The sequence below is a fragment of the Canis lupus genome, chromosome 10 (genome assembly GCF_011100685.1).
Source record: "Canis lupus familiaris isolate Mischka breed German Shepherd chromosome 10, alternate assembly UU_Cfam_GSD_1.0, whole genome shotgun sequence".
NCBI lineage: Eukaryota > Metazoa > Chordata > Mammalia > Carnivora > Canidae > Canis > Canis lupus.
In genome coordinates, this window is record NC_049231.1 from 47,644,294 (window position 1) to 47,758,774 (window position 114,481).

General features: G+C 37.3%; 1 protein-coding gene across 7 annotated transcripts; it reads left to right on the forward strand.

Annotated features, from left to right (window-relative positions):
* Positions 1-4,932: 4,932 nt before the first annotated feature.
* Positions 4,933-93,520, forward strand: PPM1B (protein phosphatase, Mg2+/Mn2+ dependent 1B). Of its 7 annotated transcripts, none has more exons than XM_038551179.1 (7): positions 4,933-5,473; positions 5,932-6,264; positions 58,886-59,745; positions 67,362-67,479; positions 70,640-70,751; positions 71,135-71,192; positions 80,195-81,260. In XM_038551179.1, the coding sequence occupies exons 3-7, from the start codon at positions 58,900-58,902 to the stop codon at positions 80,498-80,500; spliced, it is 1,440 nt and encodes a 479-aa protein (XP_038407107.1). In that variant the 5' UTR covers positions 4,933-5,473; positions 5,932-6,264; positions 58,886-58,899; the 3' UTR covers positions 80,501-81,260. The 7 variants fall into 7 exon arrangements, with proteins under 7 accessions (XP_038407107.1, XP_038407108.1, XP_038407106.1 ...); XM_038551180.1 differs by having other exon boundaries at positions 5,979-6,264; XM_038551178.1 differs by lacking the exon at positions 4,933-5,473 and having other exon boundaries at positions 5,840-6,264.
* Positions 93,521-114,481: the final 20,961 nt, after the last annotated feature.

Sequence of the window (114,481 nt, forward strand, 5' to 3'; positions counted from 1 at the left end):
GGAGGCTGTAATGTTCTGGTGTCTCAGAGCCTAAGATCTTTAATGGCGTGGGAAAGAGAGAGTTGGGTGCATTGAAGACCGACTTGTGTGAGCAAAGACTTTTTATTTTGCCTCTGCTTGATCTTATTTCCTTTCTTTCTTTGCATCCTTCCTCCTTTTCTTTCTTTTCTCTCTCTTTCTTGATTTTATTTAAAGATTTTATTTATTTATTTATTTATTTATTTATTTATTTATTTATTTATTTATTCATGAGGTACACACAGAGAGAGAGGCAGAGACACAGGCAGAGAGAGAAGCAGGCTCCACTCAGGGAACCTAATGTGAGACTCGATCCCAGGACTCCAGGATCACACCCTGAGCCGAAGGCAGGCACTCAACCGCTGAGCCACCCAAGCTTCCCTATTTATTTTTAAAGTAAACCCTCCACCCAGCATGGGGATTGAACCCACAATTCCGAGATGGAGACTCACATACAGTACCAACTGACCAACCAGGCGCCCCTACTTGATTTAATTTTCATCTGTGCAGAGGTAAAACGGAAATATAGCTGCAAAAATATTTATAAATGCTAACGTGGCCATGTGTCTGGACCACACTGTACCAATGCCAGGCGATGGATCATGATTAGCTTAAGTTGGTGGTTCTCAAAGTGTGGTCGCTAGACTGCCAGCAGCGTTACCAAGGAACTTGTTAGAAATGCAATTCTAACAAATGGTGCCTGGGTGGCTCAGTCTGTTAAGCATTTGCCTTAGGCTCAGGCCATTATCTTGGGGTCCTAGGTAGGCTCCCAGCTCAGTGGGAAGTCTGCTTGTCCCTCTCCCTCTGGACCTTCACCCCCAATCATGCTTTCTCTCTCAAATAATTAAATAAAATGTCTTTTAAAAAATGCAAATTCTCAAGTCTCACCTGAGTCCTACTGAATCAGAAACTTTGAGGGTAGGTCCTAACAATCTTTGTTTTCAGAAGCCTTCTAGAGGATCCTGATGCTTGGTAAAGTTTGAGAAACTTTACCCTCAGAAACTCATGACATTCCAGTTCCCTAAATTGCAGGCTTCCCTTACAGCTAGGGATGGTCATGTGATTCTTTCACACCCTACTGCCTTCCACTTGGGCATCTTATCTGAAGCTGCAGTAACCACCCTGCAATCTTGGGGCAACAAGATAATTGTAGAAGCACTGACCTTGACATCACTGCTCACCTCCAGAATTCTTGTTATGTGGGGGAAAAAAGCCACCCACATCCTCCCAGAATTTAAGCCACTGCTTAGATTTTCTGTTAAACAAACATATTTCTGACTTTCTGACATGGTTTATAACAAATCTTGTCCCTTCATGATGATAAAAACTTTAAATATTTTAGTGTTGAAATAAGTATTAAATATGGAACAGGGGGCAACATTCTTATGGATTTTTAAAAAATATTTATTCATTCATGAGAGTCACACAGAGAGAGGCAGACACATAGGCAGAGGGAGAAACAGGGCTTCCCACGGGGAGCCTGATGTGGGACTCAATCCCAGGACCCCGGGATCACGCCCTGGGCCAAAGCCAGACACTCAATCACTGAGCCACCCAGGTGCCTCTTTTACGGACTTTTAAGATAATTTTTAGCATGTGTGGCTTAATTCTTGCTGAATCCTAGATACTTTGGGATAAAAGAGCCTTCATTCTAAGGAGCTCTCTGGAGCTGTTTGAGACACATTTTTAAGAGAAACTATGTTGTGGTTTCATTAAAATCAGGGTTGAGGCTTTCTAAGAAAATAGTAGTGGTCAGTAAAAAGGAAAAGTTGTTTCCCACTCTTACACTTCTGACCCACGTGTGTGGGTGTTTTCCTTACCTAAAGCAATTTTGACACTAACTATCTGGAGTTAGGGCAGTTCCCACAGGTTAAAGACTCAGTCCCATAAGACTGTCCCCACTTTTAGAGGCCCATCCCAAGTCCCAGGTTGTGATCTGTCCTGACCGCCCAGCTATAAATGGGGGATTTCCACAATGCATTCTTCAGGTTTGATAAATTTCTAGAACTGTTCACAGAACTCAGGAAAGAGCTTCCATGGCTTTACCTGGATCGCAAACCTTCTTAGTGCCTCAATGTATATGCCAACTCAGGAGTTCTCCAAACCCGGTCATTTAGGTTTTATTATGGGGGCTTCATTACATAAGCATGATTGATTAAATCATTGGCCATTGGTGATTAAGTCCATTTCCAGCTCCTTTGCCTTCTCTAGAGGTAGGGAGTTGGGCTGAAAGTTCTGACATTTTCATTATATACTTGCTTCCTCTGGCAACCAGCTATCCTCCATGAAGTTACCTCATTAGCATAAATCCATGTGTTCAAAAAGGGGCACCTGGCTGGCTCAGTGGTAGAGCATGTGACTCTTGATCTCAAGGTCTTGAGTTCAATCCCCAGGTTGGGCCTAGAGCTTATTTAAAAGAAAAAAAAAAAAAAGGCTTCTTATGAATAACAAAAATGCTCTCCTTACCCCTATCACTCAAAAAATGATAAGGGTTTTAGGAGCTCTATGTCAGGAACCAGGATGAAGATTAAATATATATTTCTATTATATCACAATATTACAGTTAATTAATTTCAGGCTCTGTGATTCTCTTTCTCTCTGCCCCTTCTCCCACTCGTGATAGTGCTCTCTCTTTCTTTCTCTCTCTAATAAATAATTAAATAAATAAATAAGATCTAAAAAGAAATTTAAAAGGAACGCCGGAGTACTAAAGCCAACATTGGAAAAATCAGAACATTTTCTACATTACATTTAGTATGTTTCCACTATCTTTTGGAGAGTGCGTTGCATTACTAATAGCATCTAAAGCTCTTCATTTGGCTTCATAAGATTTTGTGATTCCTATATATACAACACAAAACAAGACTCAGAGAGCCAGATTAGCTGCATTCACAGAGTTAATAACAGAGCCCACTATCATGGTACTCAATGTTTATGATATGTTCATGATAGTACGCACCAATTTACCTTTAAATTTGTGAATCTTGTTTATGATGTGCAATCATCAGCCCACCTAAATGATTGTGCTTTTGTATTAGTTTTAGGGTCAACTAAGGGAAAGTAAGAAGGAAATCAAGCAGATCAAGAAACTTCTCTGATGCCCTTGTGAGATTGCCTGGATTTTAAAGACCAGGATCCTAAGATGTATCCACTTTTATGATCTTTAGATTTCTATTTTGGAAGCTGGGATCCTAGACTCCTTTCCCCCTATATAAAGTGTGTCAGGTAAAGGAGTGTGGTTAAGGGAATGTATTCTATAAATTAAGAAATATTTCCTAAGATCTGATACTGATAATAAATGGGACAAGAAAAGGCAAAGTCTAAATGGGCCTACTTGTTTTTCTTCACTATTTTTCCTCCCAACATGAAGAAGCGGGGAATGAAATTTTAGTCTATGGTATCTCCCTTACCTATATTAGAGGATTTCAGTCATGGGTGTTCATAAAACCCACCTGGGGAATTTGAAACTTCACCTTTCTTTCTTTTTAAGATTTTATTTATTTATTAATGAGAGACACACAGAGAAAGAAGAGAGAGGCAGAGACATAGGCAGAGGGAGAAGCAGGCTCCTCGCAGGGAGCCCGATGTGGGACTTGATGCCAGATCCATGACCTGAGTCGAAGGCAGGCACCCAACCGCTGAGCCACCTAGGCGTCCCTAAACTTCACCTTTCTAAATCTTGTTTCTGGAGTCCCCGATACTACAGGTGTGAGTGGACCCAGATATCTGCACCCCAGGTGATTATGATGCAGGTGGTCCAGCCACCATACTATATAAAATGCTATTGTTCCACAAACTTGGGGCATAGATGAAAAAATCTGAACTATAATCAAGTCTTTATTTCTACCATCTTCACCATAGCCTGGGCAATGGTCCTATTCCTAAATTTGCCCTTATTCCTAAAACATCCACAGCCCCTAAGCTGAATAGCACTCTGCTGGATCTTGGCTTGTCTGTCCAAACCAGTGTATGCAAAACTGATGAAGGTTTAAATCTTTAAGCAAGATACTTAAAAAAAAAAAAAAAAAAAAGTATCCTAAGGTGTTAGAATGCTTTCATTAGGGGCACCTCGGTGGTTCAGTGGTTGAGCATCTGCCTTTGGCTCAGGTCGTGATACTGGGGTTCTGGGGTTGAGTTCCCCATTGGGCTCCCCGCAGTGAGCCTGCTTCTCCCTCTGCCTATGTCTTCCTCTCTCTCTGTATCTCTCATGAATAAATAAACAAAATCTTAAAAAAAAAAAAGTTGCTTCCATTACACTTTAGTTTCTTTGCGGGGAATTAACCTAACAATACCTGTTAGTCTAATTCCATTGCTGAACGATTCCTGTCCACGTCCCTCTTCTGCCTATAGAATCATTCCTTCTAGACTCACCCTGTTCTTCGTGAAGCCTTCTTCCATAAACCTATCCACAGGGACCATCCCTTATTCACCACTATCCCTTGCACGTGCCAACGGTAGCACCTATCATCTTGTCCTGGGACTGCCTAATTTAGTTCTGTATCTCCAGTTCTAGGAACAGTGCCTGCCAAATAGCAGGCGCTTAATAACTGCGGAACAAACGAATGGATGTCAAAGACTAGGCCCGAGAGTTGTAAAAATCAATGTGGACTGAGAAACAAAACACGGAAATGTCAAGGGCTGAGCGCCAGGCGTTGCAGGCCTAGAAAGAATAAAAATAACCCCATCACAGCAGAGTCCTCTTGAAGGCATCACCTGTTCCCTTTTTCCACTTGGCTTTGCAACATTCTTCCGACAGCCCAATTTCCCGCTCACTAACTCATTCCCTTCCCACTCAGGACAGGTCAGGCAGGTATCCCAGCTCAGCAGCTCTGATTGGTCGGCGATGATTTCATTGTTAGGAAACATCCGGGCTTTTCGCCTCCGCGCACCCTCCCCGCCCCCCCCAGCCCTGCGCGGCGAGCTTCCCTCTCCCGCGTCCGCCCCACCCGTTGGCTGGAGCAAAACAACTGCCTCTCCCCGGACCGCTTCTCAGCCTCGCCTGCGCCTTCCCTTCCCGTCTCCGAGCCCCAGAGAGGCGTTTGTATCCTCCAATGAGCGCCTAACAGGACTTTGCTAGCCAATCAGCAGCCAGCCCCCTGCGATTGCGGGTGGGACTAGGCTTCCACACCTATAACTGCACAGCGCGTTGGCTCCTCGATGGCGCTTGTCTTACGCAAGGCTTAGGGATCAAAAAAGAGAGGGGCATGGTTCTCGTAGGACGGGAAGGATCCGCACACACTTTCTGGATTTGACCGTTTTCGAGGACTGGCCAATCGCTTTTCGGATACTTCCCCGCCTTTTGCGCGTTCATTTAAAAAAAGCCAGTGTGACGGACTTGGAAATTGGTTCCGTGACGGACACGCACTGGAAGCCAATGGTTGAGGGTTCAAGTCGCCCTTTGGGCCAATAAGAAAAGGGAATCGCTAGGGCTCGGTCTTTGCGAGGCGGAGTGCAGGTGGGCGTTATTTGATTGATGGCCATGTCTACTTATGGCTGGCAGCGTGGGTCAGTCCCTGACGCCCAGGGGCGGGGCTGGGTAAAGTAAATGGTAATGAAGGGTTGGGTCTCGCTCAGTGGGCGGTGTTTGATGGATAGTTGACCTTGCCAATTGAAGGTGGTCACTGGGGCCCAATAGGAAATCAGGAGCCGGGAGGCGGGGCATTGTGGGCGGGGAAAGCTAAGTACGGCGGTAGAGAGCCGCCGAAGTGGGAGGGAGGGTGGTGATTGACGGGCCGCGTGGCCAACCAGGTGCGACACGAGGGCTGCACCGTCCCGATGGGGGGGGCTGGGGGCGGGGCCCGCCGGGGGGCGGGGAGGACAGGGTGCGGGGAGGGGGTTGCAGAAGGAGCGGAGCGGCTGCTGCTCAATGGCGGAAAAGCCGCCGGTGCTCTGACCGCCTGGTCCCCCTAGCAGTTGCGGGGGAGTTTCCTGCCGGCGCGGCTGGAGTCTCTGTTTCTCAGGGTTCGGTGGCTGGAAGATGCTCCAGAGAGACGAGGCTGCGGCGGAGGAGGTGGCGGCGGCCGAATCGGCAACGGCGCTAGGGTGGAGAGAAGGCGGCAGCGGCGGCGGCGGCGGCGTGCGGGGCCCGACGGTGTAAACAGCCCCGGAGGCGGCGGAGGCGGCGGCCGAGAGCCCGACGGGGCAGCGGCGGCTGCGGCAGGGTCGCGCCTCGGTCGGAGGCCCGGGCGGAGTGCAGCAGGGGGTCTCTGCGGACGCCCTCGACCTCGCTTCCCTCCCTCGCCCCAGGTAAGGCCGCCCAGCGCCCCGCCGCAGGGGAAACGGCTCGCGGGCAGCGCCGAGGTCCCGGACCGTTTTCGGGGCGCCGCCGGCTGCGGGCGTGGGCCCTGCCTGCCTGGTCCTGGCCTCCTGGCTCGGGCGCCGGGGAGCCTGGGCGAGCAGGACGCCGGGCCTGGCTCCGGGCTAGGCCCCTTCCCCAGCCGCCGCCTCCGCGCTCGGCCGAGGCCGGGAGAGGCTCGGGGCAGGGAATTTTACTTTGCTCCAGCGCCTGCGAGTGAGCTGCGGTGCCCGGCCTCCGAGTCGGCGAGCATCTTCACGCCGCCACGCTGGGGCCACCCCAGGCCTTAACCCCTCCCTTCCTGGATCGCGCCTGTTGGGAGACGAGACCCTACCTTTCCCGGCTCTTGCCTCCGAGCTTCTGCCCCACTCTGCGCTCCACTTCACTTCCTTGTTAAATCTTCTTTCTCGCTCCTCTGGCCGTGCGTCTCACCACCTCCTTCCTTCTGAAAAGTGGCTTTAAATCGCCCCTTTTCTTCTCAGCCGACTCCGGGCCTCCCTTCCCTTCCCTTCCCTTCGCTTCCCTTCCCTTCCCTTCGCTTCCCTTCCCTTCCCTTCGCTTCCCTTTCCCTTCCCTTCCCTTCCCTTCCCTTCCCTTCCCTTCCCTTCCCTTCCCTTCCCTTCCCTTCCCTTCCCTTCCCTTCCCTTCCCCTCCCTTCCCTTCCCTTCGCCTCCCTTCCCTTCCCTTCCCTTCCCTTCCCTTCCCTTCCCTTCCCTTCCCTTCCCTTCGCCTCCCTTCCCTTCCCTTCCCTTCCCTTCCCTTCCCTTCCCTTCCCTTCCCTTCCCTTCCCTTCCCTTCCCTTCCCAAGCGATCCTTTTCGCATGTCATTCTTTTTAACAGAGAAGTCTTTAAATGAAACTTCTACAGCCGGTACCCCAGATCTTCCAGAGACCCTTTAAGAGTAGACTAATCAGCTTTATAGTGACAGTTCAGTTTTTTATTTATTTTATTTTATTTTTAATTTAACTGGGCCTAATATCCTTTAAAACAACAACAACAACAACTAAAGGTTGTATTCTTAAACGTTAAATGTGAAAGTAACACGAGGTAATTTTAAAAACGAAAGATTCGGTGAACGTTGAGAATAGTTATTTCATTTTTTTTTTTTTTTAAGTTGCCTGACCTCTAATGTGGAGTTTAGCAGATCCAGAACCTTTGCCCGTCTTACTTGGCAAAACTGCTTCTTAAGCGTTTGGAAGAGTCGGCCCAGATTCATCAGTATTCAAGTCGGCTTAAAAAGGACGTGAAAACTTTAAAAAGAAGACATTATATGAACGACTAACTAGGAAGCGGTTTTCGAGAAGTCATAGTTAAAGACCTTTTAAAATAGGCTCCACATGTTTAATGTATCAAAATAAAGTTGGCAGGAGTCTTGTAAAAGGATTATTTAGGAATTTGAGTAGTCTTAGTGATATGTAGCTATTTTGGGAAAAACATTCTTTTTCTGTTAACAAACGTTTACAATTGTGATGTGAGAATTACTGAGGTTTACTGTGGGATTAACACAGGAACTCATTTTATTTGAGCTACTGCACGGATGTAGAAGTGGTAGATTGTTCAGGGCAGATAGCGTAAGTCCATATGTTCTAGGAGGTGCAGAAACATGCCATCCACGCTGAATGTTAATGGACATTATTTCATTTACTTTCTCTGTTGTGTAATAGCAAAGTTCCTATTGTTGGCCTACTTTTAAATAGAGCATTTCTAAAGAGGGACAAGTTATTGTAATTATTATAATAGTCTTTTCCAAGTGTACAGGCTTTTAAAAAGTATGGTTGAAGTTATACTATTAAAATGGTAATTTTTTGAAGAAATATTTTTGTAGGCCTCCTGAAAGAGCACTGTGTTGTTTCAGTTGAACTTTTAAAATTTAGTATTTAGAACAGGTTTTTGTTTTTGTTTTTTTAAGTCAACGGGTTTTTTTTTTTTTCCAGGGATAATCCTGTTTTAATTGTTGTTTTTTTTTTTTTTCTCTCAATGTCTTATTTTTTTCTTTTAATGGTGCTTGTTTTTTCCCCTTTCATTTAGTTTTGCTCTCATAAAAGTCTTATCACAGTTTCTGCAGTGGCTTTTTATATTGCTTTATCAGCGTGGAGTAGTATTTTTATGTAATCTTTCATACCCATTTACTAAGTTTTTCTCAGTTTTTGTACATCATCCTTTGAATTTGTTCATGGCCTAGTTCTCTTAGAAGTGACCAGGAGAGCTTTCAATACCTGTTTTCTCATACCAGGTTTCTGCTTTCTGTAAAGACTCCAGCAATAGGTGAAAGCTTTAAAGTTTGTCTGATAGTCATGGCAATAAATAATATTTTATGTTAGTAATTAACATATTATAATTACCAAATCCCTTAAGATTACATCATCTGAAGGAATGGTATGTCTAAATAGCTGTGCTTCTAAGAATATCTCATTTACAAATTGTAAAGGTCAGAAAAAGTGGTTCTTGTTGAAAATTTATTTTCCTATAGTGAAAGACTATATGAAGACTTTTGAATTAAAATTTGGTGCTGATAGACTCTTGGAAGAGTAGAATTTGCCATAATGTAGCTCAGTGTTTGTGGAGATTCATTACAATGGTTTTATCATTGCCTCAGTTTTTAAACATGCCCTTGTCAATGGGTTGGTAAACATTTCTTTTATTGCACATGATACTGACAGTGAATGACCCCCTCCTTTTATTGTTAGTTACACATATTAACCACATTGTATGAAAAATTGCATGTTGCTTGTAACTTAAAAAAAATTTTTTTTAAAGATTTTATTTATTTATTCATGAGAGACAGAAAGAGAGAGAGAGAGAGGCAGAGATACGGGCAGAGGGAGAAGGAGGCTCCATGCGGGGAGCCCAATGTGGGGCTCGATCCCGGGTCTCCAGGATCACGCCCTGGGCCGAAGGCAGGCTCTCAACCGCTGAGCCACCCAGGGATCCCTACTTGTAACTATTTTAAAGTATTATTATGACATTGCCTAGGCTAGAAAGAAGTGAAATAGTATAATTCTAACTCCGTAGTGGTCTATCATAAAATGCTCATTCTGTAGTGGTCTTTCATAAGGTAAAGTGAATAAAATTAACTTATTAAAATACAACGTGGTATTTTACTTTTTCTGTGAAATATACCTTTCACAGTTCATTGATTTTAAGCAAAAATTAGTTGGGAAACAACTGACAGTGTCAGTGTTAGAATAGTTAAAAAAAAAAATTCCAGAATTTGAATAGTAAAATTTATTCAAGTAATACTTAGCATAAAATATGAAATTATGGTTAGCAGTAAGCGAATTTGGGGGAATATGGTTATTTCTGGATAGCCATTATTTTGTTTTTTCCCCCATATTGTACTTGATTCTTTTAATTGTTTTCTTAGTGAACTAATTTCAGAATCTGAGTTGGAACCAAATAATGTGTTAGGAGTTTTAAAGTTTTACTGTAGAATATATTTTATATATCACATCAGTAGAATTGTGGATTTAGGAGATTGATCAATTGGGGATATGAGGTAAAATTCTCAGATACTAGGTACACTCTGGAAATGTAATCTGTCTTTCCATCCCACTATCCATGCTCAAACTAAACAGTGAAGGGAAATGGGGTAGATTTGGGGAATATTGGTTTTTGTAGTTTTTGCTTGACTGTCATAAAATTCATGAAAGGATGGGGCCTATCATCATCTTCTAGCATCTGATTTAACATGTAGAGGTGAAAAGGTTCTTCATAATCTTTGTTTTATTCTTGTTTTTGTTGATAATACTTGTTATACTAAAACATTGATTTAAAATCAGTTGATCTTCTAGAGTGATTTAAGTATGCTAATATATCTGATTTGCCGTTTTGGAATCTTTTTTAAAATGAAACATTTCTAATGTGGTTTAACCTTTGCATAGACTGGACTTGAGTTACACTTCTCAATGTTTAAGCTATATCCTCTCCGGCCCCACAAAAAACCCCACCATTTAGACTAACTTGAGTGATTTGATCAGGTAGGTGAATCAATATTAATTGACAAAAATAAGTCTTTACTAAATTCTTGATAGAATGAAGTTTTCAAAAACGCAGTCTATATATTGTAGTTTAATATCTCAGATTTCATAAAGATCATGAGATTTTTTTATAGCATCATCTAGTAACCTAGGAAACAAATACCCTAAGGTAACTCATTATTTTTTTTAATTTTCATTCAAATTTCACGGTGTGTTATTTCTCCCTTTCAATTTAATGTTAATAACAGATGTAAACATTTTGCTCTGAATTATGGTAAGTCATGACACACAGGAGTTCTCAAGTAAATATTTTTCTTTTTTAACTACAGCTAACTTGTGACCATATCTACAATATCTTTATTGTTTCTTGGCATGACATATACCTTTTATAATGATACCCTTTCTAATAACTTATTTAAGTTCAAGAACTCAATAGTTTAACAATCAATTGTGGTATTTTAACTTGTTCATATATTAGAACAAATTTACCATGGTTTATGACAGTTAAAGCACAGCTCACCAATTTAAAGCTTTTTTTCATTTACTTTAGAAGACTATTAAGTAGATGGTTTGATATTGAGAGAGAGAGATGAACATTGGAAGACTTCCTATTGGAAGACTTCTATTGAATATTAAGGAACTTGTCTCACTGGAGAGATGGGACCAGTTATTGGTGGTGGTGTAGACAGGATAAGATCTGTGTCTAGTATTGCTGGGCTTTTTGTCTACATAGAATGCCCCCCCGCCCCCCCACTTCAAAATATGTTGTGTATGATAAGTGCATTTTTATGATAGAAACTTGAAAAATCTTTTCCTTCGTGGGAAACTATTTTTTAAATGTGGTTATTACTAGGTATGGTCAAATGTGTAATATATGAAAAAATTAAGTTGAATAGATTCTGTTGGATAGATAATACAGACCCAAGAAGCAGGCTTGATAAAGGATATATAGAGTGATTTTTGACGTTCTGAAGGATTTCAAAACACTTTAAAGGTTGAGAGTAATATCACTGGTTCTTAAGTCTAATAGCATTTTATTTTCTTGTTGTAGGTATGTAAAAGCGCACTCTTAACACTGAAAAAGGACAGTTAATAGATGTTCTTACAAGTAGGAGAATCTAGGAGTGTCCATATTGCTCATGGGTACTTAACCTATCCTGGGAAAGAATGTTTCTTTTCCCCTCTTCTCATTAAAGCATTCAACTCTGAGTTAATGAACTGGTGTTACCTATTAAATACAGGTGGCCCTCCTTCTGAGTCCTTTGCAGAAAGGAAATAATGAACTCAAAGCAACTCTAAATGATAGAATGTATGGGAAATCAAGTTCAGATATAAGCGGCTTCCTTTTACTTTACTTACTGCAGGTTACCATCCCACTGAGAAGTAAAGCATTTTATGTAGTTAATAATATTCAGTCTGTAGCCACCCCATTCCCAGCCATTATTCTGGCATTCTCTGAGTGCCTTATAATATGCAAGGCACCATCCTCTGGCTGGAGACTGAATAAAACAGACAAAAATCCCTGCCCTCAAAGATTTTACATTCTGATAGCAAACACACTTCCTTAATTTATATTACAACTGTACGCCCTTTGTGGATGACTGAAATTAGGAGTGGAAAATTTGGGATGTGTATGGTGTTTTCCATATTACCCTCAGAAGTTGTGATTAGAGCTTTCGTGGTGGTTTTTTTTTTTTTTTTTTTTTTTTTAAAGTAAGCTCTACAAGCAAGGTGGGGCTTGAATTCACCACCCTGAGATAAGCAGTTATGTGCTCCACTGACTGAGTCAGTCAGGAGCCCCTAGAGCTTTATTTATTTATTTGTTTGTAATTAGGCTCTCCACACCCAGTGCAGGGCTCTCAGGACCCTGACTTCAAGAGTCAGACACTTAACTACTGAATCACCCAGGTGCACAGAGCTTTACCATTTTTAACAAAATAATAGGGAAGGAAAAAAGAGTTTTTCTGTAACTAGACAAAAACTGATACATGGAAAGAGGAAGTAGGAAGGGGGAAATATTGTTGTACCTAAGATTAAAAGGTGAGCCAAATATAGAAATTAGACGAGGGAAGCTGAGGCCTTCAGGTGTTATCATTTACTGCCCAAACTTGGATAAATTGAGTTCCTATAGAGGAAAATGGAAGAAGGTAGGATAATGGGAGTAGGGTAAACAGGACTTTTTAACAGGACTGGTTTAAGTAACTTGGGATGCACCTATAAAATATATGTTGTCGTTAGTGTTTAGAAAAAACTCTGTTGCTGTTTGTGCTCTTTTGTGAGTACAGCTAAAGGTTGGTGATTGGCCATTAGTGTCTGGAAATACTGTTGCTGATTTGTGACTGCTACTTGTGTTTTCTGGTTATTTGACAGTTCTGTTGAAGAGAGCTGATGGAGCCAATCTGTCTCTTAGTTTACTGTGCTAAAATTGGTCTATATATTTGTTACTGCTTCCCTTCTAGAGCTGTGGTGTAGAACTTGAAGTTGTGCCTTTGTTTTTCCTGCATTATAAATTTCTGCATGAGGATGTCTTACTGCATGATATGAAGCAGGTGCTTATTTTTCTACTTTCTGTCATGTACCTTTTCTAGTGATGATCCAGTTTGGTAAAAATGTCTCTTCCTGAGTTTGCACAAACATTGCACACTTCAGATAAGCATGAGAGATCTTTGATCTTTGTTTTTATCTTAATACATAATAGTCTTTTGCTTTCATTTGTGAGGCATTGAGTAAGACTCTCGTGATCTTGCTTGCTGCAGTGAATTGAGATTTTTTTTATTTTAAAGCAAATCAACTTGTGTTTATTTCAGTGCCTCAATATAAAAATGAACACTGGTTCCATTCATGACCTGAGAGACTTCATTTATAGCACCCAAATTCAGCCTTCAAATTACTAGTTTCACTTTTAATATATTTTTGTGACTGTATTTATCACTTGTATCAAAGTGCTGATGTGCGGAAGAATTTGAACTTTTTAAAAAAGATTTTATTTTACAGAGTGTGAGTGGCGGAAGGGTAGAGGGAGAGGAGGAGGGAGAGAATCTCAAGCAGACTCCTTGCAGAACCTGAGTACATCATGGGGCTCGACCCCACGACCCTAAGATCATGACCTGAGCCAAAACCAGGAGTCATGCTCCACTGACTGAGCCACCCAGGTGCCCCAAAATTTGAACTTTTTTAATATATTAAATTAAGTGCTGTAATTCAGACCAGGTTCACTAAGCTGTTCAACATTTTAGATTAAAAAATAAAGCCTTTCCTAATATCTTAAATTATTTCTTATAACTGGTTTCATTTATATAGTACAGAATTTTATTAAAGCTTTTGTGGTTGAAGTCCTAAATGTAAGGGAACGGAGTTTAATATCTTGTATCCCTCTGTTCTGGAGTGTTTTGAAGCAAAATGTAAAACTGAAATGATAAGTTTTACCTTAGTATATCATTAGTTTTCAGTTATACTTTTCCTTTGTTTTTGTTTTATGCAGTCTAACTCTAGTTTGTAAGGGAAGTAGAAGTTTGGAAGGATTAGTGATATTTTAGATAGCATTGTTGCTTTTAGTCTAATTCATGAGTCTCTTTCTCAGTGATAGGTTTATTTTTTAGATCAGGTTATTTACTCTTGTGCTTTTGGTTTATCTTGCTTTTTCCGCCTCTGTCTGATTTCTTGATTTTTATTTAAGTACAGGGTGGCCACCACGTTTAGAAGCGCAGATGCATACAGTAAGTGGTTTATTGATGTTCCAGTACAGAATGTTAAAATAATACCTCTGTTTTTGAACTTTCTGATCACCTTGCAGACTAGAGTTCATGTAGGTGGGTCTTTCGTTTTTGTTCAGGCGTAGATTGTGTGGGTAAATTATGGAGTCAAATATAAAGTATATTTTGAATAGAAAGGAGAGGAGATGCATCATTAATTTTAGAGAGCTAGCTGGAATAACTATGTTTTTAGAAGGACTGAAAACCATCTAACAAAGGTAAGTATGATATTTAATTGATAGATATTTTTGCTAGCAAAGTTTGGGAGATGGTATACAGCAGTAGTTTCAGGGGTATACCAACTGAAAAATGGTCAGAAGAATTGGCCAAATGGACATGACATTAGGAGAATATGGTTTTAGGACTTTATTATTTCAGAGTAATGCTTTGATAATAATAAAGACTAAGAAGGATCTTAGTCACATGTGAATGAAAACCATTCTATGCCTATAGAATTACTTATTCACAAACATGCATGAGGGAGGCTTCTTGTCAACACTTAGATATGTATTTCTGAATTTTTGCTACTTTATGCATTTAGGTAATAGTGTAGGATGCTTAGCACCACTTACTTGTGTATGTTTGTTAAGTATATATTAAATGTAAGAAGGCTGTATACTTGGAGTGGGTTATGTTTCTGGAAAAAGCTTCAAAAGGAGGAGGATGATTGGGAGTGTTGACACTAAAGTTAGACTACTTGGATTTGAATTAATTGTTCCATCATTCCACAGATGGGTAACTTAAAGCAAGTTATCTAATGTCTCTAAATCTCAGTTTTCTCATTTGTAAAGTGAATGATAATATGTAAATTTTTAAAAACTTACTTATTTTTTAATTTTTTAAAAAAGATTTTTAAGTTATCTGTACACCCCACCTGGGGCTTCTGTTCATGCCCCCAAGATCTAGAGTCACTTGTTTTACTGACTGAGCCAGTCCAGCGCCCAGAAACAGTATTTTTAATGGGAGGAGACTAGGGAGAAGGAGGAGGGGAGAGAGGTTTACATTTCTTCTCTTGAACTAGACGCTTGGGGCACCTGGTGGCTCAGCGGTTGAGTGTCTGCCTTTGGCTCAGTTCATGATCCTGGAGTCCTTCATGGGGCTCCCTGGTCAGTGGGAAGCCAGCTTCTCTCTCTCCTACTCCCCCTGCTTGTGCTCTCTATCTCTGTCAAATAAATAATATCTTTAAAAAAAAAATCCAGATCACTGAACTTGAGAAGAATTTATTTTGGGTCAAATTTGATATACCTTGAGAACTTTGGGGGAGACTTAAAACTAGTATTTTGAGGAGAGTGATGAATAAAATTTAATAAGCTAACAAATAATCTTGTAATGCATTTTGCCTTTTTATGAAAAATTCTTTTGTAGAAGCATGTTGACATAATGCTATATTTATGAAAAAATTTTTAGTGTGTGAAAAATTTTAATCCTACAGAACATTGTAACAGTTTATGGAGTACCTACATACCCACTACTGAAATTCAACAGTGTATTTTTACCATATTTGCTTTATATAATCTTTGCTGAACCTTTTTTTTTTTTTTTTTTTTTAAGATTTTATTTATTTATTTGAGAAACCGAGAGAGGCAGAGACACAGGCAGAGGGAGAAGCAGGCTCCATGCAGGAAGCAGGACTCGATCCTGGGTCTCCAGGATCACACCTTGGCTGAAGGTGGCGCTAAACCGCTGAGCCACCGGGGCTACCCTTTGCTGAACCATTTAAAAATAAATTATAGACATGTGTTACTTCACTTCTAAATTATTAAATATGAATCTCCCCCTAAAATGATATTTTCTTCCTACCTACAATACTGTCATCATACATACACTATTATCTAATGCCTGGAGTCCTCTAATCCCCAATCCATATGCAGATTTACCCATTTGGGTAAAAAATGACTTAACATAGCTTTTCCCTTCCACACTAAGTTCCACTGAAGATCATGCACTGTTGTACTGCATTTGCTGTTGTGTCTCAGTTCTCTTTTAAATTGAAACAGCTACTTAAAAAGTGACCCTCTTTTTGAAGAGGTGTATTATCTTGTAAAATGTCCTGTATTCAAAATTTGTCTGATTTTTTTTTTTTTTTTTTGAGGTGTTTTTAAAAAACTTACTTCTTCTCTGTAGGTTGTTAAATTAGGATTAAAGACTGAGTTAAGTTCAGGTTAAGTATTTTGGCCAGGTGCTTTGTAGTTGATGCTATTTCATATTACATCACACCAGGATGCACAAAATGCCTGATTGTCACAAGATTTAGTGGGTCTAAATTTGGTCACCGGTGAAGTTGGTGATTGTTAGGTGTCCCCATGGACAAGGAATATTTTCTCCTTTGTGATCGTCAGGTAAATTGTGGCATATTTTGTTACCATGCAAATCTATTTCTCCTTCAGAATTTTACTTAATAGATTTAGTGGTTTGTTTTTTCTTTATTTGTTTTAAGATTTGATTTTTTTTTAAGATTTTATTTATTTATTCATGAGAGACAGGAGAGACAGAGATACAGGCAGAAACAGAGAGAGAGGCAGAGACATAGGACATCACTCTTGTGACCGAAGGCAGACACTCAACCACTGAACCACCCAGGAGTCTCTAAGATTTAATTTTTTAAGTAATTTCTCCACCCAGTGTGGGGCTTGAACCCACAGCCCTAGGATCAAAAGTAAGATGCTCTACCAACTGAGCTATCTGGGCACCTCATGATTTCTTTTTTTGAAGATGGATATAGACAGGGGTCACCCAGCTATGGCTCATTGGCCAAATTTTGTCTCCTGCCTGTTCTTGTAAATAAATCTTTATTGGAACAGCTATGCTCATTTGTTTTCATATTGTCTATGGCTGCTTTCCCACTGCTATGGCAAGTTGAGTAGTTGTAACAGAACCCATATGGCCCTGCAGAGCCCCAAACATTTACAGTTCCTTAAAGAAAAGTTTTGCCGAGCCCTGATTTTTATATATATATAGTCCCATTTTTCTCATTGTAGTGGTAGTAGAGGTATAAAATTGGTGTTTATATATTTGGTGTTCACATAATTGGTATTTATATGTAGCTTCTGCAACCTGATGTTCAAGGTCTGACTGCTTTTAATGTGGTGAAAATTGTGAAGCTTTTCTTTATATCTCCAAAACAATAAAGTATGGTTCTGTACATGGTCCATAAAATCATATGTTAAAAAAACAGATATCCTTCAGATGTAAAAAAAAAGGTTATAGAGAATAAGGAACACCAAAGTACCCACTATCCAGTTTAGTTTAGGATAGAGGACATTTCCAGCATACTTGCAATCCTGTTACCTTCACAGATTACATCCTTTCTTTCCCACCGTCCCGAATCTTGTGCCTGCCCTCACATAGATGATCTCTGTGTATGTGTCTAAATAGCATATACTACTCTTTTAAGAGATTTTATAGTTTTTATGTGGAATACTTGTTCATCCAATTCGCTTTTTTCACTTAACATTTTTGCGAAGTTCTTCCTTGTTGCTCTATTCCCCTCTTTCTAATAGTATTGCATATGTATTGTATTCCATTGTATGATTATAATGCATTTAATCTAGTCTCTCTGAGTATTTGGATTATTTTTTTATTGTAAACAATGGCGCTAAAATGCAATTGACCTGTCTTTCAGTTGTGAAAGACTTTTTCTAGAGCACATACTTAGGGGTATAATTGCTGAATTGGAGGCTTTTCTCATAGTACAACCTACCAAGGTGTTTCCAAAATGCTCTCCAAAGTGGGTATAGCAATTTATGCTCCCACCAGTGGTATACAAAAGTTTATGTTGCTCTTTATCCATATCAGTACTGTCCTATATAAATATAATGTTGGCCATACATGTAACTTAAAATTTTCTAGTAGCCGCTTTAACAAAAAGGAGTAGTTGAAGGTAATTTTAATAAAATATTTTATCTAGTTTATTAAAGATACCATTTCAGTATGTAGACGATAAAAATTAATGAGTTTTTTGCATTTTTTCTTATTAAATCTTTGAAATAGGGTATGTATTTTATATTTAACAGCGTGTCTGGATTGGTTTGGATTGGCCACGTTTCAGATTCTTACTAGTCACATATGGCTACTAGCTATTGTATCAGACAGCACAGCTCTATGTCCTTGTCTACATTCGGTATTGAGAATTTTTTTTTCTTCACTCTAATGAGAGAAGCACTGTTTGTGACTTTAATTTTGCATTTTCCCTATTAGGAAATTTGCATTTTCCTATTACTAATGAGGGTGAACATTATCATATGTTTTACTGGTCATTTGAATTTCTCTTTGTGTGTATTTGCTGTTATAATTTGGTCTTACTGTTTTCTTGTTTTTTTTTTTTTTTTTTGTTGTTGTTGTTGTTGTTGTTTTAAGATTTTATTTTTAAGTAATCTCTACCCTCTGTGAGACTGGAGTTTACAAGCCCCAGATTGAATTGCAAGCTCCACTGACTGACCCAGCCAGGTGCCTCATTTTTATTTATTTGTTTTCCTTAATAACAAAATCTTAGCCATTAGAATGCAGATTTTGCATAAATGCAGATTATCTTAGCCATTAGAATGCTGGTGTTTCTGTTTTGTTTTTAAGAGTTTTTAGGGATTAATTAGATGGTGTGTCTATAAAATGACTCAGACTTTTTTTTTTTTAAGATTTTATTTATTTATTCATGAGAGACATACATAGAGAGAGAGACAGAGAGAGAGAGGCAGAGACACAGGTAGAGGGAGAAGCAGGCTCCATGCCGGGAGCCCGATGTGGGACTCGATCCTGGGTCTCCAGGATCAGGCCCTGGGCTGAAGGTGGCGCTAAACCGCTGAGCCACCTGAGCTGCCCCTGACTCAGACATTTTAAGGGCACCTGATGGACTCAGTTGGTGGAGCATGTGACTCTTCTTGATCTCAGGGTTGTGACTTGGAGCCCCATGTCAGGTATGGAGATAACTTAAAAATAAAATCTTTAAAAAAACAAAAAGCCCAAAATTTTTAAGATTTTATTTATGTATTCATGAGAGACACAGAGAGAGAGGCAGAGACACAGGCAGAGGGAGAAGCATGCTTCCTGCAAGAAGCCCAATACGGGACTCGATTCCAGAACGCTGGGATCATCATGCCCTGAGCCGAAGGCAGACTCAACTGAGCTGCCCAGGCGGCCCAAGCCCACCTCATTTTTAATCTACACGTAGTTTGTTTGTTTTTTTTTCTAAAGGTAGTTTTAAAATAACTCCAATAATAATTTGTATTGAAGTAAATGCTTGGAAGTACTTGAATGGTAATATGGGGGATGGAGGAAAAGGTGATTGCTCTATACTTAAGGTAAACAATCCTTTGTGTTTATTTCTTTTCCTCTATACATTCCTACTTTTGCTCAGTTTAGTCTTGTTCCTTTCCTTAATTCTTTTTTTTTTTTTTTTTTTCTTAACTCTTAAGCCCAAAGACCTCCTAGGAAGAGCTAAGCTGAATAGATTCTGGTCTAGAACCAAAGATGTCCTCAAACGGGCTTACAGGGGTAGACTGAGGTGGGAATTAGTGGTGCTTAATGTAGAACATTTGGAAACAGACCAAGTGATAAATTCGTTAGTGTGCCTTCTGTCTGCAGTAAATGGGTGTGATTGACTCTGTGCTTTAAATGTGAAACACCAGGGCACCTGGGTGGCTCAGTGGCTTTGTGTCTGCCTTTGGCTCAGGTCATGATCCTGAGGTCCTGGGATTGAGTCCGCATCGGGTTCCCCACAGGGAGCCTGCTTCTCCATCTGCCTATATCTCTGCTTCTCTCTCTGTGTGTCTCTCATGAATAAATAAATAAAATCTTTAAAAAAAATGTGAAATACCAAAAGTAGAATTGATAGAAAATCACCACTGAAATAGCCCCGTTGTCAGACAGAGAGTTTACACAGGCATTGGAGATAGTGACAGAAATACAGCTCATGTCTAAGATGGACAGATTCCTGAGGAAGCAGTACATGAGTGTGTGGAGGTTCTGGTGTGTTGTGGTGGCAGTGATAAGAGATTTCCTAATGGTGTGGCCAAGTATATCAGTAGAAGTAACATGCAAAGTACAAACCTAACCTCCCATATATGAGCAAAGTCCTTGAGGAGAAACTTACGTCACCAATGGTGGAATTGGCCATGCTTAGAAATGTTGGTTGATTTGGAAAGTAAAAGCAATAAAAGCTAGGAATCACAAAAATAATTAATAAAATTACTTTAAACACTTAAAAAATTGTTGGAAATAAGAACTGCTTGTACTTAATACGTTACAGTAGATGACAGGTTAATCAGTGTTCCAATAGAACATTGAGTCTCTGCAATTTAATATTTTTGTGAACTTTGTAATGGTTGACTAGGCTATCCTTTCCTAAAGAAGTATCTTTTAATGTGTATTTTACTTAGTAGGTGCTAGGTGTCAGAGTCACTAGTTAGGATAGGAAGGATAAGGAAGGCAAAAATGTCAAGGAATATGGATGGGTCTATATATAGGGATGCTGAGAGGCTGATGGCGACAAAGAGGTATTATTTCTTAGACGCCCTGAATGATTTGGGTGCCTTGAATGATTTTCAGTTCACTAAAAGAAGGTAGGACAAGTTGATTAAGGTGTGAATAATGTACTTGGCCTATGTAAGGCTAGGCAGGGCAGGTTATAGAGGAGGGTTCCAGACTAGATGTTTTGTACTCAGTGTCACTTGGGGGAATGGATGGCTACTACATCTTTTTAGGATGCTTAAGGTATGTTTTAGGGAAATGAAACTGGTAGTAAATCTGCAGGGTAGATTGAAGTCAGCAAGACCAACTAGGAGGCAGTTAGATAATCCAGACAACAGATAGTGATGCTCAGGATTAGCATGGAGGATAAAAGAGATGCTTAAAAGGAAGATTTGGTGGAACATAGTGATTTGGTTTGTAATGATTGGATTTATATAAATGATTTATGGTTTCTAGCCTTAGTTACTAGAAGAAGGATTAGGGATAGAAAGATTAATAGATAGTGACTACAAATAGATTGGAATATGAAGGTGGTTTGGGTGCAGAGGTGAAGATTTTGGGTATGTTTCGCTTGAAGAGATACATAGAACAGCCAAGCTTAATGATTAAAAATCTGAGAAGTCAGTATAGAAGTGACAGCTATAAGAGGGAGGCACTGTCATGACTGGCTTAGTTGGTAGGACATGTGACTCCTGATCTTGGGGATGTAAGTTCGAGCCCCATGTTGAGTGTAGAGATTACTTAAATATTTTTTAAAAGTGATATCTGAAGTAATGAGATTGGATCAAAGGGCAGATACTGTTTTGGGTTGAAGGCTAATTACTGTTTTGGGGAACCATCTTCCCTCCTGAATTTTGGAGGCCAAAGGAAAAGGAATGGGCATGAATGATTGTTAGTTTTGTGTTTGGAAAGTCAGCAGAAGTGGAAAGAGTTTCAGGAACCTTAATCTGTAGTGTGAAGTGTAACAAAGTACCTTATCTTGACAGGCCTCCTTTTTAGAGCCAGACTAAAGAATGAGGAGCTGATTCTACCAAAAAGACATCAGTGTTTTGAGTTGTTCTGGTGATTTTTGTTATGAAATGGTTATGTATTATATTATAAAAAACATTCCCTATATGAAATATTCTAGATATGTTGGTCATACCATATTATGAAGTTGCTTCCGGGAAAAGTAAATTCACTTTTGTGGGTGTTAGGACTACAATGATGCATTAGAGCTATGTTCTGTATCACTTCACTAACTACTTATAAACATGGCACTAAAGATATTCAAACCTATCAATAAAATTGACTCTGAAAGCCTCCTGAAACTTTATGCTGTCTGATTCTTTTTTTTCTTAAGTTGCTTTTTGTAATCTGGAACCATTTATTAGGGAGGGAGGTGAGGACAGAGAACAACTAGAAGTAAATCCTGTAGCTCTGCAGTTTTATTGTCATTGCCAATTGAAAAACTGTTGGGATTAGGAAGAGTGCTTATTTGAGTTCTTGGCTGCTTTGCTGAAGTTAAAAAGGTGCTGTCAATATGTTTGAAATCAATCTTGTAGTAAAACAATCAAGCAGAAGATCATGACAAAGTTCAAGGTACATTTAGCTCTTATTTCATCATCCACATAGTCAAATAAAGATAGGACATGAATTCCCTCTGATTTCAGCAACAGTAGCTAAAAAATTTAATATTATAATAATAATTTAATATTAATTTAATATTATGGTCAAGGGGAAATAATTCTTTTACCTTAAAATATTAAGCTTTTGGGCAGCCCGGGTGGCTCAGCGGTTTAGCGCCACCTTCAGCCCAGGGCCTGATCCTGGAGACCCGGGATCGAGTCCCATGTCAGGCTCCCTGCATGAAGCCTGCTTCTCCCTCTGCCTGTCTCTCTGCCTCTCTCTCTCTGTGTCTCTCATGAATAAATAAATAAAATTTTTTTTTAAAAATTAAGCTTTTAACAGAGACATGCAGGTAGCTGGTGATAAGTCTTTATATAGGCCTAAACTACTTTCCTTAGCCTTTGTGTCTCCATCGTCTTTCAAATCTATTAAGACCTCCAAATTTTTAAAAGCCATGGAAGTAGTTAAGAGGAACAAACTAATGATAAACACAGCATGGAGATAGATTTTGCAGAAAGAAATCAGACAGAAAGGGGTACATACTATATACATTTATGTGACATTCTAGAAAAGGCAAAACTATGCATGAATGGTTGTCTAAGTCGTGTTCAGGGGAGATTGGTTTCAAAGATACATGAAGGGAACTTTTTGAAGTGACAGAAATGTTCTGTATCTATATTGCAATTGTGGTTACACAAGTATCTACACTTAACTCATCAAACTATGCACGTAGAATGGGTGCATTTTGTTATATGTAAAAACAATAGCTAGAGGTCTTCAACTGGAACAAGTTGGATGGCAGAATGGAATTTTATGGATTGGACTACAATCTGAGGTTCTTCGAGTGAATTGACCTTTTTTTGACAGTAAAGACCTTTAACATTGGTGGTACCCCTTGATGTGTCTGACAGGGAGTTTATATGTAAGAGAATGTAACTGAGATTAATATGCGATTTTACTGCATTTGACATATAAGTAAATATATGTAATCAACGAAAACATTCTGGTAATATCCAGTTAAATAATTTTTTTCTGGTTTGCTGGTTTTGGAAGTCACTGAAAGGATTTCAGTAATGAAAAAGCCTTTAAGAAATACTGACCTATAGTTGAGCCTAGTTGGAAAAATTTGAGAGATCAAAATGTTATCCGTAGGATAATCATCCTCTAAATGTCAGATATTTTCTCCTCTGTCAATTTATATGTGGATAGTTGATCTAGGATGTAAATTATAACTTTGTTATTTGACTACATCTGATTTTACTTATGCATTGAGTTGGTTATGATAGACTAAGGTTTGATTTATGGATTATAATGGTAATGATAGCTAGTACTTTTAAAGCACTTACTTTATGTCCAGCACTGACCTACAGAGTTAACCTGTACTCTCATTCATTTACTACGACAACTCTGTAATGTAGGTGCTTTTATTACTCTTGTCTTTTAGATGGGTATATCACAGCTTTAGAAATTAAATAATTAGGTCAGGGTCATCACATAGTAAGTGGTTGAGCTGGCATTTGATTCAAGGCTATTTTGTGCTAAAGCTCATACTTTTTTTTTTTTTTTTTAATGTTAAGAAAGAAGTCTTGAATGGAAGAATGGTGATTTAAAAGAAGAGGGCATGACTTGGCTTTCTGCAGATTCCATGACCCATAATAGATTCTGGGTTCCAAAGAGTCTGGCATTCCTAGCTTTTGACAGCCCACAATGGCAGGCAGTGCCTCATGGATCTGAGCTAATGGTGATGATGGCCATTGGGAATGAGGTTTCTGCCATTCCCAAGGTCATTCATTCCAACAGTATGGCTCTTGGCCTTTGGGAAACCTTCCTCTTATTTCTTGTCTTCCTCCTTAACCCCAATATCTTTCTATCATTATCTCTAAGTCAGGTTCATTTGGAAGCATTCATTGGAACAATGTTTCCTGAGTTCTTACAGGTTCATATGAGTTTGTTTACACTCTTTTATACTTGAAATCAAATTTTGTTGGATGTAAAATCTGTGGCAGATGTTTTCTTGCATATCTTAAATATCATTGTTTTCAACTTAGAACATCGCTGTCAAAGTTGACAATGTAATATAACCTGAATGCATATTATTCATAGTTTAAATATGGATGTAGTATAATTTTTAGTCCATGCTATACATATCCAGAGAGTGATAATTTTTTTCTCATTAAAATAGCTACAACAAAAAATTATTTCCACTTCATGACTTATCTTTTCCTTATTGAAAGGCTAGGGGAGGGATTAAAAATTGGTACCCTTGCCCCAAACTTGAAATTTTTAGCTGTGCTTTTGAATTAGAATAAGATGTGAATTCTTGTCAGACCTGGTAGATCTTACTTAAAATTAAAAATTACAAAATCTGTGACTGACTTGATTTGTTTTCATAATCTAGAGCTATAGTTTCCAGCCTTTGGGAGATTCTTCGTGTTTTTGTTTGTTTTGTTTTGGAAGGGAAGCAGATATTAGAATTAGTTGGAAAGACGTGGGGGCACCATGCATGAACGATCCAAATCAAACGCTAGCTTTGCAGCTGGATTAATTGGTATTCCCATTCCCATTCCCATTCCCAGTTACATTTCTTTATTACTGGAACTGGGTGTGGTCAGTGCCTAGTTAGCCAACTATTATAATAAAATATATTAAAAGTATCAATTTAACAATTATGTAAACCCTTGTGAACTTTCCATATCTGTTATTATTTCAGAAATCTTAAGCAAATGCCACTAATACTACAGTTCAACAGAATTGATTTGGAAGAAGAGAGAACTTAAGAATTGAAAGGGAGGATGAGAGCCAGATGTTCTGTTTCTGTGAGTTTAGTGAAGTAAAAAGTATTCTTTGCTTCTTATTCAAGTGGATACTAGTATTTAGGATTTGAAGCAGGTATTTCTGGAAAAAAAAAATCTGCTCTTTTAGGCTCTGGATTGGTATTGTGCCATGTGACTTTTCAAGCATTATTTAGAGCATGGGCTCTAATTATGGATTTTATTACTGCTATCATTTATTTTTAAGATTGACTTATTTTAGGGCAGCCTGGGTGGCGCAGCGGTTTAGTGCCGCCTGCAGCCGGGGGCGTGATCCTGGAGACTCTGGATCAAGTCCCACGTCAGGCTCTCTGCATGGAGCCTGCTTCTCCCTCTGCCTGTGTCTCTGCCTCTCATTCTCTCTCTGTGTCTCTATGAATAAATAAATAAAATCTTTAAAAAATAGAAAAAGATTGACTTATTTTAGAGAATGAGGGTATGTGCCCACAAGCAGGGGGAGGGGCAAAGGGAGAGGGAGAGAACCTTAAGTGGACTCCCAGGGAGTGCAGAGCCCTACACTGGGCTGGATCCCATTACCTCAACTGAAATTAAGAATCAGTCGCCCATCCAAGCCATCCAGGCATTCCTGTTTATTTATTTTTTTAATATTTTATTTTTAATCTCTATACCCAGTGTGGGGCTTGAACTTAGAATGCTGAGGTCAAGAGTTGTGTGCTCTGTAGCCTGATCCAGCCATGTGGCCCATGCTATCATTACTTTGGGCAGCATAATATACAAGTAAAAGTTGTTAATCTTGCCATTGTGTCTAGCAACAGGCTGGTAGTGAAGAGTACTTGGCTGCATTGTAGAAACATTTCTTGATAACCCTTAGGAGAATATGTGGCCTCAGTTAAAATGTGAAAATAGAAAGAGGCACCATTCTAACTAAGCATTTCATCTGTATTAGATTTTTAAATTTTCTCACAACTCTCTGAGGGTACGTTTTATTCCCCATGTTTGATAGAAACTGAGGCACAGGAAAGGTTAGCTAACTTGACCAAGGTCACCTAGCATGTTGAGATAAATGCAAGTCAAGGCAATTTGGCTCTAGATTCCTTGCTTTTAACTGCAAATACATAGAATAGAGTGCACTGAGGAAACACATTATATTAAGAGATAATAGCTGAGAATTTTACAGACTTGTGAAACCTGGATCATCTGACTCAGAAAGGTAAGCGATACTTAATTAACCTCAAAGCCTTTAAAAGTCTAAGGTACTTAGCCAGGGGTCAAGACCTACAATCCACAACATAAAATTAATCAGCTTGTGGGCTGTTTCTGCTCTTTTTTATTTTTCCTGCTATTGAATTACAGAGTTTTAGTAATTCCGGCTAGTTTTTTTTTTTTTTTTTTTTTTTTTAATTCTGGCTAGTTTGAATGTAACATACAAGTACTGCTGTTATGAATGCTATAATTATTACTTGTTATCAGCAAGAATATTTCCTGTAAATTTGTTTTGCCTTAGATGTCTTCATTTCTAAATGTCATTTTATTACCTTTACAATTGAGTTTTTTAAAAGTTTTTTAAAGTAGGCTCCATGCCTGACATAGGGCTTGAACTCATGACCCCAAGGATCAAGAGTTGCAGGTTCTACCAACTGAGCCAGCCAGATGCCCCCTTTTTTCTTAAAAAAAAAAAAAAAAAAAAAAAAAAAAATTTTTTTTTAAAGTAGGCTCCATGCTCATTTTGTGCAATTGACTTTTTTTTTTTTCTTTCTTTTTTTTAGTAGACTGCACATTATGGATTCTAACTGGGGGCTTGAACTCACAACTCTGAGATCAAGACCTGAACTGAGATCTAGAGTAGGATGCTTAATTGACTGAGCCACCCTGGCACCCCAATAGTTGACTTTTTTTTTTAATTCAGAAAAATATGCTTCATATTTTATAATGGAATGCAGTATGAAAATAAGGTTAACTTTCAGTGATCTATTAAGTGAGCAGTCAGTAAAAATACTTTTATATATATAGCAATGAAAAAAAGGTTAATATGTGCTCTGTTTAAAGTTAAAAAAATTTTGTATAGAAGGCTTATAGTGAGGAAAATAAGTATCTCCAGAAAGTTTTTGATAATATCTATGGGCTTTTCCGGTAATTACTTCCATTATCTTTAACTAAAATGTTTATACAACTATTTAATTAATTTTTAAAAAAATTTTTATTTATGGGGTGCCTGGGTAGCTCTGTCAGTTGAGTATCTGCCTTCAGCTGGGGTCATGATCCTGGGGTCCTGGGATCAAGCCCTGTGTCAGGCTTCTTGCTCAGTGGGGAGTTGGCTTCTCTCTTTCTCTCTGCCTGCCTGCCTGCCCCCCTGCTTATATGAGAGCCCACTCTCTCCTCTCTCCCCCGCTTTGTACTCTCAAATAAATAAATAAATAAAATATTTTTTAAAAAGTAAATAAAATTTTTATTTATTATTATTTTAGGCAAGCTCTACATCCAACATGGGGCTTGAACATGACCCTGAGATAAGAGGTGCAAGCTCTACTGACTGAGCCAGCCAGGTGCCCCAGTGGTTTCTTTGTTTTAAGTTAGACATTATCATTTAATTTTCTGATTTGGAAGTACAAAGGAATTTTCTGTCATCTAGTTTTGCTGATGAGAAGTCCCATGTCATTTGGATTCTTTTTTTTTTTTTTTTTAAGATTTTTTTTTTTTTTTAATTTATTTGAGACAGAGCATGAGCAGGGGGAGAGGGAAAGGGAGAAGCAGAAGCAGCAGACTCTGCTGAACTGGGAGCCTGATGTGGGTTGATTCCAGGATCCTGGGATCATGACCTGAACTGAAGGCCAATGCTTAACCCACTGAGCCACCCAGGCGCCCCTGGATTCAGATGACCTTCTAGCTTCATTCTTATCTCTAAAAGCTTGAACAGTTAATTAAAATTATGCTTAAAAAACACATAAAATTTACCCTCTTAAGTTTTTTCCTGAAAGATTTTATTTATTTATTCATGAGAGAGACAGAGAGAGAGAGAAGCAGGCTCCATACAGGGAGCCTGATGTGGAACTGGATCCTGGAACTCCAGGATTATGCCCTGAGCCAAAGGTAGACGCTCAACCGCTGAGCCACCCAGGAGTCCTGCAAAACAAATTCTATACCCACTAAACAACAACTCCTCTTTATCCTCTCAGTCCTTGGTAACCACAATTCTACTTTTTTGTTTCTATGAATTTGACTAATTTTACATACCTCGTATAAGTGGAATCATACAGTATTTGTCTTTCTTGTGACTGGCTTATTTCACTTACCATGATGTCCTCAGGGTTCATCCATGTTGTAGCCTGTGTCAGAATTTCCTCCCTCCCTACCCACTCCCTTTTTTTCTATTTTAATTCTACTTACTATAGTTAATATAGTGTTATGTTAGTTTCAGGTGTACAATATAGTGACTCAAAAGATTTCCTTTTTAAGGCTGAATAATAATAAGTTATATGTGTATATGCCACATTTTGTGTATCTGTTCATCTGTTCATTGGGCATTTGGGTTGCTTCATCCTCTGAGCTGTTGCGAAATGTTACTGTGAACTTGGGTGTGCAAATATCTCTGAGACTTTGCTTTAATTCTTTTGAATATGTGCCCAGAAGTGGGATTGTAGATCATTTGGTTTTATTTTTACTTTCTGGGGAACTACCACATTGTCACAGAAAGCTTTTAAGAGATTTTAATTTTTGGTCCTATGAAAGTTCACAGTGATCTGTCTGAACATGTGTCCCTCCCCTTACCCCACTTCTCCCCCAGGCAGTGGACTTTGAATCTGATTACTTCTATCTTCCCTCAGCTGTGAGAAATTGTTTTTCTTCTTTATTAGTTTGATAATTTATTCTCTTGTTCTCTGTTCTGAAATAGGTATTTGGTCTGTTGTGGCACTGCCTGGACTGAACCTGTGTGTTGTTCACCTTTTTTTCTTCTTTTGTATTTGTTACACATATAAACCATTGAGCGGAAAAACCATTGAGCGAGGTGTGTGTTTTTGTTTTTTGTTTTTATTGACAGGGGAGTGGTGGGGACAGTCATATATTTATTTAAATCCAAAGGGCAATTTTTCATCCTTATTCCATTTTCTTTCTTTCTTTCTTTCTTTCTTTCTTTCTTTCTTTCTTTCTTTCTTTCTTTCTTTCTTTCTTTCTTTCTTTCTTTCTCTTTTTTTTTTAGATTTTATTTATTTATTCATGAGAGACAGAGAGAGAGAGAGGGAGAAGCAGGCTCCATGCAGGGATCCCGATGTGGGACCCGATCCTGGGACTCGATCCCAGGACTCCAGGATCAGGCCCTGGGCTGAAGGTGGATCTAAACCGCTGAGCCACGCCCCCCACCCCAGGCTGCCCCCTTGTTCCATTTTCATAGCACCCTGTTCCTATTTTGTGGAAGCAAGATGCAGTATTTTTTTGGGGGGGGTAGAGAGAGAGAGAGAAAATGAGCGGGGGAAGGACAGAGAGGCAGAAGGAGAGGGAGAGAGAGAATCTTAAGCAAGCTCCATGCCCAGTGTGATCTCACAATGCTGAGATCACGACTTGAACCAAATCAAGAGTCAGACACTCAGATGCTCAACCAACTGCGCCATCCAGGCGCCTCTACAGTGTCTTTTTGAATCTCTGATTCTGATTTCTCATTTAAAAAAATTCTCCTCATTGTTGTAATTCCCATAACAGTGGTATCATCGCAGCTCTTTGCCTTTCATGCTGCTGGGTTTCCTTACATGGTTGATTGTCCTTGACCTATCTGTTCGTGCTGCTTTGTAAATATGCATTTAAAATTTTACATACATTTAAAATTTCTTGAGAAAAGAACACTTTTTTTTGTTTGGGGTAAAAAGTCTGGCAGAAACTTTTCTGGATGTGGACTAGAAGGGGAGGTGGGATTAATGGTTCTCTGTAACTTTCAGTAGCTCCCCCCATTTTCATTTTCGTGTTCTCTCCCATTTTGCTGGGTCCAAGCACCATGCTATGTTTGAGTTCTGAACCTGGCTAGCTGTCTTCTTCCCACTTCTAATTTGCTACTTGCATATTCTGAACTGCTGATTCTTCCATTCTGTTTCATTATTCAATCACCATGCTACCATCTGCTTTACACCTTCCAAAGATTTTTGATATCTCTACCCATTGATGGCATGCCTCTTATGTCCCTCTTCTCCCTCCTAGGTTTTCATTGTTTGTTTCATAGTTAAATATCTTTACTAACATTTTGATGGTGTTTTGGGATGGGTTAGAGATAAACGGGCTACGTTCCTTCTGTCTGGAATGAGAAGATCCTTTATCACATGGGTTAATATATCAATATGAATGATGGTTTTTCATTATAAAAACATTTCACTAGCACCTGGCTGGCTCAGTTGATAGAGCATACAGCACTTGATCTCGGGGTTGTGAGTTTGACCCTATGTTGGGCAGAGTTTATTTTTAAACACAAAAAAATTTCACTGAAGATTATTCTACCCTAGGGCTTTTGTTTGTGTACAGATAGTTTCTTGTTAATAGTCTAGAGAAATTTAAGTATATTGGATTTGGGGAATATATTGACTCTGTAAGTCTTATGTCTTATTTTTCAGCACTTTGAAACTTTTCTCCTCTTGTTCCATATTTTAAAGCTTTCTTTTCTTGTGAAAGTAATTTTAAAGAACTCTCAAAATTTAGTAGGCAGATAAATTTAAATGAGTTGATCTTTTATTTATAAGTGTTAGACCAGGCGTCTGTTAAAACAGAAGTGACATTTATTTTGGCTAAACAGTTTCTGTTCTACATATGTGTTTACATAGCATTTTCACACTCCATAAATTGAACAGAACAAGTACTCATATTTTTGGGTTGACTAAATTTTACTGTAATATTTGTCAAGGAAATGGGTATTAATGACCATTTAATAGTAAAAGAAATTGATGTGGAATTATTGTGTTGAAATGAAATTGTACTGAGACATGAATTTTCATGTCGGTGTATGCAGCTTCTTGAGCAACATGAATGTATTTTTGCCTAAGAATTTGATTCTTGACAAGAGGATCCATGTGCCTATCTCAGGATTTAATGGACATTAATGTCTTGCTGTGTTTGCTTCAAAGTGCTCGCAGAAAGAAAGAAAATATTACCAAATTTATCTAAATATTATCATTCCATCTCTTCTGACTCCTTCCCCCTGGAAGTAACTATTATCCATTTGGTTTTAGTAGTTCAGTAGTTTCAGTTTTTATACTAGTGAGGCATGTTTTTAATACTTTTCTGGACATTCACTCATCTAAACTAATCTATTATTGTTTTGTATAACTTTACATAAATAGCATCACACCGTTTCTTTTCCCAGATAGCGTTGTTTTTGAGATTTATTCATGGCGATACATGTAGATGTAACCCATATTTTTAACTCTGTAGGGTATTACATTGCATCAGTGTCCTCATGTGCTTTTCTTGTGTATAGAATTTCTCTAGGGTGGAGACTCTTCTAACCCGACAATTCCACAGGAAGTTATGAGCATCTTTACTTTGCCAGATATTATTCTGAGATTTCTGATGCCATTGTGGTTCCTGATTCTCTATGTGTGACCTGTTTTTTTTCCCTTTGGGAATTTTCAGGGTTTTTGTCTTCTCAGTGTTTTGAAATTTCAGTTACCCTTTTTTGTTGTTGTTGTTGTGGTTCTGTTTTCATCAGTTTGGCCAGGCACTTTCAGTCTTGATACTTTTGTTTAGTGCTGGGGAACTTTTCTAAACTTTTTTTGATAAATTTCTTTTCTTTGCATTCCTTGTTCTTTCTGGAATATCTATTAGTTGGATGCTATACCCAGTACTGCTCCTAAAACTTTCTTAGTTTTATTCTCTCCTGTTTTGAGAGTGTGTGTGTGTGTGTGTGTGTGTGTGTGTGTGTTTGTATTTTGGGATGAAAGAGGCACAGAGAATCATATTTCAGGGTCGTTTTTCTAACTTAATTTTTGTAATCTTTTATTAAAAATTGCTGTCCTCATTTTAGGTTCTAAGAGCACTTTTCCCCCTGATTTTTGTTTTGTTGTTTTGTGTGTGTGTGTGTTTTTTATTTTTTACATATATGCTAGTGGCTTTATTTATATATTTATCTTTAAAAAGTATTTATTTAAGTAAGCTCTCTACTCTGTGGGACTCGAACTCACAACCTTGAAATCAAAAGTTGTATGCTTCTGTGAGCCATCTAGATTTAAAAAAAGAAATAGCATCTCGTTCTTGTTTCATTAGTATAATACTCTTATTTCTCTTGACGATTTTTTTCTTTAAAAAAAGATTTTGTTGGGACACCTGGGTGGCTCAGTGGTTGAGCATCTGCCTTTGGCTCAGGGCATGATCCTGGAGACCTGGGATCAAGTCCCACATCGGGCTCCCTGCATGGAGCCTGCTTCTCCTCTCTCTGCCTGTGTCTCTGCCTTTCTCTCTGTGTCTCTCATGAATAAATAAATAAAATCTTAAAAAAAAAAAAAGATTTTGTTTATTTGAAAGGGGGGCATGCACAAGTGGTGGGGGGAGGTGAGCGACAGAGGGAGAAGCAGACCAGGGGCTCTTTCCCAGGACCCTGGAATCATAACATGAGCCAAACGCAGACACTTAATTGAGTGAGTTACCCAGGTGTTCCATTGATTTTATTTTTCCAGCTTTATTGTTCTTTCTGATTACTTTTTGGTTTGTCCTTGTGATTTATTCTGTTTTTCATGTCTGGTAATCTCCAGGTTTCTATTCATGTTTAGCTTTGGAAACCTTGTGTGAATTGGTCAGGGACTATCATTTGGCAGGCCTGCCCATAGGATGACCTGACCATTTGTTGAGTATTCCTGTGTATAAGTAATCTGTAAGTACTTTCTCTGGGACTATTGAATTTCTTCAGAGAGCAGTAGAACTGTTACCTGCCTGAGATGTAAACATGTTTCTGGAAATTAAATTTGGAAAGAAGGCTGAGGGCTTCAGGATTCATAACTTAAATCTCTGGTTTCAGTAAGGTTTCTTGCCCTGGTTCTCAGCTGAATATACTGTCTCTAAATTCAGAGGCTTCGTAGTTCATTTTTTTCAAAGTAAACCTCCAGTGTAGTAGTTTTAATATATGTCTGTAAAGTCTTTTTTTTTTTTTTTTTTTTTTTAGATTTTATTTATGAGAGAGAGAGAGAGAGAGAGAGTAGAAGCAGATTCCCCATTGAGCAGGGAGCCCGACACAGGGCTTGATTCCAGGACTGTGAGATTATGATCTGAGCCGAAGGCAGATGCTTCACCAGCTAAGCCATCCAGACACCCCTGTAAATTCTTTTTTAATCTCCCTTTTTGAAAGATGGAGTCTCTGCTCTAAGAGGCGGGGTCTGTATCCCCTCCCTTTGAGTCTGAACGGGCCTTAGTGGTTTGCTTGTAACCATCAGAATGCAGCCCTTGTGACACTCATGAAAGGACATAGAGCTTCTCCTCGTTTCCCGTGGGACATTCCCTCTGGGGAAGGCCAGGTCCCATGTAAGAAGTCTGACTGCCCAGAGATAGTCAAACTGGATAGACCACATACAGGTGCTCCTGGGGCAGTTCCAGCTGAATTCTTACCAGCAGCAACCATCAACTGTCAACCATTAAATGAATTTTCAAAAAAAAAAAAAAAAGAATTTTCATTTTAGGTGACCATCTCCCTAGCCAATATCTCTGCAGTGATGTGAAAAATCCCATGTAGGAACTTCTCATTTAAGCCCTTGTGATTAACGAGCCAATACTGATACATTCTTACTAATCAAAACCCATACTTATTTACTCTGGCTTCCTCAGATTGGTTGATTGATTATTTATTTATTTACTTACTTATTTGAGAGAGAGAGAAGGAGAACGCACAGTGAGGGGAGTGGCAGGCTACCAGCTGAGCAGGGAGCCTGTCTCTGGACTTGATCCCAAGACCTTGGATTGTGACTTGAGCCGAAGGCAGATGCTTAACCGACTGAGACACCCAGGTGCCTTCCTCAGATTTTTAAAAAAATGAGGTATAGTTGACATATTATTAGTTTCAGGTGTATAGCATAGTGATTCAACATTTATATACATTACAAAACACCACGATAAGTGTAGTTACTTTCACCATACAGCGTTATTACAATATTATCAATTCCCTATGCTGGTACTTTTCATCTCTTTTATATTTTGAAGGTTTCCATAGTGTTTACCTAATGTCTTTTTTCTGTCCCAGGATACCTTTAGGATATTGCTTTAGGTATTGCTTTATGATTATGTCTCTTGAGGCTGCTCTTGGCTGTGGGAGCTGCTCAGAATTTCCTCTTTTTTTTTTTTTTTTTTAAGTCACCTTGTCACTCTTGAGTACTGGTCAGATGTTTTGCACAATATCTCTATTCGGATTTGTTTAATACTTTTCTAATGATTAGACTGGGTTATGGGGTTTGGGTAGAGACCACAGAGATAAATGCTATTTTCATCATGTCGTATAAAGAGAACATATTGGGAACATGGTTATGATTATTTGACCTTGATGACCTGCCAGAGATAGCATGTGTCACATCTCTCTGCTGTAAAGTTACTTTTTGCCCCCTTTTCATTTTGTGCTCTTTGAAAAGGAAGTCATTATGCCCAGACCACACTGAAAGGGGTGGAAAGTGGTGATTCATCTATTTGAGTGTGAGGTATCTGCATAAATTATTTGGAATTCTTCCGCACTGATGATTTGTTTGTTCTCTCCCAATATTTCTGTCTTTCATTTTTATCAATATGGACTCATGAAGTTTTTATTTTATACTTTGGGTTATAATCCAGTACTACTTTATTTTGTTGCTCTGATTATTCCAGCTTTGCCTATTAAAAAAAGTAATTGTTTGATCTACCATAGCCCAAGAGTGGCAAATTAATTCTATTGTTTCTGCTTCGTTTCCCTTGTTTTACCTGTAGTTTTTATTTAAATATTTTGGTTTGCATTATTTGGTTTATCACTACAGTTAAATTTTCTTTGTGGATTACATTTGTTGTCTTTTTTTTTTTTTTTTTTTTTAAGATTTTAATTATTTGAGAGGGAGAGCAAGCGAGAGAGCAGGAGCAGCAGGGTGAGGAACGTAGGGATAAGCAGGCTCTTCACAGAGCAGGGAGTGAGACATAGGGGCTTAATCCCAGGATCACAACCTAAGCTGAAGGCAGAGGCTTAACCAGCTGAGCCACCCAGGTGCCCTATTGTCTTGTCTTTTATTTTTATTTTTATTTTTATTTTTTCGTATATTTTTATTTTTTAAGATTTTATTTATTCATGAGAGAGACAGAGAGAGGCAGAGGGAGAAGCAGGCTCCCTTTGGGGAGCCTGATGTAGGACTTGATCCCAGGACCCCTGGATCATTCCCTGAGCTGAAGACAGATGCTCAACCACTGAGCCACCCAGGTGTCCCTATTTGTTGTCTTTTATTTTTTTATTTAAAAAAATTTTTTTTTATTATTGGAGTTCAATTTGCCATATTAGTTGTCTTTTAAACTGGATTTTTTTCCCCTTGAATTTGACTTAGGTTACTATTAATTAACACGTTTTTGCATTTGTTGCCCTTGTTTGATCTTTTATCTTCAACCATGTATGGCTCTTTGTTGTGAGTGGATTTTTTAAAGTGTATATAGCTAGAGAAGGAGTTTGTTTTGTGTTCCAGTTTGAGAATTATTTTTTAAATAGGTGAGTTTACATTTATTAATATGACATGTCTTTGTTCTGAATTGTCTTATTTGCTTTCTTCTTTTAAACGGTTGGAAATTTGGGGGCCTGGGTGGCTCAGTTGGTTAAGCGTCTGCTTTTGTCTCAGGTCACGATCCTGGGGTCAAGCCCTACATCGGGCTCCCTGCTCAGTGAGGAGTCTGCTTTTATGTCTCCTCTCTGCTGTGCTCTCTCTAGCTATCTCTAATTATCTCTGTCTCTCTCAAATAAATAAAATATTTAAAAAGAATTAAAAGTAAATGTTTGAAAATTTAAAAGTATTTTACTGTGTTTCTTTTGGGCATGTTTTTTCTTTCTATGACTTAGATATTTTATAATCTCTTTCTCTGATGGTTTGTGTATAATTGTATAATATGCAATTCTATCTTAATGATATCTCTAAGATGTGGAAATTAGTTTACTCCTAATATTTAGTACTTTATCCTCTTGACAGTTGATTTTGATTCTTTACTTCTCTTTAGTGTATATATCTGTCATTTAATAGCTCTAAACAAATGTGACCATCTTTCCCGTGAAAGAAGAAATTCACACATATGCACTACCTTTTACCTTCACTTTTTTCCAGTACCTTCCAGTCTGTTATTATTTATACTTCATTATGATTAATGTATGTCACTAATTATCCTGTAGTCATTTCTCATTTAGCTTTCAATATTTTTTTTACAAGAAAGGGCCTTGGGAGAATGAAATTGAGGGAAACTTTTCCTCTGCCCTTTATATTCATGGGTTGGGAGTTTGTGAATTAAATGATACTATATAGAGTAACAAGAGAAAAGACAAAGTTTATATACTTGGGAGGTTTAAACAAATGGTTAGAATTTAGAGTTCAGAATTTAGAGTTCTGAGAACGAGAAGGGGAAGGAGAGAAAGGGCTCTCATGGAAAAAACAGGACATTTAGGAAAGACAAATTAGGTCTTTAGGAGAATAGATGAGAGGTATGACAATGTTTGATTTCTCATTCCAGTGCCAACTCCCTTTTGCAGGTGATAGGAGTAAATCTCTCATTATTGGAAGCCTCCTTTGAAGGGGGATTTTTGGTCCTGATCAGTGCTTTTGGAGGACTCTGCTTTTTAGGCAGAGAAGGGGTGTGGATTTGAGATAAAGCCTTTCAAAGCATCTGTTGATTTTCAAATGTCTTCAGTGCAAAAATAATTTTTATGCTACTGTGATATAATTTACATCCCTTTACATGTTTGAAAGAATAAGTGTAGTCAGAGATAAAACGCTTGCATCGTGCTTTGCTTCCTTGAAGTCTTTACCATTGTTTCAGTTCCTTCTGCATTGTGCTTTGAAGACTGCGAACACCCTGATTTTTTGTCTACTCTCCTGCTTTAAGTGGCTTTATTTAAGAGTGAGTAGGGGACTGAAGGATTGAATTCCCATGGGATTCTCTATTGCCTTTAAAATTGAATGGCTTGAACATACTGTGTTAAACCCCAAGCTAAACTGTAAATATGTTGCCCCAAGTCCTTAGTATATATAGTATTTCGTCCTGTAGATGAGGGTTTATTAGCCTCAGTACTGTTGACATTTGAACCATTAATTCTTTGCTTCCAGGGTGTTGTGTGCATTGTAGGATGTTTTACAGCTGCTTGGCCTCTACTAACAAGATGCCAGTATCCGCCCCCCCCCCCCCCCCATGCCACTTGTGACAATCAAAAATGTCTCTATATTTACCAAATGTTCTGGGAGCCAAAATCTTCCTTGGTTGAGAACAACTGCTTATAGATTTGGCCCATTCCTCTATTGTTAAGAAATGTAGGTTATTCTTATTTTTAAATAACACTGTAACGAACATCATTATGCACAAAGATTTTCTCTTTTGATGTTGTTATGGTGAATTAGTGATTTTCAAATATAGAACAATTTTTTTCAAAGATTTTATTTATTTATTCATGAGAGACAGAGAGAGAGAGAGGCAGAGGGAGAAGCAGGCTCCATGCAGGGAGCCTGACGCGGGACTCGATCCCGGGTCTCCAGGATCACGCCCTGGGCCGAAGTCAGGTGCCCAACCACTGAGCCACCCAGGGATCCCTAGAACAATTTTTTTTTTAAAGATTTTATTTTTAAGTAAGCTCTACATACAACGTGGGGTTCAAACTCCCAACCCTGAGATCAAATCACATGCTGTACACTGAGTCAGCCAGACACCTCGTAACCATTTTTCTATTCCTGTTTTGTTATAGGGGACGTATTTTTGATACGCCAATAGATTCTATTAATATTTTTAATCTTTTAAAATAGTAATATATTTATGTACAATTTGTGTTGTTTTTTAAAGATAACTTCTCAGAAATGGAATTACTGTCAGATTTTTCAGTTACTACATAATCTTGATATTTTTAGGATACATTTCTAAGCCACTCTATCATGATTGGCAAAGTCACAGGTGGAGAGATTTTCCAGAGCCAGTTTATAATCCTTGTTTTATCCAGCACTTTGGTTGGTGTGAGGTGTTCTACTTAACTGAGGCTTACCTATTAATTTTTTTTATTTATTATTTTTTTTCCTATTAATTTTTTAAATAAACTTTTAATTTTGAAATAATTTTAGATTTACAGAAAAATAACAAAGATAGTACGGAGAATTCCTGCATACCCCTTGATCACTTTTCTTTAATGTTAATTTTTTCTCTATGGTGTATTTGTCTAAATTAGGAAACAAAATGTTGGTACTGTTCTGTTCACTATATTCCAGACTTTGAGTTTCGCCAGTTTTTCTAGCAATTCTCTTTTTCTGTGCCAGGAACCCTTTTGAGTACCACATTATATTAAATACCATTGCCTTTTGAGTCCTCAAACATTTATGTATGTTTATTTTTTATTTTTTAAAAAGAAGACAAGTTTACATGCATTAACCACTGGAGCCTTGAGTTTAAGGATGCAAACTCTAAGCCATTCTGCTGTGGTGTGAATTCAGCCTTGCCCTTTAAGTTTCATTGTCTGGTTACCTGAGGCATCTCAGCTCTTTCTTTTCTTTTCTTTCTTTCTCTTTCTTTCTCTTTCTCTTTTTCCTTCCTTCCTTCCTTCCTTCCTTCCTTCCTTCCTTCCTTCCTTCCTTCCTTCCTTCCTTCGATTTTATTTTTTTATTCATGAAAGAGACATAGGCAGAGGGAGAAGCAGGCTCCATGCAAGGAGACCATTGTGGGACTTGATCCCAGAACCCTGGGATCACGCCCTGAGCCAAAGGCAGATGTTCAACCACTGGGCCACACAGGCATCCCATCTCAGTTTTTTCAATTGTAAAATAAGAACATTAATAACATCATCTTTACTAAATTGTTTGATTAAATGACACAGTGCATATCCATCTCTTCATATAAAGTCTGGGATATAGACCTCACAAAAAATAGTAAGTTTGTTATTATTGCTGTTTACATTACTTTTAGTCAAAAGAACCAACATGCTAGTCTTCAGAAATCCTTGGGAAAAATTGTGTCCATGGGCCTGAGGCATCCCTGACACCACTTTATCCTTTTGATAGGAAGCAGATGGGATTGACAGATTGTGCTGCTCCTATGGAAGGTTTGCCAATGTCCATGTACCCTTTCTACGAAATAGTGTGCCAGCTGTAGGAAGGAGGGGGGGAATTTTGCAGTGTCTGAATATCTGTGGTTGAAATTTTATAATTTCAACTGTGTCTAAAGATTTTTGGTTGAAGTCTCTTTGAGAATTGTTGCTTTTCAGATACTTGTTTTTCTAAAGGGTAGAATGTTTATGAAGCATTTAAAACAGGGCCTGCAACAGAATGAGCACTGTGTAAGTATTTGCTTATTCCTTAGTGCCTAAAATCCGATAAAAGCATTTTATGATTACTTGTTGTAATGAGTCTCTGGAGCAAAAATTAATTGAAATAGTAAGAGGTGAGAGGACCATTAACCCGCTCAGATTAGTCACCTGGTTGTCCCTGAAGGGGCCTGGTTTCTGACCAAACCTCTTTGCAGTCTGCCCCCTCGGGCTGTTGAGACAGCTAAAGCTCCCTACCTTTGGCCTAGGGCTGATAGAAGTGTGAATAGTTTCTGGCATTTGTAATTATGAGGGAATAAAGGAAGAATGAAATTGTTTTGGCAGGGTTTTCTCTACATGCCCTGCAATTTAAATTTTGATACAATCACTGGTATCTGAGTATGGCTATTGAGGAAGAAGTGAAGTGATCTTAATTTTGGGAGAACTTAGATGACATTAAATTAGCTTTTAAAAATTTGGTTATGGAAAATTTCAGACATACATAAAGATAGAAATAATATATATTGAGCCCTCATGTACCTCTCTACTTGAATAGTATTGACATTAAGAGCTTATTTATTTATTTATTTATTTATTTATTTATTTATTTATGGTAGATACAGAGAGAGAGAGAGGCAGAGACACGGGAGGAGGGAGAAGTAGGCTCCATGCCGGGAGCCCGACGTGGGACTGGATTCCAGGATTGCGCCCTGGGCCAAAGGCAGGCGCTAAACTGCTGAGCCACCCAGGGATTCCCTGAGAGTTTTTGTTTTTGTTTTTGTTTTTTTTTGAAGAATTTATTTATTTAAGAGATTGTGTGAGAGAGAGAAAGCACAAACAAGGGGGAAGGGTAGAAGGAGAAGCAGACTCCCTGCTGAGCAGGGAGCCTGATGCAGAACTCGATCCCAGGACCCTGGGATCATGACCCAAGCCAAAGGCAGACACTTAACTGACAGAGCCACCATGCACACCCAGGAGAGTATTTTTAAATTGTGGTGATCACTTGGGACATCTGGGTGGCTCAGCGGTTGAGTGTCTGCCTTAGGCTCATGTCCTGACCCCAGTTCTAGGATCAAGTTCGGCATCGGGCTCCCTGCAAGGAGCCTGCTTCTCCCTCTGAATGTGTCTCTGTGTCTCATGAATAAATAAATAAAATCTTAAAAAAAAAGTTGTGGTGATCCCTCATAATATTATCCAATCTAATAGCAACCTTTTTTTTTTAAGATTTACTTAGAGAGGGAGAAGAGAGCAGGAGTGGGAGGGGCAGAGGGAGAGGGAGAATCCTCAAGCAGATTGAGTGCTGAGGATGGAACCTGATGTGGGACCCAATCTCACAACCCAGAGTTCAAGACGGGAGACAAAATCAAGAGTCAGACACTTAACTGATAGAGCCACCCAGGTGCCCTAGTAGCAACCATTTTAAGTTTTGTTTATTTTATATGTACAGATTTTACATTATTAAACAAGAGAACAAATACTTTTACTTTCCTGTTTATTTTTTTGTAAGTAGTCTCAATGATAATTATCTTAGTGGGGAATCATAATTTCTATTTTATATTCCTCAATTCTTTCACCTTCTGTATTTGCTCTTTCCATAGTCTATTCTGATTTTAGCTTGGAAAGGGCACTGACATTTTTATGTTGCAGTTTACACCAAGATGATGATTCATCTTGGTTTCCATATATTTATAAATAGTTGAAACCTTCAAATATAGAGGTGCCTTTTTAAAAAAATCCCTTGTGTGTGTAGGGGTGGGTGGGAGTGCATTTAAACTGAAGTTTCCAGTTTTTTTTAACTTGATGACATCCTTTCTTTTAGTATCTCTAATAATTAACACAATCTTTTAAAAAATGTCTTAATGTTAACTACACACTTTTCTTCCATCCATTGATTCTAGATCTGCCCTCTGGAACCAAGTGTCAAGTCTTTTCCTCTTTTGCAAGGATTCACCACCAGCCCTGTTAGTACTTAGTACCTACTCTCTAGTCTAAGCAATATCAGCTACTTCAAATGTTCTTCATATGTTCTTCAACTGTCTTTTGAGCTATTCTCATTTTTCTCCTTAGGACATACTTGTATTTTGTCAGGGTCCCTCGTAAAACATGGCTCTTAGTGAATGCAGTGCTTTATGTATTTGGCAAGTCAGTATTGAACCTTATGTTAATCTACACTGTTGTGTTCATATTTCCTAGGTTTAATGAGCTTGAGTTGTGAACTGTGGCTTAGCCATTTTCAGTTGCAGGACACCTCCCATAACTGAGCATCCTCCGGCACTGCTTCATTTGGTGCTCACTTGCCCATTCATTCATTCCACAAATATTTGATGGGGTGCTTTTAGTCATTTTGACAGTGAATAAGACCGTTTCTCCACTTCTGGAACTTACATTCTTGTTGGGATAAAAAGATAAAGAATTTAATAAAAAACAATTTCAGCAACTATGAGTAAAGTAAAACCGTAAAATGAGCCATGATGGTGTTTGGAGAATACTTTAGATTTTGTGGTCGGGGAAGGTCTCTCTGAGTGGACATATGGGCTTAGATCTAAATGTCAAAAAGGAGTTAGCCATGCTGCTGGGGGTGTAGAGTTAAGGGTGATTCCAAGAAGAGAAAACAGTAAAAACAAAAGTCCAGAGATGGGGAACAAGTGTGACGTAGTGAGGGTATAGAAAAGGCCACTGTGGCTAGTGAGCAGTAAGTGATGATGGAAGAGTTACAGGAAATAAGGCCAAAGATCTAAACAGGGGTCAGATCGTAGAGTGCTGTACTGAGGTTGGATTTTCTTCTAAGTTCGTGGGAGTCAGGAGTGACATGATTTCATTACATTTAAGAAAGATCACCCTAGAGAGTGAATTATAGGGGGGCAAAAGTGGAACCACTAATTAAGAGGTTATTGTAGTAGTCCAGGCAAAGGATGATGATGACTTTAGCTTGGCTGGTACAACTACAGATGGGGAGATATGGGCTAATTTGGGCTATATTTGGAGATAGAATTGATAGGATTTGTTAATGATTCAAAATTGTGCGAGAGAAAGCAGAATCAAGGCTCTGATCTATAGATATTTTTGTTCCTGTGAAGAAACAGATTTGTTGCAACTCAGGACAAACCTGGTGTACTTTTAATATTGCCGCCTGTGTTGTATTTTGGTGGTGATTAAGAGCATGGACTCTGGACAGACAGCCTGGGATGTAATTTGGACAACCTAGGTTCCTTACCTTGGACATATTACTCAGCCATTCTGTGACTCAGTGCCCTCCTCCATAAAATAAGGACTGTAATGTCTACCTCATAAGGTTGTTGCAGAGAATAAATGAATTGAATGATATAGATGAAGTTAATATAAAGGTCAGTACCTGGTCATGTTATAGAGCCTATATAAAAGTGAGCTTTTATTATTTTAGCGGTTTTGCAAGGGTATTTTTAAGAGTACATAACGTTAGCCATATGCTAAGTGTATACACTAATCCCTATAAAGGATCCAATTCTACTCTTTAATTGTATCTTTGTATTTTTTGTTTTCCCTCAAGGGTATGATCTGTAAATTTCTTGCTTTCTGCCATTATGAAAATTTGGAAAAATTATTATTTTTTTAAATTTTTTTTTAAGATTTATTTATTCATGAGAGGCAGAGAGAGAGAGAGGCAGAGACACAGGCAGAGGGAGAAGCAGGCTCCATGCTGAGAACCTGACGTGCGACTTGATCCCAGGTCTCCAGGATCACACACACCCTGGGCCTAAGGCAGTGCTAAACCGCTGTGCCACCTGGGCTGCCCTGGAAAAATTATTTTGTGTTTTCCTGTAGCCCTATGTTGCAAGCTAAAATCTGCATTAGTAATGCATTTGTTTCAAATACTTTTAGGATATGCTTATACTGCAGTCTTAGACCAAAGAAATGTCTTCAAAGAGTTACCAGAAATACTGGATTTTTGCTAAGATGCCTTATAGTATAGCTTTTTTTTTTTTTTAAGATTTTATTTATTTATTCATGAGAGATGGGGGCGAGGCAGAAATACAGGCAGAGGGAGAAGCAGGCTCCATGCAGGGAGCCTGATGTGGGACTTGATCCCGGGACTCCAGGATCATGCCCTGGGCCAAAGGCAGGCACTAAACCGCTGAGCCACCCAGGGATCCCCAGTATAGCTTTTATATTCATGGTGTCTGATGAAGTATATGTTAATTTTATATCTATAAAATTATAAAATGTTCTATGAGAATTTTGTTTTCATCTGGTCTCTTACAGAAGCGCAGTTCGTTTAGGTAGAGTTTGATACTTGTACTTACAAGTAGCAGCACTAAATATTTACTCTTGTTCTAAAGTCTTTCAAGAAAAGGATTTTTCCCTTAGTTACCATGGTATATGCATTTCTCTATGAATTTATGATATACTTTACCATAGCTTGATGTTATCTTCTAGACACTGTTACACCTCAGTTTTCATCATGCATTGAGTGTAGAATTTATGCTTTTTTATTTATGTTCTTTTTAATAGTAGGACTCACCAATGAGTTTACTTCTCCAAGGAAATGATGTAATGAACAGGATATATCTGCTGGGTCTTAATGGCTCACTCTGTCAGTGTAGGTAGGTGATTGTTTCCGATTTGTTTGCAGAGAAAAAAAACCTTTGGGTATCAGTATATTGATATTTCTAATGGTTTAGATTATTATGAATTAGAGCTTTTGATTGCTAAAAAAGATTTGCTGTAAAGAAATTTTCCTTGTTGAAATAACATCTATTTAATGGCATTAAATTCATGTCATTTAATTTTATTACATTTATATATTTTAAAATGGAAAGGGTACAACATAGTATATAACAGTGTCTCTTTCACTCCTGTCTTCCGACTGCTTGATTTCTCTTTTCTTCTGCATGGTTTCCAGTTCTGTGTACACTTTCAGGAAATGATGAATACACACATGTGCATGTGTGTATATTTCTTTTAAAAGAATTGTAGGACATTTTTTTCAACATACTTTATCATTCAGTGTGTATCATGATTCATCCTATGATCGATATCCAAATGAATGATACTAAGATTGTTTCATGTATTTTATTTTTGCTTCCAGTGCTACGGTGAATAGTCAGTTTTGTACATGTAGGAATAAACTTGTAGGTAAATTTTTAGAATTTGGTTGAAGAGTATGTGCAACTGTAATTTCTGATCAATTTTTTAAAATTGCCATCCACTGAGGTTGTAGCAATTTATCGGTATCAGCAATGTAAATATGTTTCTGCACGATCTTGTCAAGAGAATGATGATGATCAAATCTTTGGTCTTTGACAATCTGATACATGAAAAACATCTCAGTATAGTCTTATTTTAGTTTCTCTTATGAATGTGAGGTTGCGCTTAGTTTAAGATCCATTTGTGGAGTGGTTTTGTTCCATTTTTCAATCAGTGTTGGTCATTTTCTTACTGATTTATGGGACTTTAAAAAATTAAATTGACATACAGTGTTACTAGTTTCAGGTGCCTAACACCTGAATTCAACAGTTGATTAATTCAACAGTTCTATTACTCAATGCTCACCACAATAAGTATAGTCACTATCTGTGACCATACAACATAATATTACAATATTACTGTATTCCGTATGCTGTACTTTAAAGTCCATGCCTTATTTATTTTATAACTGGAAGTTTGTACCTATAATCCTCTTTATGGGTTTTGCCCATCCTTCCACCCACCACCCCTCTGGCAACCACCATTTTGTTCTCTGTATTTAAGTCTGCTGTTTTGTATAAATGAAATAACGTGGTGTTTGTCTTTCTCAGATTTATTTCATTTAGTGCCTCTAGGTCTATCCATGTCTTTGCAAATGATAAGATCTCATTCTTTTTTTTTTTTTTTTAAGATTTTATTTATTTATTCATGAGAGATACAGAAACAAAGAGACATAGACAGAGGCTCCCCAGAGGGAGCCTGCTGTGAGACTCAATCCCAGGACTCTGGGATCATACTCTGAGCCAAAGGCAGATGCTCAACCACTGAGCCACCTGGGTGTCCCAGATCACATTCTTTTTTAAGGCTAAGTAATATTCCTGTGTATGTGTGGGGGAGCGGTGTGGACATATATAAACATACCCATCTTCTTTATCCATTCATTTATTGATGGACACTGGGCTGCTTCTGTATCTTGGCTTTTGTGAATAAAGCTGCAATAAATACAGGAGTGCACATACCTTTTCAAATTAGTGATTCATTTTCTTTGGGTATGTACCCAGTAATAGAATTACTGGATCATATCATATTTCTATTTCTGATTTTTTTTGAGCAATATTCATACTGTTTCCCCCAGTGACTGTACTAATTTATATTCCCACAAACAGTGCACAAGGTTTTCCTTTTTTCCACATCCTCACCAACACTTGTCTTTTTTTCTTTTTAAAGAAAACCTGCAGTATCATAGTGTATTTATTAATTATTTTAAGGAATTCTTGGGACACGGGTGGCTCAACGGTTGAGCCTCTGCCTTTGGCTCAGGGTGTGATCCTGGGATCCAGGATCGAGTCCTGCATTGGGCTCCCTGTGGGGAGCCTGCTTCTCCCTCTGCCTTTGTCTCTGCCTCTCTCTCTGTGTGTCTCTCATGAATAAGTAAATAAATCCTTAAAAAAATAAAAAATGAGGAATTCTTTATCCCCAACATGGGACTCAAACTCATGATCAAGAGTCACATGTTTTTCCAACTGAGTCAGCCAGGTGCCTTTCTTACCTTTTTGATACTAGTCATTTTAAGTGGTGTGAGGTGATACTGTGATTTTTGATTTGCATTTCCCTGATGAGTGGTTTGGAGCATCTTTTCAGTGTCTGCTGGCCATCTTTGGCTGTATGTCTTTGGGAAAATGTCTGTTCAGGTCTTCAGTCCTTTTTTTTTTTTTTTTTTAAGATTTTATTTATTCATGAGAGACAGAGAGAGAGAGGCAGAGACACAGGCAGAGGGAGAAGCAGGCTCCATGCAGGAAGCCTGATCACGGGACTCAATCCCGGGACTCCAGGATCACACCCTGGGCTAAAGGCAGGTGCTAAGCCACTGAGCCACCAAGGGATACCCCTTCAGTCCATTTTTTAATTGAAATTTTTTTGGTGTTGAGTTGTAGAGGTTCTCTATATATTTTGATATTAATCCCTAAAGAGACATTTTTATATATTAGGAAAATTGGCTCATGATATGAAATGCAATTTCTTGTTTCATAGTATGCTATTGTTTTATTTTTTGCTTCTTTAATTTAGTTTTCTTAAATATTTACATAGTTTAAAGAACCAGACAGTTTTGTGTGCTCTTGTTTTTGTATAAGATTCCCCAGAACCAACCATTTCAAACTCTTATAGCTGATTCCTTTGGAACTTTATTTTATTTTATTTTATTTTAATTTTTTTTGGAGTTTATCTTTTTAATCTCTAATGTCTGCTTTTTGATTTTTAAAAAAGATTTATTTATTTATTTATTTATTTGAGAGAGAGAGAAAGTGCAGGGGGTTAGGGGCAGAGGCAGAGAGAGAATCCTAAGTAGGCTCCATGCCCAGCACAGAGCCTGATGTAGGGTTTGATCTCACGATCCATGAGCTCATGACCTGAGTTAAAACCAAGAGTCAGACACTTAACCAATTGAGCCACCCAGGCACCTCTGATTGTTTTTTTTTTTTTTTTTAACCAATTCTAGGAATCCTCTATCCCTTTACTGAAGATGACATCTAGCTCTTTGATTTGATTATCCCAACTGTACACATAGACATACTCCCCCATACTTCAACATTTTTTCAAAAAGGGATCATTTTTTACTTCCTGCAGTTTCTTGTTTTCTTGGGATTAATACGTTTTGTTCAGTGTTTGATGGTCTGATCACTAACTCAACCTCTAGTTGAGACAAATGGCATTTTGATTCTTCATTTTTTGAATTAAACCTTTTTATCTCTGATAGCTTATAGGCTTTTATACCTATCTTCGGTTTTTGAAATTTTTGACAATGTACTTTTGTAAATGCCTGTTTCCATCCATTGTGCTTATTATAGGATGGCCTCTTTCAATTTTGAAATCCATGCCCACCCTTCAGTTTGAAATTTTTCTTATATAAACTATAGAGACACTTCATTTTATTGAGCTTCACAGATATTGTGATCTTTACAAAGTGAGGGTTTGTGGTAACCCTACATTAAGCTGGACTCTCAGCACCATTTTTTAATTTTTAATTTTTTTAATTTTTTATTTTTTGACAGCATTTGTTCACTTTGTGTCTCTGTCATATTTGGTAATTCTTGGGGTATCTCAAACTTTCCCACTAATTTTTTTTTTTTTAACTTTCTCACTATTATAATTGTTAACAGTGATCTGTGATCAGTGATTGTGACTCCTTGAGATCTCAGATAATGGTTAGCATTTTTTAGCAATAAAGTATTTTTACTTATTTAAGAGTGAGCATGAGGGATCCCTGGGTGGCGTAGTGGTTTGGCGCCTGCCTTTGGCCCAGGGCGCGATCCTGGAGACCCGGGATCGAATCCCACGTCGGGCTCCCGGTGCATGGAGCCTGCTTCTCCCTCTGCCTGTGTCTCTGCCTCTCTCTCTCTCTGTGTGTGTGTGTGTGACTATCATAAATAAATAAAAATTTTCAAAAAAAAAAAAAAAAAAAAAAAGAGTGAGCATGAGTGGGGAGGGCGAAGGAGGAGCAGAGGGAGAGGGAGACAAGCAGATTCCCTGCTAAGTAGGGAGCTGGATGCTGGGCTCTGTCCCAGGACTCTGGCATCATGACCTGAGCTGAAGGCAGGTGCTTAACCCACTGAGCCACCCAGGTGCCCCAGCAATAAAGTATTTTTAAATTAAGATATACACATTGTTTTTTTTAAGACATTGTAATAGCATACTTAATAGACTTCAGTGTAGTAGAAACATGATTTTTTTTTTTTTTTTTTTTTTAGAAACATGATTTTTATATGCACTGGGAAACCAGAAAATTAATTTGACTCCCCTTATTACGACACTTGCTTTATTGCAGTGGTCTGGACCAAACCTTTAATATCTCCAAGTTGTGCCTGCATTTCTTCTCTTCATTTTTCTGTATTCTCTTACTCCCATTTATTGGCTCTTGAACCTCCTGGGCTGATCTCGCCATCTTGTGCTGTAATTTCTGAGCATTTTCCTCAACTTTCATCTTCTCAGCTTTCTCTTCTACAATTGTGCTTTTACTTTACAGGAAATCTTGTCGTCCTCTGAATGTTTTATTTTTCCTATTAATAACATCCTGTTATTTCATGGATTCAAAAACTCTCTTACCTTTTTGAAAGGAGTTTGCTTGCGTGCTTCCTCCTCTTCTTGTGAATAACTTTTTTTTTGCCCAATCTTTCTAGGTTTTTCTTTTCCAAGCTACCCTTTTGTGCTTGTTTTGGCCCCTCTCTCTCATATTAGGGAAATTCTTCTATGTTTGGCCATGGACTGTCTGCTTATATTTTAAGTGGACATTGAGTAGCTGATTGGAAGCCTTGTGCCTGTCTATGGGGTTTGTTGGCTGTGGAATTCACTGTGGGGTGATTTGACTTTTTTTTTTTTTTTTTTAAATAATTTCCAGTGTCAGTACATAAGATCTTTCCTGTAGAATTAATGAGATTCTAAAGAATATAAGTAAGCCTCTTCTCATCTTTTATTTAGAGGGTATATATTTGATTGCCAGCATTCAGGGTGCTGAATGTCTGAAAAGGGCTAGTATATCAAACAATAAGTATGTAAACTTTTACTGAATTTTATGTTTTAAGGCTAGTTTCCAGCCCTAATCTCTGCCTGGTATTCTTCAGTTCTCTGTTTTTACCTTTTTCAGAAATAAACTTTCATCTCCTTCTGGAGGTTCCTTCCTTCATTCAGCTCCGCTGACCTAGAGAGTGGGAATTCTGGGAAGTCCACCTGCTTATTAAGACTTACATTAAGGGATCCCTGGGTGGCTCAGCGGTTTGGCGCCTGCCTTTGGCCCAGGGCGTGATCCTGGAGACCTGGGATCGAATCCCATGTCAGGCTCCTGATGCATGGAGCCTGCTTCTCCCTCTGCCTGTGTCTCTGCCTCTCTCTCTCTCTCTGTGACTATCATAAATAAATAAAAATTAAAAAAAAACACATTAAAAAAAAAAAAAGACTTACATTCAGTCCTCTTGTCATTGGCCCCAGTTTTGCCTCCACTCAGCAATACACCTCCAGCAGTACTTTAAGGTAGCATGCTGTTCGTTTCCTCAAAATTAGCTTCGTGTTTAACTAAGTCAGAGTCTTGGTTCCACCACTTCCCAGGCTTCACAGCATGTTCATTGTTGTCTCCGCTCTCACTAACTGTATCTTCTTGGATTTAAAAGTCCCTCCTCATAGTCTTATGAGATTTCAGAGAGGTGTTCTCTACCGAAACATTAACTCCCTTCTTAAATCAACAGTCGTTCTTCAAGGCAGACAGTACCCAGAAACATGGAGAAGCATAGACTTTCTTTACCCAGAGTGTAAAACTAAACTTCTCAAAAAGACAACTGTGCCAAATTAGTGACTCCTTCCTTAAAAAAAAAAAAAAAAAGTAAACTTCACAAATTGGGTCAATAATGAAGATATAATAACAAGCAAGCTTAGTTCTGCTTAATGGTAAATTTCAGTTAAGACTGCTTTGGTTTGAGTAAAAGGTTGAAATGGAAACTTGGTACTGTATGACATAGGCAAATACACTTGGGATGATGTCAGTGTTACCATTTGATATCAGGCTTGCAGTATAGAGTTGATTGCCTTGTGTGTGACACTCCTTCCAGAAATTCAGAAAGGTGATAAATAACTTTTGGTTGGAGTAGTTTATAAGATTTCATTGGAGAGAACATGCTTGATTTGATTGAGGTTTTGGTTTTTTCCCCCAAATTGGGGAAGAGGATATGATTGTGATCATTTTGGGGAGCCTTGGGCAATAAGCCTACGAAAGTTCTCCAGTGTCAGTACATAAGATTCAGAAAGTGAAAAATCTGGTTAAAATCCTTAATTCATTTACTTTATTTTACTTATATTTATCCGATATTGCAAATGAAACACAAACTTGCCCAATGGTACTAAACTATCTGTTGTGAGCTGTATTTTGATCTTACGATGTCATATAATTTTATATTTGTTGGCAGTAGTTGGTAGTTTACTTACTAGTCAGACTCTGACCACATAGAATTTCAGGACAGGAAGAGATGCTCAGTATTGTTTTGTACAGCTTTTCTTTTTTTTCTCCCTAGGAAAGCAGATATTTGGTAGAGCCAAGAATCAAACCTAGTATTTAGGCATTCTATTCTGTTCTTGTTTCCTTCAGTTCATTGTCTTAAGATTTTATGTTTATTACGTGTGTTTGTATTTTGAGTGCAAATTTAATATGCTTTTATTTATTATCAGAAAATACTAATTCTTGTAGCCCACTGCAGATAATCTTGATTCTTTTGGGACCATTTCATTTAGTCTTTTGAGGTTTAGATATGTATATACTCAAACACGTATTTAGTTTTCTGGATTTTCTGCTGGATGAAGCTTTCCCAGATTATTTGAATAAAATATGGCACTTAGTCATAATAATCAGCTCTAATAGATGCTTTTATAATTCATGTGAGAAAATTTCCATGGCCAAACCTTATAGATCTGGTTCCGTGGCCAGAACTTTCATTCTCAGCTCTTTTGCTTAAACTAAAGTATTTCTCCCCTTTGGGAGACTATCCCTTATTACTACTGCTTCTTATTATTACTGACTTAAGGGGGTCAGAGAGCATCAGTGTAACTTTCAAAGCCTTCTCTAGAACATGGGACTAAGACTTTCCCCCCTTAATGTGACATAAAGTAATCGAGATAAGAACTTGTAAGGTATATTAAAGATAGAGGAAATCCAAAGGGAAATAAAAAACCTATAGTACGATAACCAAATACATAATTTAGTTGATGACTAATCTTCTGGAATGCACAGTGTCACTCATATTGTATAAACCCTGGATTGCCTTAATGTGGTGGACACCATTTTAGCATCCATTCACTACCCCAGATCCCATACCTGGATGCTGGCCTCCGTGGAAGTCTTTCTCTGACAGAACAAGGCTCTTTGACATTGGAGTGATGAGTTTAGGGTTTGTTGGGTTTTTTTTTGCCTGAGGCCTTTCTCTTTTCAATGTCATATAGTGCATACCTATATCTTTCATGGAATCTACCTTAGTTGTAGGGAGGGTATGGCCTTATGGTAAAGGTATTATTTATCACTTATTGGGAATGGAAGTGTTGCTTTGTTAAACCACTTCTCTCCAGCTAATTTGTAAAAATAATCCTCTAACATTTAGTCAGTACTTGTTTTGGCAGGGAAATAAACATACTATTTTGGGAAGTAGGAGGTATACACAGAGGGACCATTAATTATGCAAAGTAGCATGTACTCAATGGGAAAGAAGTAGCTATTAATGAAGTTTAATGGAGTACCATGGAGAAAGGATTTCTGGAAAAGATAAGACCCAAATCTGACATTTCTGGAAGGATGTAACTTTATATGAATGAGGATAGTTAAGGAGAGGGGGGGAAAGCGCAATTTTAAAATAATTTAGTGGCCGAGTTTTGGTAGACAAAATAGTCCTGCTTTTGAATTGGGGGTGTATTAGAATCTGTTATTACAAATGTTTGGTGCAATACATGTTTTTTCCTTCACTTTTATAAGTTGTTATTTGAAAAAATGAAGCTATATTTTTTGATGACCCATTGTGTTTCCTACTGTGCTGTCATTTTTTTTTGTGCTGTCAGTTTTGATTATAAATATGAAATGTATTTGAGCTTGATTGTAAACTGAAGGCAGCTTTGAAGTGTGTCCCCCTTGGAATAAGATTGATGGGAACAAATCAGCCAGTCTGTCAGCAAAGGCAAAGGACCTAGAACTTTAAATTCAAAGGAATTTTTAAAAATTTTTATTTATTTATTTATTTATTTGTTTGTTTGTTTGTTTGTTTGTTTATATGAGAGAGAGAGAGAGGGAGGGAGGCAGAGACACAACACAGGCAGAGGGAGAAGCAGGCTCCATGCAGGGAGCCCAGCGTGGGACTCCCGGGTCTCCAGGATCACGCCCTGGGCTGAAGGCAGCGCTAAACCGCTGAGCCACCTGGGCTGCCCAATTCAAAGGAATTTTTAAAGAACAAGGCTTCAGATAATTTTTCTTGTTTGTCAGAGAGTTTATTATCACAATAACTGTTAACTGAGTGCACCATATTTAATAGTTTCAGAAATAGTAGTACATTTAATCCATTGACTCTTGGGCGTTTGGGGAGACTAGCCTTTCTTCTCCAGCAGCTGCTACAAATCCAGTTCTTTAGACGACGTTCTAGTCCATAAACACAGTCCATAAACACGTGTAGGGAGAAAGGGAGAAAAAAGCTTCTGTCCTGTGGATTCGCTGGACCTAATGAGTAGAGACGATTATGAATGAGCTGAAGAGGATTTTAGGAAAAAAAGGGAACCTGAAAATCAGTTATTGACTGTTTTAATTATCTGGTGATGAGTAGTGTACCTTTTGACTATGTGTATTTGCATGTATTTGACCTTATTTTGAACATTGTGGTAATATTTCAATGTGAGTAATTTAAACAGCTTTTCAAGTCTCTCTTCACTGAAGTTTGACTTGTTATATGTAAAAGTTGCCCACCTCCCACTTTTACTCCCTTTCAGAGCTAGTTTGTAAGCTAACTGAAAGACCTCAGAATTTTTTATGTAGAGGCTTATTCTACAGAAGAATGTAAACTATAGATATTCATCTGAATTTTAGGACCTCTAGAACTTTTTCCCAGATTTGTTCTTCTCACTGAAAAAACTTTTTCCCAGATTTGTTCTCAGATAGGTTTACTACCTTGTCAGGCAAGAAGGGGATGACACAGTTTTGAGTTATTAAATCCATGATTCTAAGATAAGTAGATAGTGGACATTTCAGTGGGAAGTAATGCTATTCTTAGGATTTTAGTGCTTGTGTTTTGCCCTTTGAAATGCTTATGTATATACTCACACACAAACACACACATACACACTAGCTATACCAAATTAATTGTGCTTTTACTCTTCTTTTGGTCTTTGCATATGCTGGCTTATTCCTTCTCCATCATGTAAGTCTCAGCTTAGGCTTCTTCCTTTAGAAGAAAAGGCTGTCTTGTTTTAAGGATTTTACTTTTTAGTAATCAGTACACCCAACACAGGGCTCAAATTTGCAGACCTGAGATCAAGAGTTACGTGCTCCACCAACTGAACCAGCTAGGGGTCCCTGGAAAAATTTTTGAATAAACAAGGCTATCTTTGATACCTCCTGTTGGCATACCTGTATTTATCCCATTGTACCATATCTCACAGTCTGCCTTCGTTATCTGTGCACTGGGCTTTATCTTCCACCAGACTAGAAGTTCTTTAGTGAAGGGGACAATGTACTTAATACAGTGCCCGGCATGCAGTAGGTACTCAGGAAATATTTGATTCAGGCATGCCTGACTGGTTCATTTGATAGGGCATTGATTCTTGATCTTGGGGTCATTATTTTAAACCTCACGTTGGTGGTAGTTTACTTAAAAAATAAACGGGGAGGAGAAAGAAAATATTTGAATGAGGAAATATTGTATTGTCATTTGTAATTTTAAAATCAATTGAACAAAGCTAACGTATTTGTTTGACATATACGTTAAGAGTATGTATAATATATTGCTGTATTTTATGTACTAATTATAAATGAGAAATTGTAGGGTTATCCCAGAATTGAATGTCATATAATATGTAAACATGTGAAACCTTTTAAGTGATTTTAAAAATGTGACTACCTGGGGCACCTGGCTGACTTAGTCGGTAGAGCATGTGACTCTTGATATCCAGTTTGTGAGTTTGAGCCTCACGTTGCTTGGAGTTTACCTAAAAAAACATAGTAAAAATAAAAAAAAATTAAAATGTGATTGCTTAAAGTGATTTAAGCAAATTACTTAGAGTAAATAAAAAGATGAGGAGTCCTCAATCTTCCATGTATGAGAACCTCTTTTAAAATATTTGTCAGATCCTTAACTTTATGGTACAATTATTATATATTGATTGAAAAAGTAAGTAATATCATGCTGCTGTAGTTTCACTAATGTGTTTTCTTCAAAGAAGGCAACGGAAAAAGACAAATGTATTCAGTCTTTAGATAATGCTTCCTATGCCTACATTCTTAGTCTTGTCAAAAGTCTGTGGCCCATAGAGTTGTATACATCACTGATCTCTAAATATTGGTATGAGGAACAAGCCATTAGTATTAAGTTTTTAAAAATTAGAACTTCCATTTATTGTCTTTCATCTTGGAAAAGGCAAATTGCATTTAGCACAGTGATCAACACTGGCTTCCCACACTGTTAGTAGGTCAGATGTGCTGATGAGAGATCTAAAGCATTTTCACTTTCTCACTTGTATTTGTTGTGGTATTGCATTTACGTTTACATGTGATCATGTTGATTTCCATATTATCAGGTTTTAATGAGGCTGTCTTCAGTGAGCAAGTGATAAATTAGATTTATCAAAAAATTAGATTGATTGTAATTATAATAAAGCACAGAGGCATACATATAAAAAATGTTAGAACTCCTAATTCCAGTATAAGCTCTCATCTCATTCTGGGGTAAAAACTATGATATAATCAGATCCGAAATATCAAATGCAAAAATATCTGCAATTGTCGAAGAAGATTGTTTAAAATATGGATCTGTATTATTGAAACTGTACTTGCCTGAGTTTCCACTGTTGCTTATATGTAGCTAAATGATAGCATGAAACCATAACAAGTTAGTAAGACATTTAAAAATTAGGCGTTCTGAGTATAAAAAACCTTTGTGAGGTTTGTGAGGTTATAAATGTTTATAAGGCCCTTTGAGGTTTCTTGTTAAGCAGTAAAAGACAGAAAACCCTACCACTGGGGATGGTTCACAATAGCACTGTTTTATAATTTTTAAAAATGAGAAGCAACTCAAATATTCATCGATAGGACAATGGATAAAAATTGTACACAAGTGGCATATCTTGAGTTATGGCTCTGCATCATTGTACATCAATCTCAGAAATATAGTGGTGAGCCAAATATACTAGAATAACATACTGTACTTCACATCAATGTATATTGTCAAACATTTGAAACTAAACAATTATACCTCAAATGGTTAAACCTCAGTGGTTACTAATGATAAAATTCAGGATAATAGGAAGCTTCTGTGGTCTTGATAATGTTCTTTCTTAAATTGTATGGTGGGCACATAGGTGTTCATTTTAATGTTGGGGTTGTGAGCTTGAGCCCCAAACTGGGTGTAAGAGACTACTTTAAAAATAAGTAGAGATGCCTGGGTGGCTCAGTCAATTAAGCATCCAACTCTTCAGCTCAGGTCTTGATCTCAGGGTCATGAGTTCAAACCCCACTTTGGGCTTCACATTGGTTGTGGAGCCTACTTAAATAAATAAATAAATAAAATAAAATCTTAAATTTGTGAAGGAATGCAGTCCCTGATAAAGCCAATAGGTGACCTATGCTCAGTCAGATACTCGTTTCTTGGACTGAACCCTGAGCATGTGACTTTCAGAGGGAAACCGGTAGGAATCATAGCAGTGAGAGCAGCTGTGGGCAAGCAAGGCCATTCTTGGTGTAACTTTCACAGTGTTTGGCTCCTTTGTTTTTTCTGGAGTGTGGGGTACTCATTTGATGGTTTTCTAAGCTGGCTTTCTAGGCTCCTTTTTTCTTCTTTCTATTGAAGACCCCTTCTTCCTTTTCTCCTTTCTTTATTCCTAACTTAAAAACAAATTTGGAAATAGAAATTTCTAAACTATTGTTTTAATCTTTGAAAGGAGGAGTTCTTGTGAATTTTGAACCTCTTGTCAAAATGAAAAACAGAGATGACACATTTTTTTTTCATAACTGATAGATGGGATTGAAAAGTGACCTGGCTGGCTTTGTTGGAAGAGTGCAGTTCTTCATCTTGTAGGTAGTGAATTCAAGCCCTCCATTAGGTGTAGAGATTACAAAAAATATAAATATATTTAAAAACTTTAAAAATATTAAAATCTAAAAAAAAAGTGGTTTGATAATTCAGTTCATTTGCATTTAGGCATGATCTAAGTTGTCTTTCTTAGCTGAAATAGCAATTAAAAACAGGAATCTAAACTAAAATGTACTTAGAACTAGGCTTTCAAATTGTATCACAGTATTAAAACTGTTAAAAAAAGGGCAGCCCTGGTGGCGCAGCGGTTTAGCGCCGCCTGCAGCCCAGGTTGTGATCCTGGAGACCCTGGATCGAGTCCCACGTTGGGCTCCCTACATGGAGCCTGCTTCTCCCTCAGCTTGTGTCTCTGCCCCTCTCTCTCTGTCGCTCATGAATAAATAAATAAAATCTTTTTAAAAATAAATAAATAAAACTTAAAAAATAAATGTGTTCTTATATTGCTATCAATACAGAATATAATTTTGTATTATACTTAGGTGAAAAGTAATTTTATGTACATTTTAAATCTTTCAGAATTCTTTTGTAAATATTTGTATATGTAATTAGTATAGTATTCTATAACTCATGAAAAATTATAGAATTGCTATAATTTATAAATATATACATGATGGTTCGTCAGGATTTTACAAATAGAGATACATAAATTTTTATTTATTCATTCATTCATTCATTTATTTTTAAAGATTTTGTTTATTTATTCATAGAGATACAGAGGGGTGCGGTGGGGCAGAGACACAGGCAGAGGGAGAAGCAGGCTCCATACAGGAAGCCTGACGTGGGACTCGATCCCAGATCTCCAGGATCACACCCCAGACTGCAGGCGGTGCTAAACCGCTGCGCCACTAGGGCTGCCCGAGACACATAAATTTTATTGTAAAGTTAGGTTAATGGTCATAGCTGGAAAAAGTACCTTAAAAAGATACCTAGATCCAAATGAAAGTCAGTTAATTTAGACTAGTGCCTCTCAAAATGTGATTCTTCAGTTGTCAGCATGTTCTTCTCAAGGTCTCTATGTTAGAATACTGAAAAGCAAATCTTTGGGTGTGTGGTGGATGTGCTGTGGAATCTTTATAGTTTTACTGTTTCAAGTACTGTTCTGAGTATACTACATCAACTTGTTCTTCACTGCAACCCTGTGAAGTGTAGGTACTATTGTTACTCCCATTTGACAGAGGGGAAGAGAAGGTACAAATGACTAATTCACAGGAGGAATTTGAGGTACAAGTGACTAAGAAACTTAGTCAAGGTCACACAGCTAGTGAGTATTAGGGCCAGGATTGTAGGTGGGAGACTACTAGGGCATCTGCGTGCTTATTCGGAGAACAACTGCTTCAGTCCAAGTCATCTGAAATTGCAAAAGCTTTATTCTAAACTAACAGTAAAGTCCGGAGAAAGAGGGATGCATAGTGGTACTTTATAGTCCTGTCTGTAGTTTGTAAGTCTCTGTCAGTACCGAGTAAAAATCGTCCTGATATTTCTTCATGGATTATAAAACTCAGCAATCTTAACTATGTTCTGTAAGCACATCATTAAAGTTGAATTGTTTTTAACAGAATCCAAGTAATAGATTTCAGTCAATCCAAGTAAAGTTTGTAATTTGATAAACACTAAAACTTTGATAAAATCAAATGTTTATAGAATGAAGATCTTATGTTTTGTTTTTTTTTTTTAAAATATTTTGTTTATTTGATACAGAACAAGCAGGGGGGAGTGGCAGGCAGAGGGAGAGGGAGAGGGAGAAGCAGGCTGTCCACTGAGCCCTTATGTGGGGCTCAATCTGGGACCATGACCTGAGCCGAAGGCAGATGCTTAGCTGACTGAGCCACTCAGGAGCCCTGAGATTTTGTTTTGTTTTGTTTTAAAGATTTATTTATTTAATCATGAGAGACACAGACTAAGAGAGGCAGAGACACAGGCAGAGGGAGAAGCAGGCTCCTTACAGGGAGCCTGATGCAGGACTCAGTCCTGGATCCCAGGATCACGACCTGAGCCAAAGGCAGGTGCCCAACTACTGAGCCACGCAGGTGTCCTGAGTTTTGTTTTAATTGAATTTTACAGTTGTTGTCTTAATCACTATCTTACAGTATCTTACAATACATGCATTTGGAAGTATTTCTGAACTATACCAAAGTACCTTAATATATTAGAAAAGCCACACCATTCTGAATATTCTCATGAGACAGTCTTCTGTATTGAACCCCAGAGTTATCTTATAAATTGAATATTTAAGAAAACTTAACTGGTAGTGTCTGTTAGTTTTCCTTTCCTGGAACTGTGGTTCTCAACTTACTGCACATCTAAGTCACCAGAGAGGCTTAGAAAAAAAAAAAAAAAAAAAAAAAAAAGATATCTGGGTCCCAACCCTAGAGATTCTGATTTAATTGGTCTGATGATTCTAATGTGCTAGGACTGAGAAACCACTGTTCTAGAATAAGGATGTATGGGGAAATTTTCTTAGTTTCTTTTTTGTTATTCCAGTAAATTCAGATAATACTGGAAAATATACTTCAGATAGGAGTTACCAGAGAACAGATGGAATATTGTAGATTAAATCTGACAGATTTAAACATATAATCCATGACCATTTTTGTTTTCTTTCAGATACATTATTAAACATGGGTGCATTTTTGGATAAACCCAAAACTGAGAAACATAATGCTCATGGTGCTGGGAATGGTTTACGTTATGGCCTGAGCAGCATGCAAGGATGGAGAGTAGAAATGGAAGATGCACACACGGCTGTTGTAGGTATTCCTCATGGCTTGGAAGACTGGTCATTTTTTGCAGTTTATGATGGTCATGCTGGATCTCGAGTAGCAAATTACTGCTCAACACATTTATTAGAACACATCACTAATAATGAAGACTTTAGGGCAGCTGGAAAATCAGGATCTGCTCTTGAGCCCTCCGTGGAAAATGTCAAGAATGGCATCAGAACTGGCTTTTTGAAAATTGATGAATACATGCGTAACTTTTCAGACCTCAGAAATGGAATGGACAGAAGTGGTTCGACTGCAGTGGGGGTCCTGATTTCACCTAAGCATGTCTACTTTATCAACTGTGGTGATTCACGTGCTGTTCTGTATAGGAATGGACAAGTCTGCTTTTCTACCCAGGATCACAAACCTTGCAATCCAAGGGAGAAGGAGCGAATCCAAAATGCAGGAGGCAGTGTAATGATACAACGTGTTAATGGTTCATTAGCAGTGTCTCGTGCTTTGGGGGACTATGATTACAAGTGTGTTGACGGCAAGGGCCCAACAGAACAACTTGTTTCTCCAGAGCCTGAGGTTTATGAAATTTTAAGAGCAGAAGAGGATGAATTTATCATCTTGGCTTGTGATGGGATCTGGGATGTTATGAGTAATGAGGAGCTCTGTGAATTTGTTAAATCTAGGCTTGAGGTATCTGATGACCTGGAAAATGTGTGCAATTGGGTAGTGGACACTTGTTTACATAAGGTATGTAAGTCTTTTTGTTATAATTAAAATACCATTAATTTTGAAAAGGCATGGTAAGTAAAAGTAACCAAACTTAAATTTTAAAAACTTTTCATTAGGGAAAAACTGTATGTCTTTAAATTATTTTTTTCACCAGAAATAATTTTTTTTCCCATCTTTGTTTGCCCCACCCTTCTAATTCAAAAATTAAGTTGAATAAATTTGTGGCATTTGTTGTCATTTAGAACTTTATGGCTTTTGTTGTGGCAAAGGCATCTGTATAGAAGTGTGCCTTTCAATTTAAATTCTCAGTATTGGCAATAGCAGTCTTATGCCTAATTTTGAAGCAATTTGATGAACTATGTATATGGTATATTTCTGTACTAGATATACAAAAGATCAAAAGCCATGTGTCATATGGGGAGGTACACCAGAGACCTAGGCTAAGTCAAGTTTTGTAATTTAGATCTGAGCCTCCTAGCAGCTTAAAATGAAAACCGAAGTAAAAGTATGACTTGTATATTTCTTATCATTTAGTAAAAGAAACTGTTTCTTAGCAACAGAATCAAAAAGACATTTACATATGGCTCTATGTAACTGGTAGAAAATATCTTAGAAAATAGAAAATATCTTCTGGTAGAAAATATCTTCTGTAGAAGATACTAGGATTCTTTTCATATGGATGTTTTTTTCATCACTAATGATTAAAAACCAAAGACTAAAATAAAATATAATGCTGTGAAGGATTCCTGTGGATCAGGAACATTTAATTTAGTTTTGTAATGTTCTGTGAATCTTAACTGGATACAATAATAGGGAAAGCAAATCCAAACTAAGACATATTTGGCAATTCCCTTGAATGTGTTTAAAGTATTAGTTTCAAGTGGGTTTTTGACAGTGCCTATGTAATGCTCAGTTAAAATTTGAATTATCTGGCCAGTGCCTAGAATATGTGAGCATACAAGACTGATTGAAAAGATATCAAGGCAAATCTAACCTTTGGTTATATGAAATAAAGGTTTTGACTTATTTATTCTGTCTAGATTAGAACTGTTCTGTCTCCCAACCACATAAGTTGCCTTGGAAGGTACAGACATAGCCAGAAAGTTTCTGAACAAGGATGTCTGAGTCTGTGGAAATACCCAGGTTTTGGCAGAGTCAACTTCTTTTCCATAGAATGGGAGGAGACAACTTCAAATAGAGAAAATTTAAGGGCTGGTGTTTCCAGTTGGCAGCTTTTTTCTGAAAGAATATTAAATGATGGCTCCTTTATTAGCTTTTCGATTTTTTTTTTTCCTTAAGCATACTGTATACTTTTTTTTTTTACTTATCTGGATAGGTTAAGTATGAGAGTATCAATAGTTGTGGTGATTGAATAGGCTCTAAAAATGTTTTCTCCTTGAACTCTAAATGGAGAGATTTTGACCTGCAACTTTTTGAGACAAAAGCAAGATGTTTTTTGCTTGACTAGCAGACAAAACAGCATTTTCCCTGATTCTAAAACAAGTATATACTTGTTACTGAAAAAAATTCCAGGTAATCCAGAACATATAAAAAAAACATTCATAAACTTTGCCACTAACCTAAGTTGGCTGCATTCGCTGTGTGGCATATATCTTTCCAGTCTTTTTTGCCTGCCTGTGAGTATGTGTATTTATGTAAAAATTATACTTGTTACTCGACAGTATACTTTTTTGTTCAACAGTATGTTGTAGAGAGATCTCCATATCTATAGGTATCAGTCTAAATCATTTGTCATGGTTGCATAGTATTTTGTTGGAAAAATGGCATGTTGTTTTGAAGGAATAGCCAAAATCTATTAGGTCTGTAATTTTGGAGTAAAAAAGAAGTTTGTATTGTGGATAAACTGCACTGTTCTTTCCAGTGAAAGGATGTTACTTTTCAGGAATTTTGACCCCACCCTTCTGAATGGGGTTGAAATGATTCTGGTGGTGTATCTTTGCTTGACAGCTTTTTTCAGTGATTAAATATTCCTGTTGATGGTATTAAATATCCCAGATTTCTAGAATCTCAGAAATGATAAATGATAGTAATAGGGACAAGAGGTTGGAACATAATGATTCATTCAATTTTAGTGGAAGTTGACCACTGTGGTTCCTTTGAATGAAGCTGCATTCAAATTGAAATCAGATTTTTTGTCTTTTTTTTTTTTTTTAAAGATTTATTTATTCATTCATTCATTCAGAGAGAGTGAAGAGAGAGGCAGAGACACAGGCAGAGGGAGAAGCAGGCTCCATGCAGGAAGCCCGATGTGGGACTTGATCCTGGGTCTCCAGGATCACACCCCGGGCTGCAGGTGGCGCTAAACTGCTGTGCCACCGGGGCTGCCCTTGTTTGTCTTTTTTTTTTTTTTTTTTTTTTTTAATTTATGATAGTCACAGAGAGAGAGAGAGAGGCAGAGACATAGGCAGAGGGAGAAGCAGGCTCCATGCACCGGGAGCCTGATGCGGGATTCGATCCCGCGTCTCCAGGATCGCGCCCTGGGCCAAAGGCAGGCGCCAAACCTCTGCGCCACCCAGGGATCCCCCTTGTTTGTCTTTTTTAATTAGAGTGCCCGTGCCCTGGAAGGTGAAGGGGCAGAGGGAGGGGAGAGAGAGAATCTCAAACATACTCCCCACTGAACGCAGGGCTGAGACAGGGCTCTATCTCACAACCTAAGATCATGATCTAAGCTGAAATCAGGAGTCAGATGCTTAACTGACTGAGCCACCTAGGTGCCCCAAATTGAATTCCGTTTTGAGAAGCTTGGTTAACTTTGGTGTTGAAACATACAGACCTAAGAATATTTTGAACCTTTACCTGTTATTTAATGGATTTAAATATTAAACCTCTTATCCATTCTGTTTTTTTAACTCCATAATTTTCTCATTCCACTTGTTTGTAGTGTAAAACCAAGGGTTAACAATATTATAAAACCGTATGATTAAAATAGAATATGATTGCTTTGAACTTAGTCTGAAAGATTGAATACAAAATTTTAAAATCCATGGAAAGCACTTAGCTCAGTGTTTGGCACTTAGTGATTGCTCAGTAGGTGCTAGCTTCTTCAAGAGGAGAGAGAGAGAGGGAGGGAAGGAGGGACAGCAGATCCAGTTTTTAAGTGGAAGTTTTCCTGACAATAGATTTAAATGATGTGTTAATATTTTCTAACATTTCTAACACTTATCATGCCCTAATTGTTTACAAGCACTTTTTTTAATATATTAACTCATGAAATCCTGGGAGATTGTGATCATTGTCATAATCACAATAGCTCAGTAAATTATTGCTTTCTGTGAGCCAAATGTTATTCTAAGCACTTTACACATATTTTAATGCATTTAATTTTCACAACGACTATAAAAGGTAGTTAGCATTATTGCTAATGATAATCTTTTTTCAGGATTTCCACCTAGCAATATGAAGCTGAAAGTGTTGGATGACTCCAGTCGGGCATTACTCTCTAAGATATTTAACTGTAGGAGAGAATAATCCCTAACAAAGGAGCTTTCCCATTTTATTGCCAATGCTAGTAGCTAATTTCAGGTTGCATAGACTATGTAACTTCTGTTTGCATAGCCTTTCATAACTTATAAATAACAACCATTTATCCTCCTAGTAACCCTCTGAGGTGAACGAAATAAAAATCTGTTTCCAATTTGCAATAAGGAAATAGAGGTTTGACATTAAAAGATAGCTGTAAGGTCATATTTTGATGAGTGTTGAAGCCAAGACTAGAATGCACATTTCTTGATTCAAGTTTGTGTGTCCATTGCCGATGTTTCACAGAGGGTTTGATGAAAAATTTTTCCCAAAGGGAAATAGTAAGAGTTTCTTTTTCTTTTTTCACTAATTAAGAAGATTAATAAGAACATTTTTTAAAAAGATTTTTATTGATTTATTCATGAGACACAGAGAGAGGCAGAGACACAGGCAGAAGGAGAAGCAGGCTCCCCATGGGGAGCCTGATGCGGGACTCGATCATGGGACCCTGGGATCACGACCTGAGCTGAAGGCAGATGCCCAACCACTGAGCTGCCCAGGTGCCCTCAGAACTTTATGAACATATCCACAGATGATTGTATTTATGTCCTTTTTAAATATCTCATCTCCCTTAAGTAGCCACATATATACTAACAAATAATTCTGTGTTTATTTATACAAACATACAGAAGTATAAAGATAGGGTTTTCTTTCCCTCGTTTTTTTGTTTGTTTTTTACAGAAATGGATTATATTATGCATGTTACTTTGCCGCCTGCTTTGTTTTTCCTAAATTGTAAAAGTCAGTGTCCCTTTAAATTGTTCTTTAATTTTTTTTCTTTTAAAATACTATTTGAGGGATGCCTGTGTGGCTCAGCGGTGAAGCATCTGCCTTCAGCTTGGCATGATCCTGGAGTCCCGGGATCGAGTCCCACATCGGGCTTCCTGCATGGAGCCTGCTTCTCCCTCTGCCTGTGTGTCTGCCTCTTTTTCTCTGTGTCTCTCATGAATAAATAAAATCTTAAATAAATAAATAAATAAATAAATATATATATATTTGATTTTCCTAAATTCACTTTATATACCACTTATCAGAAGCTTATTTATTTTAAAACATGAAATTGTACCTGATAGTTGGATAAAATTGAGGGAAAATAACTTATTTTCCAAAGGCAGCACCATTCCAGATTAGTAATACAACATGGGAAATGTACTTGTACACTCCCCCAAAACTGTTTAGCTCTAAACTCAGGAGTTTTTCTGTTACAGGTTTCAGAAAATAAAATTCTAAATACTGCAGAAGTAAACATAGATAGTATTTGGGGTGTGGTTGGGTATTTTGGAGTAAGAAGAGAATGAGTATAAAAATATAGTCTATAGTGTAGCAATTTGCAAATTTTCTTGGTCACATGGTGCTTGAGTATCTCAGAGTTTTTTTGCAATGCTACTTAGCCAGTAGCAGATACAAGTATTATATAGTTAGAGCCAACAGTTACATACTAATGAGATATGTGTACCTGTTGGTCACTGCATAGTTTCTCAAATCTTGGAATCATGGCCCAAAGCTACCCTCATTTCATGTATCACGCTGATTTTCTTTTCTTTATAAATTTTTTTTTTAAGATTTATTTATTTATGATAGACATAGAGATTGAGAGAGAGAGAGGCAGAGACACACAAGAGGAGGGAGAAGCAGGCTCCATGTTGGGAGCCCGATGCGGGACTCGATCCCAGGACTCCAGGATCACGCCTTGGGCCGAAGGCAGGCGCTAAACCCCTGAGCCACCCAGGGATCCCTCTTTCTTTCTTTCCTTTCTTTCTTTCCTTTCTTTCTAATTACTTATTTATTCATGAGAGACAGAGAGAGAGAGAGAGAGAGGCAGAGACACAGGCTGAGGGAGAAGCAGGCTCCATGCAGGGAGCCCAATGCGGGACTTGATCCCAAGACTCCAGGATCATGCCCTGGGCCAAAGGCAGGCGCCAAACCGCTGAGCCACCCAGGGATCCCCATCACATTGATTTTCTTTGGGACTTGCTTTTTAATCTTAGCTACTCTCAGAACCCTGGCTTTGAAAAGATAGCACATCATTGAGAGGAATATAGTGTTACCAGTTGTTGAACTGAACTGCTTCACGGTAGTTTGAAGGGTGTCCACAGATGTGAAGTATCACTCTCTTTCCCCTCATTTTTAATATCTCAGTATATCATAGTACCCTGTGTCTTTTTTTTTTTTTTTTTTTTTAAGATTTATTTATTTGTTTTAGAGCCAGAGAGGGAGAGGAAGAGAGAACCTTAAGCAGGCTCTAAGGTGAATGCGGAGCCTGGGGGTTGGGGGTGATTCAATCCCATGACCTCAAAATTACAACCTGAGCTGAAACCCAGTCATTGCTCAACTGACTGGCCACCCAGGCACCCCTGAAAGTCATCTTTATGTAGAAATAGAAGAGGCATCATTGAAATCACACATAGCTGAGGTGTAAATGTAAATTATTTCCTTTTAAAAAAATTATTTCCTTTAGTTTTTGATATTTAAACTTCCTGAAACTGTATTTCAGTTAATTTCTTAATTGATAAGATATAATTTTATAACATAAAAAACTTGTGGAAATTGTGTATGTGTGTGTGTGTCTTTAATATATATGGTATAAAGCTTTTGCCTGACTTGAATTTATGTGGTCAACCCTGATTCCTATAGAATGAATGTATTGCTCTTTTAGGGGTGGAGGGAGGAAGGGTGCTATTTGGAACCATAGTGTGTTTGTGCAGATATGTATATACACATACAGCCAATACATTATTTCTTATATGAAGGTCTTGGTGGATTTTATTAGAGAATGAAATTAATTTGGGCCTGTCCTGATTTTTTGGAAATCCTGATTTTTTTTTTTTCAGATATGGAGAATCTGGTTTTATACTCAGGATATTTTTTTCCTACTAAAGCATGGGAGTCTGTGGAAAGAGTTGTTCTTTTTTGAAGCTGCCTTAAGGCCTAACTAAACTCCATCGTCTTCAAGCTTTACTACATTGAGTTTAGGAGGTGGTGGCAAAAGTTTTTCAAGTCCTTTGTGTATTTTTTGGCTGTGTTATATAGGTTTCAAAAAGGTGGCAAGTCTGAACCAAACAATCTCTGCCTAATCCTGGCCATAATGACTGACAAGACAAGAATGGGTATGGCCTTGGCTTTTTTTCACTTGGGTTGGCAAACTGCACCGTCAGACAGAGTGCCTGCCACCTACATTGACTTTGGTTTTTTTAGAGTGGTAAAAAAAAAAAATAAGGAGGGGGTGGGTTGAAAAAGTCACTATTCCAAGTCACTGGTGTAAGAGACTCAGTTAAAGTAATATACCTATAGGAAAAGTTATGAGAAAATTTTAAATTTATTTCTCATAAGCTCATGGTAATGGTGCTACTTTTTAAAATGTAGATCATTTGTCTGTGGAAGTGCAATTACCAAGGCAGCAGTAAAATTTGTCCCTAAGTTAGCAGTTTTAGCTTCCCTCTGCAGACTCTGATACTATTTGTGATTCTATATAACAATCTGAGGTCTCTCCTTCAAAAGTTGTTATATCTGACTATATAGTATCTCAGCCATCCAGTTACATTCCATTGTTTGCTGCTTGATTCTCAGAAGAGTTTACAATCTGTTTTCTACTCTGCTTGTAATTGTTCAGTATAGTGTCTTGGGCATCCTAATGATGAGTAATTTTCAGCTATGTTAAATGCAATAGAGTTTTGCTAACATTGCTCTGATGCAGGTTAATTAGCTAGGTGAAAATTGCACACTTGTTTGGGAATGTGTGTTTGGGTGTAAGCCACTTTGGGAATATGCAATCATGAGTGGCAAACAGTTTAGAAGATGTAATATATATGAAGATATCTTCATTTCTTAGGTTGTAGAGTGCTGGTGGGTAAGAATAGGTACACAGAATTAAAAGTCATAAAATAATTACAGATCTACTCATATCTAGAGATCTTGTTTCTTCAGGGAATGCTTCAAATAGTTCTTTGGAATGGAAATGAATGTTGTTGAATGTGTACATTCTGGTGATTTAAATAAACTATAATTGCTTAATGTAATTAACTTTTGAGTTAAATAATAGAAAGTTGCTGGACTGTGGAAATAGAATTCTTTCTTTTTCTTTCTTTAATATACAGGGAAGTCGAGATAACATGAGTATTGTTCTAGTTTGCTTTTCAAATGCTCCCAAGGTCTCAGATGAAGCAGTGAGAAAAGATTCAGAGCTGGATAAGCACTTGGAATCACGGGTTGAAGGTAAGAAAGGTGCTTTTTTTTTTTTTTTTTTTTTTTTTTTTTTCATTTAGAAGGAAAGGAAAGGTATTCTCTCTTGTTTATCAAATAGTTCTTTTAGAATTAGGAAAAATAACAATTAAGTATTTCAAAACAAGGCCTTAAAATAAACATGCATCTGTCTACTGAGATTTACTATCACATCTTGGACCAGTGTGTGGGAATTTATTGGCAGGGAGAAGACAAATATGTCTATTATACCACTAAAGAGAAACATTTGAAAATAGTCTGTAAAAGCTTGCTATTTTATTTCCCCTTTCCCTGATTATACTTAGTAAAGAGTCCAGTGAAATTTGCCTCGGGGCTTATCATGAATATCAAATGCTGTCATTCCACCAACAGTAATTCTCTCCTCCCAAATTAATCTAGAAATTCATGATACGGTATGTTTTTATCTTACTGATAAGAGTCAGCATTGATGTTGTGAAAGATTATTGATTTACAGTTGACCCTTGACCACCGTGGGATTTGGGGGTGCAGACACACCCACCCATCCCCACTTTCCCCTTCCACTCTCCCCCTCAGTTGAAAATGTGCATATAAGGGGTGCCTGAGTGGCTTAGTCTTGAGCGTCTGCCTTTGGCTCTGGTCATGATCCCAGCATCTTCCTGGGATAGAGCCCCTTATCCAGCTCCCTGCTCAGTGTGGAGGCTGTTTCACCCTCTTTCTCTGCCTCTCCCTCTGCTTGTGCTTGCTTGCTCTCAAATAAATAACTAAAACATTAAAAAAAAAAATGTGCATATAAGTTTTGACTCCCCCAAAGCAATAGTCTATTGTTGACTGGAAGCCTTACTGATAAATAGTTGGTTAACACATATTTTGTATGTTCTATGTGTTATATGCTCTATTTTTCCAAAAGTAAGCTAGAGAGAAGAAAATGGTAAGAAAATCATAAAGAGGGCAGCCCCGGTGGCTCAGTGGTTTAGCGCTGCCTTCAGCCCAGAGTGGGATCCTGAAGACCCGGGATCGAGTCCCATGTCAGGCTCCCTGTATGGAGCCTGCTTCTCCCTCTGCCTGTGTCTCTGCCCCCCTCTCTCTCTCTCTCTCTATGTCTCTCATGCATATATAAATAAAATCTTTAAAAAAAGTCATAAAGAGAAAATACATTTACAGTACCTTACTGTATCGAAAAATACCCACATATAAGTGGACTGACACAGTTGAAACCTAAGTCGTTCAAGTATTAACTGTACTTCTTTTAACTTTTTATTTTGCGATAGTTTTTTTTTTTTTTTGCAATAATTTTAAACTTACAGAAAAGTTGAAAAAATAGAGCTCCCATGGACAATGTGTAGTACCTTTTACCTAGATTCCTCATTTGTTTACATTATAATTGACTTCTCTACTTTCTATAACATGCTCATTCTTTCCTCCCCCTCCCTCTCCCCATGTCTGTCTCTGTCTCTCTTTTTCATTGTGGCAATCTCTGGAGAAATATTTGGTGTCATAACTAAGAGGGTGTCACAAACCTGTAGTGACTAGAGGCCAGGGATATGGCTTAATATTTTGCAGTACACAAGGTCGCCTGTATGATAAAAATTTGTCTGGTCCAAAAGGTCAATAATGCCAAGGCTGAGAAATCCTGTACTAGTATAAGGAGAAATCTTTATACAAGTATAAGGCACAAAAGTTACTGTCCTGCCTTTAAGAAGCTTACAGTCTGTGATACAGTAAACATCATATACATGGAAGCATGTAGCAGTGCACCTACTTCTGGCTTGGGTTGGAGAAGAATTTGAAAAAGTGACATATGAAGTTGAAACCTGAAGAATGAACATGACTGACCTATACAAAATGGATTGGTTGGAATGGCATAAAAAGTGTTTCAAATCAAAGGGAAAGTATATATGAAGATCTAGAAGTAGGAGAAGGCTTCTCTACCTTTGGAGATAGGGGAGTCAGGGGCAGAGTTGAATGGGAGTGGTGAAAGTTAAGGTCATGGCAAGGGGCTCATGAGGCACAGCAGCTGCTAAGGACACTGCTATTTGTTGTCTTAAAGTAAATTGGCCTCATCTGATATTTGAGGACTTTATGTCTTAATACTGGCCAAATAATCATGCTCTAAAGATGTATTTTCCATAAATTGTAAATATAAATGGAATGTGTAAATGTTTTATTTTGTTCTAAGCTTTAGCAAGTTCTAGGATTTATTTTCCTTTTTTTATTTTAAATTGTTGTGGAACATAACTACTTTAGGATCAAAAGTCTTATAAAACAGCATGGATGGACCTAGAAGGTATTATGCTAAGTAAAGTAAGACAATGTTTTCACTTTATGTGGAACCTAAAAAAGCAGAAACAGACTCATAGGTGTGGTCAGAGGAAGGATAGGGGACTGGGTGAATTGGGGAGTAAGAGGTACAAACTTCCAGTTACCATAGAGGTCACAGGGCTGACCTCTATTCCAGCATAGGGAATACAGTCAGTGATATTATATTGTATTAACATTGTATGGTGACTACACTTACTACAGCCAGTATTTTGTAATATTTAAAATTGTTGAATCACGGTGTTGTACGTCTGAAACTAGTATGTTAGTTGTCTTCAATTTAAAATAACCTTATAAAACAATTCCTAATTTTTCTCCTTCTCTTTACAATCCTTATTCATCTACCACTTTTTTTGTAATTATAGTGTTAATAACTTTTGTCTTATTTTTTTAATTTTTTAAAACATTTTTAAAATTCACTTTGCCAACATTAGCTCATCATGTATTTATTATTCTTACATAAAATTAGATCAGAGTGTTTTTCCATATAGCTGTACTATGTTCAGAGGGATCATTTTTAGTGATATACACCATTTCACTCATTGGCTATACCAAAATTTTCTTAACTGTCCCTGTATTTTTGAACATTTCACTTCTTCCAGTTTTTACTTTTATGTATGCAAATAACTTTTTATATTTCTTTTATTCCTGTGTGATAGTAAGATAATGTTTGCTTTTTTTTTACATTTTAAAATTGATACTACAAAAACTAATACACTATATCTTAACTAACTTGAATTTAAATTTTTAAAAAAGAAAATAAATAAAATTTATACTACCAAATACTTCCCCTTGTTTCACTCTGTGAACTCTGAGTTAACACATTAATTTAGGAATTCTTTTTAAAAACTTGCAGAAATTATGGAGAAGTCTGGTGAGGAAGGAATGCCTGATCTTGCCCATGTCATGCGCATCTTGTCTGCAGAAAATATCCCAAATTTACCTCCTGGGGGAGGCCTTGCTGGCAAGTAAGTAGAACAAAAAGAACTAATTTTGAGTTCATTTATAATTAGTAATTAAGTAATTTTGAGGAAGAAGTATATCAATTATCTAAAGATAAGATGGCATGATGGTTCTTATATTAGAGAAGAAAAATTTCATCCAAAGGGTTTTTTTAAAGGGAATTATTTATCACAAGCTTTGAAGGTGAAAGTCGTCCTTTCCTTTGTAAATGAGAATCAATGGCTTATGCTGAATCAAATTCTAAGTGAAATGTAGAAACTGTGTTCTTGCCAAGCATTTAGTGTGACAGTTCATTTTTGAGGATAGTCAGGATGAATTATTATTTTAAATATTCAGAAGCTTAGTAATTGTGTGTAACTTAATAAAACTAAAGCATAATTTTTTTTAGGCGCAATGTTATTGAAGCTGTTTATAGTAGGCTGAATCCACATAGAGAAAATGATGGGGTAAGTTTCCTTTTATTTCTTAAGCATTTAAAATAATTTTATAATGTAAATACTAGAGATAATACATTCACATTATGAAATCTATAATTTATTAGTACCTTTCATGTTAAGGAGTCAGTTTAAGGAAATGTCTAGAAATAGAGGTAGAGATACAGTTCTGTTTTATAGATAAGTTTGTTGTCACTTGATGGGCATTGAGTACCTTTTTGTTGGACTGTACTTATTTCTTCCCTGTATGTCTGCCTTTCCTTCTCCTTCTCCCTTAAATCTTAATTTTGAGGTGAAGAACATGCTTTTAAATATCTGTTTCTCCTTCAGCAGGCTGCTATCCTCACTAGACTTAGTGATAGAGAAATGAGCTATTGTTTTAAAGACCTGACTTTCCGTGCCCGTCTGCCCAGTTGAATACCTAAGGATAATTTCTTTCTTAACCTTTAACGTTACCACTGTAGATATTTTGTGTTGAACTGAGATAACCATTCTGTTGTATCCTGCTGTGCTTTATCAGAGCAAAACTCTTCCTTTACCTTCCTGAGAAATAGCGATGAGCTGTCAGCTGTACCTCTGTAGTGTTTTAATCTTAGTACTAGTAGTAGGAGACAAAACAATGCCTACTCCTTCTTTTTTTTTTTAATCCCCCTACATTTCAAAGTCATTAATTTGAATAAGTATTTTCTCGTAAAGTTTTTGAAGTTTTCTGACATCTGTAAACGAGTAACTTAATTTTTAACATACACACTTGAAAGATTTGGGGGAGCTAAGGTTAACTTGTTGAGAAGAAATAGACACCCTCTGAGTCTCCAGTTCTTTGTGTCAGGTCTTGAGAGAGACATCAGCCACTGGTAGAAATTATTTGTCCTCTCAGTTGTACCGTTTTTGTAGGATTCACTATTACACAGCAATATCCTATCACTTCTTTTTTTCTTAACAATAGAAGTATCCTTACAAAAAGAAAAAAGTTAAAATTAATACATTTTAGTGAGTTGGATGAAAGTGGTCTGTATATTGCTAATAATGGGATATATATATATATATCTTGGTCTAGAGCAGTGGTTCTGAGTCTTTCTTTTGTATCCAGTACCTCAGAGTATTAAGAATTATATCTAAAGTTGTGAAAATTCATTTAAAAATAAAGATATGTCATGTGATAGATTTAGAAAGAACCCAGGTCAGACAAACAAGGGCAGAATGTTGACACAACTGAAAAAAGCCCATGGTAACTGGGTGGTGGAGTGGAGAGAGGCTAATCCCTTAGATCACAGGTTCCACACAGCATCCAGCATCATTAGAGGAAATAAGCCCTCAAAAAGTAGTTATTGATTCATTACTAACCATATAAGTAAGTGCTCCTGTTTCTTCATGTGCTTGAAAATGTACTCCTGTTATATAATCTTAAAAAATTATCTCATTATACCTTGCTGAATTTCTTTAAGGTCCCTTGAGAATATTAGCTTTTACTCCAGATACAATTTTAAGAAACATTTCAAACCCCCCCCCCAATTAACATTAAGTTAATGTTTTAAACTTTTTTAAAAAACAGAAAATACTTCTTACACACAGTAGCTCTATAAACAGTGAATAAACAGCAGAGCCATGAAACTGAAGACAGGCTCAAGGTAAAAAAACTGGCCTCGAATACAATTATTACATGACTATGTAAATTAAGGAGATGCATACTTAATTACCTCTCTACCTCTACCTTATATATAAGCTTTCTAGTAACTTCAGCAGATCAAACATGGACAGACCACCATGTGGGGAATTGATGGAGGGAGGAGACTCCACAAAACATCAGGCATGGTCTCATCCCCGCCGTCAGTGCTGTGAGCCATGTAGATACATGAGTTAAGGAGTAAAATGGTTTATATCATGTAGTAAAGGATAGAAAGAAATGATGAAATATAGAATGTGATTAATTTCCCTGTGAGTTGTACACCTGATTGCGGAAAAGTCAGATTTTTGCAGAGAAAAGAGGAGATAAGAATGATTAGAATGACAGAAATGAAATGAGGAGGATGATAGTTCAAGTGGATGGGAGAGGCAATAGCAAATTTTGAGCTGTCTTGAAAGGACCTCATTTTGACTAGAGCAGAGAACTGCTGGTGAAAAATAAGAATTTAGGATGCCAGAAGTATTTTTGGAGAGACTGAAGAGGCCTTTTGAACTTTACAGTGAGGAGCCACCATATGTTTGGAGCAGCAGAATGGTAGACTCATAGGAATATTGGTGGTATTTTAATCTGTTAGAAACATGTGCAGTGTTAGATTAAAGAGATGTTGGCAGTCAAGTAGTGAAGTAATTGCAGAGATCAGATGATAACGTGTAAACTCATTACTCGACAGATACATAGATTGGAGAAACTTCCCTATTTACTATGAAAACTAACTTTTGCAACCCAGAATCCTGTTTTGGGAAATAATACTTAACCCTTTCAGAATAATCATGATCTTTGAAAAATGTTGAACCATAGCAGAAGCAGAAATATACTAAATGTACATTAGCAGAAATATCCTCTTAAAAGGAAAAAAAAAAAGCAGGAAAAAAATGAAGTAATTATAGGTATTTAATTAAATTCTTAGCTCTTAAGCTACCATAGCAGTGAGTTAGACACAGATGTGTTCCATAAATGCTTCTCAGCTTACATCTGTGGCCAGGAAGTACAGTGGCAGGAGCCAATAGTTGGGTTTTTTAAAATAAAAATTTTTGTACAGATATTAAAAAAAGAGAATGCTAGTCAGAGTTAATCTGAGATGTATTTAGATTCCTAAGATGTCTGCTTTATATCAGAGATAGACTTACCCTGCTGTGAATGCCTATAGGTAATACCTTTAGAAATAGGGATTCATTTAGTTTTCTTACATTAAAAAAATCTTTTGGATAACATTTCAAAAAGCCAAGTGGAATATATGCCAAATTTTATTTTTTATAATATTCCTTTTTGTTTGTTTTTTTAATTTTAGATTGAGAGTAAGTGAGCGAGAGCACATGCAGGGTGGAGAGGGGCAAAGGGAGAGGGAAAGAGAGAATCCCAAGCAGGTTCCACACATAGGACCCGACACAGGACTGAATCCCATGACCCTGAGATCATGACTGGAGCTGAAATCAAGATGCTTAACCAGCTGAGCCACTAGGCACCCCTATAAGTCAAAAGTAAAACATTTAAGATATATTCAGAAAACTCACTATTTAGGGGAATCTTCTAAAGTTGTTAACTAAATTTGTTTTTTAGTTCAACCTTTTGGAATATGTTCAGAATTCAAGCCTCATGTTGGATGTAGAGATTACAAAAAGAAAATAAAAGCTGGGATCCCTGGGTGGCGCAGCGGTTTGGCGCCTGCCTTTGGCCCAGGGCACGATCCTGGAGACCCAGGATCGAATCCCATATCAGGCTCCCAGTGCATGGAGCCTGCTTCTCCCTCTGCCTGTGTCTCTGCCTCTCTCTCTCTCCGTGACTATCATAAGTAAATAAATAAAAATTAAAAAAAAAAAAAAGTGTAAAAAAAAAAAATAAAAGCTATTTCATTGATTTAGATTCTGATCTTTAAAATATACCACTAATCAAGTAGCCATATATGTTGATGATTTTGCAAGGGTAAGGACTTGTAGTCATCTAGCTATTGTGTGTGTGTGTGTGTGTGTGTACACACAAATATTATATATATATAAAATCATAGGTGTTGTCCTCAACACCCTTCTTTTTACAGATAAGACTAAGAGTCAGTGAGAGGAAGTAGCTCTCTAGTTGGCAGAGCTAAAACAAGTCATACAGCCAGAATTTGAATCTTGTCAGGGGGGATCCCTGGGTGGCGCAGCGGTTTGGTGCCTGCCTTTGGCCCAGGGCGCGATCCTGGAGACCCGGGATCGAATCCCACGTCAGGCTCCCGGTGCATGGAGCCTGCTTCTCCCTCTGCCTGTGTCTCTGCCTCTCTCTCTCTCTGTAACTATCATAAATAAATAAAAATTAAAAAAAAAAATATTTGAATCTTGTCAGGGTAACTTCGAAAACTATTCTCTATACCTTTCTGTGTTGCCTGAGTTACTTAAATTACATATATATCCATACTCCACCTCTCTTTCCTACCTACAAAAAATAGTTTACTATTCTTTTGCAAATCTCTTTTATAGTCTTAAGATATTCTGGTTTTGATGAGGAATATTTCATACAGTTTTTGAAACTAAGTCAAGTCCAATTTATTTTCAGTTGTTTTTCATTAAAATATATACAGTTTTATTTATCTGAATCTAAAATCTTTTTAATGCATTCAGATTTTTAAGAAGGGAGGAAAATAAGTAAGTAAGTAAGGGAGGAAAGACAGGACAATAGCCTATCTCCATAATCTGTTTTCACATTAAGTTTTATATACAGTCTTTTTATTTTGATAATTTCAGATAGATCAGTTATAAACACAGCTGCTTTTACATTTTTATAATCACAATTTCAGGACTATGTGAATATGACTTTTTGTAAATTGTTTCTTTTTCACTTGTCAAAGCATTTTTATGGAGAAGATCTATACTGTTTGAAAATAGCACTAGACTTTAGACTATTTTTAAGGATGGTAGGACATACCGCTTATCTTAGCTATGTGGTCGTAACCACTTAAACAACTCTTCAAAATTATTTCAGATTCATTAAATTTTATATGATCCTAGCAAATAACAGATAGATTCTTCCGTAGTCACTTTAATTTTATCTCATGAACTCATATTTGAGGATTTTTCAGCTCTATAAATTATTCTTAGCTGACAAGCAGAGGATAGAACTCCACCAAAAACACTGTTAATATTTATATTAGCATTCTTCACTATTTTCTCCATAATTGATTGTTTTAGCTAATCATTTGAAGCATTTTGCTTATGGCAACTGCATTAAAAAATGCTGCAAATTTGGGCGCCTGGGTGGCTCAGCAGTTTGGTGCCTGCCTTTGGCCCAGGGCGTGATCCTGAGGTCTCAGGATCGAGTACCATGTCGGGCTCCCTGCATGGAGTCTGCTTCTCCCTCTGCCTATGTCTCTGCCCCTCACTGTGTCTCTCATGAATAAATAAATAAAATCTTTAAAAAAAATGCTGCAAATAAACACTAGCTAGTTAAAATTTATCTTTTAAAATGTGCTTAATTTATTTCCCCTTCTGTTTGCTGTCTGATTTATCTATATTCCTATATCTTATTTGGAATAAGGCCGTATTTTCATGAGAGATTTCTTTTAAACTGTGTTTGTGTAGATAACAGTGAAACCTTGAAAATTGAAACAGAGGGAAAAGTTCTATATTCTCATCTCCATAATTGCCTTCAGTTTATTTTCCAGAATAATTTTAACCATCCCATCTAATAGGATTTTTTGTCCTATAATTTCATTAGTCTTCCTATATCAAGGAAATATATTGTAGATTTGAATATGAAATAAATTGTGGTCGACTTCAGTAGTTTTAAGCACTATTTCTTTAGTATCTATTACTATGGGGTACTTAACTTACTATGTTACTTACCATAACATATTCAAAAGAACATCGGAGGGACACTGATGTTAATTACACCTGTATAGAAACCTGAGCTATGCCACTTACTACTAGCGTTGTCACCCTGCCAACTTAAGTCTCAGTCTATAAATTTCTTTACTTATAAAAATTAGGGTTGTGGTACCTATTATGTAGGCTACCTATAAGGATTAACAAGGTCATGTGCATAAAGTTCTAAGCACAAACATTAATTTTCCTTTCTTAGGTGGTAGGGAGGAAACAGAAAGGAATGTGAAATTCTGTTTACCTGAAAGAGTTTACAGTCTAATTTAAAAGGCTTATGATCAGTTGCAAGGTAGAATTAATTGCTATAAAAGAAGTGTAAACATGATGTGTATATACGGGTTCAGGTTAAAAAAAAGTATAGCTTAACAGTATTTTTAAGAGTCAGATGAAATGGCTGGAAGAAGACTCACCGAGCCATCTTTTATCAGCACAGTAGGAAAATGTAATTTGCTTTGAGATAAAATGACTTTTAAATGTGGTTATTAGGTCAAGTTCTTTTCAGTTCAGTAGCTCTGTGATGCCAGCCATAGTAAGTTCATCCCAACTTGATTTATAGGCCTGATTTTAATGTGTTTTTTGTAAAAAGCAGCTATTCCTCCCCAACTACCACTACTACAGAATTCACAGAAACATAGATACTTACTGTAATAATAGGTGTCAGATGAAAAGTGAGAGGTGCTTTATCTTTTGAACCCACCAAAATTGAAATACAACCAATATAACAACCTTTAATCAGTAAGTTCAAGTAAGTCGAGTCTATATTGGAGGTTCTATCAGAATCAAGTGATAGGCTTTAAAAACTTATCCCAATGCAATGAATCTGAGTATCATTTGATAGAACTTTAGTATCTATATAATTATTTTTAAAGATTTTATTCATTTATTTATTTTAGAGAGAGTGCAAGCAGGAGGAGGAACAGAGAGAGGGACAAGCAGATTCCCCGCTTAGCACCCAGAGATCTGACCTGAGCTGAAATCAAGATTCAGACGCTCACACAGACTGAGCCACCCAGGTGCCCCCACGTATTTCTATTTAATCTTAAAAGCTCCGCAAGCAATCCTGGTATGAAACCAGGATTGATAAACACTTCAGAATTTATTTCATTGTCATTGAAGGTTTTTGTTTTTGTTTTTTTGATAAAAAGGGGAGTTGTTGGTTTGAGTTGGAGAGGGCAGGAAGTGAGGTGGAAGAGTGTTTATGCCATCTATTAAAAGTTCTTTGTGATATACCGTAAAGTAGAAATTTTCCTTGTGGAAAACCTGATTAAAGACCAGTAAGGTTTATGATGAGCAAGCTTTTACCTCATTGCTCCATCTTATTAACCTTTCCTGAATAGAGTCAAATGAGAAACTTGATTTGGGGATGTGGGTTTATTTATTTAGCACAGAAGGAAAGGTAAGGGAGAAAAAGTCAGAAAAATCTTAACAGAAGAGCACATTTTATTGTTCTCTCCACATGATAAATTTTGCAAATTAAAAAAAAAAAAAGTTATTTGGGACACTTGGCTGGCTCAGTCCAAATAGCATAGACTCTTGATCTCAGGGTCGAGAGTTTGAGCCTCACGTTGGGTGTAGAGAGTACTCAAATAAATTAAACTTTTTTTTAATTTAAAAATTAAAAGTTACAGTTAATCTACATTAGGTAGAAAATTGGAGAACTCAAAGAAAATAAGGCAGGGGCGCCTGGGTGACTCAGTGGTTGAGCGTCTGCCTTTGGCTCAGGTCGTGATCCGTGATCCCGGGGTCTGGGATTGAGTCCAGCATCAGGCTCCCCATAGGGAGCCTGCTTCTCTCTCTGTCTGTCTCATGAATAAATGTGGTTATATTTGTGTTCCTTTTGTTTCTTTGTTGCTGAGTTGTAGGATAGCAGTCTACAGAAATGGTTAAGAGTTTGTGTCAGATCATCTATATCAGTAACCTTTTTGAGTTATTTTCCCAACATTTTATGATTAAGACTTCCAAATATCTAGAAAAGTTGAAACGATTGTAAGGAGCACCTATACACCTTCTGCCTAGATTCAACAATTGTTAACATTATACCGTACCATACTTGCTTTATCTCTCTTTATGTGTGTGTGAATATATATGCTACTCTTTTTTTTTTTTTTTTTCACTGAACCTTTTGATAGCAAACTGCAGACATTTTGGCATATTTTGGCATGCCACTCTTAAAAATGTGGACATTTCGAGGCGTCAGGCTGGCTTGGTTGGTAAAGCATGCAACTCCTGATCTTGGGGTCATGAGTTTAAGTCCCACATTGGGCGTAGAGCTTCCTTGGGAAAAAAAAAAAAGAGAACATCTTTCTACATAACCATAATATAATACTGTTATCATGCCAGTGAAAATTAAGAGTATCATCTAGTACCAAGTACAGATTTTCCCAGTTGTCTCTAGAATGACTGTGATAGTAGTTATTTTGAACGATGGTCTGGTCAGCCTGTTATCTAGCATATTAATGAAGTTTGTAATCAGGTCATTTTTTCTTCCCCTTGCCATTGAAAAAGAAGAGTCTGAGCCAGCTTTGCATATGATGTCCTACATCCTGGATCGTAGGATTTGTTTTGTGTCCTTTAATACCATCCTCTGCTCCCTATTTTCCTATAAATTGGGAATTTGCTTTATTAGATTTAAATTAAACATTTTTGGCAAGAACATAGGACATGGTTCTGCACTCCCTAATGAATCACATCAGGAGGCACACAATGTAAGGTTGTCTTGCTTTTAGACTGTCAGCTTAACTGTGATCAGCTTCGATGTTAGAGCTTGTTCTGCTAACAAGATTAAGTAGCTGCTGTTGTAGAAACCTCTAAGTTTTCCAAAATTTAACAAAATATAAAAAGATTAGGTAGTTTCCTGTTCATGTCTTATTATCATGTTTTAAATAATTTGATCTAAAAATGTTTTTATTAAGATATGTAAGAACAAAAAGTAAATAAAATTTTTACCCACAAAAGCATTAAAATTTCCCAAAAATCCAGTTTAAATTTATATAATTCTACATTTTGTATCTCTTTTCCTTACCTATCATTTAGTGGCAGGGATGAAGAAACTAATGTTCTAATGGCCTGCTTTTCTGTCCTTTCCTATTGCTTTAAACACTAATTTCCTTTTGTGCTAAATCATTCTAGACAATTACTGTTTTTTGTTTTTTGTTTTTTCTGTTAAGCAAGTCAGTTTTAGGAAATGCTTGTGTTGCTGTTGAATTCTAATAGTGGAGTAAATTTCAGAGGAAGCTTCAAATGCCAGTGTGAAATAAGATGTAAACTAGTTAATGGTAATTTGCTAAAATTAACTTGATATTTCAAGTGGAAACTTTTATTGACACAAGTAAGACTTGATACTTATTTAATGAAATGTTCTCATGCTTAGACTATATTACTCGTGATAGAGAAATGAGTGTTTTGCTGTGCTATGTTATGAAATACATGTGATATCCTAGTTTGTCTACTGACACTGGGGTCTTGAATCTCAAAAAAAGGCCTCCGAGGAAGCAGAGGAAAGTGGATCACAGGGAAAATTGGTGGAAGCTCTCAGGCAAATGAGAATTAATCATAGGGGAAACTACCGACAACTTCTGGAGGAGATGCTGACTAGTTACAGGCTAGCTAAAGTAGAGGGAGAAGAAAGCCCTGCTGAACCAGCTGCCACAGCTACTTCTTCGAACAGTGATGCTGGAAACCCAGTGACAATGCAGGAAAGCCATACTGAATCAAAAAGTGATCTTGCTGAATTAGACAGCTATAATGAAGATGCAGGGACAAAGATGAGTGGTAAACAAATATGACTTGACTTTGTGGTAATATTTTTGTGATCTTTGATTTGATGGTTTTTACTTAGGAAGTATAATGTATGCATTTATATAACCGTTTTTGTTATTTGAATCTTGGTAAACTAGTTTTATTACCTTCAGATAGCCTTGTTTTTTTAAGAAGGCCTTTGCATACACCTTTATCAGATAGTTTAAAATTGACTATTTATAGTACTTTGAATTTAATAAAATTCTATGTCATTTCATATTGTATGCCAGAAATGAGGCTACTAGTTATTCGAATCAGTAGTTAACTTCATATTAGATAAGATTAGAGATTACTGATAAGCAAGATGACATTATATTGTGGAAAAACTTGTAAATGTAGAATTCTGCTTCATATTATTTTACATATTAGTACACTCATAGTCAGCTTTGTAATAAATTTGTGTTTTCTTTAGTAACTTTAGTTCTTCAACGAATGGCAGATGCTGGCCTGTAATTTTTTTTTTCTTTCCAAGGATGATAATTTGTGTGTTCTTTGACTTGTTTATACTTTACATCTCTGTAGTTTTATTTTTAGAAGTTCTGAGTTGTTGGATGTGTGGTTATTTTCCTTTCTCTGTATTCTTTATTGAAACCTAATTTTTGAAAAACCTATGTATTATTGATACAGCTTTGGTTTGTACATTCTGTATAGCCTAACTACATACATCAAAATGTATGTCAACCACGTGTTTAGAATGAAATTATAAGTGTTCAAGTCCAAATAAAGCATGTGATGTGGAATAATCTATGCATGTTGTACTTATTTTGAAATTAAAAAAAATTTAAACAACCAGGTTTGGTATATTGGAAGAATACCCATTAGAAATTCATTTATATTGATAGAAAATGTAGAAAACTTTTGACTTGGCTTTTGTCATTAACAAAAGAAAACATTTTGAGAAGTCTTGCTTTCTCAAATCCATTGTTTCTTATCCCCTTTTTGTAATACAAAATATTCATCTGTGGCCAGTATAGACACACATAGTCATGTCAGAGACTTTCCATGATGAGCACATTAAAGATTGCAAGACCCGTCATCTTTGCTATAACTATTCATCAGATATTAAGAAATGCAAGAATTACAGGATATTCTAAATAGTGAATTTTGTTTTCATTAAAATAGGTTTTTAAGATACAAGTAGCTAGTAGTCACATGGGAAAATATTTCTTACAACAAATATTTTGTGAATGTAGAACATTAACTTTTCTTCTTCATGTTTATATTTATCACATATCTAAAGTTACTTACGGTGCCCTAAGTTGAAACTTTGGATCTTCGGATGTAGCTGATGTTTTGATCTATTTTTCCAATGCCAGAATATTTTTAAGTGGTTTGAGAAAGAGGAAGGCATTTGGTGGAGAGGGGAGAAAAAAACCCAACCAGTTATCTATCTGTATTAGATAGATCCATGTGTATACACACAGTATACACCACACACACCTCTCTGTAAAAGTGCCTTTTCAAACAAAGAAAGGAAGGTAATTTGTTCATCTAATTTTGTTTTCTTTTGAAATTCAATCCAACCTGGAAGTGGTGTAGGTAAATAATAATAATATTCTTCCTTTTCTCTTCCTGTAGGGTGCTGGAGATCTAGAAGACCCATGGTAGCCTTATAAACCTTCTAAAATGCTTTTGATTCTGAAAATTGGGGGAAAAAACTTTTAATCACAGTTTTCTTCAATACAAGGGAAAAATATTCTTGTGGATTCCCAACGTTTTATGATATGAGCAGAAAATCATTAGCATTTCCCATCATTTGTTCATATTTGTGTTTTCTGATAATTGCCACTTGTAGCATTGCCTGTACTACAGTATTTTTTGCCAACCTCAGGCATACTGGTTACATCTGTATTGAACTTTGGGCCGTAGGAACCAACGGAGTTATTTCACCACAAATAACAAACTCTGCCTGAGGTGCATGGGAATATAGTTAGCTGTACTCTGAAGATACATTACGTTTTTGTTTTGTTTTGTTTTTGTTTTTGTTTTTTTCTGTTTTTTAGACAAGACACACAACATATAAGCATGTAAGAGTAAAGAATTGTATGGGATGTTCCTTTCTCAGTTCACCAAGTTGGAAGCCTTTTGCAGCTCTGTGGCTTGAAATTTCCTTTGAGCAATTTACTATAGGATATATATTTATTATTAATTGTTATTTAATTTTTTTCTAATTTTACCTGTATTACCGAACTGGGTTTTCCAATAATGTCCAAATTGTAACGTTGCCTGCTTTTCAAGATAAAGTGTATTTGGCAATAATATTATAAACCCTTACAAATTTTATGCATGTATCTACTACATCCTTCAACTCTCACTAGAAAATCTTTTGAAACCAAATGGATTAATTTATGGCTATTTATAATTTGCTTTGACATCTCACTGCTGCAAATTTTTTTAAATGATGAGATTTGCCTTTATAATGTAAATTGTGATTTTTTGTTTTACATGTGGGTTTCTATAGTTTTAATTTTTCAGCTTTTAAGATAAAGTTTTGTGTGTAATTTGGTATAATTTTTAATTGTTTACGTTCTTTTAAAAGCTCAGAATATCACATTGAAATGACTATAAATACATTTAAAATTATCTATTTTAGATCTAAGGAAATATTACAGAGATATTTTCATGGGTTCAGTAACCTTTCATTTTATAACATTGGGCACGGTACAGAGTGGCTGTCACATAAGGTACTTGAAGATTATTATTTTAATTCTATTTTTACAATAACCTTGAATTCTCTTGAGTTTTGCATGTAGTAAATCCAATTAATGCCGAACATGAAGAGTAAAATATTTATCGAAAAGAAGCTATTGGGGTAGGGGAAGCAATGAATGTATCCATTTGTACATGGTTTACATGTTGTGGATGCTTTGTAAACATTTTCCTATATGTTTAAATTGTGTTTCAGCAGGATGTAATTGCCCTTGTGTGTAGTTAAAATGAGTCATCACCTGGTCCTGTGTGAAATGGAATTCATGATATTTTCTGTAACATTTTCCTGAAGCTGTTTCTGGAGAGCCACACGTTTGAATACAGACAGCTTTCCTGATCATTTGATTTATTGTGCACCTGATTTTTTGGTCTAAAAGGAATTATTGCCACAATATATTTTATTTATTCTTTAGATTTTAGCCTTGTAAGTTAAAGTGCTTTACATGATGATGTTTAAAAGCTATCTGTCCCTTTACTGGGTTTGGGGGGTTGTAAAAAGATAGGGAATGAAGAATGCAAAATGGTTTATTGTTCAAACTGTCCACTCTGATCCAACCCTGTACTGATAGTACCTTTCCAGTATGGTATTGTGATGTTTCATACAATGCAGTGAACATAACCAACTTGTTACCTAAATAAAGAATTGATAAAAACAGTGTGACATATTACTATTTGGTATGATTTTTAAAAGTCCAGTTTTGAATGTTACTTTTAAACATTTTACATCATTGGAATATTTTATGTGAAACTTTTCATACAGAACATGTAGAGGAATTAACCAAACTGTGTAGGACGTTGCTAATTTAACCGCTTCTTTGCTCTGAAACTACTCTTTATGCCATTTCCGAAAAATCTTTTTCAGGTGGTGGTTAGTGGCCCTTGAAATACAAATAATGTGTGAATTAGCAAAAGAAAAACCTGAACTAGTCTTGACTAATCTGAATTTTATAGCCCAGCTCTTTTCAAAAAATTTTAGTCTTAAGACCTACTTATGTTCTTTCCATTTATATTTCTAAAGATTAAAGATCGCCAAGAACCTTGCTTTTATGGGTTTTGTTATTTTATATCGCATTAGAAATGAAAGCCAAGAAATTTTACATACTATTTTAATTCATTAAAAAATGAAACCATTGTCTATTAACATAAATAGCATTGTTTTATGAAAAATAATTATTTTCCGAATTTAAATTTAGTGTGACAGGTAGCACTCATTTTTGTTTTTGTAAACCCTCATGTTGGACTGAATTTTTATACCCTTGCATTCATTTTGTTGCAATGTGGCCTTTTGTTGGAAGTATATAAAGAATTCTGGCCTCACAGAAATACATTATTTGGTAATGGGGATTTTAATAGCTTCGGGTTATTGTGGATATTCTATTTGATACATGATTAAAACTTTCGATCTGGTAGTTTCTGGAAGGTTAGGTGCAATGTGAAATTCAAAACTTTATCAGTCAACTTGTACTCTCTTACATTAAAACGCATTTGATCTATCTTGGAGTTTTGAATGGATGCCCTATTTTGGTATGATTTGGTAACATCATGCATTGTATCTTTGGAAAAATACTGGTTCATTGAATTATGCGGTTCTTTAGAATATTGACACATTATTATGCAGTGTTTAAAATTTTTTGTTAATATATCCGATCTCATCAGAAAAAAATCTTTTTGAGTATTGGGACGCTGTCAAGCTCACGGCAATGGATACAGATTTTTCGAAATTCTAATTTTCATTTGAAAGGTGAGATTTTGTCACTGGCAACAAATATTGTCAGTTGTTTTCTTTGAGTGACAGGCTTACTTCATTTATTTCCAAGAAAATGTCTGCTGAATAACTGTAGTCTGTCAATCATTCTTTTGAGTAGAAGTGGTCTCCATGAAAGTGGCTAGTTGAGCACACAGCTTGCTAGCACAAGCGACAGCCATCCCACTTCTGCATGCCGTAGAAACAGTACTGCCCGTGTCGTCATCTAGGATATTAAAAACGTGTATTCAAGGACAGGTGTAATAAAAACTTTTACTGCTTAATCAGGGACACTGTTCACTGAAACTGGCTTTTCTCCCCTTTTCTCTGAGCGTGGCATGAAGTTACAGGAGCAGCTAATTAGTTTGTCTTGATTCACAACCAGGTACCTGCAGTTTTACCACTTACTTCTTTTGCACGTGTAAGTGTCAGTATGTCGAAAAGAATAATTATTAGGAAATAGTTAATAGTTCTGACTTAATAGACCTCCTTGCAAGGCTCCCTGGCATGCTGCGACTTTCACAATTGTTGCCCTGTCCACTGGGGCGGTGGCATCATGTGTTCATTTATTCCAAACATCACAGTGTTCACAGTAAGTGAACCTTAACGACGTGTTAATCTCACATAAAAATTACTTTGGGGGGGCTCCGAGGAGATGGTGACTGTGGCCACTGTGCTACTTAACAAGAAAAGGTGGAATCTTTAATTTGGTATTTTGGCAGGAAACTCCTCTGATAGGTTTCAACTTGGGAAATTCCTATTTTGAGGTCATACTTAAGAGGAGAGTTTGGTTCTCCTATTGCATGTATTCAGATCACTTTAGGCTTTCAGAATGTCTTCAATGACTCTAGATTTGTGTCATTTCCAATAAAATCGTTTTGCCACAATTGAGATGTCACATTGCGTTGGCCAGATAAAGATAGGACTTTCTTTTTTTAATGACCATGGCAGCAAACATATCAGGCTTTTATGCTGAGGTTTCTCTGTTAGATTTTTCAATTTGCTGAACATCCGAGATTTGAGTAACGTTGCCATGGAGGTGTTTTTAAAAAAATAAACTCATGATTTCTGTCCCATGTTTCTTGCCCAATTAGAAGGCTTGGTAATTAAAACACTTACTACTTGAGCTTTTTGTTTTAAATGTGTTAAAAGCAACTGCAGCTCTGAATTCTCCTTAAGTCCTTACGTCAATTTTGTTTTCAGATGTGGGGGATCCATTTGGGTTTTGATATCTTTACATAGTGCTTGGCAGGCTCTCCGGTCACCTACTAGACACTTGGTCTTCATAAGAAACTAGCAAAATTTATTTATTTATTTATTTTGAAACTAGCAAAATTTAAAACTAAGATGAGGTTTGCGTATAATGGATCAATCTTCTATGTGAAAAGAGATGGTACCACCATGCTCTCTGAGGTCTCCTCCCCATCCCCCACCTCGTCAGGCTTCAAAATATCTTAATGACCAGTGAAATGGTATCAGCTGGGGAGAGGTGGTTCTATATTGTTAGCCCAACATTTTGAGCCAGAAATTAGAAATTTGGTTTATATTCCAAACTAAACTACCTGAAATACTTGATGGAATGAGACCATGCGTAAATAAGTATTTTGATGTTATGAACAGCATTTTTGTTTTCAGACAACAAATTGGTCATCAGAAAACAAATGTGTATGCTTTCTGGATGTGGGAAAGTAGGCAATCAAACCAGAGTTGCTGGAGTTAAACTGGGTTTTTATTCAGCTTCAGTCACAGAAATTAACCGGAACTTGTCTATTGAATTTTCTTTTGCTAGCCAAATCATACTTTCTTGTCTTGAATTTAGATCCCATTTTTCAGTGACTTCTCAAATTCACAATTTCTCTTTAAATTTGCCTTGATTTGTGTTCTGAAGATAATCTGATTTAACTAATAAAGGGAAGCATTTGATAAAAGATTTTAGAATACATTTTGTTTTGGGTGGCTGACTAGTAAAGAATCGTATACTGTGATTTTTTTCACGTTAACACAATGCACAATGCAGACAATCCATTATAGTTGTAAAATAGCCAAATACTAATGTAATTATCATTACGACGAGAATTTAAGTTATTTCAGAGAAATTTGCAGAGTTAATTGCTCTTGTAAATTGATTCTTAGTGGGCATTATAATGATTTGATTTGCGTTGTTTTCTATGTTCCATTGCTTTAAGATTTTTCTATTCAATTTTGGGAGTTTTTCTGTAAGCTTTAATGAAAGTGCTAAGCAAGTGTTTATTTTTTGCCCATTGTTTTGGTTTATATATGTTAACCTTGTGGTCTAGAAGTAAACCAGTGTAGCTACTGCTACAGTTTCTTTTCAGGCTGCGACTGCATTACTTCTGGTTCTCTCTTCTTGCTGGTTTTCCTGGCTGTGTTCTCTTCTCCTCCACCCCTTGTCTTGTTTTAGTTTAATTCTACCTGACACACACTTCTGTTAACTTAAATACATCATTTCCTGTTCAAACTTAAGTGGTAGCTGTGCTCTTCTAGTTGAGGAATGAGGGGTACACGATCTCGGTATTATGAGGTTCTCCACCTCATATTCACAACTCTGGTGGAGCAAAACCCCATACCTTTCAAATATGGGTGGAATCAAAGTGTTGGGATTTTTCTTCCCCCTTGACTAATAAACCTAGCCTATAATGGCAAGAATGATTTCTTGAGTAATTAAATCTGTACAACAAACGCATTTTTACATTTCTCATTTTCTTTCTCATCTAATATTTTACATACTATCTCATATCTACCTCTAATGAAAATACTTGGGCATGTATTTGAAGTGAAGAGGACCAGTACAATCCAAGAATTATTCTAATAAAAGGGTCTGATAACCTTCTTGCACTCTTCTGGGTCATTTTATTTTCATTTGTGCTACTATGAGAAGGAGTTTCTGTTTCCTTAAATCTTGAAAACGAGGTGCAATTTATTTTTTCAAAACTCCACAGTGACATGATTCAAGAGGATTGTGGAGTTTATTTTCATAGATTTTGCCTAAGCGTAAGCATCTTCTAAGTCAATGGATATAGTATAAAGTTTATTTTAAATACTCATATATATTTATTTTTATTTTTTATTGTTTTTTTTTTAAATACTCATTTAATAATTGGTATTGAAATTAGTCTTAGGTAGGACTGGCGATCATTACAGAACTTTGATGCTGTTGGAGTGCACTCCCACATTGAGAGTAACTGGATTTTATTCTGGAATTGCAGGTTCTTTAGGAACTGAAAAACATTTTATGAAGAGTTCGCATTTTAAAATTATATATGACCCCAAAATAAACTAATAGTCTTAAGAATTTTCATGTAGTCCAAATTCACTAAAGTGTTATAATTACAAGGGTACCATTTTTTCAACCTCCAGAGCAGTTCTGCTTTTTTCTGTGTTACTTGAGATTCCATCTAAGATTTGATTTAAGGCTTAATGATTTTGAAAAGTTTAAAGACTGGGATCCCTGGGTGGCGCAGCGGTTTGGCGCCTGCCTTTGGCCCAGGGCGCGATCCTGAAGACCGAGGATTGAATCCCACGTCGGCCCACATCGGGCTCCCGGTGCATGGAGCCTGCTTCTCCCTCTGCCTGTGTCTCTGCCTCTCTCTCTCTCTCTCTCTCTCTCTCTCTGACTATCATAAATAATTAAAAATTTATTAAAAAATTTTTTTTAAAGACCACTAGCTTCAGAGTATATATACGACTTGGTGAATGAAACTAAACAGCACATACCTTTACAAGGCAGGAAACTCAGAAGAGTGTTGGTTGCACTATGAATGATGTTTACAGGTTTTGGCTTGTTACCCCCAAGTATTAAGATTCACCTATTTAGAAGGTGGGAAAGGGGAATGGAGTTGCACCAAGGATCAGGATCACCCACCACCAGGAGTCAGCCACCTCATTACCCCTTCCCCCACATGTCCACCCACCATGTTTGGTCAGTTTTGATTTTGGTGGGGGGTTGGGGGGTGGTATTATGGGAAGGAAAGGGTGTTATTCTCAGGCCTCAGGTTTGAATTTATCTGCTCATGTTATTACCTCTACATCCCCTCTTCTATAAAACAAGCTAATGGTTAAACAAAAAATAAACTGGTATAATCCTTCTTATGACTGCACCACAATGTATCCCTTTCCCCACTGAGGGATATTTAGATGATATGCAACTTAAAAAAACTGATGGCGGTGGGCACCCTGGCATGCGTCCTTTGAGTACATGTACCAGTGCTTTGCCTAGAAATAAAATTACTACGTTATTAGGTATGCATACCTTCAAGATAATGTTGCAAATGCATTATACTAAAGGTTTATTAGTCTACACTTCCATGAGAAATGTACAAAAATTCCTATTTCTCTGTCCATTTTCCATAATTTAATGCTGATACTGTTGGATTTTACACTTGTTGGTTAGGTGAACATGAAATAGTATGTCTTAATTTGCATATTTGGTTACCTATGAGGCAAACCTCATTTTCTCTCTGTATGACTATTTGAATTTCCTCTGAAATGATTGCTTATATCCTTTGCTCATTTTTCTTTTTGGTTTGCCACTTTTTCATTTATCTGTAGTTTTTTTCTAAATAGTCTTGATGCTAATCCTTTGTTTATATGTGTTGCAAAACCTAGCCTTTTTTTATGCTTTGTATATGGGGTCTTTTGTTATTCATAAATCAGTCTTCTACAGTTTGTACTATTGTCTTTCTTGTTCAAGGAATCCTTGCCATCTCAAGTTCATATATTCTCTCTCTTAAAGTATTCATCCTGGGCAGCCCAGTGGCTCAGCGGTTTGGCGCTGCCTTCGGCCCAGGGCGTGATCCTGGAGACCTGGGATTGAGTCCCACGTCGGGCTCCCAGCATGGATCCTGCTTCTCCCTCTGCCTGTCTCTCTATCTTTCATTCTCTCTCTCTCTCTCTCTCTCTCTCTCATAAATAAATATTAAAAAAAAAAAAGTATTCATCCTTCCTCCCAAGCACATATATTTAGGATTTTAATCCATCTTGAGTTTACTGGTTTTTACGGTATAGAGGCAGAGATCCAATTTTTTGCATTCCGCTAGCTAATTGTGCCAGCGCAATGCCAGCCCTGTCACATACCAATTTCTTACATGTGATCCATTTCTCATTTCTCCATCCTCTTCTATTGCCTTTTGTCTAATCCTGTAAAATATCCCACCATTTTAATTAACTGTGGCCTTGTAAATGCTAATACCTGACAGGTAATCATCTAATACCTTCATCTTTCATAACCTTTGTTCCTTTTAATAAAAATGCAATTAATAAGCCCCACTCTCTGCTTCTTAGCAGCCTGCATTCATTTTGGCAGCTTGTATTGAAAATTCTTCACCCTACCTATGAAAATTACTTTGTTTCTGTTGCACATTTACATGTGAAGCTAGTGTGCGGTGCCTTGATTGCTCTAAACCCCCTGCCTTCCCCTGTAAGTCTGGCTGAACCGGTAACAGAGCCCTGCCTGCTAATGTTGGATTCCAAGGCAAATGAAAAAGTCTGTGATAGTGATTCTATCTTTATTTAAAATCTGATATGGTTCCTCATGGTTTTCCCATTAGTTTCTTTTAAATCTTGCATTGTATATTTTTCTAGGTTACTGAATTTTTTGGCCCTAAGGCAATTGTATCATTCATGCACCTTATGCTCCCCTGATGACTGAATTTCTGGGCCTTTGAAGTGACTGTCTTGAGACCACGTTCCTGATTTGAGGCAGATGTTGGCAAGGAGGAATAACTTAGCCTACTAGTTAGTACCCATTAGCACAAAACAGTTTTTCCTTGGGTGGTTACTGAAAACGCTGGAGAAGCTGGGCTGAGGATCCTCTGCTCCAGCAGCAGCTAGGTGCTATTGGCTTTTCTTCCTTAGGCAGTCAGCCCTCTTAATACTCTAAAAACATAATGTTGAGAGAATCAGCAAGTTCTGCAAGGATGTCATTTAACAGCTTTGATCTCCAAAATATATTCCAAAATGTACTTTTTCATATTTTAATTTCTTTGCAATTGAGAAGCATCTTAGGTCAGTGGCATCTACAATTTCATTGGCTAGGCACAGCTGCTCCTGCTTGGTAATAGTGATTCATATTTCAGTTCCATGATTGAGCTTTGCATATGGTTGGGGCTACATGTGTTAAGTCTAATGCCGTTTAAAATGTCTTTAAAATGATTACATACGATTTAACATAGAAGCAAAGTTATAGTGTAAGCAAAACAGAAATGACAGGACTTGTAAAAAGTCTGTCTTAAAAACCTGTTACAGGGCACCTGGCTGGCTCAGTCAGTGGAGCATATGACTCTTGACCTTAAGGTCCTGAGTTTAACCCCACATTGGGGTAGAGCCTACTTCAAAAACAAAACCAATCGTATTGTAATAAGTATAAAATAATCATAAGTGATATTAAAGCATCATTTTATAGTTTCATTTTTTTCTTAAGTATACATTAAAAGTGGTACCAAAAATAATGGAATCTTAAGAGTTGAGGGATGAGGGAACATGTTATATAATTTATAGGTAAATAATTATAAAACATGCATGGGAATGATAACATTAATTTAGGGCAGTTTATTCAGAAACACTGCAAAGTGTGAGATATTTATTTCCACCCCCCAACCCTCAAAAACCAAAAATGTTAACATGGGTTAAATCTGGGTGATAGGTAAGGGTATCTTATATTCTTTTCTGTAATTTTCTATATGTTTTAATTTTTTATAAAGTTTTGAATTAAAAAATACATTGGGAAGGGATACCAATTTATAATCCTAACATACAAAATGTCTGTATCTTTTGCTTTCTCTCAAGTGTTGTACATTACCAATCTGGTAGGTTTATTGTAATTTATGATTTTTTTATTTAATTCTCAAATTATTTGATTCCTAATGACATTGAACAGTTTTTCTCCTATTTTGGCTAGTTTTTTAATCATCTTTTATTAAAGCCTGTTTGATATGTTGCTTATTATCTGCTAATACAGTTATCATTTATTGATTTGTGAGAGCTCTTTATATATTCAGGAAATCAACTATTCTTTCAAATATGCCATGACTTATTATTTTATTATTTGTCTTTTTAAATAAGGATATTGGGGATAGGACTAAGAACAAAGCACATCTAACAATATGGAAATGACCCAATTCCTGAAAAACTACAAACTCAATAACATGGGTTTATTTTTCCCCCAAAAAAAATCGTATGCCATGATACTTTGTGTTTTTTCTTACACAGTAATATTGTTTTGGTGCCAGTTTTTTACAGTAAGAATAAAGTCTTTCTGCTATGATTGGAGAGGCACAGGTGAGAGCTAAAATGCTCTGAAGAGTATTAGATAGCTCTCTTTGGTCAAAAATACTAAATAATTCTTTTATCCTCCATACGCCATTTGAAATATATAGTGGGATTTATTTTTTATTTTACTTTTTTGAAGAAGTAAAATTTACATACAGTAAACTGCAAAGACCTTAGATGTTTAATTTGATGAGTTTTGAGAAGTGTTGGCTTGGTTATTTATATTCAATAGCATTAGAATTTGGGACACCTGGCTGGCTCAGTCAGAAGAGCATGTGGCTCTTGATCTCAGGGCTGCGAGTTTGGGCCCCATGTTGGCTGTAGAGATTAAAATAAATAAGTAAACTTCAAAAGTTTTAGAATTTTATTATTTTCTTTAACAGTTTGAACCTTCAGTTGTATACTTAGACAATCTTTTCACATTCTGAGTAAGTAAATATTTACATATATTTTTATTTATGACTTTGGTTTTATTATAAATACGTAATACTAGTCAAACTTACTTTGGGGTATTACACCATGGTGAAAATCTAGTATATTTTCCATTATCCCCGTATACCAGCTAATACATAAGCCAGTCTTTTCTTATTTATTTGAAAATGCCCTTTTACTATATGTTCTAGTATTCACTTGTGTTTTTATGGGCATTCTATTTCATTGCTTTGTATTATGTATCACTATGTCATCTTAAGTATCGTAGTTTTATTATATGTTTTATTATCTGGTAGGGAAAGTGCTCCCTTATTACTCTTAGAAAAATCGAATGCTTATTCCTCCAAATGAACTTTTGAATATTTTGGCCAAGATTTCCCTGCCAAATAAAAATCTTGTTAGTGTTGAATTGTTATATGCTTAGATTAATTGGAGGGAGGGGTCATTGATATCTTGAACAGATAAGAGCTCCAAGCCAGGAAAATGCTGTATCTTACTATTTATATGAGTGTTTTTATGCCCCCCAGTAAAGTTTTATAGTTTCTCTATATGCATGATGCATTTCTTCAGTTAATTCCTTATTATTTTAGAGTTCTTATTGCTGTTATGAATAAACCATTCTCCCCCAATATATTTTTAATTCATACATTCTTTGTAGGAAAGGACTTAATCACTTACAACAAAATCATTTCAATTTCTATCATTTCCACCAGATGGCAGTCTCGGGCATGTCCATTTGTAAAGCCGCCGAGGGCTCTGGTGACAAGAAGGGCAGTGGCTGCAGACCTTCCAAGCCCCTAAAAGTACAAGGACATGAAGGTTTTTGGTTTTGTTTTTTTTTTAATCTGAAAGAAAAATGAACCCCACATTATCTAATTGTGTTATTTATACTGCTATTAACCTGTAATCTTAAAGTCCGTTAACAGAGGCAGAGAAAAACTTTCACTGCACCTTTCAAAATTGCATATTCTCTGTCCCTGTGATAAACACCTGTGTCTTTGGGGAAATATTTTGATTTTATTCCAGGGATTCTCATGGTTAGAGGCAGACTTTAATCTGTCATGCTTGTTTCCCTTCTCCTAAAAGCACCATTTAAATGAGAAGTTACTAGGTTCCTAAATGTTCATGTAAGAACATCTTTCTTTGATTCTGGTATTTGTGATGTCCAGATCTCTTCCGAAATGAGGCTCAGTGTTTAGAGTCAACAGAAAGGAAAGTAAGTTTGTAACCAGCTTGTTCTACATGAATACAAATTTTAATAACTCCCTTAGATTAGACACTTTTTAAACTAGTTTAGATCACGTCAAAGACTTCTGTTTAAGAATATAGAAGGTAGTGGATATCTTGGTCACACAAGACACCAGCTCAGATATTTTCTGGAAAATACTTTCGCAGTGGCCAAAAAACTGTACTTTTGAATGACATATCACCTAAGCAAACTCCCCTCTTGTGCCTTTTATTATAATTCCATTTGTTAACTTTTATATAACAGTAGTAAATGACTAGAACTATACAGTAACTATATACATTCCCTCTCTGAGAGATTGTCCACTCCCAGACCGAAAGCTGCAAAAAAGAATGATAAATAACCCATGTTTGGTCCTTGAGCACAAAGGCTGCCAAATTTAATTCTTGCTTTTCCAAAGAACTGCTATAAATATTCTAGGAAGTAATAAAGCAAAATTTTGAAAGACAGCAGATTATTTCTTTTAGGGAGACCATGGAAAAGTTTGATGTTTTGGTCTCTGGATAATTCTGTGATGTAGTATGTGGAGTCACAGATATCTTGAGTGTATTCCATGGATTTATTCATGTTTTGCATAATATCTGAGAGTGAATATTGAAATAAGGCTTATGGCAATCTCAGCTACGTAGTAGGTATTTCTAGAGCTTGCATGTAATGTACTAAGACCTACCTTTAAGACAAAATTGGAATTGGTTAGAATTAGGTTTATAGCATACCACACATTTCCAGGTCGTTAGGGGTAACCTAAATTATATCAATAAAACTGTAAGTTAAATGTACCTGGAAGATTGGCCATGTAAAATTGTCTTTGAAAAGGAAGGAATTCCCTTCTAATAATCCACGTTTGTATTGTATGTATGATTTTTTTAGGGCTTTTTGCATTTTCAGGGTGGAACATGCATGAATATAACAGGTAAGATGGAATATTCCCCATTACAGCATTATACTGTAGTAGACTAGACTAAAGAAGTAGACCATGAAAAATTTATATGATGCTAATTGCTTTAACTCTAGGGGTGAATGGGAGGGAGGCAAAATAGATTACATTTTCTAGACTGATTTCACATCAAAAAACAGCACACACATTTCAGTTGTATCTCAGTAAAACTAGAGGAACACACACGAATGTTTGTCCATTTGAGAGATAAAAGTGGCCAAAAAAAGCAAATTCTGAATGATTTGTAGTTTATGTCCTCAAAAGTTTTAACATAGTAGCTCTGAAGAATTGTCATTTGTGTGCTCTTCAAAAACAGAGTAATAAATTTTGTAGCTGGTCAGATCTTTATATATTTATGGAATTTCAAAGTTGGAAAAAGACATTTAGCAGCCTCTCATCTGACCCTCCAGGAACCAAAATCTTTCATTTTGGGCAGCTCTCCTGGTCCCCAGTTGGTGGTTTCCTCCTTCATTTGTCGTATTAGCTCAAGACCAAACATTTAACAGCAGCTACTGTGACGACTCCTAGCCTTTACTCTTTTCTATCACCAGTTCACTCATCATATGTCCTGGCTTCTGTTGTCTTTACCATTCAAGACCCTTTTGTGCAAATGCTCTAGTTTTCTGTGTCTTTCTGAAAGTGCTCAACCCAGAGCTAACATAAGTAGCAGAGCTGTCATTCCTTTGTGTAGTTAATACTCTTCATCTATTTAGCACCCAAATGATGGACTAGCTTTTCTGACACTCACATGATATTGTGTGAGTCTTCAAAGGTTAACGATTTTTACTGCTGTTAAACAATTTCCCCTCATCCCACACTGTGTAGTTGGTGTTTTGTTTATTAACCTACTTTGCAGGACCTACATTTATTAAGTTTTCTTTTGTTTGATTCATTAACCTTTTTAGATGTTTTTGGATCCATGTAAGATCAATTTGCTATCTTTTTCTGATCACTCCAAAATTTCATATGTTAAACCTTGTATATTGAATGAAACAAGTCTGAGGATAGTGATCTATCGTAGGCCTCCAAAACTTTGCAGTCAGATACAGGTTGGCCAAGGGATCAATCAACACCCGTTAGTAAGGATGTAGTGATTTGCTGCAGTCCATATCTCTCCAAGGTTACAGAGGATATTGTTGGAGTTTACATTCCTTGCAGAAGTCCTGCATTTCCCAAATGTTAGTCAAGTAACTGCCCCTAAAAGTTTGGAGTCACACCTGTTGATTCAGAGTGAGTGATGGTCTCTCCTAAAGAATTAGAAAACGCTAGAAGGATCTTCCCTGAGATCAGTTTCAAGTTGCCATCATTTTGGGCCTGTCCTCAAAATTGGAATGACCTTTTCTCTTTTTGATGTTGTGGCTGGTCCCTCCCTAGTCCACACTTGTCTCAAATGTAAACAGTGGGCTGCTCAGAAATATTCTTAGATTTTCAGTATCATTTTCTTATTTTCTGTCAGCGTAGAATAGGAAATGAAGTTCATATTGGCCTTATCCCTTGTGTATAACTTGGCTAATTTACATCTTTACCTTGACCCCATTCCTATACATACCTGCAGATTTCTGGTGGTGGTTTTGCTAAAGGTGTTTCTTGTATCACTTAAACATTTTTGGAATTTGGACTTGTTACATTTCTTCCTGTGAAAACTGCTGGTTTCCTGTTTTTGTTTATTTGGTAATATTACTGTTTTTAGGTACATCTCCCTTTTTCATCCTGTATGTGTGTGATTCTTAAAAAGTATTTTCAAAAATAACGCCGATATGTTTTTAGAAAAACAAAAAAACAAAACTCTTAACGAGGCTGAGAGCCTGAGTGAGGTCAGGTGCGGCATGTAGCTGGAAGATGGGATGGAGCAAAACAGTGCAGTGTCCAAAGGGATGCAATTCACATTTCAGGCCATGGGGACAAGATGCAGGAAAGTGTTCTCAGTATATAAAAGTAGTACAGTTAAATTGCAACCAATATCTGACAGGTGGAAGTAAAGTGACTGTCCAGCAGCAGCCCTGGCTGGAATGTTACATTCGCTTTGGGAAAGGAGAACAGCATAGCTTTCTTCTTTACATTCTTCCCTACCTGTATTATATCCTCTTTCCCCCAAAAAACAACAACAACAACAACAACAACAACAACAACAACAACAAAAAAAAAAAAACAGCTGGAGTATAACAGAGGAACTCAGCTCCATGCAGGTGATTGTAAAGGACTAGCTGTGACTCGCTAGGCTTTAGTTCAGCCCTCCTGGAAGATCCCTTCTGGGGCACACTCTGTAGCAGGTGCCTTTTATCTCTTTTCTTGACTTCCTCCATGACCAGGGCTGCAAAAATAAACTGATGGGAAGGAGGAGAATGACCCACATGTAGACAGCTTTGTAAATCTCTGCAGCTATACTTACCATATATACTGTTGATAGTGTATTTGTGTGCATTTATGTATGTATACTATACTTCAATAAAAATATTTGTTTTTAAAAAAAGGGAACCTTGGCTGATACAATAAACTTTATATATATTTGTATTCATAGGAAGTTTTTGTCTTTTAATGGAACACAAAAATAGTTGAGTAGATGGGTCAGATAATGCTTTGGATAGTATGAACTAAAGTACATTTAATGAAAAACTCACTTTCAGGGCAGTGGGGAGAAAGGGGAGCCTTAAAAAGATAAGCGGTGTTTTAATCAGGGTAAGCAAAACTGCTGCAAAAAAACAGAAGCAAACCTGTAATGGTTCAAATACTAGAAGTTCATTTCTTACTTGTGTTTACCAGAGTGGGTGTTCCAGATAAGTATGCTGCTTTCTCCCACGTGGTGATTGAAGTCTGAGACTGTTGCCATCTTGTGGCTACATCATCCCCCAGGGCCTTGTTGTCATCTGTATCCAATGAGAAGGGGAAAGTGAGCAAGGAAAAGGTTCCCTTACTTCTTAAAAGTCTCACTACATTTGAGGAATTGAAATCATAGAAGACATATTCTCTGACCACAGTGGAATCAACCTAGAAGTCAGTAACAGAAGAGCAGCACACTTCTAAATAATCCATGTGCCAAAGAAGAAGTTATAAGAAAAACTAGAAAATATCTTGAGCAGATCGAAAATGAAAATCACAGCATACCAAAGTTTGGGGGCTGCAGCTAAGACAATATTTAGTGGGAAATGCATAGCTTTAATCACTTATATGAGAAAGAATGTAAGGTCTCTAATTAAATTTTCAACCTAAGCAGTGAGTACAAGTGTGAGGAAGGAAGGAAAGGTAGGGTAAGAACAGAAAGCCATGAAATAGAAATCAAAAAATAGCAAAATCAAATTAAAAGCTACTCTTGAAAATATCCATAAAAGTGATAACTTCTAATCAGAAAACAAATTGTCAGTATGAGAAATGAACAGGAGAACACCTTACCACAGATCCTATAGACTTTTATAAAAAGGAATATTGGAAAAAAAATTATTCCTATGAAATCAACAACTTAGGAAACATTTGAAAACCAGTGTAATTCAACAGTGGGAGGGAGTATGAAAAAAAAAACCATTATCTTATTACATTCAGAAAGAGCGTTTGACAAAATACAGAACCTATTTATGGTTGGAATTCTCAGCAAAGCACAAATAGAAGGGAACTTGCTCAATCTGACAAACGGTAACTAAGTAACACCTAAACCTAAAATCTTTAATAGTAAAAGACTGATACTTTCCCTCTGATATGCTGAACAAGGCAAGAATGTCTGGTGTCACCTCTGGTGTTCCAGGTGACTGGAGGTTTAAGCCAGTACAACAAGGCAGAAAGGAAATTAAAAGCATACAGATTGGGAAATTGAAAAAAGAAATTGTAAAGAAAGACACATAAAACTATCCATTTGAATATGGGATGATTGTGTAAGTAGAAAATGATAAGGAATCTATAAAACAACTAATAAGCTTAGCAAGGTCACAGGATACAGGGTCAATGTACTAGAATATCTCTATTTTTATATACTGGAACAAGCAATTAAAAATTGAAATGAAAAAAAATTAAAACAAAAAAATTGAAATGAAAAATTTTACAATAGCATCAAAAAACAATGAGAGGCGCCTGACTGACTCAGTTGATGGAGCATGGGGCTCTTCATCTTGGATTTGTGAGTTCAAGCCCCACATTGGGCATAGAGCTTACTTAAAAACAAACTCTTCAAGAGACGCTGTTAAGAAAATAAAAGGCAAGCCTGGGGCAAAACATAACTGATAAAAGACTCATGTTTATAATAGACAAAATTTTTAAATGGGGAGGATATTGAAAACCTGAGCATTATACCAAGGAAGATAGAACAAATGACTGACTAGTAAGCACGAATGCATGAAGTTATTAGTCACTAAGGAAATGAAAATTGTAATAACCAGTACAACTCACTAGGATAAAGTTACAAAGACCAGCATCACCAATTGTCCTCAATAATGTGGAGCCGAGAGAATGCTCACACATTGCCCATGGGAAGGGAAAAAGGTCCAACCACTTTAGAATACAATTCGGCACGTTATCTTTTTTTTTTTTTTTAAGATTTTTTTTTTTTTTTAAGATTTTTTTTTTTTTTTTTTTAGAGAGCACAAGCAGGGGGAGCAGCAGAGGGAGAAGGAGAAGCAAGCTCCCCTTTGAGCAGGGAGCCCAATGCGGGGCTCTATCCCAGGACCCCCGGGATCATGACCTGAGCCAAAGGCAGACATGTAACCTACTCAATCACCCAGGCACCCCTGGCACATTATTTTAGTTAGTATAGCTTCATAGTAATTCTCGCAATCAGGTAGTAGGAATCTTCCAGTATAATCCTCCTTTATCAGAGTTGCTCTGACTGGTTCAAACATTCCAACAAACCCACCTCCCTTATAAGCTTTAATACTATACTAACCTTATGACCAGCGATTCCTCAATATTTACCCAAGAAAAGTGAAAACATATGTCCACATGAAAATCTGTACAGAAATGTTTGTAGGAGCTTCATTTATAATAGTCCAAAATTAGAAACACCCCCAAATTCCTTCAACTGGTGTAAAGGATAAACTATATCCATACTAATGAATGCTGTTTCACAGTAAAAAGGGATAAACTACTAATTCACGCAACAATATGGCCTTATGCGGAATGAAAGAAGACACAAAAGATATATCTGATACGATCCCATCCATCTGATGTTCAAGAAAGGCAGAATTATAGTGACAACATATCAGTTGTTGCCAGGGCTGGGGATTGACAGCAGAGGGGTGTAGAGAGCTTTCTGGAATGATGGAATGCTTCACTCTCATGAGTGTGGTGGTCATCACATAGCTATACATTTGTCAGATTTCATCAAATTATACATCTGAAAGTGGTAAGTGTGTATTCAATACCCCGTTAATCTGACTACAAGAAAAATGTGTTAATGTAGATTTGGGTTTGTGGGTATTCACTGTAAAATTTTTTCAAATCTGATTTATGTTTCATAATTTCCATTTTAACATATTTCAAAAGATATGAACTTGAGATAAAAATCACCAGAGAAGAATACTCCAAATTTTATGGCCTGAGTTCTTTTTCACAGGGGCCCCTCTTTGTGACCTGCTTCGGGTAAGTAGCAACAGGAACTTACTATTTATTTATTTATATAGTAGCTATATGTATATAAGAATGTACTTACTATCTGATTATTACTTAATGGTTCTCTTAAGCAGCTATGGGGATGAGAGTAAGGTTGGAGTGAGGAGGAAGCTTTGCTAAGTAATCCATTCATATGGGCTGAATTATGTGATATCAAAAAATAGGAATTGATCAAGGCCATTTTATTACATAATCCTATCTGCTGCCTCCCCCAGCAACCAGGAAAACTTATTTGTAGAACATAGCTTTAAAATATTGTAGAGGCACCTGGCTGGCTCAGTCAGTGGGACATTTTGGTCTTGATCTCTGGGTCATGAGTTCAAGCTCCATGTTGGGCATAGGGTTTGCATTAAAAAATAATAACATAAAATAAAATATTATAAAAGTAATTAAAATTGTATTGAAATCCAGCTATAGAAGATGCCCATGGTTGATTTTCTCTCTTCAAGAGCCATGGCTTTGTAACATTTTAAAGCAGTCCCTTCATTGCCAAAACCAAAACCCCTTTCATTTACTACTTATAAAAAGTAGAGTGCCTCCACTGTAATTATGACTTTCATTTTTGATGTCTCTTCATGCTTAGGAGAGTGGAAATCTACCTTTTAAGCAAAGACCATTGCCTTACAGATACAAAGGTGTTAGCATTCATTGAAGCTTTTGGAGTGATAACTTTTTGTAATGACCTCTTAACATATTTAGTTGTTTGTCTTTATTCGATAGGTCTAGGGTTGACAAATTTTGTAAAGGGCCAGCGAGTAAGTATTTTAGGCTTTGAGAGCCACATCGTCTCTGTCTCTCAGCTCCTCTGCTATGGCAAGCCGCCACAGATAACACACAAATGAAAGCATTTCATTCATTATAAAATTTTATTTACAGACATGTATTGGGCTGGATTTGATCTGGGACAAAGTTCGCTGACCCTGGCTGTAGATGATAAACACACCCCAAAACAAATCTGCTACCTGCTGTGACAAAGAGTTTATAGAGTCAGGTAACCTGGGTACTTCTATAAAGAAAACTAATATTGATATGATAACAGAGAGGTTTAGGAAATGCTACTCCAAAATATGGCAGCTGGGCATATTGCATATTCCAAGCTGGAAGAATTTGAGAAATAGCATGTTCAGGAAGGACTTTCTGACCCTCCTCTGAAGCAGCTCCTAAAACCGCTCTGTGACAAGATGCCCACCTGGCTCAGTTGGTTGGGCATGGAGCTCTTGATCTTGGGATGCTAAGTTAAGCCCCATGTTGGGTGTAGAGATTCTACAAAAGTAAAGTAGGACCCTCTCATGAGGGGAACCTGGGGTGGCTCAGTTAGTCAAGCATCTGCCTTTAGCTCAGGTCATGATCTCAGAGTCCTAGGATAGAGCCCCACGTTGGGCTCCCTGTTCCCTGGGGAGTCTGCTTGTCCCCCTCCCCCTCCCAATTCTTGATCTTGGGATTATGAGTTTTTTACATTTAAGAAAAAAAACAGAAAAATTAATATTTCTTACTTGGAATAATTGAAGATATAAAATTATCCCCAAGCAGATCATTCTTGTTTTGTGAAGAATAATTTGAACCATTCCCTTTAGTTCTATAAATGTAGTGAGTAGACTCTATTGTTCTGGTACTTCATGCTTACTAGCAATTGTTATAATGTTAACAGTAACTTGTATCAGTGACATAGGCCTCACCATGTTCTGCTCTTTGTTGAGGAGGGAGCTGACCAATCCTTACAAGAGGAGCCTCTTAACATTGGTAGGTAGCTTGTATATGCTATTTAATTAAATGTTTAATTGAGTTTTATTTAAATTTATCTAAAATAAATTTTAAAATTTAAATGTATTTTGCTTAATCTTCATGACAACTCTGAAGTAAGTGTAACAGGTGAAAGAGCTGAGGTCCAGCCAAGGAGGTTGAATAATTGACCCAGGACCATGGATGGAAGTTTGTAAGTTGCTGATCTGGAATTTAAACTGGTCCCAAGATTTTGCCATGTCACCATGCCAAATCGAGGTGAATTACATGAAATTGTAACCCCACCAGCAAGAACAGTGAAGGGCACTGGGCTGTGCCACTAAAGCAGGTGGTGGTGAGCAAGTCATACGGTTGTTGGGCATCTTTGTTTCATCTCCTATAAACAGAAGAGATTGATAATCAATGGTTCCCCCAAACCAGAACTTGAATCCAAGTTTCTACTTGTCCGTCACAAAATTAGAAAAACAAGGACAGTATAGTTCTCCCTTGAAGCTACAATTTACCTACTTAAAGAATTTTCCTGTCATCTAAGATTTGTGTTTTTACATGTTTTGGCATTACAGTGTCCTTCATATAATAAGATACTGGGAGTAGACTATTTTTTAATATCCTTATTGAACAAAGTGAAATGTTGGTGTTGTATTTTTGGTTCTCCCCATTTTGGGATTTTTTTTTGCCCATAAAATCCCAAAGTTTGGAAATCATTGTTCTAATTATATACAAACTAGCAGGGTGAATATTTGTTGTTAGGATTTTATTAGGGCTACAGATTTTTTTTTCATTAAAACTTTTTTTTTCAGTTTGAAAATTCTGGTCTAGGGGCACCTGGGTGGTTCAGTGGTTGAGCTTCTGCCTTTGGCTCAGGTCGTGATCTCGGTGTCTTGGGATCAAGTCCCACCATCGGGCTCCCTGCAGGGAGCCTGCTTCTCCCTCTGTCTATGTCTCTGCCTCTCTCTATGTATCTCTCATGAATAAATAAATAAAATATTTTAAAAAAGAAAAGTCTGTTATATATAAAGCCTGTTATAGAAAGAAAGCTAATACTTCAGACAGAGCAAAGACTAGAGGAGTATTCATTCGGTCATACACAAGGCCCTTTAAAGAGATTACGGATATGTTGTGCAGATCCTCTCAAACCTGGATTTGAATTAATTACCCTCATATAAAATTTGGGAGATTCTACATATTAATGCAGATTTTCAGCTTCTCTGGAAGTTAGATCTGTCAATCTCAGTTCTTCATTGTTGCTGTAGCTGAGTGTCCACTGCCCCTATAGTCCGGGGAGGAGCCTTCTCATCTGCCACCACCTTGCTGTTACCCAGTCATCCATGTGTGTCATTTCAGTCTGGCAGGCTTTGGCCTTTGAAACCTTCTGCAGTGTAGTCCAGGTACCACTGCACTGGCCTCAACTAGGAGGTGCTTAGAAATGCAGCACTAAATCAGAACTGCATTTTAACAAGATCTACAGAAGATTTGTATGCAGATTAAAGTCTGCCGAGCCTTACCCAAGATGATCCCAGCAAGATTCTGAACGTTGATCATTGGCAAAGCCCTGGCCTGCTCACTGTGGTGACAGGTACAGCGCTCAGCCATCAGAGTGGAAAGGCCAAATAAAATCACATATTAAAATAGCTGTAATTATGAGGATGAATATACAAATGAGTAAGGAGTTCTGGGAGGGCTAGATGAGTGTCCACTGGAGTTATATTGGTGGGGGATGGCAGATGGAGCAGGGCCTCAGGAGAGGTGGGAACAAGTGTCCAGAACAAGGTGTTCATAGACTAAAGTGGTGAAACAGTAAACATCACTGGTTGACTTGAGCAGAGAGCCTGATTTGGAGATATTCAGAGAGAAATAAGATTAGAACATAGTGTGGGCATGGACTGAAGCTTAGACTTCTAAGCCAAGATATGTGGACTTTGTCTTCTTTATCGTGAGAAGCCACTGAAGGCTACAGAGGCTCAATATAAGTGTTATTGAGAAGATCAGTGGCCTGGCAGATTGTTAGGGTCAGTGGGCTTTACTTTATAGGGACATATTCCCAATGGGTTTATCTATATGGCTACCTTTGGGTAAAGCCATTTCCTTAAAGTATGACATATTTTGTGTCTTTTCTACCTATACTGGCACTCTGTCCCCTGATATATGTTCCCAGAGACCCTGATCCAGCTGAATGTTTCCTGGCTTTAAGTCAGACCTTGCTAAGACTGTCCATTAAAGGTCAGGGACCCGTAGAGCTCCACCCATCCACAGAATACTGGGTTTGGCCTGGGAGTTGAGGGTATCACTCAATATCCAACAACCACATTTCCCCAGCTTTAAATTGCAGAGAATGGCGTTTGTGTCCTAGTGAAGTTCTAATGCACAGTGTTCTCAGATGACTGTAGCAGTTGATTCGTGCTCTTTGATTTTGGAGCAAGACCATTTGTGGCAGTACAGTGTCTACCGGTGCTGATAATTACAAGTTTTCTGGAGCAGCTCCGTGTGTCTGAATTTGAAGTATTTGTCACAGGGTGGGTAACTTTGGTGTTTGACTGTTGGGTGACCTTTTTCAACAGAACTTTGTTAAAGACCAGATATTATGTGTCATTATTTCTTTTGTGATTCTGGACTTTTTTTTTTTTTTGAGAGCAGTCTTTAAACAGTAAAGAATTGAGACACCCTCAGGTTCAAACACTTTATAAATCAGCCCATTACACTGTGGATCCAATTACATGGTTGGCCAATGATGTCACATAAGGACATGATTATGCTTTTTTTGTTTCTGTGTATGTTGTTTTGTTTTTTAATGTCTGGAGGATAGGCCACCAGGAAGGCACAGTGGTGAAGTGTTACTATTAATAGCAGTTGCTCTGGATTGACAATGGCCACGGAAATCCCTCAACTATGATTGTCACAAATCTGGGCCTGAGTTACATAGAGATGTGTGTCATTCATCAGGCCGAAGTATTAGCTCCAGGCTGCACCTGGTGCATAAGTGGCTGTTGGGAATACAAATTAAACATTGATGCAGCTCAACAACAAAAAATTGAATAACCTAATTAGATAAGGGGCAAAGGACTTGGACAGACATTTCTCCAAAGATGATATGCAAATGCTGGCAAGAATGGGAAAGATTAGCAGTAATCATCAGAAAAATACAAATCAAAACCACAATAAAACATCACATCCACATCCATCAGGATGGCTACTATAAAAACAAACCAAAACAGAAAATCGGGAGTGCCAGCAAGGATATGGAGGAACCAGAACCCTTGTGCTGTGTCGGTGAGATTGTTTAACAGCACAACCACTATGGAAAGCATTATGGAGTTTCCTCATAAAGCTAAAACTGTGGGCAGCCCGGGTTGGCTCAGCAGTTTGGCGCCGCCTTCAGCCCAGGGGTGTGATCCTGGGGACCTGGGATCAAGTCCCATGTTGGGCTCCCTGCATGGAGCCTGCTTCTCCCTCCGCCTGTGTCTCTGCCTCTCTCTCTGTGTGTCTCTCATGAATGAATAAATAAAATCTTAAAAAAAAAAGTTAAAACTGAATTCCCATATGATTTAACAATCCCAGATCTGGATACATATCCACAGAAATTAAAAGTAGGCTTTTTTTTTTAAAGGATTCATTCATTCATTCATTCATTCATTCATTTATGAGAGAGAGAGAGAGATGAGGGGAAGAGGGAGAAGCAAGCTCCCCATTGAGCAGGAAGCCTGATGTGGGAATCAATCCCAGGGCCTCAGGATCATGAGCTGAAGGCAGATGCCCAACCGACTGAGCCACCCAGGTACCTCTAAAAGTAGGCTCTTGGAAGACATAAACAAAATGTGGTGTTACATATGCAATGGAATATTATTCAGTTTTAAAAAGGGAAGGAGATGCTGACACCAGCTACATGAACGGACCTCAAGGACAATATCCCAAGTAGAATAGGCCAGTCATGGAAAGACAAATACTGTATGATTCCACTTATAGAAGGTAGCTAAAGATGTTAAATGCCTGGAGACTGAAAGTAGGATGGTGGTTACTAAGGGTTGAAGGGAGGGGGGATAGTTGTTTAATGAGTGTGTAAAGTTTCAGATTTGCAAGATGAAATAATTTCTAGAGATCGGTTTCACAACAATGTAACAATGTGAATATACTTAACACTACTGAACCGTACACTTAAAAATGTTAAGACAGGGATCCCTGGGTGGCTCAGCGGTTTAGTGCTGCCTTCGGCCCAGGGCATAATCCTGGAGTCCTGGGATCGAGTCCCACATCGGGCTCCCTGCATGGAGCCTGCTTCTCCCTCTGCCTGTGTCTCTGCCTCTCTGTCTCTCTGTGTCTCTCATGAATAAATAAATAAAATCTTTAAAAAAATGTTAAGACAGTATATCTTATGTGTTTTTTCATCACCATTGAAAAAAATGTTAAGCACGTGATAGATTAATTGCATCAATATCCCAGGTAATGGCTTCCCTGTATCCAGGTCCTTTGCCCCAGAACTTCACACATGGACTCTGGGCTTGGTCCATACAGTACAATCCAAACGGGGCTAGGGGCCTTTTGAGGCTGGTCACAAAAAGGAAATAATTGTGCTTTGTTTTCTTTCTGCGGTTGGGACACTCACATAGGGGGACCAAGCCAAAATGCTATGAGGAAACCCGAAGTAAGCCCCTATGGAAAGACTACCTAAAGAGGTCCATGTGGAGAGAACTGGGACCCCCTGGCTGATGGCCAATATCACCCTCACCAAAAAGATAGATGTATGGTAAGTAAGCCCTGAAGAGATACTCAATGTCATTAGTAATTAGGGATGTACAAATCAAAATCACAACAAAATACCACTCTGTACCTACTAGAATCACTAAACTTAAACCTAGTGAACATAGCAAGTGTGGCAAGGATGTGCAAGTACTGGGACGCTCATATGCTGCTAAAGGTAATACCAAATGGTGCAGCCACTTTCCAAGACAGTTTTGTAGTTCCTTAAAAGGCAAAACACATGCCTCCTATATGATCCAGCCTTCCACTCCTAGGTATGTACCTGAAAGAAAAGAAAGTCATATTCTTACAGAGACATGATTGTTCATAGCAGTTTTATTTATCATAGTAAAAAACTGGAACCCCCCCCCCCCCAACAATGGTATGTTCATACAATGGAATTCTACTCAGAAGTAAGAAGGAATGTACTTAGCAACTATGAGATACCACTACCCTCCTATCAGAATGGCTGACATCTGGGCACCTGGGTGGCTCAGTGATTGAGCATCTGCCTTTGGCTCAGGTCCTGATCCTCATGAATAGATAAAATCTTAAAAAAAAAAAAAAAAAAGAATGGCTGACATCCGAAACAGTAACAAGACTAAATGTTAGTAAAGAAGTGAGTAAGACTTACACACTCTTATTCATTGCTGGTGGGAATGTAAAATGGTATGGCCACTTTGGAAGACAGTGTGGCGGTCATGCAGGTAATGGACATGTTCATTATTTTGATTGTGGTGATAGTTTCATGGGTGTATACACATGTTAAAACTTACCAAATTATATACTTTTTAAAAAATTTTATTTATTTATTAATGAGAGATACAGAGGGAGATACAGGCTCCCTGTAGGGAGCCCAGTGCGGAACTTGATCCCAGGACCCTGGGATCATAACCTGAGCAAAAGGCAGACGCTCAACCACTGAGCCACCCAGGTGTCCCTCAAATTATACACTTTAAATAAGTATGGTTTATCATATGTCAGTTTTCTTTTGGTAAAGCCATTTTTCAAAGGCCAGAATCAAACAGTAACCCAACTGTTGATTTTCATGACACAACAGTTGATGGGCAGTTTGGTTGACCTGGAGTAGGTGGCCTCCACTGATGCCAGCTGGGCTTGCTCAAGCGTCTGCGGTCCATTGAGCAGCTGCCTGGGGAACAGCTGGTCAAGAAGACCCTACATGGGCAGATTCCATGCTCCTTCCCACATCTCCCACATCCCTCCTTCATCTTTCTGCAGGCCAGCCTGGGCATGATCTCCTGGTGATGGGAGAAGTGAAAGAGGAGCAAGAATGCACAATTTTTAGAACTGCTTTTTGTGGTGGTGTCCCATTGGCCAAAGCAAGCCACACGTCCAAGCCCAGGCTCAGAGTGTTAAGGGTCTAAGACAAAAGGGGCAAAAGGCATGCATACAGGGATGCAATAAGTGCAATTAATACATCATGTACTTTAACAATGTTTTAATTTATGTTTATTTCTTTAATTCCATCAAGAAAGTACTTTTATGCAATGACTTTTATATATGTTAATTTCTTATATATAATTTGCAATTGCTTTTAATCTCTTACTGAACAAAATTCAGCTACTGATTTCTTTGCATTAATTCTTTGTGTATGAAACGTAGTAAGGTTTTTTTTTTTTTTGAAAAGTTTTGTTGTGACATTTGTCACACTCATTCCGTTCACGTTTCTTTTGCCATTTTTTGGGTTATATTAGATCATAAAAATGTTTTAAAGTAGTCTAACTTCCAGCAGAAACATGTTTAAATATTCTCCTCAGATTTGAATGGTGATGTAAGTTTAACTTCCCTCTCTAACAGGCATAAATCTATTTTTTGTTTCCTTCTTATTAGAACTTTTTTTTTTAAGATTTTATTTATTTATTCATGAGAGAAACACAGAGAGAGAGAGATCGAGGCAGAGATACAGGCAGAGGGAGAAGCAGGCTCCATGCAGGGAGCCTGATGTGGGACTCGATCCCGGGACTCCAGGATCACACCCTGGGCTGAAGGCGGCACTAAACCGCTGAGCCACTGGGGCTGCCCTAGAACTGGTTTTTAAAAAACGTTTTACTCTGGACCGTATTTATAACAGTCAGTCCAGAACCAAGTTAAATGTTATGGTTGAGGTGGGGCCCCTGGGTGGCTCAATTGGTTGAACATCTGTCTTTGGCTCAGGTCATGATCCCAGGGTCCTGGGATTGAGCCCTGCATCGGGCTCCCTGCTCAGCAGGGAGTCTGCTTCTCTCTCTGCCCGTCCCCCACTCATGTTCTCTCTCCCCCAAGTAAATAAATATTTTTTAAAAGGAAAAAAAGGGAAACTGGCCGGGTATCCAAGATCAGAGAGCACATGGTAGAGGCACAGTGGCATCTCACTTCCTCTGACTTCAAATCTCCTTCATTAAACTTGTACCAAGGCAGGAACATTTAACTAGGTGATAAAAATCTACATTTTTGTGCAGAATGTACTTTCTACTTTTCCTCTTCTTCCTCGTCTTCCTCCTCCTCTTCCTTCTTCATAGAGTTTGGTCTATCAGTCTTTAAGTGATAATTCTTTTTTTTTAAAAAAAGATTTTATTCATCCATTTGACAGAGAGAACCAGCACAAGCAGGTGGGGGGGGGAGCAAAGAGAGAGAGGGAGAAAGGGGCTGAGCAGGGAGCCTGATGCCGGGCTGGATTCCAGCACGCTGAGATCATGACATGACCCAAAGGCAGACTTTCAATGGACTAAGCACCCAGGTGCCCCTTTACGTGACTATTCTTTTATTCATTTAATAATGTACCAAGCACAGAGCAGGAGGCTGGGAACTTAGAGATAACTTTGCAGTAGGTCCTGCCCTCGGCTAAACAGGTGAATGCAACATGGGAAATCATTCTTCTCTTTCAAATGGTCACAAACCTGACAGGTTATATGTTGCATATCACTTTGGTGGGTTTGCTGCTGAGTGGACGTCTTTATGATATGATGACTTTAAAATGCCTTATATACATATATTCCCTCCCTCCCCCACTGATGACTACTTCTGTATGTTTGTTTACTCACAGAGTGTTTCTGGATCTTGTGGTATTCCCTAATATTCTATCTCCTGTTTCCTAGATATTTTTCTCTTCTTTGCTTTATTAGCATGATTGTGTAAGTCACTTGGGGTTTGAATTTACAGAGCAGACTTATCTTCATTATCTCTGATTCTTTGTCCTGATTATCCCTGGTGCCTCTTAAAGCTTCCTTAGTCATTTTGTTCCTTATTCACATTTAAAAGTTTTAGCAGCAGTGTGTTTGGCTTTCTGCAATCAATACATGCTTTTAAAAATATCCTTGAAAGTAAGTTTTACTGATCCTTTGTGCTTGGAATTCTTAGCTTTATGGTTATCTTGTCTAGATGACTGCCAGCTGCCTCTTCTGTCTGGTGTTTCAGTATTGGTTCATTGAAATTCTTTTCTGTCTTCTTTCTTAAAGTTTGCTTTTTTTTCTCTTTCCCTTAGATATGGGTATGGTGTTTATGAATTTTGGATGGCTGTTGCTAGGGGAAGTCACCCTATTTGGAAAATATGCTGAATGACTAATATTCTATCACATGGATATACAATAATAATTTTTTAGCTGGTCTTGCGTCATTGAACATTTAGGTTATTTCCAGTGTTTTCTATTATAAACAGCACTGTAATTTATAAGCCTCATTATATGCAAATTCTTGTTCTTTTTTTTAAGATTTTATTTATTTATTTGAGAGGAGAGAGAGCTGGGAGGTGGTGGGCAGGAGGAGAGGGACTTCCCTCTGGGCAGGGAGCCTGACTTGGGGCTCAATCCCAAGACCCTGAGATCATGACTTGAGCCAAGGGCAGATGCTTAACCAACTGAGCCTCCCAGGCACCCCTACTAGCTGAAAATTTAATAATGAATGCACACTTTCATCTGCCATTTCCCTCACACAACTCTGGTTATATTATCTGTACTGTTCTAAAACATTTTTTCCACTTTACACTATATTTTGAATATTTTTTTATCAGCCCAGATACATAAACTTGTCTTTGTAGGAGCTATGTGCTATACCATTGTCTGAATATGCCATAGTTTATTTATTCTCTAGTGATGTATATTTAGATTGTCTCCAATTTTGTTGTGTACATCCTTGTACACATATCTTGTTGGTTCCATCTTCAATATAAGTTGTTTTTTTTTTTAAGATTTTTACTTATTTATTAGTGAGACAGAGAGAGGCAGAGAGACATTGGCAGAGGGAGAAAGAGGTTCCCTGTGGGGAGCCTGATATGGGATTTGATCCCAGGACCCTGAGATCACACCCTGAGCCAAAGGCAGATGCTCCAATATAAGGTTTTAGCTGTATAATTTCCAAGTCAAATGTTACATGATTTCTTTTCTTTTTTCTTTTCTTTTCTTTTTTTTTTTTTTTTTAAGATTTTATTTATTTGACAGAGAGAGGGAGAAATGGAGAAGGAGAGGGAGAGAAAGGCACAAGCCTGGGAGCAGCAAAGGGAGAGGGACAAGCAGGCTCTTAAGCAGGGAGCCTGACACAGGGCTCAATCCTAGGACCCCGAGATCATGACCTGAGCCGAAGACAGACACTTAACCAACTGGGCTACCCAGGTGCCCAAAGTTTATGCAATTTCTAATTTTGACATATATTCCCAAATTGTTCTACATAAAGTTTGCTCTACTTTATGCATGAATGTATGAGTGCCAGTTCCCATATATTTTCGAATGCTGGATTATTGAAGTATTTCATTTTTGCCAAAATGATAGTTTAAAAATATATCAGGGATCCCTGGGTGGCGCAGCGGTTTGGCGCCTGCCTTTGGCCCGGGGCACGATCCTGGAGACCCGGGATCGAGTCCCACGTCGGGCTCCCGGTGCATGGAGCCTGCTTCTCCCTCTGCCTGTGTCTCTGCCTCTCTCTCTCTCTCTGTGACTATCATAAATAAATAAAAAAAGTTAAAAAAAAATTTATAAAAATAGTGTATATCTTTTGAATTTTTGTTTCTGTATCTTTAATTTTGGGTGAAATTTACATTTTTTTTGTTTATTAAACACTTGTAATTTTTTTTCCTGCCAACTGCTTATATCCTTTGTCCATTTTCCTATATTGTGGTGTTAATTTGTACAATCAATTTCTATATTATGGAAATCAGCTTGTCATATGGCTTTGCCATTTAGCTTTTATCTTTGTGGATTGTTCTTTTTTATTTTATTTTTACTTTTTTTTCAAGGTTTATTTATTTGAGAGAGAGAGAGAGAAAGAGAGAGAGTGAGAATAGGGGAAGGGACAGAAGGAAAGGGCGAAGCAGATTCCCCACCAAGCAGGAAGTCCAGTGTGGAGCTTGATCCTGGGACTCTGAGATCATGACCAGAGCCAAAGGCAGACACTCAACTAAGCCACCAGGTGCCCCTAGAACTTATTTTGATGTAAGGAATAAGGAAAGCTATATAATTTTGTTTTCTCTTTCAAATAGCTAGCTAGTGTCCAACATTATTTACTAAATAATCTCTTTTCCTGATTGGAAATGTTGCCTTTTCATGTTCTAAATTCTCTTCTGAATAAGTGTCTATTTTTGATGACTCCCATCTGTTCAATTGATCATTTGACCTATCCCTTCTTTCGTACCAACTCCTTATTTTACTGGAGTTTTTATTTTTAAATTTAATGGAACTGGCTTCATTTATTACTCTGAAAATGTTAAAACTCACGATACACATTGCCAAATTACTTTCTAGAATTATTGTGTTAATTTACAACAGACACTTGTCAGCACTATTATCTTTTAGAAATTCTTTGCCAGTGTGATTGAAAGTGCTCATTTGTTTCTCTGATATTAATGAGTTGATTTGTGTGAAATGTCTTTATATTTTTCCCAAGTTTTCTACTGGCATTTATACTTTTTAATTGATATCATGAAATTTTATATATTCGTATTAAAGCCTAACAATATATATGTACCTTTGATATTAAAGACAAAAGTGCTTTGGCATATTTATTACCAACATATTTCTCAACTTCATATATACTCTTTAATCAGTATACTTTGTTATATTATATATCCAAAAATTTTGTTCAATCTAATCCAGCAATCTTCTTTTCTGATTGCTTTTGTTGTTTTAAAAAAAATCCTCTCACTAAAGACCAGAGAATCATTCAATTGTTTTTATTCTTTATTTTTTAAAAAGATTAAAAAAAATTTTTTTAATTAGTCTCTACACATAATTGTGGGGCTCAAACTCATGACCCTGAGAACAAGAGTTGCATGCACTTCCAACTGAGCCAGCCAAGCACCCTTTGTTTTTAAAAGCTTCTAGTTTGCATATCCTGGAAACTCAAAGTATTGCTATTTTAAATGTAGGGAAGTTATTATTTTATTTATTTTTAAAGATTTTACTTATTTGACACAGCAGAAGTAGGGGGGAGCAGCAGGCAGAGGCAGAGGGAGAAGCAGATCCTCACTGAGCAGGGAGCCCAATGTAGGACTTGATCCCAGGACTGCATGATCAGGACCCGAGCTGAAGGCAGACATTCAGCCGACTGAGCCACCCAGGGGCCCCAGGAAGTTATTATCTGAAATAAAATATAGAGAAGTAATATGGGGCACCTGACTGGCTCAAGTCCATAGAGCATGTGACTCTTGATCTTGGGGTTATTAGAGTGAGCCCCATGTCGGTGTAGAAAAGTTGAAATGAAACATTTTTTAAAAATTTATTTATTTATTTATTTATTTATTTATTATTTATTTATTATTTGTTATTTATTATTATTTATTTCTTTATTTATGATTTTATTTATTCATGAGAGACAGAGAGACAGAGAGACAGAGACACAGGCAGAGGGAGAAGCAGACTCCGTGTGGGGAGCCCGATGCGGGACTCGATCCTTGAGCTCCAGGATCACGCTCTGAGCCGAAGGCAGACACTAAACCGCTGAGCCACCCAGGCGTCCCAAAATGGAACATTTTTGTCACGAAGGCATATTGCTGTGGCGTAGAGTTTTCTCTACATTTATATGATTGCACATTTAGGATTTGAGGATTTATAGTTATTTTTATGATTTAGAATAATTTTAAAACTGAGTATTTTTGCACATTGTTTTTTTCCCAAACAGTAACTGAATTTCAAGAATTAGATCCTGTGTGAAAATTACCATTATGTTTTTGAGATAAAGCAATTTTAAGACACAATGTTTAAATTCTTTTGATTTTTAAAAAATTCACAAGGTGCGTAATTAATAATGAGAGATGCTAGTTATTGGATGCATTCGATGAACTAGGTATTGGGATTTACTCATTTAAAAAAGTAACCTGGACAAAATCAAATGGTTTATTCCTCTGTACCATACACTGCTTCTAAATCATTCTACAAAAGAACAAAAACTCAGCACCCATAAGAATTCATACAGCTTTTTTTTTTTTTTTTAAGGTTTTATTTATTTATTCCTAAGGGTCACGGAGAGAGAGCCAGAGACATAGGCAGAGGGAGAAGCAGGCTCCCCGCAGGGAGTCCAATGCAGGAATCAATGAGATCCTGGTGTCCTGGATCAGGGCATGATCCCAG

Excerpts from the sequence above, each read along its gene's own strand:
- PPM1B (XM_038551177.1), top strand. Across the intron at positions 70,752-71,134 it reads GGGGGAGGCCTTGCTGGCAA|GCGCAATGTTATTGAAGCTG; the intron begins GTAAGTAGAACA and ends AATTTTTTTTAG. Across the intron at positions 71,193-80,194 it reads CACATAGAGAAAATGATGGG|GCCTCCGAGGAAGCAGAGGA; the intron begins GTAAGTTTCCTT and ends TCTCAAAAAAAG.